Below are 121,896 nucleotides of genomic sequence, written 5' to 3'. Positions count from 1 at the left end.
TGGAGTGATAGGAGAAAGCCAAAGTAAAAATTGTGGATACCTTCTTTCCATAGTCTTGAGTAAAATGAATGGAGAGGAGGTGGAGGTAGCGGGAGAGCTTCCAGTGAATGCAGTCCTATTGCAGAAGTATTTGCTTATTTGTTTGAAGTGGGAGAGAGAGTACTAAGAAGTACAAAAATGAACTATGATGATAGTGGAGAAACATCATCAGGGTGTGTGAGCAGTATTGCCAGATGTCATTTGACAAGGTCAAGGTGCTGGTAGGGAAACACTATGATTTTGACATATAGAAACATATGGGAGGAAGAGGAGGCTTTTCCCTCCATACCACCATGTCATCCCAATCCATTTAATTCTTCTACCTGTTAATGCCCTCCATGGAGGCTATGATGATCTCTATGAGTATTAGGAAATTTATGATACCTGGAGGGGCTGTAGGCCCCAAAGGTGAGACCTGAGCAATTATACTCAGAAAAATTATCAACTCTCAGGAGGTAAGAACATAGTTATTCTCCTAACTTCTTCGTATCTTTTCCTATTATATATTTTTTTATCTTTGTGTACTTCTGGAGAGAATGTCTGGGTTGAGCTTATGTCTTCATGGGGCTATAATGCTAATGAGGTTAAAGATCTTCCATACCCATTAGTGCGCCTGCCCTTTAAGGGGAATTTGATTAGGGGAGATTTGTAGGAAGGCCCACACCTGTAGTTAATGAGGCACTGGTTCTCAACGGTTGTGATTCCCTCTGTTTCTGAAAAATGTATAAATGCTCTGAGGTAAAGTTTTACTTTGGGACTTACTCATTGGAAGTGTTTGTTTGGCCAGCTGAGACTCAACCCCCGCCTTTCACTCCTCCCTTTAAAAACCCAGATGTTGGGAGGTGGAGCCAAGATGGTGTAGAAAGATACAGATCCAGAGGTTGCCCCCACACAGCCCATAAAACACTTGTAGAGAGGGACTCTCAACAAATTTTGGAGCAGCAAAAGTGGAGAACAACAGAGTGGAGGAGATTTCCAGCCCAGGGTGACCTGAAAGACCCACAGGAAACATCAGTTGCACCAGATGCTGAGTGGAGCTCGGAGTGCAGAGCCCAGCCTGGCCCTGGCCAAGCAGCAGTGAACAACCCTCTGGGGCAGAATCTCCAGTTGCAGAATCCCCAGTCCAAGCAGTGGAGGGTCCACAGATCCCTCAACCCACAGGCACCAAAGGTCAGTGATGGGGTCAGTGATGGCCAGGAAGGGAGAAGGGCCTTCACATCAGGCAGGCGGCAGGAGTTCTCAGGGCAGCCCCTACAGCAGCCTGAGACCATAGCTGGATTGTAAAAACCCCTGGGGGCATTGAAGAGCTGAGTCTTACCTCAGCCCTGTGTAGATGCCCTGAGGCAGCTGGTCTTTGTCTGGCACTGAATGGAGGCCCTGCCCCTGCAGCTTGACTGAATCCCACCCCCCTAGTGCTAGCTTGGAGGAACTGGAGGTCAGAGGTGTGTGGAGAGGAAATGCTGCTAAGATTCTGGGCACAAAAATCCTTCCCTGCACCCAAATCAGCACACTCTTGATTGTGCCATCTTGGAGGAACTGTATCTTACAGGTCCCCAGAGTATAACCTACTCTTGACAAAGGACCCAAAAGTCAAGTAACTGGTTGGGAAAATGCCCAAAAAAGGGAAAAAAAAGTAAGACCATAGAAGGTTACTTTCTTGGTGAACAGATATCTCCTTCCATCCTTTCTGATGAGAAAGAACAATGCTTACCATCAGTGAAAGACATAAAAGTCAAGGCTTCTGTATCCCAAACATCCAAAATAAATATTCAGTGGGCTCAGGCCATGGAAGAGCTCAAAAAGGATTTTGAAAATCAAGTCAGAGGGGGAAAAACTGGGAAGAGAAATGACAGAGATGCAAGAAAAACATGAAAAGCAAGTCAACACCTTGCTAAAGGAGACCCAAAAAAATGCTGAAGAAAATAACACCTTGAAAAATAGGCTACCTCAATTGGCAAAAGAGGTTCAAGAAGCCAATGAGGAGAAGAATGCTTTCAAAAGCAGAATTAGCCAAATGGAAAAGGAGGTTCAAAAACTCACTGAAGAAAATAGTTCTTTCAAAATTAGAGTGGAACGGATGGAGGCCAATGACTTTATGAGAAACCAGGAAATCACCAAACAAAATTAAAAGAATGAAAAAATGGAAGATAATGTGAAATATCTCATTGGAAAAACAACTGACCTGGAAAATAGATCCAGGAGAGACAATTTAAAAATTATGGGCCTACCTGAAAGCCATGATTAAAAAAAGAGCCTAGACATCATCTTTCATGAAATTATCAAGGAAAACTGCCCTGATATTTTAGAACCAGGGAGCAAAATAAATACAGAAAGAATCCACTGATCACTGTCTGAAAGAGATCCAAAAAGAGAAACTCCTAGGAACATTGTGGCCAAATTCCAGAGTTCCCAGTTCAAGGAGAAAATATTGCAAGCAGCTAGAAAGAAACAATTCAAGTATTGTGGAAATACAATCAGGATAACACAAGATCTAGCAGCTTCTACATTAAGGGATTGAAGGGCATGGAATAGGATATTCCAGAAGTCAAAGGAACTAGGACTAAAACCAAGAATCACCTACCCAGAAAAACTGAGTATAACACTTCAGGGGAAAAAAATGGTCTTTCAATGAAATAGAGGACTTCCAAGCATTCTTGATGAAAAGACCAGAGCTGAAAAGAAAATATGACTTTCAAACACAAGAATCAAGAGAAGCATGAAAAGGTAAACAGCAAAGAAAAGGCATATGGGACTTACTAAAGTTGAACTATTTACATTCTTACAGGGAAAGACAATATTTGTAACTCTTGAAACTTTTTTCAGTATCTGGGTAGTTGGTGGGATTACACACACACACACACACACACACTCACACACACTCACACACACACACAAAGAGAGAGACAGAAAGCACAGTGTGAATTGAATAGGATGGGATCATATCTTAAAAAAATGAAATTAAGCGGTGAGAGAGAAATATATTAGCAGGAGAAAGGGAGAAATGGAATGGGGCAGGTTATCTCTCATAAAAGAGGCAAATAAAAGACTTTTCGGTGGAGGGAAAAAGAGGGGAGGTAAGAGAAAAAACATGAAGCTTACTCTCATCACATTCGACTAAGGGAAGGAATAGAATGCACACTCATTTTGGTATGAAAGCCTATCTTACAATACAGGAAAGTGGGGGAGAAGGGGATCAGCAGGGTAGGGGGATGATAGAAGGGAGGGCAGTGGGAGGAGAGAGCAATTTGAAGTCAACACTCTTGGGGAGGGATAGGATCAAAAGAGAGAATAGAAGCAATGGGGGGCAGGATAGGATAGAGGGAATTATAGTTAGTCATACACAACACAACTTTTATGGAAGTTATTTGCAAAACTTCAGAGATATGGCCTATATTGAATTGCCCGCCTTCTCAAAGGGAATGGATGGGGAGGGAGGGATGGGGAGAAGTTGGAACTCAAAGTTTTAGGAACAACTGTCGAGTACTGTTCTTGCTACTAGGAAATAGAAATACAGATAATGGGGTATAGAAAATTATCTTGCCCTATAGGACAAAAGAGAAGCTGGGGATAAGGGAAGGGAGGGATGTTAGAGGAGAGGGCAGATTGGTGATAGGGGCAATTAGAATGCTTGGCATTTTGGGGTGGGGGGAAGGGAGAAATGGGGAGAAAATTTGGAACCCAAAATTTTGTGGAAATGAGTGTTGAAAAGCTAAATAAATAAATTAATTGAAAAAAAAAAAACAAAAACAAAAAACAAAAACCCAAATGTTGGTGCTTCTCTCTCTGGTAACTATGTATGTATGTTCACACAATTATCTTTCTGTTGATCTATGATATATGTATTGCTTACTGTCAGATAGTCGGAAACCCTGTCTGTTGATTTTGATTTCTCTGTATTTCTCTGAAGTTCAGAGTGCTGACTTTTTCCCCTGAACTAAGTGAATTTTATGTGTGCTTGATTAAAGTGATTGCTGACCCCTCAAAAGTTACTTTCCTTTCAGAAATGCATATCTAAGAACCTGTGCAGCAGGTCATTCTGGAAGTGTCAGGGTGCTTGCTTTTTTTTACAGGGTCCTTCAGCTGCTCTATAGGTATTGAATGTTATGTTATTCCAAAGACTAAGGGACAGCTCATGCTGGGGACTTTCAGCTTTTAGTGTTCCTAATATGGTCTGATCCAGAGCAAAATCTTAGTGCTCCCCTCCTAGTCTGAGGTTCCTCGATGAACCCTGCAAGTTCCTGATTTTGTATCTAAGCAACACAACTGTAACCTTTTCCCTGAATGAATCTCTAGTAGACTCAGCAACTAGCAGGCAGCCTGAAAGCTCTCTGGGTATGTGTGACAACAACAGGCTCTTCTTTGGTCTGGGTTTCCTGCCCTGGTTATTCCACTGCAGGCTTCAAATTGGACTCCCTAGTCTGTGTCCCAGCTTCTCTCATGGGGTTAGAGCCCCATAATTGCTATTTACTTCAGTATTTGCTCCTTGCTCAGTACACAGCCTAAGGCTTTTGATCCACTACTTGCCTGAACCACTACATCTAGGTTTAATTCTCCTCCTTAGTTTACACTGAATTTGTGATTAGTCAGTGGGTAGTAGCACCTGTGATGCTCCTTGCACAAAAGCAGGCCTGTGATGGCAAGCAAAAAAAATGATCTATTGTAATTTTTTCCCTTTAATTTTATGACCAAGATTGAATCTGGCGTGTTTTCTAGATTTTTGTGAAATGGTTGTGGAGGAGAGCTTGGTTACACCACTTCCTTTTGATTGGTCTCCTTGATGATCTCTTAAGCACTAAATCAATAGACTTTTTTTAGTCCTAATTACTCTTGATGTGTCTGAAGCTGTTGACACTACTACTCTCTTGTCCATGATACTCATTGCTTTCTTGATTTATGTGACACTACTGTCCCTAAATTCTCCTTATACCTATCTGACCCTCCTTCTCAATCTCCTTTTTTTTAAAATCATCACTAATTTCCTTTAAGTGTGGGTATCCTTTACATATGATTCTAAGGCTCTCTTCTTTCTTTCTAAGAATTCCTATTCTCATGATCTCTTCAACACTGATGAATTTATTTTTTAAATTTTTTATTCAAATAACTCCCAAATTTACATAACTAGGCTTTTTTTCTTCAGAATTATATTCCTGAACTGATGACTGACCACCTATCTAAACTCAACTGTCCAAAGCAGAATTCATTATATTTCCACCATTATCCATCCTTCCTCCAATTTTTTTTCTTAAGACAGTCATCATTTCTAGAGACACTCTTGTTAGAAAATCCAGTCATTTCCAATTCCTCTCTTTTCCTCACCCTTTCTCATAACCAATCACTTGCCAAGTGCTATCAAATTTATCCATATGACACCTTTTTATCCATCGTCTTGACTTTATTCATAGTTTACCCCTCATTATCAACTGTCACCTGGACTATCAGAGCCATCTATTTGATACTTCTACTTCTAATCTTTCCCTCCTTTAATCCATTTTCAACATAGCTATCAAATTGTTATTCCTAAGATTCAGGTCCCACAATGTCACTGTCTTTTAAAAAGGTGTTCACTGGCTTCTTAAGCCTGTAGGACAAAAGCACATTCTTCACTGGCATTTAAAAGCCAAGCTTCCCCTCTACACCCACATTTCCCAAATAAGGAACTGAAGTCCCCGAGAAGCAAAATGACTTGTTCCAAGTCTCACAGGGAGGAAGGAGGAAGGTCAGCATTCAAAAGCAAGGTCTTTAACTCTGTACCCAGTTTTCACTTCATCGTACAATGCTGTAGCCACCTTTCCTGACAAATCACTACTGTAGAAGCTGCAGAGGGCAAGAATACACTGAAGGTCATTCTGTATTTTGATGAGTTTTGTGTGTCCTTATGGGCAACGATTCATAGTCCTCATACCACAGCTGCTTGAATGTACTTGAAATCTGTGGATGATACAAAGCTGTCAGGAATATTTAATGAACTATTACAAGGGAGATTCTAAAAGATTTCAAGAGGCAGAATAAGGGACAGAATCCAACAAGATGAAGTTTAATAGAATAAATTTAAGTTCTTGCATTTAGGTTAAAAAAATCAAATGAAAAATGCAATATTAGGGTGCATTACATATGAATAATAAGTAAGGGGTTTAGTTCAATTCAAGTTTGATATCAGTCAACAATGTGATATTGGTGCCTAATACGAACTTAAGCATCATTTTATAAATGTAAGTGTCCTAATATATTCTAGCCCTTTTGGAGCCTGATGATATGCCAACGCTGATCTTTGATGTCAAAAGCTAATAATGACTGGAACAAGTCCAATTACCTACTGGCTTTGTAGTGGGTCTTCAGCTCACAGTGTCCCAGAACAAAGAATATAGTGTAATCAGTGTTAAACTGACCTAGAACATTGTTGATCATGAAGAACTAATTAAACACTTTCTTTTACACAAAATAAAAGGGATAGGTTTGTTAGGGAGTCATACAACCAAAGGAGATAAACATAGGATCCTGGGAAAATTGAAACCTGACTTTCACTATAATGATTTAAAAAAAAGCACTGAAGGAGAGATAAGGAAGTCTTTTTATTCTTCTTCCTACTTATAATTAGCATTAGAGTTAAACCAAGAGCAGTAACTTTTATCCTACACTTATGACAGAAGAAATGTTGGCTTTAATACTTCACCTGGCAAAGCATTTGCTCTGCATCCAGCAGGTTTCCCCCCTTTCAAGGTTGTTACTGTTACAAGCTGCCTTTTCCATCTTTTCACAATGATTCAAGAAATGTAACTTGCGGTGATCTCTGGAGAGGAATGTAGGACCCTAGGAGAAATTGCCATAAATCACAAGACCATGTATTGTGTTGGAAAAGAATAGTTGCTTTTCATTTACTCAACTCTGTCAGTAAAGCAGTAAAGCTTGATGAATGGGATAAAGGTGTGTGAATAACAGTGTTCTGCAAAAAACTCACAACACAACAACAAAACCACACACACCTGCCTTATGAACATGGAAATCATGGGATCATAAATTTGGGAGCTGAAAAGACCTCAGCGATCGCTGAGTGATATAGCAGACTCCTCGATTTAATTCACTAGTTAACACAAATTAGCTTTTACAAAGGGATATTTATTTACAAAGAAAACCTCTGAAACCAGAATCTTACTCTCATCTACCACTTCAGTCCTTGGGGAGTTTGGTCTCAGACTTAAAGAGGTTGTTATAAACATTCCTCCCATCAAATTCACTTTTAGATGTGAGATAGTTAATAGGCAAGTTATTTCCTCAACATAGCACCTCAGGAGCAGGATAGATTCATTACTGGAATCTATCACTTAGGTCACTCCTCAAAGCTGGCTCATCTGCCTTTAGAAGAAACAAGAAGTGTCATACATTCATGGCCACATGGTGACCTGGGGGAATAGATCCCTTACCCAGAGAAATTTCTTGACAGTCACCAAGGATACCAAACTTTCATCTGTTGGTATCTTTAATATGCACATTCACTTTCAGCTCGCCAAACAAATAAAATATTTGTCACCATCATAGTAAATTGACAAGACATAGAGGATATCTTCACATGCTTTGAGAGCTAGGTAAAGGGCAACCCTTCTATCATACACTTTCAGAAATAGACTCTCCATGGGTTGATACCAGGTAGATACCAGTTGGTGACTCAACAAGCATTTATTAAGCTCTTATTGTATGCCAGTCATATAAGCACTGGTGATACAAAACAGACAAAGACATAGTTCCTGCTCCCAAGGAGTTTACACTGCAATGGGAGAGATAACATATAAGCAACTACATACAAAATATACACAATATAAATGGCAAGTAATCTCAGAGGGAAGGCATTAGAAGGGGGGGGGTATGTTTCAAGGACTGGGAATCTTTTGCAAAGTCCCTTCCTCCATTACATTAGTTTCCTCTTCTCATTCTCTTTAGGACTTTAATTACCAGGGAAATAAGAGGAAGATATCCCTCTTACATGGCTATATTTGTTTTTTAAAGGACAGACCATGGAGAAGGATAGTTTAACCCAAAGGAATGAATCATTAACTGTATATTTTCAAAATATCCCCTCACCTACTTTATTTAAAAATTAATTTAAAAACCAAATTCTCCCTTAAGTGTATGCATCAATAAAGGAAACTGAAAAGAATCAAAAAATTTTTGAATGGATATAGAAAGTCTATGTCAATAGTAACTGATGACCTCTTTAAAAATGTGGAGTTTGGGGATCCAGGTTGGCACAGTGGGAATGGGCACTGGCTTTCCAATCAGATGACCTGGGTTTAAATCCCATCCTAATATTTAATGCCCATGTGATCTTGGGTAAGCTACTTAACCACCCGTGGTCTCCATGCTTCATCTGTATGTCATGACCTTTAGAATCTGACTCTCTGATCCTTTGAAAGGTATAAAGCAATCTAGAAATAATGATATACACTGGAAAGAACACTAGAACAGGGGTTTGGAAATCAAGGATCTAATCCAAGTGGTACTGGTAATTAGCTGTACAATGCTGAGTAAGCCATGTAATTTTTCAGAACCTCAGTTTCCTCAACTGTAAAGTGAGCAGCTTGGAATACCTGATTTCCAGGGGCTCTTCCAACGCTAAAATATTTTGCTTATAAAGCTCTAGGATCAAGTACTCTACCATTTACCAGTTGGGAGATTCTGAGCAACATACTTCACTTCCTTGAGTCTCATTTTCCAAATCTATAAAATGGAAGTGATAATATTTTCATTACCTATCAACTGGGTTGCTGTGAGTAAATTACTTTGTAAACTGGTAAGTACAATTAAAATGAAGTTACTACTACAAGTGTAAAGGATAATGGTGGTAGTAGTGGTGGTCATGATAATAGTTAAGTATATGCCAAGATGAATAAAAAGGACAAAATGATACTATTGAGGGCAACATAAAAATTTTTAAGGAACGCCATTTTCATAGATGAAATTTTTTTTATTAGTTTTTATGTTGTTTGTAATTTAATTACTTTTCTGGGTAGTGATTCTTGGTGAAGTCAGTGACTAAGTTATAACTACTACTGGGCAGCTAGATGTTGCAATGAATAGCATGCAGGATTTGTAGTCAGGACAAATCTGAGTTCAAATCCTCCCTCAGACAATAGCTGTGTGACTTTTCCAGGGTCAACTTCTCTGTGCCTCAATTTCTTCATCTATAAAATGGGAATAATGATAGCATTTCTCTCACAGGATTGTTGTGAGGACTAAGTAAGTTAACATATGTAAAGCACTTGGTAAATCTTAAAGCATTATATACATGCTAACATTATTACTAATATCACATTCAGCACAATTTATTAATCTTATTTAAAAATTTGACTAAAAAATACTTGAGCTTACTAAAAAAAAAGTAGTTTTTTCCCCTCCAAGATATCTCAAAAAAAAAAAATCTCCAATTTGATATCTTTTGGAACTAAAAAAATAATTAAATCACTCTCAGAGCCATACTTGCATGCATGTGGGAATCCTCCCCACATAGCACATATAAAGGACAAAATAAGGTTATTTTCCATAACAAACTTAACTCCTAGAAATTCAACAGATTTATCAGTTTCTGCAAATCAGTCAAAAGAGAGCAGTTAAGCATTTTGTTTTGTTTTAATACTAAACGATCAAATTTCAAAGAGGTTTCACCAATACTATGCCTGAAGCAGTGTCTTCTGGAGGACAGTTTCTGACCATTTATTTTTATCTGTTCAAGCAAGGGTAGAGTAATGTTACATGTAGGTAATGTAATGTTCCCTATAAACCAGTGAGAACATTAGTTGGAAAGAAACCAAGCTGCTTCTTGGTGGCGTAAGATTTATAAGTATTACCATCTTGGTCATCCCTAATTCCTACCATGGCAAAACATAAGGGGAAATGCAAAATTTTAAGCCTGTATTTAAAAAGGACAGGTGGTCTTTGTTTTTAAAGTCAACATTTCATCTCCTACCCGGTGCTGCTTTCTTCCATCTCAGAGAATCCCTAGCTTCAGGCACAGAATCAGAATCTCTGAATCTGATTGCTGAAAGAGCCATCAGAAGCCACAGAGATCAAACTCATACGGGAAGGAATCCCCACCATGGCATATGTGATATGGGACCGGCTTGAAGATCTTCAAGAAGGGGAAATACCCTCCTCTTGGGGAGAGCCATTCCACTGTTGGACATCTTTAATCATTAGGAAAGTTGTCCATCCATTGCTCCCAGTTCTGCCCTCTGGGGCTAAAATGAGTAACACCTCTCCCATCATATATTCCTGGAGTTGACTTTTTTTGAACTCAAGTTTAAAGCTTAGTGCTTATCCCCACTGAATTAAGCTCAATGCTCCAAAATGTCAAGGTCTTTTTGGATCTAGTATGTTAGCTATCCCTTCCACTTTGTGTGTCACTTGCAAATTGGTTAAGTGTGATAGGTGTAGCTACAATACTAGTACATCTTAAGTTCAGGTTCAGTTCAAATGAGGCACTTGTGAGTCACTGAACATTTAAGAGAGGAGGAGGTTTACTTTGCCCAAACACAGCAAGGATATGCCATAAGGATACAGTGGCACTGCTTTGCAGCTTTAGTAGATGTGACCTCCCTCTTCTCCTCATCAGATATCTAATCAATAGGCCTACAGGATACCATGATTCATGTGGTCTTATGCAACTTTCAAGTCCAAGAGGCCCAGACTCCATATGGCTGGGGTTTCTTATTAGTCCTATAGAAGGAAATTTTGTCAGGGAAACTAAGATATATCATGTGGCATGGGGTTGGGGGCTGGGGAGGGAGGGTGTGCAAAGGAAAGGGAAACAGGGAAGTTGCTAGGGAAGTTGGGGCTGAAGAAAGTTGCTTGGAGGTTGTGTGTGTGTGTGTGTGTGTGTGTGTGTGTGTGTGTGTGTGTGTGTGTGTGTGTGTGTGTGTGTGTGTGTGTGTGTAGGAAGCTGTGGTCAAGAAAGCCAGGGTTATAAAGAAGAGGAAAATAATAGTCTTATGACAATCAGCATACCATTTTTGCCTTTATCCAAGTCATTGAAAAAAATGTGAAATAACACTGGGCTAAGTACAGATCACTGGTGTACTCCACTGGAGACTTCCTGACCCATGTTGACACTGACTAATTGAGTCAGGCCATCCAACCTCTTATGAATCCACCTGATCAGCTAAACAGTGTCTCTCCATCTTCTCTATGAGAACAGTATGAGATTCTTTATCAAAAGCTTTGCTAAAATCATGGTACACTACAGTCACAGCATTTAATGTGCCATCTCATAGGAAGTTTTCCTTGACTGTTAGTGCTCTCTCCATCCACAGAGTATTGTGAATATATTAAATTATTTACATATTGTATCTCTTCAATAGAATGGAGGTTCCCTGTAGAAAGCTAAGGATTTTTATTGCTGCCTGGGGGAAGGATCACACTTTCCCAGACATCCCCTCCCCCCACAATAAATTCCAACAAATTCAGGGAAAAAAGACAGAAGAAAAATAATCTCTCTGATGTCAGAGACTATTTTCTTTTTGTCTAGCATGGTGTCTTGCAAAGACAACTCCTGCTCTCAGAAAGCTCAGTCTAATGGAATGGACAATATGCAAACAACTATTGTGTTCGTCCTTCGTTTCCAAAGAGCACCGTGACATCAGTGATGACATGGCTTGCACTTGATATACAAAAAAGCTGTATACAGGATAAATGGGAGGAAATCAACAGCGGAAAGGTACTGGTATTTAAGGGTTATTGTAGGTACCACTCTAATACCAGCATCCTCTTAATTCAGGTTCAATGTAGTAACAAAATGAGGTGCAGGCAAGTCATTGAACATTTAACAAAGGAGGTTTACTTTGTTCTAACATAGTGAGAATATGCAAATATATTTGTCTTCTGTGGACGTTTCCTCATCTCCATCTAGTGATACAAATGTTCAGTATTTCATCAGTATTTGGTGACTTGTGTGGTCTTAGGCAGTCACCAAATCTGAGAGGCCTAGATTCCATGAGATTGGAATTTTTATGTCCCTAGATAAAGTAGAAGTTGTGGAAGCCAGAGGCAATCAAATCACAAGGAAAGCTTTGTCCTGGGCCTTTCCAATATTGGTTGAGAAGTTGGAGAAGAAGCTGCAGTAGTTAGGTGCTTCAGGTTGGGGGTTGGGGGGAGGTATGAGGGGATGTGATAGTACACAGGAGAATTGGGAGAGGTTTTCTATGTAAGGTGGGATTTTAGCCGAGACTTGAAGGAAGTCAGAAGGCAGAGATGAGAAGGGAAACAATCCTGGAGCTCCCTTTCAAAACAAGAATGCTAGAAAAATTTGAGATATAAACATCATGGGGACAGTTACAAGGAGGGTGATGAGAGAGAGTTTCTTGACAATTATTTAAGCAGCTATTATTACAGAATCACAGAATTTCATAATTGAAAACGACCTGATCAGAGGTGTCAAACTCACAGCCTTGAGCTCTTCTCCAATGTCAGAACTAGGTTAAACTGTAATTGGGAAGTGTTTAGTAAAATAAATAAAGATACAATAAAACATAGATAATGATAAGTCGTGGTTTTTAAAATAAATATGCATCCAGCAGGAAATCTGTTGCTGTTTGAGTCTGATGTCCACTGATTTAGATCTGACCAGATTTGAGAGAGAGAGAGAGAGAGAGAGAGAGAGAGAGAGAGAGAGAGAGAGAGAGAGAGAGAGAGAGAGAGAGACTCTCACTACAATATATTGAAAAATTGCTATCCATGTTCTGCTTGAAGACTCCTATTGAGGGGAAACCTATTGCCCTTTGAAAGCATCTCATCACAGTTCTGGATACCTCTAACTGATAGGAAGTTTTTGCTGACAAGCTTAAACTTGCCTCTTTCCAACTTCCACCCATTGAAGTAAAAGACAATAAAACAAGTTCCTCTTCTTTATCACAGTCTTTTAAATACTGATTGACAAGTATTAGGTCCCTATGACTTTTCTCCAGTTTAAACATGTTTGCTGCTTTCAAATGCTCCTTAAATGTAAAGGACTCAAGGTTCTTCTCCAGCTTGATAGTCTTCTTAATGGATTCTCTCCAGATTATCAAAATCCAAAGTGGTGGCAACTAGAACTGAGTACAATACTCCAGGTGAGGTTAGATGGGAGCAGAGTATAGTGGGCCTATACCTTAGCCTTGTCTTGGAAGCCACCCTTTTGTTGAAGTAGCTTAAGATAATTTTTGGGATTAAGATAGTGGAGTGAATGACAAAAAGCTTCCTGGTTACCACTCATGTACTCCAGCAAAGACACAAAAATAGCACTACTAAATAATGACCAAGAAATTGAAAGAAATAATGGTAAGAGTCTCATCTAGTATAGGACTACACAAAAAGTTAGAAGTTAGAAAAGGACCTCAAAATAAATGCCAGAATGAAAGCATGCAAACAAAGCAGAAGCCTGTGTGAGGGAGGTGGAGAGGGAGCTGCACTTAACATATGCTTTAAGGAAAATGGTGGCATTCTGTGACTGATAGTCCCAATTCAAGAATTGAGGCTGAAATTGTGACTGAATAAATTAATAGTGATTATCAAGAAATTTCATAGTTCCAGAGAAGCTTAAGTATAAGCCAGAAGACAATAAATACATAACAATTCCAAACATAATCTTAAGGAAAAACTGGCTTGACCTCAAGGATGGTAAGCGAAACTAGAAGAAAGAAAGCAAGAGATGCAAAATATAATTACAAATTAAATGACAAATCAGGAAGAAAGAATTGGAAGGAGATAACTTTTAACAAAAGGTGATGAACTTTATCAAAGAAACAGACTCCCTGAAAATTAGAATGAACCAAACAGAAGTAAAAGATTCAAAAGACAACAAGAAATATTAGAACAGAATAAAAAAAACCTAGGAAAATATAAGGTATCTACTATAAAAAACAACTGGCTAAAAAAAAAAAATTACCTAAGAATCTTTGTACAGTCTGAAAAACATGACCAAGCAAGAAGGCTGGATGTCATATATTAGGAAATCATAAATGAAAACTAAGAGAACCAGAGGGCAAAGTGAAAATAGAATATCCCCATCACCTCTTAAAAGAAACCCCAATTTGAAAACTCCCAGGAGCATTTTAGCCCAAAATCCAGAGGTTCCAGTTCAAAAGGAAAAAAAATATTTTAAACAGGCAGAAATAAAAAGTTTGAGTTCCAAGGAAATATAGTCATGATCATATAGTACTGGAATATGATATTCCAAAAGGCAAATAATAAAGATTTTCAATCAAGAATAACTGTAAATCTGAGTATATTCCTATACAGATTTGAACTTTTAAGCATTTCTGATAGGCTGACCAAATATGTCAAAATGCAATCACTGGAATCAAGTGAAACATAGAAAAGCAAACATTTTTGGACTAATAAAAGGAAATACATGATGATGAAGTGTTTATATTCTAATAAAGTGAAGGCTTTTTCTACATTTACTGTGATGATCATGTTTTAAATGCATTGGTTTTTAATATTGTTTTCCCAGTGTTGAACTATTCTTACATTGCTGGTATGCATCCCATTTTGTCATAATGAATGATAAATAGCTGTAGTCTGACAAAATTTTGTTTAAATTTTTTGTCAGTATTCATTAATGATATTTGTCTATAGTTTTCCTTCTGTGTTTTATCTTTCCCTGGGTTAGGTATTTAAACAAGATTCCTGTAAAGCATTGTTTGCTTTCTTTTTCAGTTTTGGAGAATAAGTTGTTAAGTATGGGTACTATTTTTTTTTCTTGCAAATTTGATAATATTGTCTCGTAAATCCATCATGACCTGAAATCTTTTCCTTTGGTAGTTGCTTTTCAGCTAGATCTTTTTCCTTTTCTGAGACTGGGTTAATATCTCGATCTATTCTTCTGATAGGTTGGGTACTTTATAATTTTGAAGACATGTCCTTTTTTGTGTTTTGTTTTGTTAGACTATAACTGTGCATAATATGTTCTGATCATACTTTTTATTTCTTCCCATTTTGATGTGATTTCACCTTGCTCACTTACTGATTTGATTTTCTGTCTTTTTTTTTTTTTATCAGATTAAGGGCTTATCAATTTTATTAGCCTTTTCAAAGAAATAACTTTCAGTTTTATTTGTCATTTCTATGAGTTTTTTCAATTTATCTACTTCCCCTCTAATTTGTAATATATCTTCTTTTGTGCTTGCATTTTTTTTGATAGCTTTTAAATGTTTTAATGGACAGCTATGTGGCACGGTGGATAGAGCACCAGGCCTGGAGTCAGGAAGACTCATTTTTATGAGTTCAAATTTCACCTCAGATGCTTACTGTGCGACCCTGGGCAAGTCACTTAATCCTATTTGTCTTGGTTTCCCTGGAAAATGAACTAGGGAAGGAAATGGCAAAATACTTCAGTATCCTTGCCATGAAAATCCCAAATAAGGTTACAAAGAGTCAGATGTAACTAAACAACCACAAAATTTTTAAATGCGTATTCAGTTCATTAACCTTTTTTTTTAGTTTTCAATTTCTTTATTTTTAGTTTTCAACATTCACTTCCATAAGTATTAAATTTTCTCCCCCTCCCTCCCCAAGATGGCATGTAATCTGATCTGGGTTCTATGCATACATTCCTATTAAATACATTTTCACATTATTCATGTTGCATAAAAGAATTATAATGAATGGGAGAAATATGAGAAAGAAAAAAACTAAAAACAAAATAAAAAAAGAGATTAATTTGCTTTGCTCTGCATTCTGACTTCATAGTTCTTTCTCTACATGTGGATGGCCATTAACCTTTTAAAAAAAATAATTTTGTTAATGTACGTTTGAAGGGATCTGCTCTTACACCCTGAGGACTGCTGTGGCTGCATCCCAATTATGGTTTTATTTCGTCATTATTATTTTCTTCTACATATTTGTTCATTGTTTCTATGATTTTTTTTCTGACTCATTATTTAGGATTTCATTGTTAAGTGTTCATTTGAGTCTGTATGTTTTAAGGTCCCTGAATCAATGACTGTTTTTGTTGTGCTACGGTCCATAAAGACTATATTAATTACTTTTGCCTTTTTTTACATTTCTTTGCAATATCTGCGTCCTAATACATGGTTATTTTTTGTAGAAGTTCCATATATGTGTATTTCTATTGCAGTCCCATTCAGAAGATGCCATAAGTATTTTAACTGTTGCATAATATAATTTGTACAGCTCTGTATTTTTCCTTTTGTCTTTCTGTTACTTACCTAAAACTAAGAAATATTGAAGTCTCCTGTCATTGTTGTGTTACTATGTCTTCTTGTAGCTCAGTTAATGTTTCTTTTATGAATCTGGATGCTGTGGTATTTTGAGAGTGTAAGTTTAATACTGCTATTAGCTTGTTTATAGTTTATTTCAGTATTCAGCTTATTCCTTTTAGTTTTTTAAATGTTTTTGCTTTGTTGGATAACATGACTGCAACACCTGCTTTTAAAAATTCAGTTGTGCACAGTAAATTGCTTCCCATCCTCTCTGTTTTATGATGTAAGCAACAGACTGTAGAGTTTTGTTTTCTTATCCAATGTCGCTCTTTTTCCTTTTATTGTTTAACTACTTCACATGTAAAGTTTTGAGTTAGGTTTGTATTTTCCTCTGTTGTTGTAACATTGTTTTTTTTTCCCTCAAGTTAATTTTTTTCCTCATTACCAAAGCAAGGTCTCCCTCCTCTCTTCCCTTTTCAATTTTTTCCTCCTCGGAGCACCTGCTCTCCTTCAGGTTACTCTCTGAGACCACACAGGTTATTTTCCCCCTACTGCTTAATTTGACCCATACACATCACAAACTCCATTTTGCCCCTCACCTACTTTCATGTACCCTCCCACACTGTAATGTAGCACTACAAAAAGTATTGATTCTCGGGTAGGCAGAGTGTCACAAGCTTTTATCTATAATGTCCCAAGTGCGCTTCTTCACTTATCTCCAACTGACTTCCACTTTTACTCCTGTTTTCTGGTGTATATTTAGAAAAAAATTTCTTACTGGTCTCTCTGATGTCACTGTTGCTGCTGCTGTCCTTGGCTGCTGCTTTTTCACCCTTCCTGCATTTCTGTTGTCTGGCTTGTTCAAGAAGCAAAGATTTTCTTCAAGTCTGGTTCTCTTTCTAGGAATATTTCAAACACCTTTTATTGAATATCTATCTTTTTTTTCATTTATGGTTAAGCTCAGATTCACAAAGGGCATCCTGGGCTGCATTCTGAACTGCATTGCACTTTGAAACATTATTCCATTCTCTCCTAGGTTGTCTGGTGAGTATAGAATAGTTTTGTGTTATTCAAATTTCCTTTTCCTTGTATTTGAGGGTCTTTCTCCTGATTACTTACAGAACTTGCTTCTGAACTGAATTGTTATGTGACAGGGTTTGTAGTCTTAGATTTTTTTCCTAGAAGCAATCTATGAATTCTTTCAATTGACATTTCATTTTATGTTCAGAAGTTCTGGGAGGTTCTCATATATTTCCTTATGACTTAAAAGATTTTTTGGGGGAGCCTCATGATCCTTAGGGTGTTTCTGTACATCCTGTCTCTGAGATAAATATATTTTATTTTGGTAGTGAGTATATATGTACATGTGTATTAAATATACATATATATATTTAAAGCTATCAGGGTTTTTTTGTTTTGGATTATCCTTCACTTTTGTATTTGCATTCCCAATCTATTATTCCATCTTTTCTTTGGTAACATTCACCATCAGACAGCTTTTCTGTTCTATTACTTTTGTTGTGCAGCACAAATTTTGAATTCTCATGTCTCTTTCAAATCACTCAGGAAGTATATGGTGGTTTCATATTCTTCTCAAATTTCACAGGGTCCTCTTGTCTCATCAAGTGTTTCATTTTGCAGTATTTTGTCAGAGATACCTGAACTAATTTATTTAATCTGGAGACCCTATTTCCTTCTGCTGTGTTTTCCCTGTTGATTCATCTGCTTATGACCAAGGTCTTGAGTTTTCTTCTTCCCAAACCTTAGGTCAATTCAGCCTCTTCCACCTACCCTTTATTTTTCCTTATTCAATTTCTGACTCACTCCCCTCTGATATAAGCTCCCTGGGAGCTGGATCTCAAAAGTATCTCAGCCTCCTTCTAAGCTGGGCAATTGATTCATGATTCATCAGCTTGTCTCTGTCCATAAGTGCCTTTTGGGAGACACGTGTCCCCAGCTGAATGCTGTGTTCTTTCCCACAGGCTTAGGGGAGTGCACACAAACCATCACACATGCTGGGCTAACCTGTTCCATTACTCACTGACCTGGCAGTTCTCAGAGCACTGTTGCACTCCAACTAGGCAAGGGTGACTTGTCATTTGGGAGTTTGGGTCTCCAAGGCTCTGGGAATAGGAGGCTTGTAGCATGGGGTTGAGCTCTACTTCAAACCCACATATGTTTCCTGTCCCTTTCCCTGTTTCTCAGTTCTCCTGTAGAAATTTTTTGTAGTACAGAATGCAGCAATACTGTTGGGGGCCCCAGCAAGCTTCTGCAACTTGAAGAGGAAGGGAGGATCAGTGTGTGGGATTAGGTTTTGTTCCAAGCCCATCTGTTGTTGAGGCTTTAGATGGGTTAGTGCAACCTCACTCCTGGTAGTGGTACGTGTGGTGTGGCAGAGGGTATTGAATGAGCTCAGAGTAGGCTCAATTCATGTTTTTTGTTTTCTTTAAACCTTATTTTGGATTCCAGGTGTCCAGAGACGGCTTAAGTTGTTTTGTCTTTAGCATATCATTTCTTTTTTGGAGATGTTTGAGAAGCCATGGGGAGCAGAGAAAATTTCTAGGCCTCATCATCTTATTTGTCACATGAGCCAGAGGTTCATAGCTAAGAATTTCTTTTTTAACTTCCTAGTAAGGATGTAAACTGTAAGGCATATGTATTCAGAACATAAAATGGAAACTACAATAATCTACATAGACAATCCATATAGTATGTACTATAAAAAGACAAAAAAGACTTTAATAGTGTCAGAAGAGGTTACATATCAGGTTAGAAGGCTACTATCTACAGACAGTAACTCACACTGAGCTATCATAAAATTTCTGAATTGTTCTAAGGTCAGTGTGAAATTCCTAAAGCACAAAATTTTTTCATTTTCTTACATTTTCATTTTTTTCCTAATAATGTCTAATAATTCTTCTTAAAACATTCACTCACATTTCCCATTCCCCCCATTCTTAACCTACAAGCTAAATTCTAAATAGTTTCTTCTTTTCTCTGCTCACATTAATTAATTATATTTATACATTAACTGAATAATAAAGACAAGGTTTATTTTTGTAGAACATTTATTTCTTTCATGAGACATTCAAATTTTTTTTTGTCATTGAGAAGTCATCTCAATTAATACATATGTATAGTCCTCCCCAGACATCCTGCTTCATAGTAGGGAAATGAAGCTATGATCCATTTTACTACAAGTAAAATGTTACAAAATATTTACAAGGAAAATTAAAAGCAAACAAAACCAGAAGTAAAAACACAAAAAACACTGGATGAAATGCATTAGTTTCTGACAAATTTCTATTCCAGTGGCTTACCAAACCCACTTAAGAAAAGGATTTAAAAAAAAAAAGTACACATACTAAAATCCTGTCTATTCATGCCTCCAAAGAAAAAAGGGAATGGTGGTGGTGATGGGTACAGCAGAGATGTGAAGGGACACTGCTATAGAAGCTTACCAGTCTACTCTGAATGAAACATCCTTTTCTTCTGTGCAGTGAATTGTAACCAAAGGTAAATAATATTAAGACAATCCTTGCACTGAAGTTAGGAAATGCTCTGACAGAGTAAAACTCTTCTGCACTCAGGTCCAATATATAAGAACTCCTTTCTCTATGGACCATGTTTTCCAATATGAACCTGTGAGATTAAAAGCTCCCCTGGCATCATAAGCTGTCACAGTAGCCCCTCCATCTCTTTCATGAAGGCTTCATACACATCATCCTTGGTTTGTACTGAAACAGGAGCAGAAGGGCCAGATTTAGGAACTGCTTTGGCAAGGGGTAAAGAAGAATCCTCTTCTGACTTTCTTTGGGGAGCAGCAGTAGCTCCTTTGTTTTCTCGTCGAACTCTCAGTGCAGTGGGCACAAATCTGGTAATTTCTGCCTTGGGATTGGTGATTTGTGGCTTGGCACTGATGGTTGCTGTGGCTTTCTTCTCAATAGTGGCTGCACTGGTGTCATCCACTTTGGGTCTCTGGATCAAATTAGGCGGGGCACTTAAAACCCCTGGATTCGGCAAGGGAGCTGGTGGGAAAAGCCCAGGTGGAGCAGGTCCAAGAGGAGGCACCAAAGGTGGGCGCATCATACCAGGACGAGGTGGAGGGATGCCTATTATGAAGAAAACACGCAAAATGACACCACCATGAATTACCTAAATAAATTTTTGTAAAAAAGTGACAACTTATGGGGTAGATATCATGGAAAGGAAGTCTTCACACTGCCAGCCTTGCCCTTATTCAATGTTCTTATCTCCCCAAAGAGCCTTCCATTATTTGACAACTGAGTGATTACAAATTTGTTACCTTATCTGAATTTGGCTTTCATGATATTGCAGGGTCAGCAAGATGGCCCAGTGGATAGAGTGCTGGTCCTGGAGCCAGGAAGACTCATCTTCCTGAGTTCAAATCTAGCCTCAGACACTTACTAGCTGTGTGCCCCTGGGCAAATCACTTAACCTTATTTACCTGTTTCCTCATCTGTAAAAGGAGATGGAGAAGGAAATAGCAAACCACACCAGTATCTTTGCCAAGAAAAATCCAAATGGGGTCATGAACAGTTGAGCATGACTGAAATGACTTAAACAACAACAACAACCACAACAAATACTATACAGCAATCTTTTTAACATTCCTTCACTGACTATCATATAGTCCCCACAAAGCCCATTCCAAACCATCTACTCTTTCTCAAGCCCAAAACACTAGCTCCATGCTCAGTCAACTCTCAGCACTGTCCTCCATTCCTCAGTTAGTGAAATTGGTTTGAGTTAGAGATTTGCTACTTAATTAGCAGTGTGACCTTGGGTAAATCACTTAAGCTGTCTGGGTTCATTTCGTTTTTTGTTTGTTTGTTTGTTTTTTGGAGGGGGGAGGCAAAGCAATTGGGATTAAGTGACCTGCCCAAGGTCATATAGCTAGTAAGTGTCAAGTGTCTGAGGTTGCTCATCCTGTCTTACAGCACAATAGTATTTCAACACAATCATATTCCACAACTCGTTTTGTCATGCCCCAATTGATGGGCATCCCCTCAATTTCTGATTCTTTGCCATCATAAAAAGAGCTCCTATAAATATTGTATATGTAGCTCCTTTTCCTTTTTCTTTGATCACTTTGAGGTACAGACCTCATAGTGATATTACTGGGTCAAAGGGTATGCTCAGTATTATAGCCCTTTGGGCATAGTTCCATATTGCTTTCCAGAATGGTTGGATCAGTTTACAACACCAACAATGCATTACAGTTCCTATTTTTCCACATCTCCTCCAGCATTTGTAATTTTCCTTTTCTGTCACATTAGCCAATCTGGTAGGTGTGAGGAGGTACCTCAGAATTATTTTAATTTGCATTTCTCTGATCAATAGTGATTTAGAGCATTTTTTTCTTATGACTATAGATAGCTCTGATTCCTTGTTCTGAAAACTGCCTGTTAATATCCTTTGACTATTTACTAATTGAGGAATGACTCATATTCTTATAAATTTGACTCAGTTCTCTGCATATTTGAAAAATATGGCCTTTATTAAAAAACTTGTAAAATATTTACCCCCAGTTTCCTGCTTCCCTTCTAATCTTGGCTGCACTGCTTTTGTTTGTGCAAAAGTTTTTTAATTTGATGCAATCAGTTACCCATTTTACATCCTGTAATGTGCTCCCTTTCTTGTTTGGTCATAAATTCTTCCCATATCCATAAATCTGACAGGTAAAATACTCCATGCTCCCCTAATATGCTTATCTTTTATATGTAAATCATGTACTCATTTTGACCTTATCTCTGTACACATGGTATGAGCCTCATATTTCTTTTGGGGGAACCCCTACTTTTCCAGTAAACATAGGTTCTTAACCTTATAGTCATCCTGCCTCTTCCTTCTCCTTCACTTCTATAATTCCATATTCAACAGTACCTCTTGTATCTACAGTCTGGCTCTAATCTCTCATTTCCTAGACTTACCTCCTATTACTTCCCATTATCTACTGTTTCTAGCCAAAGTGGCTTAATAACTTTTGTCCAAATCAGATGAACCTATCATTTCCCTCTGTGTAGTTTCAGAGACCATCTCTTATGTCCTGAATGCATTCTCTTTTCCTCTACTTCTCAAGTTCAGTTCACCTGTCAATTCCTACATGTCCAACTGCTTTTCCTAGTCTTCCCCTTGACCTGGAAAATCTTTTCTACTTTTTCAAATTAACACAAATTTACTTATTTCTGTTAAATTTTATCTGTTCTTATAATTTAAACTCCTAGGTGGCTGGGTTTTTTGTTTTTGGTGTATGTCTAGTACATGCTAGGAGCTTGTGTTCTGCTGGCATGGCCTTTTTAAAATAGCTCAGGGGCATCTCTATGTTAATATATTTTAATAGAAATGAAGTGAAAGCCCAAATAATGGAAGAATTTTAAATATAAGGTGAACCTGGTAATTACTCTCTCTTTTTCAAGTAAAAATTCAAACTTGAAAGTCAGATTCTCTTGTTAGCCTAAATGAATCAGTTCCATTGTTTAGAGCAGATACTGTTGAGGCCAAGTTTAAAAGCTTCATTTCCATATCCAAAAGGACACAATCTCATTCTAAGGGCTTAATTAATCTCTCTAACCTTGGCTAGAATGCACACAGCAAAAGGACAAAGAATATGATTTAACAGAACATGACATCATTATCAGAGAAATAGCATATGCCCTATTAATGGCTCATCAGTATTTTTCTGCATATACTAAGGACAAGCAGAATTATATCTGAATATGAAGTAGTCATATTTACAAAATCTTCTGAATACTTCATTTAAAAAAGGCTCTGGGTTCCTTAATTTAGATATGTCTGACGACTTGTGTAATATACAAGGAATTTGACATTTTTAAAAATAACATAAAAATATCATTAGAATGTCTATTTTATGATTAGCAAGCACCTGGATTCGAAGCACAGAAGAGTTTTGAGAAAGGAAAGGAAAAACAGAGGCAGCAAGAGTGATAAGTCAAAACCTGTAACTAGCAAATCCTAAATAGCTAGCTGCTTCAGCTGCCTTAAATCTTGAAAGGTTCCAGTGTGGTACTTTAATTTGACAAATGACTTAGTGACACTGAGGAACTGTGGAAAAGGCATCATGCATATGAGGCAGAATTTTTCTTAGATCCAAATTCTATAAATTCGATACCCTCTATGGCTAACATAAAACATTTAAGCCCTAAAATGTCCTTCTTTTATACTCCAATCTAATTCTTTACCTGGAGGTGCTGGGGGAGGTAGCCTCGGTGGTGGTCCTCGTGGAGGAGGACCCGGAGGAAGACCAGGAGGTGGGCCTGGTGGTGGACCAGGAGGCCTGCCTGGTGGAGGACCAGGAGGTAAAAGCCTGGGTAAAGGCCCTCGAAGCCCTGGCATTCCAGGTGGTCTTAAGAATGGAGGAGCTCCTGTAAAAGGAAAAATTATTAAATCAAAGTAAATTTACTTACAAATGAAATGTCAGTACAAAGATAAACTATCACTTTAACTTAAGAGTTATAATGGAAAATCAACTAAATGCACATGAATAGTTAGTTGTCTGATGAACTTATCATTCTTCTATAACTCTTAAGATTTTGCATTGAAGTAATGCTTGCTGATCTCTTAGTGGGTAAAAACTAAAATAACGTAGACAATTACAGTACCAACAGAACAAGCCTTTTAAGGCCCCAATGAAGCATATCAAGCAATGAGACAGCTATGGGCCACTGGGAACCAGAACATCAAATAAACTTTTCTGTCAATCACAGATGTTTTGGGCTAATAATTTAAGAAACAGAATCGGAAATAACAGGTTCTACAAATTATCAGCTGGGAGTTGTAAACAACTTTATATATTTGTTCATAAGACATTGTTCATTATCTGTTGGGGTTTCTATTTTAGAAAAAAATGGACTACACTAAGATTGAATTTCACCACAAATCTGCTAAATGTATGAAAACTAGAATTTTCCATAATCAAGGGTTTAAATAGCCCCAAATGCCTCCTACAAAAGTAATACCGACAGCCTTGATGGCACGTGTTAATTGAGCATAAAACTGATTCGGACAAATACTTGAGGAGGAAATGAAGCAACTAAAGAGAGGAAAGTTTTAAAGAAAAATGAACAACTGTGAAAGTATTTAATGTTAGAAATGAACACTTCAAGTATGGACTCCAGGATACAGAGACAGCTCTTGTTTATCCCGTAACCAATTTCATGGGTAAAAGACTTGGATATCAAATATGTTTACCTGGAGGTGGACCAGGAGGAAGGCCAGTGGGTGGCCCAGGTGGTCGTAATGGTGGAGCAGGTGGTGGTCCAAGAGGGGGTGGCCCTGGCATGGGAGGTGCCTGTATTTGAGTAGGAGGAACAGACTGTGGAGGTGGTTGCTGCTGTTGGGAAGCAGGAGAGGATGATGCCCCATCAGGAAGAGATCCTTCTTTGTGCTGCTGCTGTGTTGTATCCTCTGGCTCAGAGTCATCAGAATCCTCCTCCTCATCATCCTCTGAAAATTCCTCCACTTCTCGTCCCTCTTCAGGAATTTCCTGACCTGAGAAAAATATACAAATAGAAAGACAGTGGTGGTGGTAGACAGCTGGGAGAACAGTTAACTTACTTTGTATATCTCCATCACAGAAAATACTGCAGTAAATATCACAAACAAGGTAAAGTTGAAAGAATATGGAAGTCTTGGAGTCAGGGAGAGACCAAGGTTCATATTTACAAGCTGGGTGACTATGGGCAACTAAATTAATACCTCTGATCCTTGAGTTCTTCCATTATAAAGAAGGATAAAACCTGTGGTTCTGACTTTACAGGGTTTTGATGAGGATCAAATGAAATATGTAGTTTGTAACCATAAGATGTTATATTAATGTTAATTATTATCATTATTATAAGTGTTTTCTGAAAATTCATGCTGATAAAAACAGGAAACATGATCAAATAATCATTAATGAAAGGTTTAGAAAAACATGGGTCTACTGATCTTTACCTGCCATTCTAAGCATCATAGCTTGAAGAGGTGTTAATTCCTTCATATTTTTCTTTTTCTTTCGTGCTTTTCCAGGAACATCAGCAAATCGTACACTGAGACCTTAAAAAAAAAAAAAAAGGAGAAACACTCAAGTTTCAGCTGTTTATCATGTTTCACGATTGCTACTTCATTTTTTACTTCAGCTGAAGCATAGGTTTTGCTTCAATATCATCACCCCCCCCCTTCTCCCATTAAAGTCTAAGTGGATATCTTTCTGTTTTAAGGGTGTTTCTTTAAGTGTGATTCTGCTGTCCTCTTAAGTTTTTGTAAGGGTAGGTACATCCCACTCATATGATGATTACATGATGGTTAATTGTGTATTTCCTTCCATCCCGTCTCTTATATCTTTCCTTCTCAGTTTTCTAAACTTTAAAGAGTATTTTGCTCAGGACTAATCCCTCCCTTTGCCTACCCTCTTTTTTTCCCCTCCTCCCTCCTATTGTTTACTTATTGAATCAAATATATTTCTATATCTAACAGTGTACATGTCTGTATATTCACTCCTTTAACCAGTTCAGATGAATGATATTTAAATGCTGCTTATTCCCATTCCCTCATTTGTATAGATTTCTACTTGTGCACCCAATTATGGGAGATAATTTTAGTAATTCTTCCTCTACTTTTTCTTTTCCCACCTAAGTATATTGCTCTACCCTTCCTTTTCCATTCTTTTTTTTAAAGTCATCAAAACCTAACAGATCTACTCTAAGGCCCTCTGTACAATTAAACTCCCTTCTATGACCCCTGATGATAGAGTTCTGAGATGCTATTTATATCACCTCTGTGTATTAAAATATAAAGTTTATCTTTGTTCAAGGATAAGTGCTGGAGCTTGTCTACTTTTTAATACTTCTTTTATCTTCTGTGATTGCATTTCAAATTTTCTACTCAGCTCTGGTCTTTTTATCAGTAATCCTTGCAAAGCCTTTATTTCACTAAGAATTCATTTTTCCCCCTATAGTATTGTATTCAACTTTACTGGGTAAAATAAATTCTTGTTTGTAGGCCTAGATCTTTTATGTCTTCTGAAATATGGCATTATAAGCTCTTTGCTCAGCTTATTGGTGGCTGCTAAATATTGTGTGATTCTGACTATGGCTCCCTGGTATTTGAATTATTTCTCTCTGGTTGTTTTGGGTACATATTTTTTGACCTAAAAGTTGTAGATTTTGACTATCTTCCTGGAAATTTTCTTTTGGGGGTTTCTTTAAGGGGAGATTGGTGGATTTTTTCTATTTCTACACTGCACTTTGTTTCTAAGAGATATGTACAATTTTCTTTCATAATTTCTTGAAGCACAATGTTTAGGCTTTTTTTCTCATTCATGGCTTTCAAGCAGTCTAATCATTCTTAAATTACCTCTCCTCATTCTGTTTTCCAGATCAGTTGTTTCTGTTATGAGGTACCTTAATTTTTTTCTATTTTTTCAGTCTTTTGATTTTGTTTTTATACTTTAGCTTCTATTTGATCTATTTGATTCTAATTTTCAGGGAATTTGTTGCTTAGGTAAAGATTTATACCTGGTTATTAATTATGTTTTAAAATTTTTCTTCCATAAGAAATAACTGAAAATAGTAGTAAGAAAATAATAAGGATAACTGCATGAATTTTAGTACTCCAAGTTTGCACTGATTGGGTTTCTTTTCTTATTTCTTTTACTTCTTTTCTTAATTTTTCATCCAGCACTTTCATTTAGTTTTAAAAATCACTTTTTTAGCTTTTGTTAATTCTTCAATTATCTCATCCAAGAATTCTGGTTGAACTTTTACTTAAGCTAAGATTTTGCCTATAGATGTTTTGAAGTTATGTTCTTTTTCTGGATTTGTGTTTTGGTTATTCTGGTCAATACTACTTGATTCGTTATTGTGAGATTCTTTTTTGGTTCACTTATTATTCCAATCTACTTCTTGCCTTTGGACTTTGTTATGGCTGTACTTTTTTTTGGTAGGGAGGAGGGATAGCTGAGCTGTGCTTTTGCCTTCTTGAGTCTTTCTGCTGCTTTCTTGGGGTTATTGTGTTATTCCAGGATCCAAGGGACAGTTCATGCTGGACATCTGCAAATTTTCACTGTTCTCAAGGTGGTGGGGCAAAATCTGGTCACTGCCCTCTTGGTCTGAACTCAGCAAGTTCTTAACTCAGTTTTGGATACGAACAAAAGGCCTGTAAGCTAGTTAGATGTTTCAGCAGACTGCTGATGGACTCCAACATTATCAGCCAGCTGGGAAACTCTGAAGGCTCTGAGCAACAGAACTGCAGACTTTCATTTGATAAGGGATTGCTACCCTACTTAATTGCTTCTGAACTTTTTCCTTGATATAAGACCTAGAGCCAGCAACTGCTCTTTACCCATATGCACATACATGTTTAATATACCCCTCCACCCCAATATCATTTCTAGGTCTTTGAAGTTGCCATAAATCTTGTCAGGATACAAAAGCCCATGAATTTTCAAATCTGGACATATAACTGAATTTTTTCATCAATGCAAAAGCTTGGAGTGCTAAAATTCATGCAGTTATTCTTCTTTTGTACCTAATTTTAACTAGAGCACTACATTACCCTATGCTATTCAATTTTCCCAAATAGAGATATTATTTCACTATAAAGCAAACCATATGCAGACATTCTTAACTTAGATTTTTTCAAAGTGCCTTTAGTTTATAAAACGTACTATGCCTAAGTATAATGGAACTTTCCTTTTGTAATTATTTAATAAATGCTCAACTGACTGAATTTGCACACACCTGACTTTTTGTCCTCATTGTTCTCTCTCTCTTCATCATCACGATGCATGAACTCCTCTCCTTCACTGTCAGCATCTGACCTGTCGGTGTCACTGTCATCACTGCTGTCATCATGCTTATCTTGATCAATGTCTTCAGGATAACCTTCATCTTCACTGGTACTGGAAGCATCATCATCATGACCTCGATGAGCTGAAAGAGTGAAGAACAGAATGAGCAAACAAGAACATAGACAAATATACCATTATTTAGGATATAATACAACCTATGTAACTAATTTGTTAAAATACTTCTATCAAGTGGTCTGCTGCTTATTTGTATAGACACCACAATAATCTCATTCCTAGTAAGTTTTAAATGAAATCTTGGAAGATTTTCAGGATTTATCAATAGCAGCAATTCACAAGACACTAAAATCTAGTGTAAATATGGCACTAGATGAAATTCAGAGCAGTAATTAGTAATAAATCAGTGAAAGTAAGGAGAACAGCTTATGGGACTTATCTGCACATCTTGGCCCCCACTTTCCATTCCTACATCCCCATAACGTTCAACACATCAGTAACCCTGTCACACAGCCTGTGCTCTGTTTGCCCCTTCCACCGTGCTCTCCATTGTTAACCAAGAACTTTTCATTTTAACTATTTCCTCTCTTGCTCCTTCCATCTTCTGGAGACCTGGCTCCTCCCAAAAAGTGCCGCATCCCTAGTCATCTTTTTCCACTACTGGCTACACATTTTTCTTTTCCCCAATCCTGACCCACTGTTCCTAGGAGTTGGTCCTTGCTCCTCCCTCACTCAGCAGCCTCCTCCTTTGAGGTTCACTCTATCTAAATATATCACCAAATCTGATAATGGTAGCAAGTATCTACTGGCCCTCAGGTCATTCTCCCTCATTTATAAAGGAATTCTGTACTGGCTTATATTGTTTCCCTTTGTTCCTAATTTTTGCTTTTACTCCAGAAAATGTCAACGTGTTGAAACACTCTGGCCTCTCAGTTCCTCAGTCTCAACTCCTATGATCTATTCGTTTTCTGCATCACAGCCACAGAGATGGTCCCATCTTTGATCTTTTTGTCATCCACAAGTATTCCACATCTGTGATCTAGAAGGCTGAAATTCCTTAATATGACCTCCTAGCTATCATCCCATATGTTCCTATATCTCATTCCTCAAAAACCTATTTTCCATCCTCTTTTCCACATCCAGTACACTACATTCCACACTACTCTCCAGCATCTGTATTCCTCCCTTCCCAATCTTGTTACTTTGGTTAATCAGGTCACACTCTTCTCTATTTTCAACTTCCCCTCTTGTTACTAATGCCTTGCCAAAATCCAAACACAAATTATTCCCATCATCTACCTTATTGACTCCTACTCACCTGCTAGAGGAAGCCATGAAATCATGCTGAAGAGACACCACAAATTTAGGTTATCTAGTCTCAACTGTACTCTCACTACAGCAAAACAATAATTTACTTTTCCTTAACTGATTCTCTAACATACCATCCACCTACAGCTGCTATTTTAAATCTTCTCAAAACCTGAACCCCATTGTCTTCTCTATCTTCTTAGTGAAAAAAAAAAAGTCTTGTCTTTGGTGAAAAAAAAAAAAAGGAGATAACTCACTATTAGTTTCCCTCTTTTCTCTTCTGCTACATTTTGAAACCCCTTGCCACCATCCTCTTCCAATCAAGGGTTTCAAAAAAACTGAATTAATTCTCAGGAATAAGCAAAATCCTTCAGACTTAGCAGCCAGAAGAATGTTGTTACTAAGTCCTCTACAGTGTAGTACAGACTTCTTAAAATTGGAAGAAAAAAAGTTCTATGAAAGCTGCTAACTGTTGCTATGACAAAATAGCACCTGTCATGAATGAGCAAGACACTACAAAGACTGGAATACTGCTGGAATACTGACAATTGGTCACTTTTACTGAAATTCACTTTTACATTCAACGTTGTATCAAAAGCATTGTCAGAAGTTCTGGTGAGCCTGTATCTTCTCTATTTTCACCAGAGATTAGGCATTGTGGACAGAATGTTGGGCTCAGTCAGAAAGATATGAGTTCAAATTCTAATTTATGACACTTGTAAGCAGGGTGAACCTGGACATTTCACTTAACCTCTTTAGTCTCAGTTTCTTCATCTGTAAAATTAAAATTGGGCTAAAAATCATCTAAGATTCCTTCTAGATCTACACCTATGATTCAACAATCAGACTGTAAAATATCAAATGAACAAAAAGTCTGAGACACTTTTTTAAATTTCCAGTAGGCCTGAAAGTCTTTCCCCCGTTGAGACAATGATGAACTCTAATAAATATGCTACAAAACAGAATTGTTCTGGAATTAAAGAAATCCCTAAATTTGAAAATCATAAAAGATTAAGAGATTTGTCCAAGAGAAGGAGATAAACAATGCTTTAATGGCCTGGGAAATTCCCAGATTTAATTCCCAGCTTTTTTAACCTATCAACTATAATCCAGGCTAGATTTTAAAAACTGGATTGTTCTTCAAAGGTAAACTTAGTATCTAATGTGATGCATGATTTTATTACAAAAAATTAAAGAATGTTTTGAAATCTAGTGACCTCAAGGCCAAATCATATAAAACAAGCTGACTGTAGCAAAAGGACAAGTTGCGTATTTTTTATAGATAGAAAATGTTGTAAAGATTACCATCAATAAGCTTCATTACTTTTCTTTGTCCCAAGTAAAGGTCTTTTCTCAGTCCTCATCCTTCCCAAAGTCTATAGCATGACACTGTGAAACAACCTCTCCTCCTAAAGACACTCTCTTCTCAAGAGTTTTTATGTTCCTTCTTGGTTTCTCTTCCTGTATGACCATGTTCAGTCTTTTCAGTCTCCTTTGCTGCACCATCCTCCATGGCAGGGCCTCTAATTATTGGTGTCCCTAGATTTAATCCTGGGCTCTCTTCTCTCTCTCCTGGTGACTTCATAGGTTCAACTATCATCTCTTTGCAGATGACCCCAGAGCTTTAGTCCTGCTGTCATGCAGCAACAAATGCCTATTAGTCAAGGCATTTAAAATCAATGTACCATGGCCCTCTCACATTAACATATCAAAAGCAAAACTTGTTATTTTTTGCCCCCAAACCTATCCCTCTTTCAAACTTCCTATTTCTGTCAGTGGCACCAACATTCCTGTAGTCACTCAAACTCTGGGGTCATCCTTAACTGTTACTTCACACTTTCTTACTCATGCTTAACAGCTTCCACATCTATCTCCTTTCTCACTACTTTCAGTCACCACCCTAGTGCAGGAACCCTAACCTATACTGCAGTCACAGTCTTCCTAATTGATCTACTTGCCTCAAAGCTCTCCCCACTCCCATACATCTTCCACACAGCTGCAAAATGATTCTTCCAAAGCACAAGGCCAACCAAGTTACTTTCCTGCTCAATAAGTTCCAGGAGTATTATTTTCAGGACCAAGCATAAACTACTGTTTGACATTTAAAGCTCCTCTTCATAACCTGGCTCCAATCTTCCACTTTAGGATTGCACATTATTCCCTTTCATCCACTCTCTGATCTAGTCAAAATGACTTTCTTGCTATTCCTTCCGCATGACACTTCATCTCCTGCCTTTGCACAAGCTGTCTCTCATGCTTTTAACACACTCCTTTCTTACTTCTGTCACTCAGAATCTCTAATTTCCTTAAAAACTCAGTTCCAAGTGCCACTTACCCATGCAGCTGTTCTTCCTTTGCCCCAGCTACTTGCCCCTGGCCCCTCACTCTCCTCTCCCCAACTCCCTTGTATTTCCTGGATACAATGTAAGCTCCTTGAGGAAAAGAACTCTTTTGCACAGTACGTATGCTTAAGTGATTGCCTATTAATTCCGTAACATAAAAAAAATACAATGACCCTATGATCCACATGATCCAATGAATGTTAGCAGAAATGAGCTAAATTTCAACTCAGCTACACATAGAGTATTCAAGAAGTGCTATGAAATCATTTGGAAACTCTATAGTGAGACTTGTAGATTATTATTACCATAATGGCACTTAACATATGTAACACTAGCTATGATAAAATAGTAAGACAACATGCTCTCTAGGGTCAAAAGAATGTATATATTTGATGATGGGCATATTTTTCTATGTATTTATGTATACACATATACATAGTCTCCCTAACTGGGCTAAAGGCCAATTATGGGCCCAATCCCACTACTGATTACCATGGAAGTTAACCTGCTTGTTTTTCTGACCTGTGCCAGTTCCCTCTTCTGTAGGTAGTGTGTTGGCTTTCTACTTTCTACTAAGTTGGCACCAGACTTAGCTCAGATACCTAATCAACTTTAGTCCTACTGTAGCTCAGAACTCACAAACTCAAGTGATCCACCAGCCTCAGTCTCCCCAATGGGAGGGTCTACAGTGTGTCCCATCATGGCCAGCTGGTATTTATTGAGAGGCAGAGTGGAGTATAGGATAGAGAGCAGAACACCTGGGTCCATGTTCTACTGCTGACACTTTCTGGGTATGTATGTATGACCCTGAGTAAACCATTTAACCTCTAAATTTCTCAGGGAACTCTCTAAAACTAGAATTCCAGAATAGGTGCCAATCAGATTGGGAGTTTCCCTCTATGCCAATAAAATCACAGGTTTGGCCTTTCCTTACAAGACAGATAACAGATATTTTGAAGATATATTTAAGTGGCACTTGATTTTAAACTTTAAGAACAAGGCTTATTTAATTTTTGTGTTTGTATCTCCAGTGCCTATCAGTGCTTTACTTGTAAATAGGCACCTAATAAGTACATGGTTCAGCAGAGTGACAGATAGGCGGCAGAGGATGTGGGTCAATTGCAGCCCTGGTAACTTCTTAGCTGTGTTATCACTGGGAAAGTCACCTAGGCTATCTAGCCTCATTAGTCTATAAAATCAAACAGATGAATTAGCTGCATCTAAGTTCCTTCTAGCTCTGAAGCTATGATTTTGCAATTTTTTTCACTCAACTGAACCAAAATGAATCTTCAACAAGGCATATTCTAAGAACTATTCAACAAATGCTGATGACAATGAAAAACAAGATGCAAAAGTGGCTGACATCTTACCAAGTTCTGGACTATATAAAATATCCTCTTCTCGCCGACGAGGGGCAAGTTCTAGTGCAAAGCCAACTTTACGGCCATACATCTGCAGAACCTGGGGAGGAGGTGGCCCAGGGGGTGGGCCAGGAGGCTTTCTTCCAGGAGGCAAGCGAGGAACACCATGTCCAAGAAGAGGAAGTATAGAAATTGCCCTGGTGGGAGGTCTGTGAAGAGAAGATTTTAAGTGATTTTTATTTATGTTCTATTCAAATACCAAGGGATTCCATACTTCACATGTAATCAAGCGATTCCCTCCTGAGAAGCAGTGTGCTATAGTAGAAGAGACAATGCACCCAGGAGACCAATGTTTATTCCAAGTCTGTTGCTAATGAGCTTTGTGATCATGACAATTTACTTATCTCTTCTGGGCTCTAGTTGCCTCACTTGCAAAAATCACAGGGTAGGATTATGCAATTTCTTAGCTCCTTTTTAGTTCTAAACTTTGGGGAACTTCAGGCTCATGTCCACACATACTTCAGGAATATTTCAATGGATCTATCAATTTATTGATATGGGTAATAATAACAGCAATAGGTATTTATATGATTTTGCAAACCAATTTACATTTATCTCATTTACGCCTCACAAACACCTATTATCCCCATTTTATAGATAAGGAAACTGAGGCTCGGAGAGATTAAATGACTTGCCATGGCCATACAACTATTATCAGAGTCAGGGTCAGATTCCAGGTAGAGCACTTTTCTTGCTTTGCAGCATAGCCTCTCTATCCCACCCTTTCTTTACTGCAGACTGGAACTCATTCGTGCACTCTTACCATGGAGGATTCTTGTCCATTGTTTCACCATAAATTCTCCAGAGGAAGACAGACCACGTGCCATAGGACTTCCTCTAGGTGTTACTATTTCATGCACACCAGTACACTGCTGAGAATGTTAACCCTCATCATCAAACACCACAGACACACACATTATTTTTAACTCCCTCTCTACCCACTGCATTTGGGAGATTATCTGGGTCTTAACAACCACTATTTAACTAAAATGATGCTTCTTTACCCATAGGCAGAGGTTTTCTTGAGAATAGAGGGTGGCTGTGCACCAGGCAATGGGATGTCTTGAATCAAGATGTTAGAAGGAGCATGGGGCATATCTGGCAATGGAATGCTTTCCACTTCAACATGCTGAGCATTCTGGAATAGAAACAAGTAGACAGTAAGTCAATATAGAAAAAAGGGGACACATTCATACAGGAATACAAATTCAGTTACTTTACAAACTAGATTAATTTCTGCTCAAATATAAATATGAAAATGACAACAGCAATAATCAGTACCATATACAGTCTTGAATAATACCAATAACTTTCCAAAATGAAAGACATCTTTCTCTTCAATCAAACAGACTAAACAGTCAAATTTTTCTTTTAATTCTACCTTCTTTGATTGTGATTTGTTTGAAATAAAATAGAAATGATGATGAAATAACTTGTACTTGAGTGACTACAATTTAATATTCTGGATAAATGGAAAAATATTTACAATAATATTTTTCAAAGGATAATATGGCATGTCTCCTAAATAATATTTTTGTCAACCAACTTGTTTTTCCTCCTAGGACGGTCTTCCCTTATGCCAGAGAACTGCTACAAAACTTAATTCACTGATTAGAAATTCTTTCTTTTATTGTTCAGATAAGTTTTATTAAACTTACTGCCATCCTCTCCCCATTGCAAAGCTGTCACTTTTCCTGAAAATTTCTGTTGCAATTTATATGCAACATCTAATCTAGTATTCAACTATGAGGTAATTCATTGTTTTAAGTAGCAGTTGTAATTAATACATTTATTTAGAGAAATCTTTTAGAAAATTAGAAATTTAGAGAAAAATTTCATATTTAGGTTTTACTCTTTCCTACCACCATCCAACATCTCTATCAAACTATAGCCAATTATTCATACCAATTAGAGATAAAGTACCATAAATGAAACTGATATGGTCCAAAATGCTGCTTTATTGAAAAATCTGAAGTTGAAAGTCCTACCAATTTTTTTAAAACTACAAGTAAAACTAACTGGTTTTGAAGTTTCTTCATAAAAAAACAAAACAAAAACTTGATTACCTTTACAGCATCAAAGTACTGGCTGAGCTGGGCCCTCTTCTGTTCATATTCCACCTCTAACTTTCGAAGTTCTTTGTAAATATCTGGATTTTCCTTTTCATAGAGTCGGAGAATGCGCTCAAAAGTTTCACGAAGTTTTTTTCGCTTATCTTTTAGCACCTTTTCATTTAGCTGTGGCTGCTGTACTGGATTGAACTCTGATGGAAGAAAAAAAGATTATTAATACTTTTTTAAAAAGGGTCACTTTTTTTGGTTATTATGTATGGTTCATAGGTCAGATTTTTAGAAATCATAGAATTGGAACTAGGAGGAAGCTCAGAAATCATCTTTTGCAACTCCTTCATTTTACAGATGAAGCTGAGGGCCAGAGTTGCTGGTAAATGGAAGAGTAAGTGGAAGTCATTATTTTAAATCCAGGTCCTCCCATTCAAATACAGCACTTGTCACTGCACCACAAATCAAAGGCTGTAACCTCTATGATTATGTAATTTTCACCAAAAAAAAAAAAATCTTAGAAATAAATGGTCTCTAACAACCAAGTGTATGTTATTCTCTCTCCAGAGAAATAGGTTTAACTTCTTTGAGAGCAAGCATAAATATCAAAAATTATTTGTTAAGAACAACTACTTTTTATCTTTGTAAAGTTTTAGAATTTTCAACAAACTACCCTAAGACTAAAGAAACCAAAGTATTCACATAGAAAACTGGGTCTTCAAAAATCTAGCCTTTGAGAATCCTCTTACTTACCCATTTCATCCAATTTCTCCATGTCCCGGATAATCTGTTTGGGGTCCTTCATCTTTAGTACTGCAGCTCGTACCATCATTCGTTGTTTCTTATTCTAAGAATATTAAAGGATGGCAAAACCTCAAAGGATTGAACTTAAAACAACCTTTTATTACAACTCCATTAAAACTAAATTGTGGATTTCATCTAAGTTTCTGCTAATCTATTCTAAAAAACATAATTTTTTCAAAAGGAAAACATTCAAAAAATTCCTTTTAGGTCTTTAGGAGATCTCTATAATATTATTTTAATATATAACCCATATGTGCAGCAGTATCTTCAGTAGAGTTTGCAGTTAAATTCTAAGACGACAAAGTGATTACCAATCATTTTTGGTGAAAAAAGTTTCTTCAGTTTATTTAATTCTCATTAAGTGGTTTACAATATGAACATATAGTAGAGAATCATTTGTTCACTCATCGAACACTTATCAATTGCCTACTGTATAAATTAATAAAATGAATCTCATTTTTCTTAAGAAGACCTTCACGTCATAAACCTAATAGTAATGTATTTCAAAATGATGGAGGGTCCAAAATAAGGAAAAACGAAAAATTTAGCTTTTCCGAACCATAAAACTTTGTTGCAAATTATAGCAAAGGCCATAAAGGGACATTTATACCAAGAAATTTTCCTTCAATGTTTTTCTTGATTCTAATTGAAACACAAAGCTTTCTGCACATTCATAAGACAGAAAGTCGGGTGCTAAGGTTGTACTACTTATGTTTCTTTTCTCCTTGGGTGAATGGGATAGTTTAAAAACAAAGATATGAATTGGGAAAGATTTTACATGTATTTGAAAAGGCAAAATCAAGGCAACTCCTAACAAAATATTTTTACTTCATAAAATAAGAAGCAAATCAATGTAAGAGATGGGTAATTTCTTAAAAAGGTAAATTATTGTAAATCTGGATTTGGAAACAATTGATTCCCTAGGCTTTACTATTTTTTAAAACAATATTGCTCAGTTTAATAGTGTGAGTAGCTATTTCTAGGGGGAAAAAAAATCATACCTTTTTTAATTCCCTCTTCCGGGCTTCTTTTCCTACAAAGGAAGGAAAGAAAAGAGCACATAATATAAAATCCTGAATATCAGCATTTCCTTCTGTGTTAATTTCTACATTTTCAGTGCCTAAAAGTATCTTCCCCAAAAGACCACATTTCTCGTTATTTTTTTCAATAATAAAAACGACACAAAAAACCCACTAAATAACCTAAGGATTTCTTACTTTCAGTTTTAAGGCTATGATTAGAGTCCTAAATCTTTATTAGAAAAATTACTATGAATAAGGTATATCTGATGCATCAAAATTAAACAAATTAAGAAATACATGCTATGTACCATAGTATTATCAAAAGAAATGCTCACTGAATCCAAAGAGCCCTTCAAAATTTCTAAGATCCAAAGAACTTTATATATTTCTATGTATATAAATATACATATAAATTTAGCCATATGTGTGTGTATAAACACATGCACAAACACACACTTAGCTCTGTCATTTACAGAGTATAATTAGAGGAAAAAGTATTTTGGATAGTAACTCCCCTCCCTCCTCCTTCAAGTTAAAAAGTTTAAATGTGAGGAAACTCACTAACTTGGCAAATTAAATAACTAGACTGGGGAACCTATGGTCTCAAGATCACATGTGGCCCTCTAGGTTCTCAAGTGCTGTCCTTTGACTGAATCCAAACTTCACAGAACAAATTCCCTTAATAAAGGATTTGTTCTGTAAAACTTGGTGTATTGATAATGTTGCTTCTTAGTGGGAAGATCTCCCCCACCCATTAATAGGCCTGCCCATTACGGGGAGTTTGATCAGGGAAGATTTGTGGGAAGGCCCATACCATTTTTTAATGAGGCACTGGTTCTCAAGGGTTGTGATGCCCTCTGGCTCTGAAAATGTATAAGTAGTCTGAGGTGGGGTTTTACTTTGGAGCTTACTGTCTGGAAGTGTTTTGTTTGGCCAGGTAAGACTCTGGGTAAGGAGCCCCCCAGCTTTGAAAACCCAGATGTTGGTGCTTCTTTCTCTGGTAACTGTATGTATGGTCAAACAGTTATCTGTCTTGATCTGTGATGTATGTATTGTTTACATCAAGCAGCTGGAAGCACAGTCTGTTGATCTATATTTCTGTGTATTTTATCTGAAGTTCAGGATACTGATTTTTTCCTCTGAACTAAGTGAATGATATATGTGCTTGATTAAAGTGATTGCTGATCCCTCAAGTTGCTTTCTTTTTAGAAAAGCAGATCAAAGAACCTGTGATAGCAGGCTCTCCTCTGTACGTCAGGGTCCTTGCTTTTACACTTGGACTCTATAAAAAGGCTGCACTTGAGGACCTAGGGAGCCACATGTGGCCTCAAGGCTGCAGGTTCCCCACCTTTGAACTAGATCTTCCTAGTTTGGTTGTTGTAGTAATAAAATTAAGATAAAACAAGACTCATGAATATCTGCAATTTATAATATTTGTTAATCTTTGCTTCACAATCCTATACAGTGCATACTTACGAGCCTGGTCTGTGGGGTTCATGAACTTCCCACTCTTGGTGGATGATGTGGATCTTCGCCCCATTTTCACTGGTTATATGTTTTAGTGAATTAAGAGAATCTAAAAAACAAAATTCAGTTATCTTCTTAAAGTGCCTTCACTGCTAGAATCCTTATCTTCCAATAACTTTTTTTAAAAGTACACTATAAAATATATTATTGTCTCTGTAACTGTTAGTAATTCTTTTTCAGGCATATGGATTTATCCAAGAGTTTGAATTGGGAGTTCAGGTAAACTGGATTCTACTTCCGAGAGGATATGTGACCAGAATGATCAGCAGAATCAAAGAGTCACTGGCAATTCTATCTTCTAGTTGAAGACTATGCTTCTGAATGGTAATTAATTTGGAGAACAAAACTGATATCCTTTAAAAATCAATTAAATTTTTAAACGAGTACCAAAGATGATGAAATCAAGTCAATTTAAATAGTTAGGATTTAGGATGTAGAGTATATATTTTCTTTACAGACTGGCATACATACAGATATCAGGTCTTTTCTTACCTCTCTTACTCTAAATAGGTTTCGAAGAGTTAATCTAGTCTAACATACATATAACGTGTCCATTCTCTCTTACATGCCCAACTAAGTGGTCTGCTGGAAGCCTATGACCGAGAAGCAATACACTACTTTCCGAGGCAGGCCATTCTCCCTGTGGATGGATAGCTGTCAAGGTTTCTTTCCTTATGCCAGACTTAAACGTTTATCTCGTTCCTTTTGCCTACTGCTTTTAGCTCTGGAGCCAGGCTGAACAAGTTGTCTTTTCTTCTCACAGGACAGCATTTCAAATACTTATAGACTGGTTATCACATCTACGAAATTTTCTCTTTTCCAAATTGAAATCCCAGTTTCTTATTTTCATATGGCCCAATCTCCAGGACCTTCTTTAGTTCTTTCTGAAATGTGGTCTCCAAAACAAAATAATTTTCTAGATGAGGTCTGATTAGAACAGAGCACACTGTTACTAAAGTCTCCTTTCTGGATACTATGCTTGTCTTAACACAAACTAAGATCACATTAACCTATCTGGCTATGACCTACCGATGCTGGAAATGAGTTTGCAATACATTAAACTCCTAATTGTTGTTCATAAAATGATCTCATTATCCAAACTACTATCTTGCCTTCTTTTATTTTAAAAATTTGCTTCTGTACAAGTACCTAGGATCTAGTAGACATTATTGTTATAGTCACCATAAAGTCTATTTCTCAGATTCTAGACGCAATATTGAATTCAGTTCTACGTGTTTTAATGCTGTCAGGCTACCTAAAGAATAAACTAGAGAGCTGATAATTCTCTCATTAAAGAGAACTTAAGAATGCTGACAAAATGTCAAACGTGGCAAAAAAAAAAAAATTTCCTTCCTCAGACTTTAGTTGCAATTTAATACAAACTGGACTTTTGCACATTAAAAAAGATAGTATAAAATATTGCATTATCATCAATTCTATTCAAATTCAATTAAGTATGGCACCTACTACTACCAGTATACTTTCTAAGGGATTATGCTTTGACCACAGACTGGCTTCTGATTAATGTTAACTTAAACTTCTGATTAATGTTAACTTAACAAAAAGCAAGAAAGTAAAAGCTCTAGAAATATCTCTCATCTGTTAGATTTTAGTGGTTTACTGAAAACACTGCAGTAAGGATACATGTTCTCTTTAGCAAACTTTTCAAGAGTATCAAAAAGGAACCACCCTGCTACTAACAGAGCCATGTTTCTCTATTAACTATAAACTGTGCCTTAACATAACTTTATACATCTTTTTCCAAAAAAAAATTGTTGACATCTTTATACCTGCTTCTTTGTCAACTAGGCATAAAGCATTGCTCATGAAGAATTAAACTCTCTGATAAGATCATTTGTGACTTACATTTCTGCAATCAGTTAAGGAACCACAAAGGTCTTTTCCAACAGTGACCTTTCAGCTAAATTAATGGATAGACAGACTTATAAGATGATCAGGTAATAATACAATGGTATACAAAGTCATTCAGTTCTATCCAACCTTTTGCGACCCCATGGACCATGGGGTTTTAACTGGCAAAGATATTGGAGTGGTTTGCAATTTCCTTCTCCATTGTGCTCCCATGAAGAAGTGAGGCAAATAGGGGTTAAGTGGGGTTAATCCCAAGGTCACACAGATACTAAGTGTCTGAGACAGAATTTGAACTCAGATCTTCCTAAATCCAGGCCTGGTGCTCTATCTACTACATCACCTCACTGCCCTGATATGCAAATTAGCTTTGAAGAAATAATTAAAATGGTTTTATTTTGTGGGGAGGTGTAATATATAAAGAATAAGTTCCAAAAGCCACGAGCACCAGTTTACCTTCTGTGTCTAATATATAGTGTATGTGTCACCCTAGTTGGGCAAGTTATGACCGTTTCAGGAAAAAAGATGACAGTCTTCATTGGTAGTGGGTGTTTCATCCCCTCTGAGTTAGTTCTCTGTAACAATGAAATCTATCTATCCCTGTATTTTGTGACATTGATGCTTGAGTGTGCCTCCTGACAGAATTGGTTTGACCACCTATGTTAGTTGAGTGTTTTTGTGCACCACCCCTCAATCCCCAACAGTGCTCTCTTGGTTCATTTTAATTCTGCCATTTTAAAGAATGGATATTACTCCAAGGAAATCTGCAAAAGACGTGGCTCTTAAAGTATACTTCAATCAGTGGTAGAGATATTGCAGTAGCTATTGGTATCGAAAAGTCTGGGGTTTTAAGGGTTACTCAAACATACAATGAAACAGGATGTCTCACCAAGGTGCAAAAAAAAAAAAGGACGGCTGCAAACAAACAAACAAAAAAACTACTGTAAAACAGCTTCAAGAAAGAAACAAAGACTCTGACTGGGATCTGGCATCTGGGAGGGTTGTTACTGACTCCTCTCCAGGGTGAGTAAAATTCAAGAGCCTACAGGCTTCTTGAAATAGCAAGAATGAGAGGATTAATTTTTTAAAAAATTATTTACTGTTGTTATAAAGAAAATTATTTGTCAAGGGCAAGACATACAAAAGCTGGAGTACTAGAGATTGGAAAAGTATAATTTTTACTGATGAAATTCACTTTTTCATTCAAAGCAATACACCAAAACTATTATCAGCAGAAACGTAGGTGATTCTCAAATTTTTTCATCAGACTCTGTAATATCCACCTGCAAAAAATATTTAGACACTGACTTTTAGTAGGCCTTGGAACTCTGATTAAAGAAGCAGACTTGCTCTAGAAATACAAATTCTCAAACAGAAAAAGAATGCAGCAACAATCTTATAACATGCCAGAAAAAAAGGTTAAGAAATTTAACTAAGAGAAGGAGAAAAACATGCTTCAATGGCCTGGGAACTCACCTGATTTAAACCCTATGGAAAACCTATGGGTTATAATCACGGATAAATTTGGAAAAATTAACTATTTGTCAAAATTACAGTTAATATTCAATACGGTATGGTTTCACAGGAAGAATTAACATCACAAGGACTAGCTGTGTCATATGATGCAAAATTTTTCTACAATTTTACTTTGAAATCAACATTTTCATCTTAACTCTATTTTCTTTTTGCTTTATGGAAATTTTTAAAAATGCACTGTGTAAATTGAAGCCACTCCATCCCTCAAGGTTTTCTTAAATTCTGGTCTTCCTAGAGCTGAAGAACATGTATAAAAATTCTTATGAATTCAGTGACAAACTATAAAAAAGGCAAACCACATAAGAAACATTGGAAATTTACATCATTCATCTCGATATACTTTTTGCTGTGAGAAATCATTAGGCCTCTTTTGAGTATTTGTGCATTTCACCAACAGACTCTTTAGTTCTCTGAGTCTTAGGAGCATAGTTATCTGTAAAGGGAAAAATCTCATAGAATCTTGGAGTTGGAATATATACTTAAACAAGGATATCTCCTTTTTTTCAGCATCACTGACAAATATTTATCTACCTTCTGTTTAAAGGGTTGCCAGGCAGCTCCTTTTAGAAAGTCTAATGAAGATTTTCTTTATATGAAGCCGAAATGTGCTGCTCTCTAACTTCTAACCACTATTCTTTCTATCCTTTGGGGCTAAATAGATTAAGTTTAATCCCTCGTTCCATGACAAGCTTTCAAATAATTAGACAGAAATAAGCTGGGTAACCCTTCTCCCCCAACTCTTAAAGGCTTTTCTTCTCTAGGACCATCAGAATTATTTCAGACTAACTTCTCGTAACAATTAAGTCCTCTTACCAGCCTGGCTGACCTGTGGATGCTCACCAGAAATGTTCTTTATGAAATAATGTCAGCAATAAGAACATACTGCTGGTACTGACCCTTGTGAACCTCTTTGGATCATTCCTGTTCTCCTACTCAGCAGTCACCAAAAGCTCCTAAACACAGAATCAACATAACAATGTTATAGCTTGGAGGAACCTTGGTCCAATAGCAATACTTTACAGATGAAGCAAACTTGTGGGACTTAATCACCAAAAGGTATCATCTGTATGCTCTATTCAAAACACCCTTCCAGACAATGGTAAACACCTTTGGTAAGCATACATCTCCCTATTTTATGGGAGGCATATAAATATACCTTCATATTTAAAATTGGAGGGTTGTTAAATAGTTATCTTTGTACTTGCATCTATCAAAGATTGTTAAAAGTTCTTCACATGCATAGGAGAAAAATTTTCTGGAAAACATATAAAGCTGTATTTTGCTTTACCCAAATCCTTTCCTATAATCAGCAAATAAATACAGTGAGACAGCGCTATGACACACTTTTCAGTCCATTATCTGGCTGTGGCAAGTGACCTGCTATAAAAGAACAATCTATTAAAAGTCTGTTCCCTGATGAACCAAATCTAATCCTTACATAGTTTCTATTGTGTGCAATACTGGAGTTATTCTTGCTCACAATTTATATTCCATCAGGTTGATAGAAACAGGTAAGTAGGTACAAGGTAATCTGAGGAGGGAGAGTCTGATGACAACTAGGACCAAAGGAGGCTACAGGAAGGTAATACTTGAACTGAGCCTTAAAGTGCTGAGAAGCAGAGATGAGGAAAGAGTGCTTTCTGGGAATGGGAGATGGCTTTTGGAAACAGAGACAGGAAATGAAAGTTTGGGGAATGGCCAGGAGTTCAAGTTGGCTAGAACTTAAGAGTACATAAACGAAAACTAATATGGGCTGGAAAGGCAGTTTGGAGTCAGATTAAATACAAGACCAAGGAGTTTGTACTTTTTTCTTAAAGCCAATGAAAGTTTCTTAACAGGCAAGTGCCATAGTAAGACTAATTTGGCAGCTGCGTGGAAAATCAAGTGGAGGGGAAAGACAGAGAGAAGTAAATTTGGAGGCTATTATCATAGAGCACGTGATGATAAGGGTTGTGTTAACAGAGAGGGGCAGATGCAAGAGATGTTGTGAAAGAAGAACTGTTAAGACTCGAAAACTATATATGGGAAGGTGAGGTAGAAGATGGAGGTCGTAGGGGAGAAAGAACAGGAAAGGGCAAATAAAGGGGAAAAACTGTTGTGAGTCACTATGAACTTGTTCAATTTGAGATACTGGTAGAATATCCAGGTAGAGATGCCTCACAGGCAGTTTATGGGGCTAAAGTTCAAGAGTACTGCATATACAGATTTTAGGCCAGGGGCATTTAAAGAGATAACTGAATCCAAGAGAAAATGATGAAATCACCAAGGAACAAAATGACAAATGAATAGATTAAGTCTAGAACAAAGTCTTGATGGATATTCTCACTTAGGGGGCAAGAAATGGATAATGAACCAATGAGTGAAAAGGAATGGTTACAGAGGTAGAAGGGAAACCAAGAGAGGTCAGTGTCATGGAAGCCAAGGGAAAAAAGAACAACCAATGAAAAAGGGGGCCCATGATTCCAACAAAAGCTGCAGTGAAATGAAGATGAAGACTGAGACAAAGTCACTGGATTTAGCAGCTAAAGTAACACTAATTGTGGAAAAGAATAGTGTTAGTAGAGAAGTGGGATTAATTAACTTTGCAAGGGGTTCAGAAGTGAATGAATAAACTGATGAAGCAGAAGTCGCAGGAGTAGTCATCTATTCTTAGGAGTTTGTCAAATGACAGGTAAGAGTTAAAGAAGCTTGAAAAGATGTGGCCTAGGCAAGTGAAAATATTTTAGGATGGGGGAACTTGGGCATGTTGGCAAGCACCAGGGAAGGAATCAGTTGAAGGAGGAAGGTACATGTCAGGTCTATGCTTGGGTTAAAACAGTAACTGCAAAAGTCCTGCAGAGCCCAGTAGACTATTAACTTCAGCAATTCATTTATTAATGTCAGGGCTTGTAGTTCTTATAACCTTTTTTGATGTCTGTAAGAATGTCTGCTTCTTTTAATTTTGCAACTCCAAGTACCTTCTATTTCTGAGGAAACAAATTAACTGATAGTGCCCATTATAGAACAGAAACATGCAGATTCACTTGGATTTAAATTGATAATATCGAGGTCTTTCTTCCATGTTGGGATCTTTGTGTAGTGGAAATCCTCCTCCTCTAGAAAATCTTAGCTATCAAACATAGTATCCCAAGGAAAAAAGTTATAATTCCCGCAGTAATATACTTGGCCAAGTGGTCATTTAGCCTCTGCCTGTAGACTTACAAGGAGGCAGGATCTACCACTTTTTAGTCCACTTTTGGGGAGTTCTAATCATTAAGAAGTTTTTCCTGACATCTATCTCAATGCATTCACTCTTGGGCTAAACATAATGTTTAATTCCTTTTCCACACAATACCCTTCATATACTTGAAGACTTCTATTATTTCCCCCCTTCAGTATTCTATTTTGTAGGCTAAACACACATAACTAGTTACTTCAAATATTCCCACTTGAGAAAACAACCTCCAGCCATTCTTCTGAGAATGGCCAGGCAATTTAGAGACAGAACTTACTTGCCAAGAGTCATGTCCATAATAATATGTGGTTATATATTAATATATGGTTAATATGTGGTTTATCTATGTGATTCAACTGATTCTGACTTTCTTTTGTTTTCCCGCTTAAAATTAACCAAAAAGATTTGCCTGTCTCCTTAACTCCAACTCACAGATTTATAAACCTGTGTCAAAACGGATTCTAAAAATTTGGGATCACAGGTAAGATCCTTCCTGTCTTCTTATTAGACCACTTGGACTAGATGGGGAGAGGATAAGAGAACATTCCAATCCTGTGCCTCTCATTCACCTCAAAGATGGAAGAGAAGATAACAGAAAACACTCTTGCCTTCCCCTCCTACAAGTAATCCTTACCTTGGAACTCAATTCTTCCATCCATTCACTACCTCCTTCTCCCCATTAAGCATCCTTAACATATATCAGAGATAGAATTTTTTACTGCACAAAAGGGGAAAACTGGGAATCCATCTTAGGAGATGACACATAACTCAATTTTATCTGCAGACTAGGAAGAATGTAGCATTGTAATTGTCTCCAGCTAGCTGTAAAGAACATCCTTTAATAAATCTCATTTGGATACGTCTTGTTCATGGGTTTTCTCCTTTTCCTGTCTAGAGAGCAGATGCTGATTTTTCACATAAATCACTCATTTGAAGAGGCTCTCTGCTGACAAATGCAGGAGGTGAAATGGATGGGGAAAAACTCATCAAGTCTCTCTCATTTTAAAGTTTACAGAATTAACACTCATACAAACTGTTGCAGTGAATAGATGGTGGGAAAAATGTGGCCAACCAATTCAAATGAAAAAGTCCTAGTGCTTTTAGTGTACTGTAAGCTCAAAGCCTCAATAATGGAAATCAAAGTACCTAGTGAAACCTTAGCCTATACTGATTAGATAGTATCAAGGGTAGTAGATTCAGTTCTGGGTACCATGTTTTAAGGACATTGACAAGCAGGTGTGTAACTAGTGGGAGACCAGAGGGGACTTAACATCATACTATACAGCAGCCAGTAGAAGAAATTGGAAAAATTTAGTCTAGAAAAGAAAAAAAAAACCTGAGGGAAACATAATAATGTTCTTATTATGTGCATGATGTATTGTTATGTGAAGATGTACTACCACTGAAGGTTAAACAAGATTCATTTTGGAGTACAGCCAGGAGTAGATAATGGTTGGAGAGGCAGATTTTTGCTTTGATATGCAGAAGGAAAAATATTCTAACAGAGCTGTTCCAAAAAGAATGGGCTGCCTTGGGAAGTGGTGAAACCACTAGAGGTCTTGTTAATTATTATGTAGGGAGATTCCTCAATTATGGTTGTTTTTACTAAACCTTGGAGATCTCTTCCAATTCTGAAATTTTGTAATATGAAGTAATTTGGATATGAACCACATATTGAGATTATCACATTATGTGACAAACTATATTTTTATTAAGTGCAATTTTATTATGCAATATTATTCGCCACTCATTCATGCATATTTGAACATGGAGTAATAGAAAGTGATATAACTAGATTACTCTAAAAATATTCTACAATTTAACTTCTCCACTAATTTGGAACTTTTTATCCCACACCTGCCAAGGAAAAGGTTTTCATTTTCTTAACTTTCAAACTTCACATAAAATATATGTTTCACATACATACTCACATAAAGAAAGGAGTGGTGAACTTCTGAGAAATATAAAAAAAAATTTCCTCCCTAGCAATAAGTTTTAAAGGTCTGGTCAAGACAGTTTGCAACAAATCATCACTTTTAATTTGTTAATCTCTCTCAAAGAACAGTGTCATTCATACACCTTATCTGTTTTTTAGGGCCTATGGAGGTTCTCAGTTACTTGTTAGTGCTCCTAATCAGTTACTCTGTACTTATTCAGTAAGTATTTTACATATTTTAATGTATTACTCATTATGTATTTATTCATCACGTACATGTGTACATGTTATTTTCTCCTTATTGAATAATAAACTCTTTTAAAGAGCATGTCGCCTCCAGGCCAAATGTAAGCCTCTAGGTCCTCAAGTGTGGCCCTTTGATTGAATTCAAACTTCCCAGAACAAATCCCCTTAATAAAAGGATTTGTTCTGTAAAACTTGAACTCACCTCAAAATAAATTAGTGATTGACTCAACTCAAAAATAGCCAACTTGAAGATTAGTATTTGCTTCTCAAAGTCTGGGTGGGGAATACGCAAGCAAATAAGTCATAAACTGTCACTTCTCTGATGATCCACAGTTTTCTTTTCTTCAAAATTATCTCTGGATAGCCAGAGATGCAGGACATAAAATGGAAAGCCTTGGTTCCCATCCCAGTTCTCACGCCTACAAGTGCGGAAGTAGACAAGTTACAGTAATAACTAGGCTACTTTGATCATTCCCAAGAGATACACAATATTTGCTTTACCTATGGTTGTACTTCAATGAGGAGGCAGTACTGTGCAAATTCCACCTAGGCCAGCTTACTATTTGCAGTGACCTCGGGCAGGTCACACGACCACCTTGGACCTCAGTTTCCTCATTTGTAAAATGAGAGGACGAACTAGATGGCCTCTGAAGTCCCCTTTCCAGTTCTTAGCCCTATTATAAAAAAGTTAAATAAGTAAGGGCTACAATTATTTCCCAATCCATCAAAACCTTTTCGTTTTCCACAACTCGCCTCCCTCCCCCTTCCAATAACAGTCTTTTGCCTACAAGAGATTCAGAAACTGTAACAAACACCTGGAACCATAGTTTAGGAAAGCGAAGTTCTGGCCCCAAGACAAATGGCAGTTGCCGGAAGAAACCCGTAATACCCTCACAGTTCTTTGAAAGGCTGAGGGACACTCTGCAGGGGAGCGTGGAGGACAGGCGAGGGCCCAGCTCGGCTCCCACTCGCCTCCAGGCCTCAGGGAGGACCCACGCTGACGAGCGACCCTCGACTTCAGGCCCACAAGGGAGGACAGCAAGCACTTCCCCAAACCCAGTGCAACAGGGGAGCCACAAACCAGCCCAAGCGAGTCAGCAGCCCGACCCCGTGCGGGCCTCCTCTCCACGGCGAGGCCGGGATCAGCTGGACTCCGCCGCCTCCCGAGGCCAGGGGGCGGATCTCTCCCAGGATGCTTCAAAAGGACCGCGCAGGCGTCCGGAAGTGGGGGACTGGGGATGAGGAAGCGGGGAAAGAAAGCCCCGAGATATCCACGAATTCACCTTTCGGCTGCTCGCCGGAGCCAGCGAGGGCCGCAGGGCCGCGCTCCCGGCGGCTCGCGCGCCCTTCCTCGCTCTCCTCGGGCCGGGGGCGGGAGGCCTTCACCTTCGCCTCTCGCTCGGGGCCTAAGGCACCGCCATCTTGAAACCGCGCGCCGCACCGCCTCTTTCACGTCACTTCTGTTTTCTAGGTGCGTTGCTAACGTCGCAGAGCATTTCCGGTTCCTGCAGGCATAGAGAGAGCCTAGGGGCTAGAGGAACTTCCGCTGCAGAATTAGAATTCGTTCGTCCCAACACGCGCTTCCCCGGTGCAGACTGGGAAGGAGGTGGGCTTGGCGCTCGACGTCACTACGTTGTTCTTAGACCCACCCCTTCCCCCCACCCTTCGAGATGATCGTGGTTCGCCAAGCCAGATTCGTGATGCCATTGTCGAGGGCGCGGACGGAAGAAGAGCCGCAGAGCGAGGCGGGAACCCGATTGGCTGGAAGGGGGACCTTTGTCCCACCCTCGAGCGCCGCGGCGGGCGCGTCCTGTAGCCTTGCTTGGGTCACTCTTGCGCATTGGTGGGCAGACCGGCGGGGCTTCGGACGTTTTTTGCCCTAAACCCAACAATGTATCTTCGTCCCGACCCTCCCTGGGCCTCTAAAGTGAACGGCCCTCGTTTTTCCTGCAGCCCTTGGGTGCCCTTCCCTTCCCCCACCCCACATACAGGAAGAGCGGCGGTCCCTGCCTGCGCTCGACTCCTTAAAGGAGCCGCGATTTTGTGGGGAGGGGTCCTGCCTCCAGCCACTTGGACTAGAATTCCTTCCCTGGCTTGGCCAGCTATAGAAGGCCTGTGTCTGACAGGTGAAGGAGGAGGCCCGGAGAAGTCAGATAGCTTCCCCAGCACAGCCGGTCAATAAGAATTCATTAAGCTCCCGCCACGTGCCGGGCGCTGCGCTCCTCTGAGCTCTGTGCGGGGGACGACGTGCAAACACAGTGCAGACAAGTTCTAGGCCGTCAAGTTGGAGACGATCCCCGGAGGAGAAGGCGTTAAGATTTAGGGCCGGGGGAGGTCTCTTGTAGAGCGTAGGGTTTGAACTGGAGCTTGAGGGGGCCCACAGTCCAGCCTTCGGAGGGCATCTACCACATGGAGCTAGAAGATGGAGCGTCCCCTTGGGGGCAGAGCCGGGTGCTGCGGAACCACAGCATGGGGCGGGCGTGGGGACGGAGGGGCAGTAAGAGGTTAGAAGGCAGGCCGGGGCTTTGAGTGCCCAGCACATCCCATCCTCAGGTGGGCTTGGGCCGTCACCCAGGTTAACCCACGTGGGCACTTGGCTTGCAGAAACCCTTGCAGCCCAGTAACGCCTTCCGGTCCGTCCTCTGTGGCTGTGCTGCCGGAGACTGGGAGGGGCAGAGGGAGCGCTGGATTTTAGCGGAAGATGCCGTCCGTCTGGCCGAGTCGCTGGACCCCTTTACCTCGATTTACTCATCTCCAAAATCGGTCAAGCCTCCTTTGTGTTAGGATACTGGGTGTCCGGGAGTTGGAAACACACACAAACAGGCGCAAAAGGCTCTGTCCTTAAGCACCAGGTCTAACGTACCGCGGTGACGTAAGATGTTCGCAAAGAAGTAAATACAGAACGAACACGGGGTGAATGGGAATGGGGAATGCTGAGGGGCAGGGGAGAAAAATCAGTAAAGCCACTTGGGGAAAGGAGGTGCCACCTCAGCCAGGGGTTTGTGGGGGCAGAGGTGAGGAGGAGGGTAGAAGTCTGTGCATAGGGTACAGCTGGTGAAAATGCATAGACCAGAAATTGAGTTTTGACAGGGAACAGCAAATCAGAACCAAGTTTGCCTGTAAGATATCTAGATAGATCTATAGCTGTCTGTCTGTCTGTCTCTCTGTCTGTCTGTCTGTCTATCTATCTATCTGTCTATCTAGAGAGAGAGAGAAGGAATAATGTAATTTGTGATCAATCTGGGAAGGTAGCCTGGACCCAGACGGGCTTTCAGTTCCAAAAGGAGAGCTTTGTATTTTGACCCAGAGGCCATGGGGAGCTGCTAACTCTTCTTAATAACACCAGTTAAAGCTGGCATTTTATATGGTGTGTTAACCATTTTATACATGTTATCTCATGTCATCCTCACAATAACCCTGTGAAACTAGGTGCTATTATTATCCTCATTTTACAGATGAGGAAACAGTCCAAGACTTCATCCAGGGTCACACAGCTACAAAAACCTCTGAGGCAGGAATTGAATTTGACTCTTCCTGATTCCGCCATCTCCTGCTCCGGTTTAGCGGACTTCTGGAGCAAGAAATCGACAGGTTATTTTAGGAATATCAATTTAACAACTCTGTGAAGGACAGATGGAGGAGTGGGGAGAGTAGATGTAGGGAAAATTAGGAAGCAATTGCTATTAATAGTCCAGGTGAGAGATGTTGAAGGCCTAGATTTACAGCTATTGTAGTGTAAATAGAGAAAACAGATTGAAGAGAAGTTGAAGATGTATTATTATTGACAAGACTTGGCAACTGTATTATGTGAGTAATTGGAAAACAGTCAAAGATGATTCCCAGGCTTTGAACCTGAGCGAATGCCAAGAACTGTGTTGCCTCTGACAGGAACAGGGACATTAGAATTGGTAGGGGAGGAGAGGGAGAATTGTAGGGAGAAAGATAATGATTTCAGTTTTGGATACATTGGGGTTGAAATGACTATGGGATATGTAAGTGCTGGCCGTTTGGGGTACTAGGACTGGAATTTCAGGAGAGAGAAGGGCTGAATAGGTAGATTTGATAATCAGATACGTAAGGCAGGATCACTTTTCCAGCTATGTTTTGTTGGGAAAGGGTTGTTTTGAAGATTGGATAAGAGGAAATGCTGAAATACTTGAAAAGCATAAAAATACAACACAAATGCTAAAGTGGTGACTTTCTTAGCCTGTTGCTTAGTTGGGTACTTCAAGGCCTCTATGAGGTCATTGTTTCATCCCTGCTACTCAGAGGTATTATTCATTTTTCTATGTAGTCCCTCCCCCCCCCCCCAAGAAGCACTCTTGCTTCTTCCCTTCCCTTTCTCTCTTTTAACTCTCTCTAATATTTCTCTCTTTCTCTTTCCTCTCCCAAATAACTATAAAAAGATAGAGGTAAGGATATTTAGAATATATAATCATAAACTAAAATCTGGACATTTCCAGCATACTTACGTGCATTTCCAGGTAAACAGTTCAATTACGAACCAAGCCATCTTCTCAATAATGAACAAACATTTCTAGGTACTGGTGAGAAACTATTAATGATGGGCTGAATTTTTAGTTATACAAATTATTTTTTAATAATTACCTTTGTCTTTGTAAATTTTTCTATTTGATTTGGTTTTAGCCTGAATTTTGAGTACCCTAGAAGAATAATAACCAGTAAGTGTGAATTAAAGCTTCTAAACCCAGGTAAGTAACTTTACTAGGTATTTTTTAATTTTTGGAGACCGAATTGTATTTAGTCAACAGAAGCATATTGTAGGAGAGAGAATAGGAATACATTTTGAAGTGGAAGTCTTTGTTTTGGTCTTTAGCTTTTTAATTGAGAACATTTTATTTTGTGATGTTTTTTCTTCATGTGAGCCAAGCACTCAAATCTATGTTCTCATATCAATAGTAAATTTAATTTTTAGGCATAAGAAATTGAAATAAAGACAGTTGTTATGTTGGGTACCTGTAGCAGGCTTAGTAAGAAATGACTTTGATCTACCGAGGAACTGGATTTTTAGGCATGGCCCTCCATCACAACATCTACATTGTCCTGTTCTCAGGAAACTGGAGAAGTGACTCCCAAGGGGCACTCACATTACTGACAATGGCTTTCTTTTTTTTTTCAGGTACCACAAATGTAATGATTTAAAAAAAAAATTCTTCTCTATGTGCTTATGTAGCAATACAGCTAGGATTTCATTTAAATGATATACTTTTCAAACAAAGGATGATCCCTTTTATATCATTATGGTTATACTAATATTATGTATACATGTACCTCAAAGTATTATCTGTATATTTATTCTTTTTGTTCCAGGGAGCTTGAGACAGTCTTTTCATCATGACACATTAAATCAGTGAAGTTTGGGGAATTGGAAACAGAACTTGGGAATTCTGTAATTAGTAGAAATTGCTGAAGACTGCTACTTAGTTCCACTTCCATTCCTAGCTACCATTCAAATTTTTTCATTTACTTCCAACTTTCAGTGTACAGTACTTAAGCTGATGGTTTATATTCTATAACTAAAGCCCAAGATTTAATGAAATATGGCATTATATCTGAATGATCCCAAAAGCCACTGGCATATTTCTCTAGGGTGGTTAGCCAAATGAGTGCATAGAAGAGACAAAAGAGAGGGCATTCCTATGCCTAGTGTCTTATAAAAGCAACTGATCTGATGAAGCAGTTTGGAAGACTAGCTCAGGGAGCTCTAGGGCATACTCTTTGCACTTCAAATTTGAGATTCCTTTTGCTTAAGATCTCCTGAACTCAGGCAGAAGTCTTGAACTAGTGAATATAGTTTCAGAAGCATATTTCAGAGTCAAGGGCACTTTGTCCCAGCACCTTTGAATTGCACCCCCTTTTTGCCACTACAGCTGCCATAGCCACGCCTCTAATTCTGTTGCTGAAGCTGAAACTATGTGGGAAATCAACCTAATCTAAGAACCAAGGAAGCAACAGAAATTTCACTTGCAAGTGAAATGCAAACTACTCATTTCAACCTGCACTTCAGAGTATTGGTGACCTCCTTTATGGCCTGATGATATTTTTCTGAGGCAGATTTGAACTCCACCAGGTGTTCCTCATAACTTTTAATTGCTGCTTGAAGCTGGCTTCTCTCCACTGCCCCTAATATGGCTTGGAGGATCATATCTAGTCCAAGTCTGAGAACAGCAACCCCAATACCACCAAGCAGAGATGCACCAATTTGGGCTAACACAGTGACCAATTTGTTAATGACAACAGTTGTAACACTGGAGCAGATTAGTTTTACAGCTACTGTACTGGCAGTGGAAGTGGCTTCTCCCAGGATGACTGACATAACCTTCTGCACAATTGCAATTTTTTCTGTTTCCCTTTCTCTGATGTCCTGAAGTTTTCTATACAATGTTGGCTCCAATTTTTCTTTTAGCACATCATCAACCCTTTGTACTTCCTTTTGGATCTTCTTTATGGCTTTTATGATGATATCACAGTTTTCCTTAATGGTGCCATTTCTTTTCATTTCTATGGATTCCAGCCTGCAGGCTAAGTGCATATTCAGAACCCCACTCAGTTCATTAGTGACATCAAAGCTGTCTGATAAGCAATTAAGCAGTTGCTGGTGTAGGTTGTTCAGTTCCTGTCTCCTCTTTGAGTTCTCCGGGTAGAAAAAATCACTCTGAGCCATTTTCCAAGTGGACCTCTGGAAAAGAAAAGTTTAATGTTTTCTAACAGTGTTAGGAAAGTATTAGTATTTCATTAGATTGAATTAGAAATCATTTCATTTCATGCATGGCAAAGCAACATTCTGCTGTATGAAAAGACTGAGTATTACATGGCACAGAGACATGTGTGGAAAAGTAAGTGGGATGTATAACATAAGCTAGCGTGTTATATAAATTTCATGCATAACCCTTGCTGAGAGCAGGGGACTACTAAGGAGGAAATAATTTTAAAAACATCAAATTCAGGAAAAGAAATACAAAGGACATGGAAGAGATGTTTAATTGATGTAATCTTGAGGCCTCTCCCTGTTCTTGTGTTTTTGTGTGTGCATTCAAGTAGCCAGAACTGAATAATGCACATGATCTGACCAAACTACAGAGAACTGATTACTGCTGTGTTATAAACATTAAGCCTCTTTTAATGTAGCCTAAAATGTCATTAGCTTACTGACCGTCATGTTGCACTACTGATTAATTTTGAGTTTTCAATCCAAATTTTTTTCAAACAAAACATTGCCTGGCCACACCTCTCACATCTTGAACTTGTAAAGTTGATTCTTTTGAAACCAAGTTCAGGATTTTGCACTTCTCACTTTTAAATTTAATTTGATTAGATTTAGCCCTGTATTCTAACCTAATCTTGATATTTATTCATTGTAACTGAATATATTAGCTGCTCTTACCAGTAGTTGTATGTCAGGCAATAAACATTTATTAGACTCTTAACTATGTGCTAAGTACTGTGCTAAATGCTCAAACAAACCAGTCCCTGCCCTCCAAGAGTTTACATTCTAATAGGAGAGATGATGTGTGTAAAAAAATGCACCCAAAGATCGATCTATCTATCTGTCTATCTGTCTGTCTGTCTATCTGTCTGTCTGTCTATCTATCTATCTATCTATCTATCTATCTATCTATCTGTCTATCACGTGTGTGGATGTATCAGAGAGACACAGAGGAATAGATAATGAAAGATAATTTGAAAGAGTAAGGCATTAGCAGCTATGGAAATGTGGGATATGAGCTAAGTCTTGAAGTAAGCCAGGAAAACTAAGAGGTGGAGGTGAGTAGAATATTCCAGTAATGGGGAACAGCCAGTGCAAAGACAAGGAGAAGGGAGATGGAGGGTCATGTTTAAGGAACTATAAGCCAGTCAGTGTAGCTAGATGGTAGAATTCTAGGAGGAGGGAGTGAGCTGTAAGAAAGCCAATGGCCAGGTTATGAAGAGATTGAATTGCGAAACAAACAATTTTCTGTTTGATTCTGGAGATAATAGGGAGCCCTTGGAGCTCATTGAACAGGGAGCCATGAGTTGGTCAGACTTGTGCTGTAGGAAAATGATTTGTCGGTTAAATGGATGATGGATTGGAATGGGAGATACTGATGGGGGTAGACCAGTAGTCCAGGTGAGAGGCAATGAGGGCCTGAATTAGGGTTGTGGCTGTGTGAATAGAGAAAAAGGGATGTATATGATAGATATTATGAAGGTAGGAACAAAATTTGGTAATGGATTGGATACATGAGATGAATAAGAATGAGGAGCTAGGAATGACACCAAATTTACAGGCCTGAGTGACTGGGAAGGTGGTGATGCCCTCAGTAGTAAGAGGGAAGTTCTGAAAAAGGGAACTTTTTGAGGGTGATGTAATGATTCTCTTTTTGGACATGTTGAGTTTGAGGCACCTAGTTTAAGATATCCAAATGTAACTAGAGATGTATGACTGGGGTTTGTCAGAGAGAGTATGGCTGGATATAGCTCTGGGAATCATCTCTATAGAAACAGTGACCCATGGGATTGGATGAGATCACCAGATGAGATGGTATAGAGTAAAAAACAGAAGAGCATGTTAGAGGGCATGACATGGATGAAAAACTAGCAAAGGGTACTGAGAAGTGCTTGGATAAATAGGAAGAAAACCAGGAGAAAACAGTATCATAAAATTCTAGAGAAGAGAGTATCCAGAGAGGATCCTAGATAGATGGCATCAGATACAACAGAGAAGTCGAGGAAGATGATTGAGAACAGGCCCTGAAGTTTGTCAAATAAGGGATCACTGGTAACTTTAGAGAGGGCAGTTTCAGTTGAATGATGAAGCTGGAAGCCAGATTGCAAAGGGTTTTGAAAATGAGTGATAGAAGAGGAAGTGGAGTTACTGACTGTAGATGGTTTTCTCTCATGGAGCTTAATTCTGGAAGAGGTGAAGTGAAATATAGGACCCTAGCTAGTGAGGATAGTTATCTACAGATTTGATAAGTATGCCAACTGCCTCCATTCACTCTCATCTTTAAGTTACTGATAGAATATTAATTATCAGAGGTCTGGGGACAGATACCTGGGACTTTCTACTGGAAATTAATTATCCTTCAAGTTCCTGTCCAGTATTAATGACTACTACCAAATGGAAATCGACCTAACTATATTATCATTTTGTAGACATTTTTTTCATATTGTCCACAAGGATGGCATGAGCAGCTTTGGCAAAGTTTAGGTTTTTTAATTCAGTATTTATGAATGAATACTATTAATCTTGATTTAGATAATCTGGGATATATCATATGTCCAGGAGTGAATAATTTTTACCAAATTTGGGAGCTATGTCTGGCCCTGGGGGCGAGGGGAGTGGTGTGGTGCCATTGCCTTCAAACCATTTAATCTCTTCTGAATAATTATAATAATAATCAGATATCATATAAAAGATTAATACCAGTCTGAGAAGCCTGGCTGGAGGTGCTGCCATCAGCTTTGCCTGGTGTTAGGTAGCAGTACAGGGAGCATCCCAGGACCCCTGAGCTGCTCACCATTTTAATTTATGATTGAACACATTACCTGTAAATGTGATGAGATTAGGACACTAGGGTAGCTTTCTTGCATGTTCTTTACCACTATCAGCCCTATCCTAAAGTTCAGTTTCATGTATGTATCCTAGGCAGAGGCTGGGTACCTTCTCTGGCAGTCTAGGGCTTTTCTGCAGTTTTTTTCTTTCTTCCTGCTTCCCCTCCATTGACCATCTTGCTATTGATCAGATGACATGTCTATAGGCCAGCAGAGTAAGGACAGAGAAATAAGGCTGGAGATAGTGCTGGGACACCCCCTACCCCACCCTAGAACTTTTATCTTTCTGGAAACCATTAGGAAGAGGTTGAGGCAGCATAGGATCAGGGGTCTGAAGAGGAGCCAGGACAAATCCCTGGGAAGTATGAGAGGGGGGGTGGAGCTGTACTTGCTTGGGCATTATGGGCTATACTGTTACGAACCCCTCTTTCCCCACATCATTTGTAAGAATTTCTTAAAGAAAAAGCTATGGTTCCCGGTGAGTAGAGGGGTGGCAGCAAAGGGTTTGGGCAGTTACAGAAAACAGACATTATAGAAAATGGGTGAACACAGTTGATTTTTTTTTTCGAAGAAAAACCTCTCGATGAAAAGCTATATCCAGAATTAAAAGTATGGTATACTTTTACAATATATATGTGGTATCTTGTAAGCTTAAGTACCTCAATATTCTTAGCTGTTTGCAAGGCATACTACTTGATGGATTACTTATGACAATATATACTTGTCTTAGGCTTTGTTAAGATAAACTGCAAGTTCCATAAAATGTACGTGTATATATATGTATATGTATATATGTACAATGTCATTCTGTCCCAAGTGTTAATTAATGAAAGAATAGTCATACCATGTCACGGATAAAGTTAAAACAGTATTAACACAGTTAACGGTGCACACTTGGGCTCTATGTATTCACTGAACACCTAGAGAAAGAGAATAAATAGGTATATCTCTTTGTGATGTTTACTTGGCCGAAGATTCAGAGGACATAGTTTGATCTTATGTCTTTGAAATCGAAAGAAAAGAAAAGAAGAACAATCTGTTTGGGACTTACGTAGTTATCTGAATAATAGATGTCTTGTACAAAAAATGAATTTCAGAAAGTCCATTTAAATTTTAGTCATGGTCCTCAATGTCCAGGGGATGCTCAAAAACATTGTGACATTGATTCAGTGTCACATTTTAGAATGACCACTGGACAAAGAAAGTATTGCAGAAATGTTTTCTTCACAGGAAAGTACAGATAGAAAGAGCATAGATTTCCTCTCCCAATTCCTCCTATCTATCCCCACTTCAATATTTTCATTCAAACCATGAAGTTTTTCGAATGAGGAAAATTGAAAACTTTTTTTAAAGTAGTTTAGAAATAGAAAATCTTTATCTTCAGATTTATATGGCTAGATCTGAATGACCATTTAGAGAAGTCACTAAATGGGACTTTTAGTTCATAGTATTGTGCCAAGGCATTTCCAATATATTTTTATGTTCTTGGCTTCTAGTTTTCAAATCCATATTAGTAATGAAAAAGTGTGTGTGTGTGCGTGTGCATGTGTGTGTGCGCATGCACGTATGTGTGTACCCTCCAAAGGAAACTAGCTATACACCTACCTGAATACTTAGGGAACAGCCTCTTTTATATCCAGAGAAAGGGAAGATTTTTTGCCACTATTAGCAGCCATCATTTGAGGAATCAACTAAGAGTGTTCTGCAGAATGTAGTTATGCTCACCTGGAACATGGCCATTATAGATCACAGTAACTCAGAATAGGAAGGGATCTTTGAGGCCAGGCTAACCTGTTCCAAACCATTAGTCACCTCTGCAGCAGCCCCAACAACTGGTCTTCACTTGAAGTTTTCATTCATTCATTCAACACAAAGTTAGTGAATGACTGCTAAGAACATGACTGTTAAAATCTTCAGTGGCTATTGGGATTAAAGTTCAGGATCCTTTGCTTGGCATTCAGTGCTCCGTGCCAGTGTTATCAAACTCAAATAGAAATAGGGGCTGTTAAACAATACATAAGGATCTCTGCAGGCTGCATATTGACTTAGAAAAGTAATGTATTATTATTATTTATGCTTTGTTGTATTTTATCAACCATTATTCATAATAATCAATATTAATGATGATTATTTCTTATACTTTAATAATTATTTACACTAATAGTTTGCATTGAGAATAATTAATATTGTTTATTGCATTTTAATTTATTTTGTTAGATATTTCCCAATTACATTTTTATCTGGTTCAAGCTGCATTGGGGAGTACGTGGTACATGGTCCCTGTGTATTTGACATGTCTGCCCTATACAACCTAAAATCTGTTAACACACACACACACACACGCACACACACACACTCTCTCTGCTCTTTTGCCTCCATGCCATTGTTTCTGCTGTCCCTTTCTCATTTTTCTTTGCTTATTGAAATCCTCTCTATCCTTTAGAGCCCAACTGAAAAAGAGCTGCTAGGTGGTGGCAGAGTGGATAGTGCTGGGCCTGGAGTGAGGAAGACCTGAGTTTAAATCTGGCTTCAGATATTTACTAGCACCATGACCCTGGGCAAGTCAGTTAACTCATGTTTGCCTCAGTTTCCTCATCTGTAAAATGAGCTGGAGAAGGAAATGGCAAAGCACTCCAGTATCTCTGCCAAGAATACCCCAAATGGGGGTCATGAAGAGTCAGACACAACTGAACTACAACAGCAGAATGTCACCTCTTCCATGAAACTTTTTCTGACTTGTTCCTCCCCAGTGGAAGACTGCATTCCTCAGTCAGACCTCATAATACCTTGTCTTGTAACTTTAATGAACTCTAATTGTAAGGGATTTGGTTATTTAAGATAATTAATTCACTTAAGATAATTACTTGATTAAAGTAATCACTTAATTTAAGGGAGTGGTGGAATTTTAACAGTGTGTGTTGCATCCCTCATCAGGTATCTTTCTCTTTGGTTGGGTCTAATGTGATTGGCTATCAAATGAGACGACTACTACTTGGGAGCTTTAATCAGCCCCCAGAGGAATTTCAGCAATTAGTCAGCAGTAAAGCAGTCAAATTTTAGAATTTTCTTGTATCTTGCAAAGTATCTTGAAGAGTTAGGGTTAGACCTTTGCCCCTGTACCAGAGGACACTAAAGGGCAGAGGCTTTGGACAGAACCTGTGTTATGTACTCCCCTGACCTCCCACCTCAGGGCCATGCTATCGGAGAGACTGGACCAGCAGGGGTTAATGTACCGAACTGGGAGCAGAGATACTGCCTCACTGAGGACAAAAAGTTACACACTTGAGGAGAAGGAATCAACTTCAATGCATATAAGCCCTTGAACCAGGAAACACGACTATCTATAGACTCAAGAAAGGACTTCCAGAAACTAGGAGTTGTGAGTTTACTCTTTGGTCATCACCATCATACTTCACATTGAAAGCCACTTTTCCCTGGGCTCTATTTGTACTTGTAGTAGGAGAATATGCCCCAGGATTTTGGTGCAAAATATTTCATACTAACTGTTGCTATAAATACTTCTTTATGCCTTTGCTAAAGTTAATTGAGGCCTTTGAGATGCATACCCATGGACCTTTTAAGTTACAACACCAGAAACCCCAACCTCAGGCTTACCGTAAAGTCCTGAGGGAAGTATGTTGCAGCCACCGTCTGGGTACCCAGCCCATCAGTGTGAGTGGGAGTTGGGAAAGAGCCCAGCCGGGGGGTGCTATACCATGTGATGCTGTATCATAGCTTTTTGTGTTGATGCTTTTTTCCTCTATTAGACTATAATCTCTATAAGGATGGAAATAGATATTTATTAAGTGCATACCTATAGACCAGGTATTGTGCTAATTGCTATTCATATATCTCTCTTGGTCCTCACAACAACCCTGTGTATTATTATACCCATTCTACAGTTGAGGAAACTGAGGCAGACGGTGGTTAAGTGACTCTCCCTGGTTACACAGCCAGTAAGTGTGGAAGGCCACAGTTGAACACAGGTCTTCCTGAATATAGGTCTAGAACTCTAATCACTGGAAACTAGATGTTTTCAGTACCATCTATATATGTCCTCTGTAAGGATAGAAAATTTTATTTAAGCTGTGTTTTTTCTCCCATGCTTATAGCGCAGTGCTGTATAAGCAAAAGGCATTAACATTTGGTATTTATGTTACAAAATGCTGATGAATACCATGAATAAGGTACCTCCATCACTGTTTGTAAGGAGCTAACAACTCTTAATAGGTAGAGTGTAAGGAGAGTTCCTGTACCAATGGCATAATGTCAATGGTTTGCACTCTCTGACTCATTACCAATCCATTTGAACACTATATCTTGCTTATTTGGCTTTGGGCAATGTACGAAGAAATACTAGGTTATTTCAGCATTGTACAGTAAGTAGCACAATGGTCACAAATTATAGGGAGAATTTTCCCACTCCTGGGAAAGTCTGTGAGGGTGCCCAGGGATGCCTTATATACATTCATATTATTCTGAGACTGCAGAGAATCCAGGTCATTACATTTTATTATCCACATAAATCAGTTTGGCTCTGTGGACAAATGCCTTCAACAATCACCAATTTCATAATGGTCTCATGACTGATTTTTTGAATCTATGCTGCTTTGAAGAATCTCCATATTCCAGATAATAAAACATATCTTAGTCATCACTGACATCTACAGAATGTCTGTTTATGAAATGGGGATAATAATTTTTGCACTATCCATCTCATGGGGTTGTGAAGAAAGCATTCTTCATAAGTCTTAGGGTGCTATGTAAATATGAACTATATAACCTTACCCACCTCAAGGAAATTACAATCAATTTAGAGATATACAACATGTTTAAGCATACTTATATATAGCATACAAATGAATTATAAGAATCTAATGTTGTAACAGCAAAAAAATATTTGGTGATCCGGGTGATTAGTGAATACATCAAATGGAAATATCATCTAACACATTTACACAATAGTTACTTAATCCTCTATACTTTCTAAGTTGTACACATTTACTTTTTAAACTCTAACTTTACTTTTTCCCTACTCCAGAAACTTCTCTGGAGTGTACAGAAGCCAAGCACCACAAGGTCTATACTTCACTAATTAAATTCTCCTTAAATGAAGTTCAAGATTGATATGCCTTTCCAAATTCTGCCCTGTAATGGATAATATTACAGTGGGATTTCAGCAGCATTAGGATTGCCTACCTGTCTGGACTTCTTAGTTCTGTAGTTCCAGTGAATGTTTAGGAGAATTATGGGGAACGTTTATTCATCTGGTTGTTTCTGGAATGTGATGACACAGGTTTATTCTGTCTGCTGAGCTCTGCTAGGTCCCACTGCCTGCCTTGTTATGTTATTTCTGCATCTCCTAGTGTTTAAAAACCTTTTTTCCTATTATTTAATTAATTTATTAGTTATTTTAGTATAAAATCACAGGCAGGATAAATAATTCCATTTTTCTTTGTTTGCTTTTCCGAACTTTATTTTACTTTGTGTTGTTGAAAAGTGTTGTAGTCAGAGTGCAAAGAAACAATCCACAGATTAGCCTCACTGGTAAGGTACACAGAGAGATATGGGGAATGATTTATTTGTAATGTTTCGCTGAAATTAGGGCGTGCTTCCATGTCTCAGGACTGGTCTGAAAAGACTACTTTAATTGTTAGCTTTGTGTCTCCAGTGCAAATACTTCACTTTACCGCCTTGTTTCCTTATCATGCCTCTGCACCTGTTTTATAGAGGTTATATTATATAGGGAATCAATAAAGATATTAAGCCCCTGCTATGTACCATACCCTTAAATAAGGGTGGGGGTGGGGGATACAGAGACATAATCAAAACAATCCTTCACATATATTCTAATACTAGAGACAACACGTACCTATATAAGTTTTGCAGAATATATGCAAAATGAATTCTAGGCAGTTTGGAGAGCAGGGAGGGTATATGCAGAAAAAGCATCATGTAGAAGGTGGTGCATGTGCTAAATCTTGAAGGAAAGCTTGGATTCCAATAGGCAGAGGTGAAGAGGGGAAGAGCACTGAGACATGAGGGAGAGCATGTGCAAAGATATGGAGATGGGAGGTGGAAGAACAAATAGGCCACTATGCTTCCAGACCACAGAGTATATGAACAGGAATACTATGTAAGTAAGCTAGAAAGATAGGAAAGTATTCGTGTTGACAAACTAGCCAAGTTCCCTGTAACACTTCCAGCTCTTCGACCTCGTGGTCCTTATGGCTGTATTTCTTTTATTGTGTCTCATTTGCCTTACCAAAACAGTACTCCACTTGAGCTATCACAATCCAAAGGACAGAATCTTAAATAATAATAGATTTTATAAGATGAGAAAAGAGAATTTTTTTTGTCTTTGTATCTTCAATCCCTGATGCACTGGCTTGTCCATTGCAGGTAATTAATAAAAAAAGAATTAAGAATTTGCTCCAACCCCTTCCATTCTATGCTCCCCAGTCTTGGGCTTCTCTGCCTACACTGCTGACATTTCTTTTATTGAGGCAATTTTATTTTTTTTCCCCACTGACCATCAGCAGTGAGATGATTTGCCTCTAGTGGTAATACATTTCCCTTTGCTAGAGGTCTTCATGATGAATCTGGGTGATATTTTTCTGGGGATAGTGTAGGGGGAGATGATCTCATTTAGGTTGGAGTAGATGGTCTGTGATATTCCTTCCTCCTTTGAGAGTCTGTGCTTCTGTGGCAATTTGTACATCACCTTACATTGTTTCCTTGGAGAAATTTGGAAGTCATTTTGGGGGTTAATGAAGACCCTAATTCAAAGTACTTTCCCTCTTCCATAAGGGTTATTCTGATTATGCTAATCAGTTCACCAATTCATTCGTTTTAATTTTATCTGTCTATCATATCTTCCTATCTATTTTTGAACAAGTTAGTTTTATGTTGGTTTATGTTTCTTCACAGATGTCTCATGTATTTTTGTTAGATTTAGTTTCATTAAATTATAAAGTCTTTTAGGGTAGGTTCAATATTTAATAGAGCATTTCTTTGTGTCTCTTAACAGGTGACCACTAGTAGAGTGATCTCCACATGGTGGATTAATTAATATTGTTTATATCTACTATATCACTATTTTCTCTTCACAGTGGGATTTTTATTTGCAAAATATCATTACAAAATTATAAGGGACTTTAGAGAACATTTACTAAAACTCTCTTTCATTTTATAGATGAAGAAACTGAAACCCATTATGGAGGCAGAATAGTGTAGAGTAGGGGAAGAAATGTTGGATTTGAACTCAGAGCAAACCTCTGGTACTTAGGCCAGTTACGTATCACCTCAGGGCTGCAGTTTCTTTACTTGTAGAAGTGGAATAAATCTTCTCCAAAGCTCCTTGTAGCTCTAAAACTATTAACTAATCTTTACCAATGTGATGTGACTTACTCAATGTCATGTATTGGTTAGTCACAGAGCCAGAACTAGAACTCATATTTCATGACCAGAACAGGGTTTAGTGTGCTTTTTATAAATCATGCCAGATATACCTAAAAGAGGCATAAGGCTATTTGTACTTTACCTCATAGGAGTTAACTCTGTAATCAGGAATTACAGTGAGTCTATATAGAGTGGACAGCCACTTCTTATAGTGCCTAGAGGCTATTAATTTTTTTCTTCCTGTACTTTAATTTTCTTCACTTTGGTTTCTTGATTGTTTTGCAGTGCTCTGCCACTTCTTTCCTGGAAGAATGTCATTTATGTCAGAGGATATAGAAAGATTTGCTCAGACTGGTAACACTTTCTACAATTGCTTACTAAAACTTAATTCTTCCATAAATAGCTTCATTCAGTTACTCACCAATTATCTGGGCTGCCAAATACCTTGCATCATTGTGAATGAAAGTGGAACTGTTAAGGATTATTTTGAAGAAGTAGTATGTTCTTTGAAGAAGGTCCAGTGTGATATTGAATCAAAGGACAAAGTCAAGACCGAATGTGATCAGTTTTGCAAGATAGCAGAAACCATGACTTCTGTATTGGAGAAAGATCCCTGTCTAAAAAATGCTAAAATGTTATGTGAAACAGCTAAAGAAATTTCTGACTGTGCCCAACAGCCGCTTATTCTCATGCTGAAAAATGTCAACTTCTTTGAGAGTATGGAATCTGCTCTTTCCCAGCTGATGAAGTCCTCAGTCATGAACCTCCGACTGATCGACCTCCATAAAAAAGATCCCTGTGAACAACCAGGTCCCGCCAAAACTCCAGAAAAGATTTGCTGCCCAACTTCTACATCAGTCTCACCTACAGAAATCCTAGAGAAGTTGAGCAAACTGATAGATTGCCAGACCTCCGTTAACCCCCCCACAACATCAGCTGCAGATAATCTCCGAGAGATTGTCAAGACTATGGAACCTGTTGCAGACAAATTACAGCAAGTTGCTAAGGCTATAGAAGCCAACATGGACTTATTAAAATGAACTAAGTAGCTCTACGATTAGTAAGTAGCGGAGCCGCAGAGGGAGATGTTTTTGCTTAGTAGAAGAGCAGTTCCCATCCAATGATTTCTCACCATAAACGACAGGAAATTCCTTTACACTTGGAAGAGAGGCACTGAGGTGCTTTGGTTTTGGGAAATCTAGGCCTATTATTTAATTTGAAGTATGAGGCTAGGCAGCTGTCAAACAGCAAATCGTTTACTTCTCTTCTTGCTTGTTTAAATCTCAAATAAATCCCCTTTGGAGTGGCATCTGCTTAACAAAAGATAAAAATTGCAAAAGACCAGCATCATTACTGTATTTGACAACTTCCCTGAGCACCAAATGGTTCTCTTAAAGCAAAACTAGTTTTCGGTATTCCCACTTTCAGATAGCTTATATTAAAAATCTGTTTCCTGAAAAAATCTGGTCAAGTCCAAGACTTGTAAGCTTTATCATTAAGCAATGGATATTGGCCAATACTAGCAAAAAACCATTAGAGATGATTAGATTTAGAGTAGTAAAAAACACAAAAACTCAACAGAAAAACCTTACTTAGCTTTTTTGTCTACTGGATCACACATACCAGTTCTTACAGTGCCTAATAAGTGTCTCGCAAATAGTAAGTGCTCAATAAACATTCATTGATTTGTTTTCCCAGAAAGAAATGGCCCAAGTGAGTGTGTAGTGGTGGTATATGAGAACTGGACCCAGTGTAGCTGCCTGTGAATTTCATATCAAAATATATAATGGACTACCTCAGGAGGTTATAAATTACTCCTTGCTCAAGGCTTTTAGACAGAAGTTAAGTGACTACTTGGTAATGTAGTAATAGAGGCAATGTTTAGGTATGGGTTGGACTAGACAGCTTTTTGAGGTCCCTTCTGATTATTAGATTCTATGATTTTAGGATCTTTTTTTTTTTTTCTTTTTTTTTCCATTTTTTTTTATTTTGTAATGTTTAACAATCACTGCCATACAATTGCGATTTTATCCCTCCCCACCTACTCCCCACTACCCCCCTCCCTCCCCACGACTGCATACAATTCTGTATAGATTCTACATATACTTTCCTATTGAGTATATTTTCACTATAGTCATGCTATGTAGTCAGACTAAGATAAATGAAAGAAATCGTATAACAAATCAGAACATGATACACAAACACATACACATACACAAACATGATCTGCTACAATATGTGAGTGACTTCCATATTTCTCTCTCTGAGTGTGGCAGGCATTTTGCCTTGAGATCCTCCATTGGGATTTTTTTTTTTTTTTTTGGTAAGAAGTTCTTGTGTTATTACAAAAATCTAAGTCTACCAGAAAAAACTCTCACACACTGTGGTTGTTGCTGTGCATAAAGTTCTCCTGGTTCTGCTCCTTTCACTCAGCATCAGGTCATATAAGTCCTTCCAGGCCTCTCTGAAGTCTTCTTGTTCATCATTTCTTATGGCACAATAGTACTCCATTACATTCATATACCATAATTTATTCAGCCATTCCCCAATTGATGGACATCCCCTTGACTTCCAGTTTTTGGCAACTACATAGAGTGCTGCTATAAATATTTTTGTACATGTGGGACCCTTTCCCATTTTTATGATCTCTTGGGGATATAGTCCTAGTAGCGATATTGCTGGGTCAAAGGGTATGCACATTTTTGTAACCCTTTGGGCATAGTTCCAAATTGCTCTCCAGAATGGTTGGATGCGCTCGCAGCTCCACCAACAATGAATTAGTGTTCCAACTTTCCCACATCCTCTCCAGCATTTATCATTTTCTTGTTCTGTCATGTTTGCCAATCTTATAGGTGTGATGTGGTACCTCAGAGTTGTTTTGATTTGCATCTCTCTAACCAATAGTGATTTAGAGCATTTATTCATATGATTATAGATAGCTTTAATTTCTTCCTCTGAAAATTGCCTGTTCATATCCTTGATTTTAGGATCTTTTTTACCTTTATTTCTCACCCCCAGACTTTGGAGTTTGAGAAACACTTGTCTTAACCTGTGGGCTAAATATTTTTGTTACTGGCTAAAAATATATGTAGTTTTATTAGTGTGGATATTTTCTTCAATTGTATAGCTCAGAAATCCTGAGTATCTCATTATGTGGCCAAAAAAACAATCATCACCTTTTGGCCAACTTTTGGTGATGAACCTATTTGAACTTTCGTCAGCTGGCCTCCAAACACTAAAAATCTTGTTGGAATCTGCCAGAGCTTACACTTAGCTGTCATGCCCTTTGGGAGCCCACGTCACCACCACCATATCATATTGCATTTGCAATAAGCTTTAGTAAAGGTCTTCTTTTAATATCAAAGATAAATGAGAAATTTAAGGACAATCAAGTACTATAGAGTGAGCATCATATTGTCAAAGGCCAAGGAAAATATAAAGTTGGTAGAGTGGCATTGCTTTTGAGAAACAAGAAGTGATTCATTCCTTTTAATGGTTACACTATTATAATAAACACATTGTCTTATAACACAGACCCTTATATTTTTTTCTTATTTTTTTAAAATTCTTTTTATTTTTTTATTTAACTTTTAACATTCATTTTCACAAAATTTTGGGTTCCAAATTTTCTCCCCTTTTGTCCCCTCCCCCCACCCCAAAACACCGAGCATTCTAATTGCCCCTATCACCAATCTGCCCTCTCTTTTATCATCCCTCTCTGCCCTTGTCTCCATCTTCTCTTTTGTCCTGTAGGGCCAAATAACTTTCTATACCCCTTTACCTGTATTTCTTGTTTCCTAGTAGCAAGAACAGTACTTGACAGTTGTTCCTAAAACTTTGAGTTCCAACTTCTCTTTCTCCCTCCCTCCCCACCCCTTCCCTTTGGAAGGCAAGCAATTCAATATAGGCCATATCTGTGTAGTTTTGCAAATGACTTCCATAATAGTTGTGTTGTGTAAGACTAACTATATTTCCCTCCATCCTATCTTGTCCCTCATTACTTCTGTTCTCTCTTTTGATCCTGTCCCTCCCCATGAGTGTTGACCTCAAATTGCGCCCTCCTCCCCATGCCCTCCCTTCCATCATCCCCCCCACCCTGCTTATCCCCTTATCACCCACTTTCCTGTATTGTGAGATAGGTTTTCATACCAAAATGAGTGTGCATTTTATTCCTTCCTTTAGTGGAATGTGATGAGAGTAAACTTCATGTTTTTCTCTCACCTCCCCTTTTTCCCTCCCCTAAAAAGTCTTTTGCTTGCCTCTTTTATGAGAGATAATTTGCCCCATTCCATTTCTCCCTTTCTCCTCCCAATATATTTGTCTCTCACTGCTTGATTTCATTTTTTTAAGATATGATCCCACCCTCTTCAATTCACTTTGTGCACTCTGTCTCTATGTGTGTGTGTGTAATGCCACCCAGTACCCAGAAACTGAAAAGTTTCAAGAGTTACAAATACTGTCTTTCCATGTAGGAATGTAGACAGTTCAACTTTAGTAAGTCCCTTATGACTTCTCTTTGCTGTTTACCTTTTCATGCTTCTCTTCATTCTTGTGTTTGAAAGTCAAATTTTCTTTTTAGCTCTGGTCTTATCATCAAGAATGCTTGAAAGTCCTCTATTTCATTGAAAGACCAATTTTTCCCCTGAAGTATTATACTCAGTTTTGCTGGGTAGGTGATTCTTGGTTTTAGTCCTAGTTCCTTTGACTTCTGGAATATGATATTCCACACCCTTCGATCCCTTAATGTAGAAGCTGCTAGATCTTGTGTTATCCTGATTGTATTTCCACAATACTTGAATTGTTTCTTTCTAGCTGCTTGCAATATTTTCTCCTTGACCTGGGAACTCTGGAATTTGACCACAATGTTCCTAGGAGTTTCTCTTTTTGGATCTCTTTCAGGCGGTGTTCTGTGGATTCCTTGAATACTTATTTTGACCTCTGGTTCTAGAATCTCAGGGCAGTTTTCCTTGATAATTTCATGAAAGATGATGTCTAGGCTCTTTTTTTGATCATGGCTTTCAGGTAGTCCCATAATTTTTAAATTGTCTCTCCTGGATCTGTTTTCCAGGTCAGTTGTTTTTCCAATGAGATATTTCACATTATCTTCCATTTTTTCATTCTTTTGGTTTTGTTTTGTGATTTCTTGGTTTCTCATAAAGTCATTGGCCTCCATCTGTTCCATTCTAATTCTGAAAGAACTATTTTCTTCAATGAGCTTTTGAATCTCCTTTTCCATTTGGCTAATTCTGCTTTTGAAAGCATTCTCCTCATTGGCTTTTTGAACCTCTTTTGCCAGTTGAGTTAGCCTATTTTTCAAGGTGTTATTTTCTTCAGCATTTTTTTGGGTCTCCTTTAGCATAGTGTGGACCTGATTTTCATGCTTTACTTGCATCTCTCTTATTTCTCTTCCCAGTTTTTCTTCCACCTCTCTAACTTGATTTTCAAAATCCTTTTTGAGCTCTTCCATGGCCTGAGCCCATTGGGTGGGCTGGGATACAGAAGCCTTGACTGCTGTGTCTTTCCCTGATGGTAAGCATTGTTCTTCCTCATCAGAAAGGAAAGGAGGAAATACCTGTTCACCAAGAAAGTAACCTTCTATAGTCTTATTTTTTTTCCCTTTTCTGGGCATTTTTCCAGCCAGTGACTTGACTTCTGAGTATTCTCTTCATACCCACTTTGCCTCTAGATCCACCCAGCCAGTGTTTGGGGTCTGAGATTCAAATGCTGCTTCCCAGCCTCAGGGCTTTTGGCGGGGGCAGGGCTGCTCATTAGTGTGAGATTAAGTTCAGGTGCTCAGGTGGGGGCAGGGCCGCCTCACAGGCTCAGTTCCCTCAGGGGCTTAATGCAGAGACCTTCAACAATGGATCCATGCTCCTGCCTGCTTGGGGAGCCCCAGTCTGCTCCTGCCTCTGCTGCTGCCTCCCAAGGGGGCCTGAGTTATGGGGGGACCCCACTCCCCTCTCGGCAAGCCGAGAAGACCCTCTCACCAAGCTTTGGGGCCCATGGGTGGAGGGACCTGCTTGGCCGCTGGAGATTCTGTCCCTGAAGCCCACTCGGATCAGCTCCTCTCAGCACCGCGTGGCCAAGGCAGGGCTGGGCTCGGCTCCGAGTCCACAGCGTGATGGACCTTTTGCGGGAGGTTTTCAGGGCTGTCTGGAACGGAAATCTCGTCCGCTCCGTTGTTCTGTGGCTTCTGCTGCTCCAGAATTTGTTGGGAGTTCTTTTTTACAGATATTTTATGGGCTGTGGGTTCGGAGCTAGTGTATGTGTGTCTTTCTACTCCCCCATCTTCAACACAGACCTGTATCAAAGTCAATATACTTCCACCATTTTATACATAAAATAATTTGACACCCTGAAATAGAAGAGGAAATTACATTCATATGTCACAAGTACATACAAAGATAACTAAGGCAGCAAGGATGAGGCTGCAGAGTTTTAAATAATTGACATTCCATTCAGTGTGACTTACATGATTAGTGAGATTATAGAGATAATTCATTTTACTAAATTATTTAGGCACAATGTCCCTACTAGAAGAGGCTTTACCATCTAGCAAATTCAAAGCTCCTGTTTTCCTACCCCAACTCATAAAGATCTCTCACTTCCAAAGAGTATTAGCCTGGTGATGCTCATCATATTACTCTTTCAACAAACCTACGTTTTAGTTTTGGGAAGATTTATTCTCAGGCATAAAACATCACTAGAATATTACTATTTACAAAATGGGCTTTTGATTCAGAGTTTTGGTTTGTTAAAAAAAAACAAACATTATAGTTTCTAAAAGGCAATCCATTTGGTCCCTCTCCTGTTCAATTTGGGGCCTAACTTATTGTCCATGTGCACCATCTGTCTTGTGTATATATCTACACACACACATGAGCTCTGTGTATTGTTCATTTAACTGCATATCACGGTATGGACAGTAGGCATTCTTCATCTACTTGGTTCTTTTTACATGGAGGTGGATAATTTGGCCAAAATTTTTAGGGTGATTGTGGATGTCAGTTAGGAAGCCCTATATATAGTGTTGCTACAATCAGCATGATGAAAGAATACTGGCTGTGAAGCCAGAAAACTGGGTTCACCTTCTACCTCTGATGAACTAGCTGTGTGACCTGAGGCAAGCCCCTGCCTTTCTGTTTACTCTTCTATAAAAGGAGGGGATTGAACTAGATGGCTAGACTATATCTTTTAGCCAGTTGTGTTGTTTTAAAGATGTAAATTACTATGGAGCATTGCTTATGCTTTCTAATATCATTACATTCAAATGTCATGATGTATTTAGTCATTCTCCAACTGTTGGATATAAAGGCCATTTCCTGTTGTTTTGTGTTATTAATAAAAGCAATGAATATTTTCCTGCAGACTGGTTTTTTTTTTTAATATTTTTGAGATAGTGTTCCAGCGGTGGAATTGCTATGTCAGAAGGTATGATGAGTTTTGTGACTCTTGTTGAATATTACTATATTGTCTCCAAAATGAATGTACTAGGCTACTGTCCAACTAATTGCATATTAGAGTTATAGTCCTTAATCTCAAAGATTTGTGTCAATTCCTTAAAGATTTTGAATGTCAAGCTTCATTTGTGATGTCTACTGCACTGATTTACCCTTCAGTCCAAATCATTTTTTTTGGTATAAAAAAGCATAGCTGCATCAATTTAATGTGTGCTAAATCTCGATTTTGTTTGTATATGATTGGACATACTAATTTCTTATAAACTTCCTGTCTGTTAGTTGAGAAATTATCCTTCTCGTTTTTGATTTTGGTAATTTGGTTTTCCTTACTTTAAAAAGTTAAAGTAGTAAGTGGCTTATGAATTATGTTGATTTCAAAAAAAATATTACTCTTTATACCTCAGTGCAAAATAAACCCCAGAAAATAAACTACTCTTTGAGAAGAACTGTGTGAAAAGATAAAAAACAGTTTGGGAAAAGAAAACCAGATTAATTCAGCATCTTGTACTGTGTAACAGAAGAAGTACTAAATGAATATTTGACTTAAATATAAAAGATCTCACCATAGAACAAAATTTGAGGGAAATAGATGGTAGTATAATTATGGCTAGGGGGATCATTCTTAACCAAAAGATAGAAGAAATTGCAAAATGTAAAACAGGCAATTTCTATTATATTAAATTAAGGAGCTTTTTCATAAGTAAAATTAATATAGCTAAAATAAAAAAGGGAAACTCTTGATTGGGAGGAAAATCATTTCATTACATACTTGTGATAAAAGAGTGATCTGTTAATCTTTGTTTACCACAATGAACACATTTGTTCATCATTCTTCATCTTCAAGCAACAGCTGATTTCCAAATCCCTGTAAATGTATATCATATTCTATAATCCATATCTATATTCTATTTTATTTAGATTTTTTAATATAAATATCTTGTAATTAGGCATTCTGTATTGTCACAAGTGGAATTCAGCAAAGGTAGACTGAGGCATGCTTTTTTTGAGGAAGATAACATTTTATTAACAGAGATACTACCAGCCAGTTGAATGGGTCAATGGATGCCTTAGTTTATGCCAAAGATCCCAAGCAGGACAGCATCCCTTTTATAGGTTTTGGGAAATACAGAACAAAGAGCAGAACAAAGTAGGTGAGGGAATAACACAATTGGTTATAGGGTTGACAACATCATGGGATGAGGACAATATGACTGGTTACATAGCTGAAGCTCCAATTGGTTGGAATTTGGGAATGGGGGTCTGCCAACAATCCCCTCCTTACTTCTTATGACTAAGGAATGTTCATTGAGTCTATCTGCAAGGTTAAAGATAGTGGATCAGAAGTCCTTGAAGGTTAGCTTGATGGTGTGCAGATACTGGACCAAACTCCCTGGTGTCCACTTATATATCCCCAAGGAAAACAGATTTCCTGATTAACAGGAGAGGTAGATTTCTAAACTTAACTCATTACAGGCTGCTGAATTTCTGCATTAAGTTCAGAGACAAAGAACCATGACTTAGGCAGTAATAGGATAAAATCAATTTACTATTAATGGAATTAATTAACTATAAATAGGATCAATTAAAATTTTATACAGAATCAATCCATTCAGTATGTAGTCAGTTTCAATATTACATTATTTCTTTATACATATCCTGGTATTTTGCACAATATCTTTTATGTTTGTTGTCTGGCTCCTTTCTTTTGAGCTAGGGATTACTGCTTGTGCTAGACACAAGTTAATATGGAATCACCAAAAAGACATACCATTTAGGATTGGGATCCTCCTGGGGACTGACTGACCAATAACCACTCCAGCAAGTATTGTATACTAGCTAATGCTGCCATTTTGGTTACTCCTTACTCTACAAGACGATTGGGCAAGCAAAGGTAGTGGGTGTACTATATATTGGCACACATACTTTATATTAGTGAGGCTTACAGTATACTTCAGAGCTTAGAAAGTTGAGCCTGGAAGCCAAGTATACTGAATGAAGTTGCCATATTAGGGTGGTGATTCTAGACTGCAAGCAAGGCCACTAACTCCTATAAATATTTTTAGCCTTGTAATAGGAAGTCTTAGGTCATTTATAGCGTCTTGTAATTCTTGCTTCTGTTATTTAACACTTGTTGCAAGTCACTTTAACCCTTTGGGCCTTGATTTCCTCATTCATAAAATGAGGAGGTTGGACTAAATGGTTTCTATGACTTCTAAATTTTTGGTGTCCCATAAAATATACAGTAGAGTTAATTTTGTTGATTAGTCATATCCTACCCTTCATGACCCCATTTGAGGTTTTCTTGGCAAAGGTACTGGGGTAGTTTGCCATTTTCCTTCTTCAGCTTATTTTACAGATGAATTGAGGCAAATGGGGTTAAGTGACTTGCCCAGGGTCACACAGCTAGTAAGTGTCTGAGGCCATATGTGAACTCATGAAGATGAGTCTTCCTAATTCCAGGCCTGGTGCTCTATCCACTGCACCATCTAGTTGCCCCTGGGAATTAATACATCTATTTAAGACCAAGAGACATTACAGATGAACAATTTTGATAAGAATTGCAAACAATTAATATGTTTCTGAAAGATTGGCCCAAAGCGCTAATAAAAGAAACATGTCATCACATACCTAGCACATTGGCAAAGATGACAAAATATGGAAATTGAACAGACCCCAGTGTTGATGGAGCTATAAATTTGTCCAGACATTCTATAAAGCAATTTGGAATTATGCAAAAAGTGGTGACTAAAATATTCATGTCTTTTGAATCAGCAGGCTGGACATATAGTTTGAGGAGGAAAAAATGGAAAACAAGATTCCATATATAACAAAACATTCATTGCAGTCCCATTTGTGGCAGCAAAGCACAAAGTGAGAGCTACTGTATTAGGAATGGCACAGCAAATTGTGGTATGTAAATAGAAGGGAATGTTGTTGTGCTATCAGAAATGATGGGTATAAAGAATTCAGAGAAACTTGGGCAAGACATATGAACTGATACCAAATAAAGTGAGTGAATTTAGGGAAAAATATCCTCTATCATGATACAAGCATAAAGAAAAAACAATAAAAAGAACCTCAATCATGATTAGCCCCAGAAAAGAAAATGAACCCCCTTTTCATTAAAGGGAGATGAAAACTATGAATATGGAATCTTGGGCATGTTTGCATTATGCAGTTAATATGTGGTTTGGCTTTGTTTAACTTTTTAAAACTTTTGTTACAAGGGAAATTCACTGGGTATAGGAGGGGTATATTTGGAAATCACTGTGATGTTGAAGTAAAGGGCATCAAATATAAAAAAAAAATTTAGTTGAATATTTCCTTCTCAAGGAAAAAAACCCAGCTTTTTAAAATTAGTTGCATTGTGTAACCCCTTGTCAAGGTTCATATATATATGTATATATATATATGTATGTATGTGTGTGTGTGTGTGTGTGTGTGTGTATGTTTGCAAACCTTTGCTTTAGTCATTATATCACAGAAATTTTTTATTGAGTTGCAGCTTTAAAAGTCATTGACTCATTTTCATGTTCAGGTAAGGCAGTACATGGATTACTGAAGCTTTGGTCAAATGAGGGTCAAATAGAGTTAGCCCTCAATTCATGCCTGAAACAGAAAAAAAACTTACATACTACATTGGTAGGACCCCAAGGAGTTCCCAAGAGCTTCTATTGGCACCTATGTGTGGTAGGCCCCAGCTCAGGCTAGGTTTAGGAAACAAGATTCTGTGTGCTCTAGTGGTAGTAGACTCCTTTCCAGCTGTTTGAACTTACCCATGAGTGGTATCTCCTGAGAAGGGAATTATAATTTTCATATTAATTGATATATGTGAGATGAATATACTAATAATTTAGTTTTCTGAAGAACTGCCTCTCTGGCTCAGGAATCAGCTCACAATGCAGCTTGAACTAATTAATCAAAGATTGTAGAACCTGTTTTCATTATAGAACTCTGGTTCTGCACCCTAGGGGAGGTGGTCACAACCCCCAGACTTGACTCCAGAATTACTGTATTGTGGGATTTGTTTCTAATGGGAAACCACTAAATAATTGCTTGTAATCTACCATCACCAGTTTTCTACTCATAATTTAAGTATATGATCTGTTTTTTTATTTCAGCTATGAGAACATTCCTCACTCTAAAAATGATTAATTAAACTACTTGATTATTGGTCTTTCTCTAGGCCTGCTTTGTGCAGCTCTGAGCATTCTCAGGTTAGAAATGTGCTCAATAAAAATTCTGTTAACACTCCAGAATTGATAAGTTCAATCCAGTGCACAGTGTAGGGAAAAACCTAAGATTCTCCATATCCCCTCCACCCCCAAAATGCAGGGAGTTGTTACATTGTCCCTTGGATTTGAATTGGGAGAGATGATACAATTGAGGGCCTCATTATAATTTAAGGTTAAGTACAGGCTCCAGGACTTTGGATCAACGTGGTTCCCTTGGAAGCAATAGTAGTCACCATTTAACCCTTTTCAATGTTGGCTTTTTAAATTACTTTTTCTCATTTTCATTATCTCTGTATTCATCTTCATTGGGCTATGTTTCTGGAACAATGAAGGGGATTGGACAGAGCTGAGTCCTCTTGACTTGTTAATACTCATCCATTTTATGAAAAGTCACCAGTAATCTTAGAGTGCTGATTTCCATGGTGCCATATTGTTTACGCTGATTGCATTCCCAAAGACTGGCATCTCTGACTTGCTTCCAGCTCCTCTCTGTAACTGGAGGCCAATCTGGATGCTGCTCTTGCTCACTGGCCGTTGAACAGTCTGTAGCCTAGTGGACTATGTCCAATTGCCTCCCTGACATTACTTCATAATACAACTTTTGTTTATACTGTTCCACTATGTCAGCTTGTTGCATGTGTGCTTTTTCACTAGGAGCTAGAGACAAGATCAGATGACAGGGGTATGACTGCTGGTAGCAAAACTGGAAAAAGAAAAAAAAACATTCATTGGGTTCAAATTTCCACTGATTAAATTAAAGAAAAAGAAAATGGTTCTGAATGAAGTGTGGTTCTTCAAACAATCCTCACTAATGACAAAGATGTTGGAAAGGGTAGAAAAAGAGATTCAATTGAATAGTTGTTTCAGTGATCTTTCTTTAGCCATTTTATTTAAAAGGTTAACCAGGAAAATGCAAATAGTTTTCCTTTTGATTCATTTATAATGCATTTCTAGAAATGTTATTAGAAATTCTAGACAATACAAGAATCATTTTCAAATGCCATATTTTTCCTTAGTAAAGAGTAGACAAGATTTAGGGATAGATACTTTCAAGCTTGTATCAAGAATGTATTATGATTAACCTTCACTAAGTTCCAGGCACCATTTAAGTAGTACTTTTAGGTACTCACCTCCTGGGACTATTCCTTAAACCATTTTTGGTCAGTTGAGCATTTTGTTTGGTTATAGCTCGTTAGATACTTGCTAGAGCAGAATGAGAGACATGATATTGCTTTTGATGAGTTACTATTAACCAATCAAAAATCACTGAGTAAGTACTTACTGGAACTATGCGCTGGGGATGCAAAGAAAGGGTAAAGACAACACTTGCCCTCACGGACTTATCACTCAAACGGGAGAGATAATATACAAGATATATACAGTGGCTGGAAAGGTCTCTTGCAGAAGGCAGAATTTGAGCTGACACTTGAAGGAATCTAGGAAAAAATTAAGAGTAGAGAAGAGGAAAGAGAACACTCCAGGAATGAGGGACAGCCAGTGCAAAGGTACAGATATCAGAGATGAGCTATTGTGAAAGTAACAGTAAATAATCCAGAGTAGCTGGGTTATAGGATGAATGTAAGGGAATAAAGTATAAGTAGGCTAGCAAGGTAGGAAGGGGCTGGGTTATAAAGAGCTAAAATTGCCAAGCAAACATTATATTTGATCCTAGAAGTGAAAGGGAATTACTGTATTTGTACCTATAAAATGTGTGTGTGTTCAGACTTTGTTGCCAAAGAAGACTATGTCATCAGAGAAATGATGACATGACTTGTACTTGACTTTGTTTTGAGTGAGGGAAGGCTGTGCAGGTCACCAGCCTCACTTTTCCTTCAAAGCCATCTGAATCCAGTGACCAGATATTCATCAGGATGACTGAAGATGACTCAGGATGAGGCAATTGGGATTAAGTGGCTTGCCCAAGGTCACATAGCTAGTGAGTGTCAAGTGTCTGAGGTGAGATTTGAACTCAGGTCCTCCTGACTCCTGCTCTATCCACTGCAACACCTAACTGCCCCTGTATAACATGGTCAGCTAGTGGATAGAGTTCTGAACCTGGAGTTAGGAAGACTCCTTTTCCTGAGTTAAAATCCAGCTTCAGACACTCACTAGCTGTGTGACTCTGGGCAAATCACATAACCCGGTTTGCCTCAGTTTCCTTACCACTCTAGTATCTTTGCCAAGAAAACACTAAAAAGGGTCACAAAGAATCAGACATGGCTGAAAAAAAACCCAAAACTAGACAACAAACATGATCAGATCTATACTTTAGGAAAAGTAGCTGAATGGAGGATGGATTGAAGTGAGGAGAGATTAGAGGCAGAGAAACCAGTTGGAAGGCTATTACAATAGTCCAGGCAAGAAGTGACAAGAACCTGAACTAGGGTAGTGGCTGTGAGAAGGGAATGTATATGAGATGTTCTGAAGTTAGACACAAGAAGATTATATATTTGGGGTAAATAGGGATGGGTAAGGTAAGTAAAATACCTGGGTGATTGGAAGAATAGTGATGCCCTCAACAGTAATGGGAAAATTCTGATTAAGGGAAAAATAATGAGTTCTATTTTAGATATGTTGCATTTGAGATGCCTGAGTGATATCCAGTTCAAGATATGCAAAAGATAGTTGATGCTGGAGTGAAGCTCAGGAGAGAGATATATACTCTGGGAATCATCTACAGAGAGAGGAGAATCAAAACTATAGAAGCTGATATGAGGTAATATAGAAGGAAGAGCTCAGAGGACCTAGGACAGAGCCTTTGGGGATAACCTGTGGTCAGTGGGGCTGATATGGATAGAGAACCACTAAAGGAGCCTGAGGAGGAAGTTGAGTTACAGAGGAGGAGACTATCAGACAGGGGAGAAGAGTATCCAAAAGAGATGATTAAGAAGTTAAGGGCTGCAAAGAGTTTAAGAAAGATGAGGATTAAGAAAAGGTCATTAGATCTGGCAATTAAAAGATCATTGGGAACTTTGGAGATGAATTGAATGATGAGTCTAGAAATCAGATTGCAGAGAGTTAGAAAAAAGAGAGTAAAAAGCAAGGGCATGGAGATGCTTAGTAGAGATAATTTTCTCAAGGAGTTTATCTGAGAAATAAAGGAGAAATATAGGATGTTAGATAGTAGGCTTGCTAGTGAGAGTTTTTTGAAGATGTTTGTAGGCAACAGAAAGGAATGAAACTGAAAATAGAAGAATAGAAATGTCTGTGGGGTTAGTCCACTGGAGAAGACAGGAGGGAAGATAGAACCAAGAGTGCAGGCAGAGGGGTTGGCATCTTCTTAAGGAAAAGGGTCACTCTTCATCTGAGGCAGGAAAGTAGATAGAATAGGGATCTCAGATGAGGGGGCAGGGAGGAGAAGGAAGATCTTGACAAATGCCCTTGATTATTCTGATGATGTGTTAAGGATTCTAAGCAGAAATGGGACATGGAGGGGGTGCTCTGGAACATTTGAAATAGCCACTATAGAGAATGTGATAGTGAATCAATTAGGAGTAGATTGTCCTGTTTCAGTGATGTCTCAGTTGAAATTTGATTACATAAATTTGAAAGGAATAGTATGGTAGGAGTAATTCAGGATTGGGTTTGGAAAAATATAATAGGGGATAGCATAAAGTAGCTAGGCTTGAGATTGGGAAGGGATGACATGGTAGCCAGTGATGTCCTAGAAAAGCACTGCAGGGTGGAGAGAATGGAGCTCATAGTGAGTGGTTAGAGGTCTCAAGGCATAAGGAAAGGTTAAAAGATTGTAAATAGGTAAAGGTATTTAATGAGTATCAATAAATATTTTCATTCCATGAACAAAAGAATAGACAAAATAACTCATACCTTTAAATGACTATTTCATGAAATCAGTCTGTAGAACCCTGCAGAACCTTGTAGCTTACCCTTGGTTCTTGGCCACACTCTAAGAACAACTGGTTTAAGCATCATTAAAAACAATGAAAGGACCTCAGAGTTCAACTCTCTTATTTTACATATGAGGAAGGGATCCATTAAAGTTAAGTGATTTGCTAAATGCCGAATAGCAAAGTTTTCTATTAGATTCAAATCTAATTCTTCTGACTCCAAGTCCAGTTCACTTTCCACTAAGACAGTAGTATCAAACTGAAATAGAAATGGGGGCTGCTAAATCATGCATGCAGATGCTGGTAGACAGTATGTTGACTTAGAAAATCTCATATTAACATCATCTATGTTCCATTGTGTTTTTTGTTTATTTTCTTAAGTATTTCCCAATTACACTTCAATCTAGTTCCATACTCGTGAGTGTTGTAGCCTACATGTGGCTATGGGTTGTGTATTTGGCATATCTGCACTATGAAGTAATCATTAGAGAAGCTGCTATGCTTCAGAGACAATCTTACTTAAATATGTTTTTGTATGTCTGTGATTTATAGGAGCCACGTATTTAAAGAAATTCTCCATTTCTTTTGTGACCCAGCATAAAAAAGAACTATTTACGCCAGACTTTGAAGTGAAGGATCATAAGTTTTGTTCTTCTATCACCACATAGTTAAATTAGTGAAGCACACTTGTTTTTAACATCATGTAGGCATGATCAAATAATCATCTTGAGGCCCATTAAGAGACCTCACTTGTTCCTTCTTTATTTGGAGTCCTTTTGTGACACTACTCAATTTTTACTATGTTTAAAACAGAAAAGATAATTCCAAATATGAAATAAGCAACCAAGAATTTTTATTTTATTTTTAATAATTTATTTTTAGTTTTCAACATTCACTTCCATAAGATTTTGAGTTTTAGATTTTTCTCCCTCTTCCTCTCCTCCTCCCTCCTCATGATGGCATGCAATCTTATATAGGCTCCACTTATACATTTATTTTACACATATTTTCACATTAATCATGATATAAAGAAGAATTAGAACTAATCGGAGGAACCATGAGAAAGAAATAACAGAATAAAACAACAAAAGAAAAGGAGAGCAAACAGTGTGCTTCCATCTGCAGACTCCAAAGTTCTTTCTCTGGATGTGGATAGCATTTTCCATTGTGAGTCTTTTGGAGTAATCTTAGATCCTTGCATTGTTGAGAAGAGTGAAGTCTGTCAAAGTCAGTCATCACACAATGTGGCTGTTACTGTGTACAATGTTTTCTTGGTCCTGCTCATTTCACTCAGCATCAGTTCATATTATTCTTTCCAAGTTTTTCTGAAGTGTGCCTGATCATCATTTCTTATGGCACAATAATATTCCATTACATTCATATACCACAACTTGTTCAGTCATTCCCCAATTGATGGACATTCCTTCAATTTCCAGTTCTTGGCCATCACAAAAGAGCTGCTATAAATATTTTTGTACATGTGAGTCCTTTTCCCACATGTCCTGCTCTTTGGGATACAGACCTAGAAGTGATATTTCTAGGTAAAAGGGTATACACATTTTATAGCTCTTTAGGCATAGTTCCAAATTGCTCTCCAGAATTGCAACCAAGAAATTTTAAACCAAGAAAATTCCAGCAGTCAGTAAAAGACAACACTGACTGTAAACAATTGCATGTATTTTTCCCAGAAATGTACTTAACAATCTTTCAATTGTGTAAAATATGCAAATCAAGTCATCATTCTTCTGGTTCAAATGGCACAGCCTACAGTAGTTGTTATGAGCCAAAAGATTTTTGGAATAGCTTTTTTTTTTTTTTTAACAACTTAAGATTTTATTAGTCTCCCAAGTCTCCAGAGCAGTGTAGCTCTCTCATGCTTTCTGAAAAATAAATGAATGAATGAATGGATGAAAATGTGAAGCACTTACTATTTGACAAACACTTTGCTAAGCACTAGGGATACAAATACAAAAGTTAAGACAAGTCTCTGTCCTCAAGAGCTTACATTCTAATAGGGAGAGATATTATACCTCAATGGCAGCTAGGTAGCTCTTTGTTGGGCCTGGAGTCAGGAAGACTTGAGTTCAAATCTAGCTTCAGATATTTACTAGCTGTGTGACCCTGGGCAAGTCACGTAACCCTGTTTGCCTCAGTTATTTCATCTGTAAAATGAGGTAGAGAAGGAAACAGCAAACCACTCCAGTATTTTTGCCAAGAAAACCCCAAATACACTCATGAGGAGTTACACACAATGAAACAACTGAAAAACAAGAAATATATCCCATGGGTAGAAAAGGAGGAATATTTTGGTATAGAAAGTTATAGGGATTGTCAGGGGAACCATGGGGAAATAGATTAACACAACTTTTACAGAAGTAATGGCAATTGATTTGATTATTTATGTTTATTGAATTAGAAAATTGAGGAAAAGGGGAAATACATGCTACCTACACAGCAGATAGTGACTAGTGAAGTTCTGGTAGCATGAACTTAGCTTTATCCATAACCTAGATGAAGTGGAAAACTGAGACAACTACTAGTCAAAACAGTGGGGCCTTGGGGTGGGAATTATGGGAAAGATAAGATTAAATCCTTCAGGTTTGTTTTTTGGGCATCGTAGATGGTAAGGAGAAGTCGGGGGAGTCAAATAAGGAATATCTAGAACCCAGGCTTCAATGTAGTAGGCAGATGGAGATAACAACTAGTTATGACAATGGGGCCCCAGGATGGACATTCTGGGTATAAAAGGATAAGTTTCTCCAGGGCTTGGTTATTACTATGATAACAAGTTCAGGTATCATGAGAGTGGGAGAAAATCTAGAGAGGAAAACTATAAAATAATTTTATGTGGGTTTATAATTAAATTTTTCCTATCAGCTTTAAACACAGCAACCCTCTGGGCTTCCAGTTAAGATGATGATATCAAAGTTTTTAGAGGAACTTAGTTTTCCCACAAACACCTCAGGAAAGATCTAAGAGAGTGTCACGTGAATCAGCGATCAAGAACACAAAAAGCAAACATCAGAAAGTTCTTCCATCCATTTCCAATTGGAAGCACACACAGGCAGACTGAAACTAGCAGGAATTTGGAACATTGGGACATAAACTCTCATAAGCCACTGTGCAGAAAAACAAAACTTGATCCTCTCCAAGAAGCCTGAAATCAGTGTTCCTCTCTGACTTACAACAGGTAGACAGTGCCAGCCCAATACCCAGGTAATCTGTAGGTGTCAGGGGATCTTGCACAAGAGGTCTGTGGCTAGCATGATCTCTGACATACAACTGGGACCTGCGGGGGCCATTGCAGGGAATGGAGCCACCTCCAGCTTGAGGAATGTACAAAGAGAAGGAGACAGAGATGGTGACCTACTGTTGGTAGTTATCATCTTTGATGTAAAACATTTCTGCTGCCTCTCAGCTCCAAGGGAGGAACCCAAGAGGACTTGATCTCTCACACTCAAAAGGCTGTTTCCAAAGGATTGCTTTTTGCTCACCTACACTCATGTAAACATGCACAAAGGAGAAGAATCAGTTCAATCTCAGGTTTCTCTAAAGGCCATGTTCAATCAGGGTCTCACTCTACCAACACCCTTTGTGTTCCCCTCATTGAAATTTCTATCAATAAAACTACAGATCATAGATCTAGAACAAGCATCAAAGTTGTCTCTTAAACTAATTTATCCACTTCCCTCCCATTTCCTCCAGTTTTAGTAAATCAACTGGGCTACATTTGACACATTTGTAAATATCCCAATTCTCAAAAGGTCTCTAGATTCCTGGGAAGACTCAAACATTGAAACTCCAAATTCCTCCCCCAGTGTATGAAATGCCATACTAAAAAGTCCCAAGGAATTCATCCATCATGGTTCCCAGACAAATCCCAAATTAGCAGTTTTCAGAGAGTGCTTGGAAGTTAGGCAACCACTTAGGTGACAATTGTCATAGTTCAGACAAGAGGTATTAAAAACCTGTACTACACTGATTGTGATATAGGTAGAGAGAAGGGAATGGATACAACAGATACTATGAAGATTCAACAAGACTTGTCAACTTTCTAGAGATGTGGGGTGAGGAAAAATGAGTTATTAGGATCATAAATATGTAATTGGGAAGGTCTTCAGAAACAATCTAGTCTAACAATTTCATTTTATAATGGATGAGACTGAGGTCTAGGGAGGTTGATTGTCCCATGTTACACAGTTGGTAGTAAATATTAGAGGGAGAATTTGAAACTAGGTCTCAGATTGTTTTATGATTAGTGTCTGAAGCTCTTTCCCCTGTATCAGCCTAATTAATAAATTTATTTTTAATACCCAGAAACTTTGCCTCATGGGATTTTATTTGCCACAATGATGGGGTGCTTGGGTGCTTGTACTTGGACCCCAATTCCAGGATCACTTTTCTCCCTAGCCTCAAAACATTATCCCTGACAGTTTTCTCCCCAGTTTAAGGACACTATACCTAGCAATTACTTATGAATGGTCCCCAGTTAGGCAAACTATCTTTCCCTGTTACAAGAGCAAGCTGACCTCTCTGTAGAAATTCCCTGGTAAAGACAGGACTATCTTATGCCCACAGAGTTATCATGCGTTGATTCCCACAGTTATTGTATACAATCCAGAGATCAAGCTATAGATATCAACTCCCAAAGCTGTCTTGCTACAGACTTAACAGACCAAAAATACACCCCTTAGAAACCCATTCTCCTTGTTTTCAGTAGAGAATGATACCTGTGACCAAGGTTTCATGTTATCACCTAATTAGTGTATCTGTCAGATAATCCACTACTTTTCCTATATAAGCTTTAGTATCATTCCTGTTAGGCTGCAAGTTCCCTAAGGAGCGCTGCCCACCATATTGGCATTACAATAAACCTTTGCCTACTTGACTTAAAGAGTAATTGAGTCCATGAACTCATTCCAGACTACCCTTTCCTGTACTTTGTTCTTTGAGGGGTCCCTGAACCCTCTTCCAACTGCAGTAACATTACCCAGGAAGGGTTCCTGGTCCCCTGCAGCCACAAGTACTAGCTCTCTCTTTGTCTCAGAATTGCAGTCAGGGATTTTGCTCCCTTGGGGACTAGCTCCCAGTACTCCTTTCTACCCTGGAACTGCAATTCAGGACTGTGTATGGGCAAGAGAGTCGCCCACCCAATGCTGGCTGTATCCAGTGTCCACTAAGGGTCCACTGTAATCTCTTTCTGATCACTTGTCAGAAAGACTCCCTTACCTTCTCAGGGCTTAGAGCTCCCAAAACTTCTGATGTTGTGGGCTCTAGACAGACCTCCACTGAGTGTCACAGACCTGCCCTGTTGATCTCTTAAGCTTTCTTAGGCTGGAAAAATGTCTCACCCAACCTTCTGTTGGTTCAGATGCTTTGCCTGATAGGAAGTGTTATTTTAAAGTTATTTGGGGAGGAATATTGGGAGAGTTCAGCTGGTTGACTGCCCCGAATCTGTCATCTTGTCTCCTCTAATATGTACTTTATATTTTATTTGGGAATTAATTGTAAAATCTGTGCACTTTCTTTCCTCTGGCTTCTGACCTTATCATATCACTGAAACAACACTCTCTAGAGTCACTAATGACCTCTTAGATACCAAATCTGAAGGTCTTTTCTCAGTCTTCATTCTCTTTGACTTCTCTGCTGCCTCTGATGCTGTTGCTTACTCTTTCCTTCTTGATATTCTCTTTTCTCTAGGTTTTCAGGATGCTATCTCTCCTGATTTTCCTCTTATCTGACCACTCTTCCTCTCTCTCCTTTGCTAGATCCTCTTCTAGACCACTCCCTCTAACTAGAGGTGTCCCACAGGGTTCTATCGTAGATTCTCTTTTCTTCTCCCTCTCTGCTACTTGGTGATTTCAATAGCTCACATGATTTAATGACCATCTTTATGCTGATGTTTCTTATATCTGCCTTTCTTGCCCCAGTCTCTCTGCTGACCTCCAATCTCACATCTCCAACTGCCTTTCAGATATCTCAAATCAAATGTTCAGTAGACATTTTAAGATCAACACTTCCAAAACAGAGCTCATTTTCTTTCTCCAAAACCTTCCCTCCCTCCTACTTTGCCACCCTCCCAGTCCCTCAGGCTCAAAACCCAGGAGTCATCCTGGATTCTTCATTATCTCTCATCCCCCCCGCCACTCCCATATCCAAGCTGTTGCCAGGACCTATCATTTCCCTTTTGCAGCATCTCTCAAATATGCCTCCTCCTCTCCTCTGACACTGCCACCACTCTAGTGCAGAAATAGCCTGCTGTTGGTCCTGCCTGCCTTTTGTCTCTCCCCATTCTAATATAATCGCCACTTGACCACTGAAGTAATTTACTTAAAATGCAAGTATGATATGCCCCTCCCATCAATAATAAACTCTGGTGGCTCCCTATTGCATTCAGGAACAAATATAAAACGATCAGTCTGGCCTTCAAAACCCTTCATTGCCTATTCCTAGCCCCTTCCTCCCTTTCCAGACTTATTATGTATTACTTCCTAACATGTACTCTTTGATCCAGTAACACCAACCTCCTGACTGCTTCATCAATAAGACATTTCATTTCTCCACTCTGAGCATTCTCTCTGGCTGTTCCTCATGCCTGGCATGTTCTCTCTCCTCTGCTCTGACTACTGACCTCTCTGACTTCCTTTAACTCCCAACTAAAACCTCACAAAATCTTACAGCAAGTTTTTCACAATGCCTCTTAATTTCAGTGCCTTCCCTCTGTTATTTCCTACTTATCCTGTATATAATTTGCTTGTGTATGTGTGTTTGTATATTATATATGTACTCTTACATATGTGTTTGTATGTTATATATGTGTTCATATACATGTGGTTGCATATTATACATGTGCTCATATATAGTGTGTTTGTGTGTTATATAGGTGCTTGTAGATATGTGTTTGTATATTATATTATCTTCCTTATTAGATTGTAAGCTCCTTGAGGTCAGAGACCATCTTTTGCCTATTTTTGTATTCCACCACTTGGCACAATGCCCAGCACATAATAGGTGCTTTAAAAATGTTTATTGAATTGAACTGAAATTCTCTTCTCATTCACATTACTACTATTTTTCTTTTTCTACAGACACAGGGTGTTGTTGTTCAATCATTTAATTGTGTCCAACTCTATGATTCCATGGACCACAGCACTCCAAGTCCTTCTATCCTCCCTTATCTTTCGAAGTCTGTCGAAGTTCATGTTTGTTGTTTCTGTGACAAAATCTATCCATCTCATCCTCTGCCATCCCCTTCTCCTTTTGCCTTCCATTTTCCCCAACATCAGAGTCTTTTCCAGTGAATCCTGTCTTTTCATTATGTTGCAAAAGTATTTAAGGTTCAGCTTCAGTATTTGACTTTCCTGTGAATAGTTTGAATTAATTTCTTTAAGTATTGAGTGACTTGATCTCCATGCCATCCAAGGGTCTCTCAAAAGTCTTCTCTAGCATCACAATTTGAAAGTTTCAATTCTGAGTCATTTCTTTATAGTCCAACTTTCACAGCCCTACATTACTACTGGGGTAGACAGAGGTTAACAGACTTCAAATCTGTCTTCTTGTTAACAGCTCAGGTTGGTAAGGAGATAAGCTATTATTAGTAGTTTTTAAAGAAAGGCAATTGATTTCATTTATTCACATTATGCCTGCTTAGTTATTATAGATAATGAATTGCTGGCTATAAAAAAAAACAAATGGATTAGCTAATAATCTTTGTGAAAATTCTTAAAGACAAGCTGGGTAGGTCACAATCTCTCATTTCATCCTCCGGAAAATGAGAAGGGTGGCAGCAAATTGGCAAAGCTAATAAAAGAAGGTAATAATAGAGGAGATTCTGGAGGAATATAACACAGTGATATGCTGTGTGCGGAACTGTGAATTAGTTCAACCATTTTGGAAGTAATTTGTGATTATACAAAAAAGTGATTAAAATGTTCCTATCCTTTGACTCAAAAGTTTCATCTCATAGTCTGTACCTCCAAGGAGGTCAGAGATAGAAATGTATTATATGTACCAAAAATATTCAAAGCAGTACTGTTTGTGGTAGCAAAAAACTGAAAACAAAGCAGGAACCCACTAAATGGGGAATGGCTAAAAAATTGTGATTACTCTAACATAATGGAGTAAAAGAAACAATCTATAAGAATAATTCAGAGATGCATGGGAAAATATATATGAATTGATGCAGAGGAAAGAAAGAAGAACCAGAAAAATAAAATACACTAGGGCACAATGGTAACAACAATGTAGTTGGAAAGAATTGTCGCAAGAAAACCAAAAGTGAATGCTGTGTGATCAAGGTTGGTCCTCAAAGGAGAGAAGAAAATGTATCTCCACTTCCTTGCAGTGGTGGTACAGAATATTGTGTATGCTATCAGACTGAACTGAGGTGGTATTTAATTTTGCTAGATAACTTTTTTATTTTTCTATTCTACGTTGCAAAGAATGGTTCCCTTAGTAGGGGACATATCAGAAATAGAGGTGATATGAAAAAGTTATTAATAGGGGGAAGGTAGAATTGATGACATTCAAGACTTTCTTGGCTCTAATATAATATGAAATAAGTGTGTTTAGGAAATCAAAATACTTAAGAAAAGTTACCTTCCATCTTTCTTACGAGCAGCAGATGATATAATGTGTGTAGGGCACTTTGCAAAGCTGAAAAGGCTACGTAAATGTCAGCATTTTTTCCCCCTAGTACTATACTTACTTTCAGAACTTGGACTGAAATGATCACCAGAGGGCAGCAGAAACCTAGCATAAAGCAGCAACACTTACCAGCATGGTAAGTTTTCTCACTTTATATTGTAATCTTTGTAGCAAATTTAAAATACCAACAATTAAACAAATTGCTTCCAGAGAATGAGAATGGATGGAGAGGTGAGTGGAGATAAAACTTTTTAGAGTCTATAAACAATTTGAAAAAAACCTATGTGAGACAGTTAATTGGGGCTCTTGGAGTTACTTTCCAGTCTCATAAAAACCTTGTTAATAATACCTAGATAATTATTTGATACTATTAAAGTTGAAATTTATAATGCTAAGCAGAGAGTTAAAGATCTTTCCCACCCATTAATGGGTCTGCCCATTAAGGAAAGCTTGATTAAGGGAGGCCCATGCCTTTTGTTAATTTCTAATGCACTGGTTCTCAAGGGTTGTGATGCCCTCCGGATCCAAAAAATGTATAAATACTCTGAGGTGAGGTTTCACTTTGGAGCTTACTCATTGCAAGTATTTGTTTGGCCAGATGAAACTCTGGGCAGCCACTAAAGAGCCTCCCTGCTTTGAAAACTCAGATCTTGGTGCTTCTCTCTCTGGTAACTATGTATGTATGGTCAGACAGTTATCCGTCTGTTGATCTGTGATGTATGTATTGCTTGTGGTCAGACTGTTGGAAGCCCTGTCTGCTGATTAGTATTTCTTCGTATTTTCTCTGAAGTTCAGGGTACTGAACTAAGTGAATGGTACATGTGCTTGATTAAAGTGATTGTGGACCCCTCAAAAGTTGCTTTTCCTTTTAGAAAAGCAGATCTAAGAACCTGTACAGCAGGCCCTCCTGTGTATGTCGGGGTGCTTGCTGATACAAAATTTGGTCTTAATTCATCCATCCATCTACATACATATAAACACGCACATGGATGTGTGTGTGTGTGTGTGTGTGTGTGTGTATATGTGTGTGTGTGTGTGTGTGTGTGTGTGTGTGTGTGTGTGTGTGTGGTAGCTGGCCTTGGAATCAGAATTAGGAAGCATGGGGTTCGAGTTGAACCTCTGACACATATAGACCGTGTGATACTTGGTAAATCACTTAACCTCTCAATGTCCCATATAGCTTCCTCCCTTCCTCCCTCCCTCCCTCCCTTTCCTTCCCTTTCCTTCCTTCCTTCCTTCCTTCCTTCCTTCCTTCCTTCCTTCCTTCCTTCCTTCCTTCCTTCCTTCCTTCCTTCCTTCCTTCCTTCCTTCCTTCCTTCCTTCTTCCTTCCTTCCTTCCTTCCTTCCTTCCTGGCAATCAGGGTTAAGTGACTTGCCCAGGGTCACACAGCTGCCAAGTGTTTGAGAGCACATTTGAATTCAAGTCCTCCTGATTCCAGGACTGGTGGTCTATCCACTGTACCACCTAACTGCCCCTACCCGCATATAACTTTCTAAGACTACAAGTTGACATAAGACTATAAACAATTGCTGATCGACATTTGTATTGGAGGCTTACCCACCAGAAATTCCTGATATCAATGAAATTAGAGTTCCATACTTTAAAAACATATAAAACCATAGGTAAATATGCATACTTAGAGGGGAGAAACTATCTTGCTTTTACACTTGAATTTTAAATGTAGTTTTCTGTATAAGGCATATTCTCTTACGCTTGAAAGGACAAATTGGCCACCAGAGGGGACTGCTTCACTCACTTTCACCCATGTAGATTTGTGTGTCTTTTATGAGTTCTTGATCAGTGTACATTTCCAGGTTATGCATCTAACAAGATGGATGAATAAGTATTTTCTCCAATCCTAATAACTGCCCCCCCTCCACAAAAAGAGGAATTATATATCAGAGAAAGGGTAATTACAGCTGTTTCCAGAGGATAAGAAAGAGAGAAGTACCACAAGGTAACTGCCTTATGAGTTAAGAGTGGATAATAACCAAACAGAAGGTGTTCATTCAGCACCTCTCCCTTATCAACCTTTTTGCTTTGGCAAGACACACAAACCAACCGAAGGGATTGTGTTATGTGACCCACTTTAGTCTGTTGGCACATTCCATCCCTGTCTTTTCCCCAGCATCCTGTTGCAACAAGCAGTAGATCTTAATTCTACCATGTGGAAGGATAGTAGTAGGGATGCGGGTGGAGAGAATTGAGGTAAGCCCTCTGTCACAGAGCCCAAAGTCTACCCCAATAAGACATGGCAAGACAAAGGAGTTTGAACCAACACGTGGTAGATTCCTTGCAGATTCCTGAAATAGCATGGTGCTGTAGCAGAGTGGTTCAAGAGAAAACAAGCTGCCTGAAATTACTATAACATATTGATTGGCTTTGTTGATTAGTGTAACTTTTTTTTAACTCAGTTTCAAATTCATGTTTTATTCATATTATATGAATATAGAAAATATAGCCAAGCATAGTAAAAATACTTAGCCTACTTGATATCCACATGGAAAACTATTTTTTATTTAAAATATGCCACCAACAGAATAACATCAAGAACAATTCATATAAAGTGTAATGTTTTACAGGAAATGATTTGAACCTTATATGATTTTGTCTAGCTTTAAATCCATTGTAATTTCTCTTTATTAAGATTAAGTATGACTTCTAAATTAAAGGAGACCAACCAAAGCATATTATTAATCACTTGATACTTATGAATGACATCAAACTATATGGGTCTACTGAAAACCAAATTAAACAACTCCTTTATGTTGTATCATCTTTCTCCATGATATAAAAATATCTTTTGAACTTAATAAGTATAGAATTCTTGACATACAAGGGAAAATAGACACTTAAGATCTTAAACTTGAATTCAGAAAACACACTGAATGAAGATAATGCCTACAACTACTTTGATTTCTTCCAGGCATAATACATACATTGAGCATAAAGACATCAAGGAGAAAGAAGTCTGAAATAAAAGCCAATTAGAAAAAAACAAATTTAAAATAATTAACATCTATGTAATACCATGCTTACTTTACACCTTCCAAATTATAAAATAGACTGTGTGGATTAGGAAAGAACTCTATTAAAAACCAGTACAATATTAACAAAACATAGGGCCTGTCATGCTAAGACAGCTATAGAAAGATGAACATTTCCATCTCCAAAAGGAAGAAGAATATTGATAAGTGCTCTTCAAGCACATGATATATAGGTCAACTACCTCTTGATATACTTTTGGAATAAGCAAGCATCATTTAACTGAACAAGACTGTACAGGATGATAACAGGTATGTACCATTGGATTTGTTGAATATAACGAAGAGTGGTTTCTCTGGATAGAGTCTATGAAATAATAAAGATCCAAGAGTGGAATAAAATATGCCCTTTATGAGTGATATCAGTGCGGATTCAACCAACAATATAGTAACAAAGAATAGAAAAAATGACACACATAGGTTTATTTGTCAAAATGGAGGACTTTATTAGGCCAACTCAGGACCAGGTCATTGCCACTGAAAACTACAGAAGTTATCTTTAAGGAGCCCAATTTAATGATCGATGTAGGTTATGCAAGGAACTGGTGGGAACTGTGTTGTTTATCACTGAAGGCTAACAATTTAGCAACAATCTCTAGTAAGACCTACCTTAGTGGTTAGAATTATACATCAGAAGCATGCTCTCATGGATTGAGAGATAAGAAATTCCCATACTATAAACACAGATTTCAAAATGTCCTAGACAATTTCAACCAATATAACCAGGAATCATTCTATTACTATAGAAGATGACATTAGTATAGCATGTGCCCATGAATAGTGAGGTATAACATGATTCATAAAACTTTAAGAACAACCTTTTTAATGGACATAATTTCAAGCATGCATAATATTAAAGCTACATTGAATGAAAAGTTTTCAAAAATAGTAGAGACTTGACTGAGGAGATTAAAAATCATGTGCAAATAAGATGATGTACATTCTTCTCATCTTCCTTGCTACTTGAGATTTAATAAGGATGCTTTCAGTGAACCCACAGAGAATGAGCTTATATCCCAACACTTTTATTCAACTATCAAAAGTCTTTATTTCATCAATCTGTTCAATAGTGTGAAGACTGAATATGAAGGAATACTAAGAGGATAGCTACGTGTTCCAGGACTGTTTCTAGCAACCTGATCAAAAAAGGAAGAGAAGAATAAAATAACTATCATTTCCTCTGGAGAGGGGAAGAATGTTCTAGACCTGTGTTTAGAACACTAGAACAGTGTCTAAACACTCATTGTTTGTTCTCCCCTCTTCTTTTTGGAAGTCTCTCTTTTTATCTAGTCCTTCATTAGTCCCAGACCAGGCAATATTTCCTTGCCTCAGCAGCTGAGTGAAAACCCCCAAATTATAGAAACCCATTAAGGTCTATGCTATTTTCCTCCTACTAAAATATGTATATTTAAATGATACTTTAAAGAGTAATAATAATGATAATAAAATAAAAAAAAGTTTTGCTTGCATAGTAACTTTTTACTCTACCATGTTCTGTTTCTATTTTGTTTACTGAAAAGAAGATTAAGTTCTTTCAGGTTTTCATTATAATGATTTCCTATTTGCTTTTTAAAAATTTATTTATTTACTTATTTTCTATTTGTTAAAAGGGAAAAGCAGTACCCCTCAGGGATACTGGAAACTTTAATCTATATTTTTGAAGATAATATCTGCAAGACAGTTTTACCTTTTCATAAGTGCTATACAAATCCTAAGTATATAAAGTACATTTAATTTCATAAATGCTGAGATATGCAAAAATGATATTTTATCAGAGGAACTTCTTAGTGTTTAATTCTACCTTTAACTTTTAAAATTTGCCATTAAATTTTGTTTCATCTTGGCAGATCTTTGTGCAAAACCCAAGTTGCAGGCAAGAAAAACATCATTTTGCAAACTAGTTTACCATAACCACACAGTTCCACATTCATGTAAACTGTTCATGAAAGCACTACTGTGCCTTTAGATCAAGAAAAAAAATGACCAAATTGGTGCCTCAGCAGTTTGACTATAATTACATAAACATTGACACTAGGTAATTAATATAAGGCACATGATTTTACCCACACCACAAATTAAGATTAAACATTTGTCATGTTAGCATTAACATGTCAGTATTTAGCCAATCAGCACTGGCTAAGGAGATAGGTGGTTAGGAATTTGATTTTTGAAAATATTTGACTAAATAGGACTTGCTTCATATAGGATTGATTGGCCTTATCAGAGTAAAGATAAGTGTACAACATCTATGTGGTGTGGTTTCAGGGATACAGGAATGGGAACTTTCTCCCTCAAAATGGCCCTGTTTACTCAGCTTATATCTTAACGAGCATCAAAGTCATCCAAATCCCAATTAGAGTTGGAATTTAAAATACTCTAGACTAGAACTTCTTGCCAATATAGCTGCCTAAATAGGAGACAGACTACCTAACTCCCATAAACCCACTCTAGCAAAACCCTGAAGTTAATGGTCAAGAAATCTAATGAAAGGAAAAAAAGAAATTCAGTGAAAACTATGGCAAGTGATTTCTTTTACTCCAGAACTGCATAAAAAGAAGCTCATAGGATATAGGAAAGGGGGGACTTCCAACAAAGCCTGGTGTATGTCATCATGTACCAGAGATGGGACATGTTGTACTTAAAGGCTCCATGTCCATAAGGAGCAAAAGAAAAGAACTCTCCTTAGGAAGAAAATCCCAGGGAGTTGTAGCAGGTAACAGCTAGTCTTGGACCACAAAGCTCAAATTGTTATAGCTGGGGTCTAAAGTCTCTGAGGTCCCTAATGGTCTGACTGGGGAGTCCAGAAAAAGGCCTGTATGTTCACCTCCCTGAACCTCAAAACCCCAGGAGGTACAGGTCAGTGCAAGAGCCAACTGACCTAGGGTAAGACCACACATGGCTAGCACCCAACTGAAAAGAACATTAAGTGGCGAGCCTGGCCTTGGAACAAAGCCCTGATTTAGGAACTAACACTGAAAAGGTGAGTAGATCAGATGAAACACCAATCACTATTAAAAAATTATTGCAAATCTAGAAATTCCCCTAAAGAAAGAGAAACTCTATAACAATGTAAGTAAGAGATTCAAAGAAAAATAATTAATTTCCCCAAGGACAAAATGAATAACTAGATTAATAGAAGAAATGAAGCAGGTGACTAAAAATGAAATAAAAGTTCTAGAAAAAAGAGAAAGATTAAATAACTTCAAAGAGAAAGTGGTAAACCATACCTAAAAAACTGAATATCTGATAACGAGTAAATCAAACAGAAATCAATGACTTTGAAGCAAAAAGAAATATTCTAACAATATTGAAGGGTTGAAAAAACTAAGATATCTAATATTAAATACAACTAAGCTGGAAAACAGATGCAGGAGAGATCATTTTAGAATGACTTAAATAATTTAAATGACTTGAGAATAATTTAAGGATTAAAAACCACTCCCTGAAAACCATGTTAAAAAGTCTTGAAACTATATTTCAGGAATTCATAAATGAAAACTATCCAAATTTATTAGAACCAGATGCAAGTAAAGAGAGGAAGAATCCATTAATCTTCTCCTGAAAGAAATCTCAGAAGGAAAAGTCCCAGGAATGCCATAGCCAAAAGTCAGAGTTCCCATGTCAAAGTTAAAAAATTACTGCAAGCCTTCAGAAAGAAGAAATAAACATTAATGTATTAAAGAATTGTAGTTGGGATCATATAAAACCTGGAAGCTTTTACTAAAAATAAGAGATTTTAGAATACAATATTCCAAAAGACAAAAAATGTAAGCTCATTTCCATAATAACCCATGAAGCTGTATATCATCCTGGGGGTGATGGTGGTTGGGGAATTTAATAGAATAGAGGTTTTTCAAATATTTCTGTTTGAAAGAACTTTCACATGCAAACACAAGAGTGCAGAGAAATCTAGGAAGATATATTTATTTGAACAATAACAGAGTGCTAACATTCTAATAAGGGGAGAAGAATCAGGAGTCCCTACAGAACTTTAATGTTTTTAAATATTATTGAGGGAGTTAAATAAAAAGAGAGATCCTTAGGGCAGATTCTATTCTGAGGTACTGAAGAGGAAAAAAATAAGGAAAGGTAAAAGGAATACGCCGGAGTAGAAAGGAGAAAAAACAGGAGTAGAACTTGCTAATTCTTACTATTAAGGTTCTTGAGAAAAAGGATTTACAAATATTAAAAGAAGGAGGAAGGCTGAGTGAGCATCAGATGAACCTAGCTCTTTTCTGAGGACAAAAAAAGTTCATGGTGTACACATATAAACAGTTTGGTGTATAAATAAATCAAATCAAATTCAACAGGGAAACAAACAGGGACAGGGAAGGGAGAGGTTAAGAGGCAGGATAATGGGAACAAAATACAAGCAGAATTTCCCTGATCCTGAATCTGGGATTAAAAATTGAGGGAAAAGAAAAGAAATATTACCTAAGGGAAATATTATCTAAAGAGATCATCTCTTGGACAACTGAGAAACGGCTGGACAAATTGTGGTATATAAATGTAACGGCATATTACTGTGTAGTAAGAAATGATGTTCAGCAAATCCTATGTAGTAGGAACTGAGAGTGAAGTGAGCAGAATAAGAACGGAACAGCAATGTTGTAAAGAAAAATAAATTTGAAAGTCTTAAGTTCTGACCAATACAATGACCAAATGATGTCTTCAGAGGATCTATGGTGAGTCATGTTACCCACATTCTGATAGAGAGGGAATGGACATGAGGTACAGGGACATATTGTCTTGGACATGGCCATTACATGGATTAATTTTTCTTGACTATTGCTTGCTTGTTAAAAGTTATTTTTTTCAGCTTCTTTAGGTTTTTTAATGGGACAGGGTGGGGAGGGACAGGGAGTTAGCAATAGTAATGCCAAAAAAGTGGGCTATTGTAATGTTTTAAAAATATGCACAGAAGAGAACAGAAGGAATTTCAGAATACTTATTTAAAAATACTCTTCTATTTATAAGGAATTGTCATTTTTATTGTTTTTAAGTTTAGAAACTTGAAAACAAACATTCTGGAGTAGATAAAGTTCTAATTTAAAATATTAATGACATCTCAATTCAATGAATATTTATTGAGCTCCCTTTATGCTAGATCATGGTATAAAGTTTAGATATTCTTATAGTCTAGTAGGAGGATACTCACAGTTGTTAATATATCTTAAGTACTTTTGGCCCTTAGTCTGTACTCAATAAGTGTTGAATTGGTAGGTATATGAGAGATGCAAAATGCAGTTTGAGGTGGGGAGAAGTGGAAATTGACAACAGATTAGAGAATTCAGAAAAGGCTTTCTAGACATGACATTTTCTCCTGAGTTCAAATCTTACCTCAGACACTTGACACTCACTAGCTAGCTGTGTGACCTTGGGCAAGTCACTTAACCCCAATTACCTCATCCTGGGTCATCTCCAGTCATCCTGATGAATATCTGGTCAATGGATTCAGGTAACTCTGGAGAAGAAGTGAGGCTGGTCACCTGCACAGCCCTCCCTCACTCAAAACAAAGTCAAGTGCAAGTCATGTCATCATTTCTCTGATGGCATGATCTTCTTCAGCAACGAAGGATGAACACATACACAAATGACAGGTAGTAATTCAACATGTGGATGGACAAAGGGGAGACCATAATAAGAAGAGGGAGCATTATGAGTATAAATACGGACATGGGGAAGTACTGGCTATGTAAGGGAGAAGTCGAGTAATATAGTTTGCTAGGAAAAAGGAAGGTGTCAGATTGTGAAGGGCTTGGAATGCTGAGTAGATGAGTTTGAACTTTATGGAAGACAGAAGCATGGAAGGGTTTTAAGCTAAGCAAAGTCATAGCAGATGCTTTCTGAGAAGAAATTTTGTCTGTGGAAGAGGAGTGAAAAGATTTAGATTCAGAAAGGGGAAAAAAAAACACCACCACATGAATAAGTTGCCTCAGAAGGGAAGGCAAAGAAAGGAGAGGTCAAGGATGCTGAGCATAAACTTGACAGTTTTGCCTAAGTCCTCTTGGTCTAATAGTTTAATGTTATCAAAGACTGAGGACTTTGTTTAAGGGAATTAAATTGTTTGTGGCAAATTTAGAAGTATTTAACTTAGTGCATTTGAATACATTTGAATTTTTTTTAATGTAAGATTCAGGAATGTTCCAATTTCAAGAATGTTAAATAAAGGAAATAAATTATATTCTGTAACCATAGTCAAATATAACATTCACATAATGGCATACAAGATGTTATCCTGGATTCATAAAAATATGTTAGGAGAAAGACTTTCTTTTCCCTAGGTTTTCTCTTTCAATTTACTTCAAATATGTATTTGAACATTCACACAGATCCTAGTTTTATAGCAAGAGGGTAGGGATAGGACTTACACCAGTGATTTCACAGACAAATCCTAGATAAGGAAATTCCCTTTAACAGTGTAGGTCAATGCCTTCTCTGAAAGTTATAAACTTAATTTTCTAGAGTACTTAGATGTATACACTAAGCAATAATACTTAATCTTTCTTCTACAGGCAGAAATTCATGCATCAATATCACCTTGAATTTTGAGGTGAGCTATGGTTGGTTGTTGTCCTTCATTCTGGAAGAGGACCCAAATGACATCGTTGTGCTAGAGTCAAGTTTCAATGTGTCTGAACGTGACTGATCACACCAGCTCAGAATGCTCTACCACAGGTCTGGCAAAAATCATCTGGTGAATATTTGGAGTAGATACTCTGTATTTGTGCATCTGTGTTTCCTTCGAACTGCTTCAATTCTGGTTTGCTCATAGAACATGGCACCTTCTTTGATGTGGGCACATCAGGCTGTGTCAGTGTCTCTCATATCACAAATCAATTCCAGAGTTCTTAAGCAAGACCTTGAGAGGGTCTTCTGGCCACCATGTGAACCTTTGCCCTGTGTGAGTTCTCCATAAAACAGGTTTTTTTTTGTTGTTGATGTTATAGTAGTGACATAAGGCATTGACAGAAGAAGTCAACCAGAGCCATCCATGTGTGCCTTTTTAGGGGATAAGGATACAAAAGGAGATATTACTGAAGCTGTGGATAGAAGGGAAGCAAAGTGGGACCAACATGGAGTGTGGAAAGCCCCAGGATCTTCCTTCCTGGGTTCACTTTCATTGTACTAGGTTTGACTTTCTTGTCAGTTATTTGTGTTTGGGTGAAGTCAAAACTGAAGAGAATAGCTAATTCCCTAGAGACTTGGGTCATTTGAAAACATTTAATCCCATTAGGAGACAGAAAGGAAAAAAGGTATGGAAAAAATCTCCTTCAACCCTGAAATGCAATGAGATTTTATTTTCTTTTTTAGGAATATTTATTTTTATCATTCTTTTAAAAAAATGTTTTAAAGTTCCAAATTCTTTCCCTCCCTTACCAATTGAGAAGGCAAGAAATATGATATTAATCATATGTGTAAAGTCATGTAAAATATATTTCCATATTAACCATGTTGCCAAAAAAAAAATCCAATAAAAAGCACAAAACATAAAGAAAGTGAAAAAAGTATGCCTTAAACTTCACTCAGAGTTCCTGAGCTCTCTCTCAGGAGGTAGATAGCATTTTCCACTGTGGGTCCTTTGTAATTGCCTTGGATCCTTGTGTTGATTAGAATAGCCAAGTCCTTCACAGTTGATCATTATAACACACTTGCAGTTACTGTGGAGTGTTCTTCTGGTTCTGCTCACCTACCTTTGCATTAGTTCATATCAAGACCTTTTAGGTTTTTCTGAAACTATCCTGCTGGTTATTTCTTATAGCACAACAGTATTCCATCACAATCATATGCCACAACTTGTTCATACATTCCCCAATTAATGGATATCCCTTCTGTTTCCAATTCTTTGCCATCCCAAAAAGAACTGCTATAAAATTTTTTTTAACATATAGTTACTTATCCTTTTTCTTTTTTTTTTTTTAAAACCAGGGGCACTGATGAGATCACCAAGTGAAATAATATAGAGGAAGAAGAAAAGGAGGCCCAGGAGAGAGAGCCTCGTGGTACACTTATAGTAGGCATAAAGTAGATAAAGATACAATCCAGTCCAATTCAATCCAATAAACATTTATTAAATTCCTACTATGTGCCAAGCACTGTGTTAAATGCTGGGGACATAATTAATGAAAAGATAGTCCTTGACCTCTTGGAGCTTATAATTCAATGGGTGAAACAGTACACAAAGAGAGGTAAGAAAACATTGCATGGGTGGGAGGGAGGGGACACCAGGAGGTAGCTGGCATGAGGCATTTTGTTCTATGGAGTTGAAACCGGGCACAGCGGCAGATGCAAAGTGGAGTGAACTGAGAATACAGTTACTACTGCCTTGTATAAAGGACAGCAACTGGGAGGAGTTTGGTACTCTACCCTCCAATCCTCCAGTCTTTGGTGGTGTCCATCAAGATTTGAGTTAGCAGCATGGTGATGAGTTTGAGCTTATCCTGGGAGGGACATCTTGTTCAGTGGAGTTGATACCAGGCAGGGCAGCAGACACAAAGTGGAGATCCAAGAAAGACTACTCAGAAGGAACAGTGAGATTGGCAGGAGAACCAGGGGAGTTTGCTGAGTTTAGCCACACATCTCTTATCTTGGATTGAAAGTTAATTTTTCGAACTTGTTTAAACTTTACATTTATATGTATGTTAAATTTTTAGCTTAATTTGTGATATCCAATATGTTTGTTCTCTCTCCCAATTTCATGTCATTTGCAAATGAAATAAGCATGCTGTGATTGAAAAGATATCTCTCAGAATTCTATACCATGTGGGCTGTGAGGGGGCTCAGAGAGAGTCAAACTGGTTGAGAAGACCTGGTTAATTGTCTTGGATGACAAGCTTCAGGCAACTGATGTAGCTTCGTAGTTGTCAGATTTCAAAAGAGTCATATCAATAGGTATTCCAGTGGCTTCCTCTGGCTTTTGGTAGACATGATGTCATAGCAACGCAGATTTCCTATTTTGTAATCATTTTGATTTTGTTTTTGGTGCTGTCATGCCCAACTCTTTGTGACCCTATTTGGGGTTTTCTTGGAAAAGATACTAGAGTGGTTTGCCATTTCCTTCTCCAGCTCATTTTACAGATGAGGAAACTGAGGCAAACAGGCTTAAGTGACTTTTACTAGAGTCTGAAGTTAGATTTGATCTCAGGCCATCCTGACTTGAGGCCCAGAGCTCTAACCACCATGCTACCTAGCAGCCTTAATTTTGTTCATCTTCTATGTTTAAAATTATATATATTTTTAATCTGTTCTATTTTAGGCAGATGTGCTGGCACAGGCCTATAATCCCAGCTATTGAGGAAGCTGAGGCCAATGAATCACTTGAGTTCAAGAGTTCTGTGTTGTAGTGGGTTAAGCTGATTGATTGTCCACACTAAATCTGGCACCAGCATGGTGACCCTATCACCAGCCATGACCAACACCTCCTCCTCCCCCACCTCCAGCCCCCACTTCACACTGTGTTTCACCTCCTATAAAAGAAGCTATAGCAGGCATGGGAGATTTACTACTCAGAAGTATTAAAATACCTTTTCCTTCTTCTTTTCTCCTTATTACTGATTCCTTTAAATCCTTATATTTTTTTATTGTCATTTGATGATTCCTTTTTATTGTCTTTTTCTCCTCTGTCCAATTTCTTTTTTTTTAAAGACTATAGACATGAGAGAATTAGTTTTACTTCTTAATCTTTTCTAGATAATTGTATTTATTTGTTTTTCTTCTGTTTCTTTTATTTGGAGGGTTTGCAATGTTCTGCTGACTTCTTTCTTCCCCCAAAGAATGCCTCTTTTGCTAAAGTTTCATCTCTGTTCATTGCTGATTAGGATCTGCCTTGAAGGCTCTATTATGTTGGGTTGAATGTTGAGCTCCTTTGCTTCTTCAACTTCATATGTTTAAAGAATAATTTTGAAATGTTGAAACTGATGTTCTTTTTTCTAACTGCTTGCAAAATTTGTTGCTAGTTATTAAAATTTAAAAAAATTTAACCACTGTGTGCCTAGGAATTTCAAGGATAGGATTTTCCCTCTAGAATAAATTTGTGGATTAAGTCAATTAGTTCATTGTTGTCTAGATTCAGAAATTCTGGTCAGTTTTCTTTTAGACGTTATTTCCTGAAGTATGGTTTGTTTTTTTTTTTGTGGATTTGGTTTTGGTTTTTGGAGCTTGGTGCTTGTTTGGGTTTTTTTTTTGAATTTGTCACATTCTACTGGAATACCTATGGTCTGGAATACTTATATCACATCATGTGGGATATTTATCTTTGCCATTCACTTTTCCACAGAATACTCCATCTCCTGACCCTAGACTTTTTTGCTAGACTGTTGCCTGACAGGAAGTCCTTGCCACTGTACATGGATTTCATTATACATTGTACAAATATATGATGTGTGTATTTCATTGTACATAAAATAGATTCTCATGCTCCCCTAGTTGTTTAACTTCACTTTAGTGTTATCTCCTAATGAACCCAGGGAACCCAGAACTTGTTAGAACCATGGCTTAGCCTGGCTTGCATAATGATCCCAATGATCCCTCTCTAGCAGTATATACTCTACTAACCCAGATGAATCTAGACCTGCATAGGATAAGCTGGTCTAAGGACACTGTAGTATGGTAGAAATAGATTTGACTTGGAGTCAGAAGATTAGATTGACCTCCCTAAGTCTCCATTTCCTCATTTGTAAAATGGAAATATAACTTGTACTACCGACATCAAAGGGTTGCTGAAGATGGAACAAGGTAAGTAAAGTATGTAAAATGCTTTGAGCTTTAAGTGCTCTAAAAGATTGTTTTGAGGAGATCACCTTTTGAAAGAGTAGAAAAAGCCTGGATTAGGTGGGAAATGGCTTTTAGTACCTATGGGGTTTTCACTATGGAATCTGCTGGATTCTCTCCAAGCAGTTACACAAGCTGAACATAGTCTACGACCATTATTGTACTGTTTTCTCACCTGGTCAGGCACAAGAAATATCTACAAGAAATGATCATTTAACAAAAATGTCAATCTTATAGAAAAGTAATGACCCTAGTGAATTAGGTGAAAAGGAAATGGAAGTATTTGAGATTTAAATTTTATAAGGAAGCTGACCCCTGCTACCATCCTCACTGGGAGTCCTAGAAAGGTTTGAAAGTGTTAGGAGTGTGTGCAAGAAAATGTGCAAAGGAAATAATAGTAGCCAAAGGGATTTGTAGTGAGGGACCATGGTGCTCCGGAATGCTGGTTCACCCTGTGAACATGTCCAAAATAGAACTCATTCTTCTCCTCCCCAAATTCACCCCTCTTTTAAACTTCATTATTTCTGTCAAATTTATCACCATTTCCCCCCAGTAACCCAGGTTCACAATGTTGGAGTCTCCCTTGACTCCTCACTCATTTTTTCCTCACCCCCATATATATAATGAATGACCAAGTCTTATCAATTCTGCTTTTGCAACATCTCTAAAGCTATCCTTTTGTCTTCAATGACATGGCCATCCCCTTGGTTCTAGCCCTCATTACCTCCAACTTAGATCATCACCATAGCTTCCTACTCAATTCCCTGCCTTAGGTCTTTCCCCTTTCCCATCCATTCTACAAGCAAAATTATATTCTTGAAGCATCATTATGGCCATATCACTTATTGGAATGGGCACAACAACTCCTCATTTCCTATAGGATCAAATACAAAATACACTGTCATTTAAAGCACTTGTCAGCATTTTTTATTTTACTCCTCTTCACATATTCTCCAGTCTAGATCAGCATTATTGCTGTTTCTCACATATGGCATTCAATCTCCCATCATTGTACTGTTAAGATATTTCTTCTGTATGCACAAAATATACTTTCTCCTCACCTCTGCCTCTTAGAGTCTCTACTTTTCTCAAAAACTCAACTCAAGGGTGGAGCCAAGATGGCAGAGTAGAAAGATGCACATATACTAGCTCTTCCCCCACAGCCCATAAAATACCTGTAAAGAAAGACTCTTGAAAATTCTAGAGCAGCAGAAGCTGCTCTAGAACAACAGAGTGGAAGAGATTTCCAGCCCAGGGTGACCTGGAAGGCCGACGGGAAACATCTGTCACATAGGACATGGAGCAGAGTCCAGCCCAGCCTTGGCAGCATGGTGTGGCTCTGGGAGGAGGATGAGAGCAGGCCTTGGGGGCAGAATCCCTAGTTGCAGTAGCAGTGGTTCGAAGATCCCTAAATCCACAGGCACCAAAGGTCAGTGACAGGGATTTTTTCAGCTGGCTGAGAAGGGAGAAAGGCCTTCCCATAGCTCTGGCCTCAGGTGGTGACCACATAGGGCAGATTGCAGCAGCTTCCACAGCAGCCCCTATAGCAGCGCACATCCATTGTTGGATCGTAAAACTCTTAGGGGAACTGAGAAGCTGTGTAGAGGCCCTGCCCCCATCTAATACTCCTGAGCCATTTGGGCAGCTGATCTTTATCTCTTTATCTCACACTGAATGGTGGCCCTTTCCCTGAAGCTTATCTCAATCTCAGCCCCCAATGCTGTCTTGGTAGAACTGGAGGCTAGGTGGTTATGAAGAGGAAACTCTAATACTCAGATTCTGGGCACAAAAATTTCTACTTGCTCCCAGACCAGTGTACATGCTTGATTGTACCACCCTGGAGGAACTGAGATTTACAGACCCCCAGAGTATACTCTACTCTTGACAAAGGACCCAAAAGTCAAGTAACAGGTTGGGAAAATGCCCCAAAATGGGGGAAAAATAAGACTATAGAAGATTACTTTTTTGGTGAACAGATATCTTCTCCCATCCTTTTGGATGAGGAAGTACAATGCTTACCATCAGGAAAAGGCATAAAAGTAAAGGCTTCTGTATTCCAAACATCCAAAATAAATATTCAATGATATCAGGCCATGGAAGAGCTCAAAAAGGATTTTGAAAATCAAGTAAGAGAGGTGGAGGAAAAATTGGGAAGAGAAATGAGAGTAATGCAAGAAAATCATGAAAAGCGGGACAACAACTTGCTAAAAGAGACCCCCAAAAATCTGAAGAAAATAACACCTTTAAAAATAGGCTAGCTCAATTGACAAATGAGGTTCAAAAAGCCAATGAGGGGAAGAACGCTTTAAAAAGGAGAATTAGTCAAATGGAAAGGAGGTTCAAAAGCTCACTGAAGAAAATAGTTCTTTCAAAATTAGAATGGAACAGATGGAGGCTAATGACTTTATGAGAAACCAAGAAATCATAAAACAAAACCAAAAGAATGAAAAAAGGAAAGATAATGTGAAATATCTCATTGGAAAAACAAGTGACTTGGATAATAAATCCAGGAGAGACAATTTAAAAATTATGGGACTACCTGAAAGCCATGATCAAAAAAAAGAGCCTAGACATCATTTTTCATGAAATTATCAAGGAAAACTGTCCTGATATTCTAGAACCAGGGGGCAAAACAAACATTGAAAGAATCCACTGATCACCTCCTGAAAGAGATTCAAAAAGAGAAACTCCTAGGAACATTGTGGCCAAATTCCAGAGTTCCCAGGTCAAGAAGAAAATATTACAAGCAGCTAGAAAGAAACAGTTTGAGTATTGTTGAAATACAATCAGGATAACACAAGATCTAGCAGCTTCTACATTAAGGGATTGAAGGCCGTGGAATATGATATTCCAGAAGTCAAAGGAACCGGGACTAAAACCAAGAATCACCTACCAGCAAAACTGAGTATAATACTTTAGGGGAAAAAATGGTTACTCAATGAAATAGAGGACTTTCAAGCATTCTTGATGAAAAGACCAGAGCTGAAAAGAAAATTTGACTTGCAAACACAAGAATTAAGAGAAGCATGAAAATGTAAACAGGAAAGAGAAATCATAAGGGACTTACTTAAAGTTGAACTGTTTATATTCCTACATGGAAAGACAATATTTGTAACTCTTGAAACTCTGGGTAGTTGGTGGGATTACATACACACACACACACAGACACAGACACCCACACAGAGACAGAGAGTACAGGGTGAGTTGAATTAGGATGGGATCATATCTAAAAAAATGAAATTAAGGGGTGAGAGAGGAATATATTGGGAGGAGAAAGGGAGAAATGGAATGGGGCAAATTATCTCTCATAGAAGAGGCAAGTAAAAGACTTTTCAGTGGAGAGAAAAAAGGGGGAGATGAGAGAGAAAACATGAAACTTACCCTCATCACATTCGACTCAAGGAAGGAATAAAATGCACACTCATTTTTGTATGAAAACTTATCTTACAATACAGGAAAGTTGGGAGAAGGGGATAAGCAGGGTGGGGGGGATGATGGAAGGGAGGACAATGGGAGGAGGAAGCAATTAGAATTCAACAGTCTTGGGGAGGGACAAGGTCAAAAGAGAGAATAGAAGAAATGGGGGACAGAATAGGATGGAGGGAAATATAGTCTTACACAACATGACTATTATGGAAGTCATTTGCAAAACTACACAGATATGGCCTATATTGAATTGCTTGCCTTCCCAATGGGGATGGGTGGGGAGGGAGGGAGGAAGAGAAGTTGGAACTCAAAGTTTTAGGAACAACTGTTGAGTATTGTTCTTGCATACAACTAGGAAATATGAAATACAGGTAATGGGGTCTAGAAATTTATCTTGCCCTACAGGACAAAAGAGAAGATGGAGATAAGGGAAGGGAGGAATGTTAGAAGGGAGGGCAGATTGGTGATAAAGGTAATTAGAATGCTCAGCATTTTGGGGTGAGGGGAAGGGAGAAATTGGGAGAAAATTTGGAACTCAAAATTTTGTGGAAATGAATGTTGAAAACTTAAATAAATTAATAAAAAAAGAGAGAAAAAAATTTGGAACTTATGGAAGTAATTGTTGAAAACTGAAAAATAAATTAATAAATTTTGGAAAAAAATAAACCTCACCTCAAGCACCAACCCCTACATGTGGCATTTCTAAACTCCAAACTCCCAGCTGCTAGTGACATTTCCTTATATTTATTTTGCAAGTACTTTTACATGATGTTTTGTTTTTACCTAAGACAATGTGAACTCTTTGAAGGCAAAGATTATTTCATTTTTGAGTTTAAATACCCCATGCCTGGTACATAGCTTCTTTTTAAATACTTGTTGATTTATTCACTAGAATCCATAGTAAGCAGTTACTTAGGTTCATCTCTATTGAAGACCTACTAGGTGTATAATAGTATCTTAAAGTAATGGGGAAGTGTTGGGGGTGTAAGCTCAGTTCCATGTGGACAGTCTCGGGTGGGTAAAGGTGAGAGCTTCTAAACCTTAGAGTTCTCATGAGGCCCCCCAGGAAACAGCAGGGAATTGAGGAGTGAGATCTCGTGTATTTCCGCCTCTTCCTGTGAGAACGTGATGGGAGAGAGCATCCCCGCCCTCGAGACTGGCCCGGATCTGGGCACACCTATTGTTATCTAACAGGCACGGTATTCAGGTGCAAACTACGCTGCCGGAGAGCTTAAGTAGGGTCAGGGAAGCCTGAAGGCGCTCTTAGCGCTGAGGGGCCCTTACAGGACAGAAGGCCCCTTTTCCTCTCTTCGCTCTTCCCTCCCCCCTCTCTCCCCACTTCCACTTCTGCTTTCATTCTCTTACTGTAAGATCTTTGCCTCCTTGGGAGATTTCTCTCTCTCTCCTAAGGAAGAGTTCCTCCTGCACATGTAACCAGGACCCTGAATAAAGCCTAACCCTTGTTTGACTCCAGAAAGTCTCTTCTCTCATATGTTTATCCGGTTTGGCCAGCCAAAGACCTGTGATAGGTAAGGTAAGACTCGGGTAGCCCTCAGGCCTCTAGGCCTGGCAGGGAAGTACAAAAGTAGATACGATTCTTTCTCTCTAGGACCTTCCAGTATAATGGGAGAGATAAGATAAATAAAAAGATATAATACAATGCAAGGAATTAAATAAATGTAAACAAATGCATTGAGATGGATTACTTATATAAATGCTGAGGGGATGGTGAGATCAGCTGCATGATGGGATGTAGGTGGGTTTCAACAGGGAATATTTAATGGAGTAAGAGGGTTTTGGACTGAGTTGGCAGAGATACCTTGGGATAAGAAGTGAAATGTAATAAGGCAGTACCATATTGTTTAGAAAGCAAAAAGAAAGAAACCCTGACCTGGACTAGGAGTCAGGAGACCTGGGTTCTCTCTAGTACCAGATAAACTAACTACCTGGGTGATTCTTAGTAAGTGAATCACTTTCTCTCTCTTAGTCTCAATTTTTCTATCTGTAAATTAAAGGGATTAGGTGAGATGATCTCAATAGTCTATCCTAGCTCTACAGTTCTATGATTACATAAATCACCTCTGACTTGGCTAAGGAGCCCAAGCCAGTTAATGAGAATGGGAAGCTAAAGCTGATTTTGATATAAATAAGAGAGACATTTGGGAGCCATTGTGGATTCTTGAAGGGGAGAATGACACAATCAATCATTCATGACATTTTAAAAAATTCTTAGATGTTTTATTGATGCTTTTTTCTTCTTTTACATCTTTGTCACTTCCCAACGATTCCCCTCCCCTCATAAAAATACAATAATGACATTTAAAAGTTGCATAAGCAAAAAATTCAGTAAACAAACACCAAACCTTGATAGAGAGGGATGAAAGAATATCATGGATATCTAAACAGCATATTAGACTCCTCTCCTCTTCTCCCCTCTCCCCAACCTCCTGGTCAGAGAAAGGATTCCATCACTAACAGGATTTAAGAAATTCACTCCCTAATTGATGCTATATATGTGTTGAATGTCCACTCTGACAGATCTTTCAGTGAGTTAGGTGTGCAGGATATTAAGCAACTCAACAGGGTCTTTGTAAAAATTAAACTTATAGAATAAAGGTATCAAACCAGGAGTTCATTTTGCAATAAGCATAAATCCCAGTTCCCCTCTGACCTCCACTACACTGTTATCAAAGGCTGTAATGGAGAATCTAACAATCTTTTGATAAGGAAGAAGATAAAAAGTAGAAAATGAAGGAACATGCAGTTAACAAGTGATCCATATGTTTCAATACTACTGTATTTGCATACAAATCCAGGCTCCAGGCTCTGGAAAGGGAGACTCCAAAATCCCAGACTCAGATGTTTCTTTGCTGCCTGAAATAACGATTATAGGCAGCATTGTATCCGTGAATAAAGGCATAGCGTGAACAGAGAGTGTAATCATCACATGCTTCTCGCTGGAGTTCATAGGTAGGCTTGCTTTGTTCTCTGGTCCTGTAAAACCAAGGAAGCAGACAAATACATTGAGCTGGATTACTTCTATAAATGCTAGAGGATGGTGAGATGAACTGCATGATGGGATGTAGGTAAGTTTCAACAGGAAAAGAGTGAACCATTAGGATTAGTGGACTGATAATGGTAGAAAAAAATAGATTATTTAGAGAGACAAAAAGTCACAAAGTGATAGGGAGAAATATGAAGGAAGAAGAGGAGAAAAGGAAGAGGAAGGATCATTATGATATATTATATGAAAAGGAGACTTTTGGTTCTTCTTCCTCCACAAACTCAATATTTCTTACCAGAGTGCTTAGACCCCTTGGAACTTGGGCTTAGTGCTAAGTTACTCCCCACAGACTTGGTTATAGTTAGAAATTCTTACCTTTTACTGAAGATTACCTCCCTGGGAACTATGAAGCCCCATGCTTCATAATGAATAAAAATTAATAATAATAATAAGCTTTAATAGTTTAAAAATTCACTAAGACTTTTGAGATGCCCTATTTAACTACTTTACATGTGTTCTCTCTTGATCCTCACAACAATATTGAAAAGTAAGCCCTATTATTATCCCCATTTTACCGATGAAGAAACAGAGGTTGAAAGTAATTAAGTAACTTGCCCAAGATCACACAGCTACTAAATATCTGAGACCTGACTTGAACTTAAATCTTCCTGAAATCATCCGGATGCTCTTTCTAAGGTCTCACCTTTAATTGTAATAAAGCATAGGCTAAAATTTTACCTTCTGAAGAAAGGGAATACTTATAATTTATCCATAGATTGGCCATATAATTTCATTAGAGATCATCATTTCCAAATTTCAGTGAACTCTTTAACAGCAGGACATTTTGGAAAAAAATCGTTTTTTGTTTGGGAAGCATTAAAATGCTCTGATTCCTTCTTTATGACCAAACCATGTTTTAAATGTTTCCACTTTTGAAAATTTCATGTCTAGTTCAGTGCAGAGTTTTATCATCAGATTGTATATTTTTAGTTGAGGATTTTGGCTTTCACACTTATTCATTAAGACTCAAACCTACCCTTCCTTAGATCACAAGAGAGGCTAGTTTCTTAGTTTATTTAGGTTTGGGATGCTGCACCATAAATTTGTAATTCCATTGCTCTACTATTCTCTCCGTTGCTCATTGTTACTTACCTCTCCTGGATTTTAGCCCTCCATCTTTGTTGAGGTGACATGAAGGTGTTGGCCCTTCGCCTATTAATGAAGGGATCTAAGGAAATAAAAGTCAAAGGTTATAATCCAGTAAATCTTGGCACTAACTCTTAGACACTATCCTAGGAGAATTACTTTTTCATTTCTTTTCTGGTTTGGAACTGTGAATTCCCTGTTAAGGAGAATTCCTAATGAGGAAATCTCCACTTCAGGACAGGTCAGCAACTGTTGTCATTCGTAGTGAGAGAGTTGCTTGGGGGACTGAAGTCATGCTTATGGTCATACAGCCAGTATGTATCAGAGGTAGTACTTGATCCTGACCCTAAAACTTCCTATTCTCTCTTCCACAGTGTGTCTCAGATTCATGCAACCTCCAAAAGTCAGAAAAAAGACCCAGTGTTGATGAGTGGAGCACACAATTAGCCTATATCAAACTTAAGACATTTTCTACCATCCCATCAGAATTTCCATCTCTATGTAGAGTGCAGATGCAGGCCAGTTTGAATTTCTCCAAAAAAATTTAAATCAGGTGGTTCTAAATTGTTGAGTATTGTGTTCCTGCCAGAGAGCACAGCCTTAATGTGCACTTGATGATACAAATTAGAAAAGCCACCAGGGTTTTCAGATACTGACTTAACTTTGCCTGGTGGTTCATATTCTCTTTACTCAGCTATTCCTAACCTTTCATCAAATAAGAGTAGGAATGTATCTTTCTTGTAGGCCATTTAAGAAAACAAAAAAAAAAACTTACTCATTTCATAAGATTCCATACTTTCATGGGATTCTGGGGAAGAAGAAAAAAAATCCATTTTGTATTTATGGCATAGCTAAAATTCATACATACTAAAGAGAAGGAAGGGAGAAGAAGAGAGAAGTTAAAAAGATATTGGGAATACATTTAGCAAAATAGTTATTGTTAATTTCAGGGAACAAATACATGTGAAATAGGATTTCTAACTATGTCTTGACTAACTGCATACTTATTTTATTCATCTGTCAGAAAAAATGACCACATTCTTACCTGAAGAAGTCTGAGGATCTCAGCTATAAGGTCAGGTTAAATCAGCCACAATCATTTAGTAAGCACCTACTATGTGTTGTATGCTGTTAGGCACTGAAAACCCAGAGAGAAAATGAAAAACTGTCCCTGCCCTCAAGGATTTTACATTTTCATAAAGTGGTGCAATTAAAGTAAAAACAAGATATTTTAAGGAACAAGAAAGTTCTATCCCATTAGAATAAGTTCTCCTTGGATACAAACCTTTCTTTGTATCCTCAGTATTTAGCACAGTGGCTGGCACATAGTCAGCAGTTAACATAAGCTTGTTACTGACTAACAGGTAAGTCTATTATGAAAGCCTTCTTATAGGATGTGGCACCTGGGCTAAACCTTAAGGAAACTAAAGACTCTAAGAGGTATAGGCAAAGAGAGAGTTCATTTTAGGAGGGGGCGATGGGCTATGAAGAAGCAGAGGAGCCAGATGATGGAATAGTTGTATTGACAGATCAGCAAGTGGACCACTTTGACCAGATCATAAAGCCCATTAAGTGGAGTGATGTAGAATAGGTCCGGAAAAGCATAGTGGAGCTAGATTACAATGATCTTTAAATGAAGTTCTAGAACTTGTATTTTCTTATTAGAGAAAAATAGGAGGAATGCCTGAAAATTCCTCAGCAGGGAAGTGACATGAATTTATGATTTAGGGAGATTATTTTGGCAACTGTGGGGATGGGCTGGCGAGGAGATAGGAAGGACACAGAGAAACCAATCGACAATATGACAATGTGAACTTGGGTAGTGATTGTGTGAGTAGTCAGGAGGGAATAGGTGGGAAAGATGTTGTAAAGGCAGAATCCATGAGTTTCCATTGGTTGGATGTAGGATTGAAGGAAAAAGAGTCCAGGGAGAACTCCAAGAAACTGGTGAACCTGGGTGACTTGGAAGAGGGGAAGGTTTGTTTAGGTGTGATGAAGAGCGCCATTTTGGACATCAATGAGCTAGAGACGTTCAGGGGAGGATGTCAAGTAGAAGGTTGGTGATATAGGACTAGAGAGAGCTTAGGAGACAAGTCTAGCATACATCCAAATACACACACATATACATACACGTATACACATGTTTGCATAGTCATGACAAATTGATCACATAGAAATTGATAAGCTCACTGAAAGAATATAGAGAAGAGAGCTCAGTACAGAGCCCAAGGTCATATAATGTGATACAAAGATACACATAACGTCCCCCCTTTTTTTTCCTCATAGGGGTCTTTTCCTGAATAAAGTTTAGCAGAATACGCACTCAGATATTCTTTAGGTTATGCAGATGCCAAAGCTAAGGGACCACTATAATAGGTCCGTGAGTGGTTCTGAAAATGTCACTTAGGCATCTGTGTTTTAAGCAGTGAACTGTACTTAGCTACCAAGCATTAGGTCAGTTAGAATAGAGATGTAGGAAAATGTATGGAGTAATTTTGTGTTACTGAGTGTAGCATTTAAAGATGTAAAGAAAAATGCATTTTAATCGGCTTGCATTTTTATAATTGGATTTGCTTTAAAATGTTGCTCTAGAAAGTGGGTGAAAGGAGAAGTTATATTTATTATTAGATAAGTTATGTCTATGTCTTCAAAATGAAGTTGAGAATTAGGGGTTTTATTGACATAACTCAGGCCCCCTAAATTTCACCTGAAATAACCGATGACAAATAAAAGTTAAAATCACTTGGATCATTGTCTTACCCTTTTCCTTTCAAATTTGCACATTTAGAAACAGGTTGAGAGATTTAACAACACAGCAATGTCATGTTCTGACATAGAAGGATCCTAAGTTGTGCAGAGACTCCCATAAGTGAAGGAGTCAAACCTCTCTCCTGCTTGGACTGTGCCTGAACCACTTCAGAACAGAGATTGATTCTTCTAAGGTTTTCCAAGGTGGAAGTCACCACTTACCTTAGCTCATTTATGCCAGCATCTAACCTTCCTAACCCAATCCCCCTCTTGGCTTTCAGAAGGAGTATCTTAAAGTGAAACTGCTTGGACAAGTTAGCCTGCCTATTTTAGAAACAGTCTTACAGAAAGTATTTAGTTCAAGGCCCTCATTTTACAGTGAGGAGATGGAAATCAAAAAGAGGTTAAATGCCATCCAAAGCTACATAGCTAGGCGATGATTCCACCTCCTTATTCCTGTTTTTTACAGCATCCCATCCCGCCCCTTCTGATCTGTCATCTGTTCTACTTACATCCTTAAAAGCAGAGTTAAGGCTTCCCCAAGAAAGGATGGAGGCTAGAAGAGAAAGGAAAGATAAACAGCAAAGCAAATGAAAAACACTGAGAAGCAGAAGAAATCTAGGGAAATAAAGACTTAGTGAACTAATGGGAATGGGGGATGAAGTCAAGGAGGGAGGAGAAAAGAGAAGTCCAAAGTAACGTGAAGAGAGAGACACAGGCAATGGAAAATTCAGAGAGGCTGAAGAAGGTTTCTTACCATAGCACAGAGCTATCACTGCTAATGCAGTCAGAATTGTGACAACGAGTAACGTCTTCATGGTCTTTCTCTTGTCCCTCTGGGTAGCTCTCACACGTTCCTTTGCAGTGGTGGGTAAAGAGAAGCTTCTTACAAGCTGCTTCTAAGAGGCTGGGAAGTTGAAGCAGTGGTGTGTTTTTATTATGAGAGCTGGAGCAGCTGGGAGGGGAGGAAGGAGTGGGAGGGGTCCCGGAGAAGGTGGAGAATGGTTGGCACTTATTTGCACTGGTGCTGTTCCCAAACATTCACTCTTTTACAGATTTTATCAGCTGTGGGCCAGAAGTTTCCCCCACCCCCAGTTTTGACCAGTGCTACAAAGGGAGGCTGCCCTGGTACAAAAGTTCTGACCACTGTACACTTGGAATCAGAGCCAGACCTCAGGGAAGGGTCCACAGAGAAGGGAGTTACTGTAAACATGTTTACCTTTCTAATTCTTCCTCTGATATGCCCTCCTGGCTCTTCCCACAATCACTTTAGCTGCAGTACACAGAGCCTATAGTGTTTCAATGGTCCCTCTGATGCAGGAGAGGGATAAAAGGCAGTTGACATTTCCATGTTAGCTTGCCTCCCCATTGATGTTGAACTTAGCCCAGAGGTCAGTTAGGTATTTTCTTCATGACCTGCAACTTTTCCAGGCAAAAAGAGGGAGGACAAATGTTATGCTGCCCTGACAAATTCTGCCTATTTTCTTGGCATTATTGGAATAACAATAATTATTATAGTTACCATGAATATAGCACTTTAAGGTTTGTAAAGCACTGTACATATATCATATTATTTGATCTCCACATTCCTGTGAGATTGGTGCTATTGTTAATCTCCATTTTACAGATGAGGAAACTAAGACTGAGAGGAATTAAGTGACTTGCCCAGAGTCACAGTCCACATTCATGCTTTTACCCTCTGTGCCAATCAGCACCTAGCAACTGACCTATCATTCATGGAGTTAGTTCCACCCTATTCTCTAATGAAGGGCAGCTAGGTGACACAGTAGATAAAGCCTGGGGCCTGAAGTCAGGATGACCTGAGTTCAAATCCAGTCTCAGACCCCAGCTGTGTGACCCTGGGCAAGTCACTTCACCCTGTTTGCCTCAGTTTCCTCATCTGTAAAATGAGCTGGAGAAGGAAATGACAAACCACTCTAGTCTCTTTGCTAAGAAAACCCTAATGGGGTCATGAACAGGTAGACATGACTGAAACGACTAAACATTTCCTGGTGTATCCCATGCATCCCCTAGATGAATATTATGGCTCTGAAGTACACAGGGTCTTTCTTCTTTCTAAATATATTTCCCAAATACATATACCATTTGTATGCTTGAGACAGGGGTTGGAAATTATTCCTTTTCTGTGTTGTGCAGGAAGCATTTAGCATTCACTAACACCTTCAACTTGACATAAAAAGAAATACTTACTTCTTTCCTGGCATTAAAAATGTTGTTATAAAAAATAGTGTTGAAAAGTATTTATTATTTTGGTCCCTTCTCAGTACAGAGGCAACTAGAGTTGCATTAAAGTGCTGGGCCTTAAGTCAGGAAGACCTTGGACACTTACTAGCTGTGTGACCCTGGGCAAGTCACTTAATTTCTGTTTGCCTCAGTTTCCTCAACTGTAAAATGGAGATAATAATAACACCTACCTTACAGGGTTATTGTGAGAATAAAATGAGAAAATATAGGACCTACTTGAATCCTGATTCCTTTTCCCTTTCCCTTTACTTTTCTCATATGGTTATTACGTTGCCTACTACAACCTAGCTGGTTTGCTTTAGCTATAATCTCTGCCCATGGAGACATGAACACAGAGATACATATGTATGTAAAAATGTGTCTGCTTTTACTATGATCTCTTAGTGAAGCTTTCTCTTTTTCTTATCAAGAGCGTTCACCTTGGTATCTGTGACTTCTGACTATCCTATGTTGAACATTCCACTCTGCCTCTTGGGCAACTTCGTGTCTTTGGTCATACTTGTTCCCCTTTTTGACTATGGGTATGCTCCTAGAGATCTCTTGTGTAGGAAAAGAGACCTCTTGAGGAAGTGCTATGACTTCTCTTCCCTCCCTTTGGACATTCATTCATTTCCATGAGCATCAGTGACCACTAAGAAGAGCTTCATCCTGTTCTTAGCTATATTACAGATTCCAGAAGGATTGGAAGGCTGTGTTGGGGGGTCTAGAACTCCATTGGACCATTTGGGGGCATTACCCCTTCGGGGTAGACCCAGGATACAGCTTAGAAGTAACTTACATTTCATAATATTTTCTGGAACTCCTTTGATACAAAATTCATACTTTACAGGCCATCCTAAGGTGCCCTTCAGGTAACACTCAGATATGACCTTGGGTTTAGAGTGACCAAAGGTGGTGAGAGATGGTCAGAGAGAGGAGGAGGACAGAGGTCTTGCATGTAAACAGAAATGCTCTTAAACTGCTAAACAAACCACCCAAGATTCCCTTAAACAGAAGAGTCCTTGTGTTTGTCTTTGGTCAGTTCTGCCACAGTGACCCAAGGAATAGGGCCTCCCTCCCTTTTATACCACAAATTTATGACCTCTTTTTGACCTCTAACACCTTGCCTGTCCCAGTCCCTCAAAATGACTCATCTAAATTATAACACTTTGTTAGCCATTCTAAATGAAAAATCTACTTTAGTACTATACGAAGAACTTGGGGGTATATACAAGTAGGGGACTTAGGGACACTCAGTTTAGTAACTGATTCCTGATGGGCTTGACTTAGCACATTCATTTGGCTTCTCAAAGTTCTTGCAGGCTTCATAACCCTGTCCTTGGATGCACCAAGCCTTTTCTTTGGCTGTGCAATGGTAATTGCACCACTCAAGTTCAAGTTCAAGTTGAAAACATTGCTTCAGTCTCTTGATATGCTGCACTAGTTATTCTATCTTTTGCTGCATCCACAAATTGAAATCTCTGAACTTCTCTATCCTGAGGTCCCTGCAGTATCAGGCCTAGTTTCACAAATAACCCCTCTCCTGGTTTCTGTATCCCTAGCTACTTCTTTCTAAACACTCTTAAGTCTTTTCAAAGTCTTAAGTCTTTTCTTCTCATCACCTAGTTCTTTAGAAGTTCCAAATGGTGGAGGCATAATTAGGAAGCTATTTATCTGAAAAAGATCTTGGGATCTTAGAGATTTTCAAGCCTAATTTAAGTCAGCAGCATGATATGGCATTCATAAAACCTAATGTAATCTTTAGTTGATTCAATAGAGCCATTAATAGTAACTAAATACCTTCTGCCTTGAGGGACCTTTCCTCCCTCTGCTGGAAATGGGGTGGGATCCTCTATTGGAGGAGGGCACTCAAAGCTTTCACCTCATCAAATTTCACCCTGTCTTTCTCTCCTGGACTTCATGATCCCTAGAAACTCATCGAATGTGGAATGAGTTATCACTCACTTGAAGTCTTTAAGCAAATATTGAATGATCACTTGTCAAACGTGTTACAGTGGAGATTCTTGTTTAAGTCTAGGATGGACTAGATGACCTCAAGTTTTCTTCCAGCACTGAGATTCTATGTTTTCTTGACCATGAATTCTTTCTGTTGTTATTATTCATCATCATCTCTATCATTCTCCAGGGTATTTCATCTCCCATCCTAAATCCTAATTTATTATTGCAAAGGAATTGCCTTTATATTAAGATCACATTTATTTCAGCCAAACATAAGTGCCCTTGAAAAATTACTTCAAAATATCAGTAATTTCATAGTAATCTCTTCATTCACAGAATTCAATCCCTTTCCACGTTAGTGAATTTTCTTTTTAGCCCTATCCCTTCCCCCAAACTCATCACCTGGTAGCTAACCTTCTCTGAATTTAGCAGTCACTCTCAGATGATGTGCTGTCTTACTCTTGAAGCCTTTTCAGCCTCTGAGAAGATGTGCATTATTAGTATAGCTTTCAAAAATCCGGTGTCATCTCCATGTCCCAGGGAGGCATCAGGGTATCACTTTAGTGATATGGGTATTTTATCATTACAAGTATGAATTGAGTAGGTACCCATTATATTTTTCATATTGAAAACATCAGTAAGAAATGTGCCTACTCCCTCAGAACCTCACAGAAACATTTAAGGTGATCCCAACCCTTAAGAATGACAAGTATGGATAGTATAGTGGAAAGGGTACTGGACTAGGAATTTCGTACCTCCCTAGGCTTCAATTTCTTCACTTATAAAAGGAGCTGGATCATGTGATCTCCAAGAAGGGAGGAAGGAAGTAAGGGAGGGAGGAAGAAGAGGAAAGAAGGAAGGAGAAAGAAAGAAGAAAGGGAAAAGAGGAACAAAGGGAGGGAAGAAAGAAGGAAGGGAAGGATGAAGGAAGGAGGGAAGGAGAAAGGAAGGGAAGAAAGTAAAACATGAAGTCTAATCACTAGTTCTTAATTCCTCTTTGGGAATTTCTTTAAGGCAGTTCTCAGAAGCTTAAAGTTTCCTAATTCTGGCCTTAGTGTTGAGTTTTTAGAAGTGGCTTTGCCTCAAGAGCATGTAGTAGAAATTCTAGTGCAATAATGATGATTCCCTTTCCCTCCATCCCAACCACCAAATTCTGTGAGAATAGGAGGACAGAGAAAATGAGCCAAAGGTGCCAGAAATTACACTGAAAAAGCAAGAAAGACGGATACCAACCCTGATGGGTTTTTTTTGTTGTTGTTGTTAGCTGTGTCTGTTTCTTTGTGACCCCCATTAGAAGTTTTCTTGGCAAAGATGCTGGAATGGTTTGCCATTTACTTCTCCAGCTCATTTTATAGATGAAGGAACTGAGGCAAACATAGTTAAGCAACTTGCCCAGGGTCACACAGCTAGTAAATGTTTGAGGCCAAATTTGAATTCAAGTTTTCCTGATTCCAGGCCTGACTCTCTACTTACTGCTCCACCTAGCTGCCCCTGCTAATATAGAGTACCTATAGCTAAAATAAAATATTAATGATGACAATAAATAATAATAAGTCCTTTACTTACCCAATAGTCCCATCCTCCTTGGCCCCAACCTCAATGTTCTCTTTTCTTACTGCTTTGAGACTACTAGGCATTTTATTTCTTTGAGGAATTTTCCTGGCTTAGGTCCTATTTATTCCCATTCCATGAGATTCAGCTTTATTTACAGAATGTTGGTTTTATGAGTTCAGATTATGATTTTACTGGCAGCTCCTAAAGTCTTGGCCCTGCCAAGAAAGTCGAGAGGAGAGAAGGCACAGAATGAACCTGGAGTTAGAAACAGAAATCACTTTCTAGGGACACCAAATAGGGAATGAAATGCAAGACAGAAATTCAGTGACATCCAAAGGACAATTTAGGTAATACATACAGAAAAACTTCTGAAGACCCCCTTCCTATAAACCTTAAGAGTTCCTAAAGTCTTTTTATAAAGAGCAGTAACTGCCCAGAAGATGCTGCCTTTTGTCTAAGTCCTCCTGTTCAGCCTTCAGCAGGGGTCTCGTAGCCTTTGGACAATTCTCTTCCATCCATTGAACATTTAATACGTACTGACTATGTGTCAGGTACAACGTTGGGCTTTAGGGGGTAAAGACAAAAATGAAAACTTTCCCTGCCCTCATGGAGCTCACATTTTTGGAGTGGTGAAGGACAAATAAGGAAATACAAGATACATACTAAGTAAATGCAAAGTAATTTCAATATGGGAGAAGCACTAAGTATTGAGAGGGATCAGGAAAAGCCTTTTGTAGGGGTTGGGGATGAGTGGGACTTAAGCTTAACCTTGAATGAAGTTAGGAATAACAAAAGACAGAGGGGAAGGAAAGTATTTCAGGCAAGGGGCGCAGTCTATGGAAAGGCTCTAAGGTAGGAGATGGAATGTAACAGTATCAGAAACAGCAAATGAGCCAGTTTCCTTGTAGTAGAGAAAGCTAAAAAGTAGTATAAAATCAACCTGGAGAGATAGTTTAGAGCCAAATTATGAAGGGCTTTCTATATCAGACAGAGAATTATGTATTTTTTTCCTAGAAGTAATAGGGAGCCACCGAAGTTTCTTGAAAGAGGGAGTGATCTATGTCTTAGGAAAATAAATTTGGCATTTGTGTGAAAGATGGATTGGAGAGAGGAAAGACCAAGAGGCAATGAGACTAATTAACAAGCTATTATAGTCATCTAGATGAGAACTGATAGAAGTCTGAACTAGAATGGGGGCTATGTGAGTGGGGAGAATGGGACATACATTTGATGTTACAATGGTAGAAACAAAATAAAAATGACAACTGATCGGATATAAGGAGAGGTAAGAAAGAGTAGTCAATGCTGACTCCAAGGTTGGGATCTTCTGTCATTGGAAGAATGATGATATCTTTGAATAAAGGGAAAGTTAGAAAGAAGATTGGATTTAGGGGGTAATATAATACCCTCTTTTGAACATGTTATATTTGATATGAGATGTCCAGATGGAAATGTCAGATACTAGTATTAATAATTGGTGATGGGGAATTAGAACCTAAGAGAGGAATGAGAGATGGACATGTATATTTGGCACATCATTTCCATAAAATCCATGAGAGGGGGAGAGAGAGAGAGAGAGAGAGAGAGAGAGAGAGAGAGAGAGAGAGAGAGAGAGAGACAGAGGGAGAGAGAGAGAGAGAGAGAGAGAGAGAGAGAGAGAGAGAGAGAGAGAGAGAGAGAGAGAGAGAGAAGAGAAAAAAGAGCAGGTAGCTTGGGACAGAGCCTTAGGATAACTAAACATGAAATTCAAAACATGAATTATAATCCAGCAAAGGAAATGAAAAAGAAATGATCAGACAGGTAGGAAGAGAACCAGGCAAGAGAAAGGCCATGAAAACCCAGGAGGAGGAGATGATTAACAGTAGCAAATGCTGCAGAAAAGTCAAGAAGCATGAGGACTGAGAAAAGATCACTGGATTTCACAATTAAGAGATATCTGCTAACCTTGGGGGGAAATGTTTCAGTAAACAGGTGACATTGAAAGTGAGACTGAAAAGGTTGAAAATTGACTGGGAGATTGGAAACCAAGGTGACTAAATGTTGATGGATTTTTCTTGGTGTTTGACTATGAAACGAAGGAGAGCTATAGGATAAAAGTTTGAGGGAATGACAAGGTCAAGTGAAGAGTTCATCTTTCTTTTTTTTTATTGATTTTTTTGCTGATTTTTAAAATTTTTTTAATTGATAATTTAATTAATTGATAAAAAAGTTTTTTTATTGATTTGTTTTCACATCACCTTCTTTTCCAAATACATAACTCGTCCTTCATTCCTCACAATGGCGACATCCCTTGTAACAGAATAAAAGGGAAAGATTGAGGGGAGAGAAATAGTTCAGCAAAATGAAACCAACACATCAAATGAATCTGATGGTTTATGCAAATGTCCAATGCTCATAGCTCCTTGCTCCACAAAGAAGGGGATTGCATTTTATCCTCTCTTCAGTGTTTGCAGTGATCATTGATGTTACTATTCTTTCCATATACTTTGTTGTAGTTATCTATCCCCCACTCTGGTTCTGTTTATTTGCAGTAATTCATGTAAGTCTTCCAATATTTATATGTTTTTTTAGAATGAATAGTTTCTTACCTCATAGTAACATTAAAAATCATTCTTTTATCACTTTATTTCCAGATCTTTGCTACTACAAAAAAAGTACTGTTATAAATATTTTTGTGTATAAGATCAGCAGTGGTACATCTGAGTCAACAGATATGTACATTTTACTTACTACTTTTCTTTTAGCATAATTTCCAATTGCTTTGGTTAAATTGATCGATTACCTTGATTCACAGCTCTCCCAACAGTGCGTTAGTATGCCAATCTTTGCACATTCCCTCCAGTATGAACTACGCCTATCTTTTGTCATCTTTGCCAATTTTCTGGGTGTGAAATTAAACTTGAGAGTTGTTTTGACTTGTTTGATTTGATTTATTATTAGTGATTTGGAATAATACTTTATGCAATTATTAATAGCTTATAATTCTTCTTCTGAGAACTGGTTGTTCATATCCTTTGATCTAAGTGATTTTTTTTAAGGAATGAGAAGATCTTGGCCTGTTTATGGGCAACAGAGAAGAAGCCAGTGATAAAAAGAGATCGAAGATTATTGAAAGATGAGGTAAATAATGGAAGGGACAAATTTCCTGAAGAGAGGCGAGGGAATAGGGTTAAGGGTTTAAGCAGAGTATTGGCCTCTCCCTCTGAAATTGCAGCAAAGAAGAGAATGATGTTGAGGGGACATGAGGCATAGAATTAGGGAGAAGAGTGATCTCATAAGTCATAGCTCTCATCTATATAATGCTTTAAGATTTACAAAACATTTCTTCTGATGTCATTCAAGAGTCCTATAATTTAAACAATGATGAAGCATCCCTTTTCTAGACTTTCATATAGATGATGACATTTGTCTTCATAATGTCCTTGTAAAAGGTAATTTCTTATTAGTCTTGGACTACAAATAGAGATAATGAGGCATAGAGACTTAAATGACACTAGACTTGCAGTGGGTTGTAAGTTTA

General features: G+C 38.1%; 4 protein-coding genes across 22 annotated transcripts; 1 reads left to right on the top strand and 3 right to left on the bottom strand.

The window, feature by feature from the left end:
- Window positions 1-19,273: 19,273 nt before the first annotated feature.
- Window positions 19,274-48,756, bottom strand: WBP11 (WW domain binding protein 11). Of its 13 annotated transcripts, none has more exons than XM_072653655.1 (14): window positions 48,619-48,756; window positions 47,837-48,009; window positions 42,753-42,892; window positions 38,484-38,583; window positions 36,987-37,018; window positions 35,935-36,028; window positions 35,188-35,384; window positions 34,126-34,259; window positions 33,071-33,270; window positions 27,986-28,177; window positions 25,200-25,301; window positions 24,456-24,755; window positions 23,447-23,629; window positions 19,274-20,335 (listed from the first exon to the last, which is right to left on the bottom strand). In XM_072653655.1, exons 4-14 carry the CDS (start codon window positions 38,545-38,547, stop codon window positions 19,902-19,904), a joined length of 1,932 nt encoding a protein of 643 aa, XP_072509756.1. In that variant the 5' UTR covers window positions 38,548-38,583; window positions 42,753-42,892; window positions 47,837-48,009; window positions 48,619-48,756; the 3' UTR covers window positions 19,274-19,901. The 13 variants fall into 13 exon arrangements, with proteins under 13 accessions (XP_072509756.1, XP_072509754.1, XP_072509761.1 ...); XM_072653653.1 differs by having other exon boundaries at window positions 42,836-42,892; XM_072653660.1 differs by lacking the exon at window positions 48,619-48,756 and adding an exon at window positions 48,417-48,514.
- Window positions 48,757-49,002: 246 nt separating this feature from the next.
- C3H12orf60 (chromosome 3 C12orf60 homolog) lies at window positions 49,003-65,986 on the top strand. Of its 7 annotated transcripts, none has more exons than XM_072653670.1 (4): window positions 49,003-49,178; window positions 50,791-50,926; window positions 51,983-52,047; window positions 64,577-65,986. In XM_072653670.1, the coding sequence occupies exon 4, from the start codon at window positions 64,603-64,605 to the stop codon at window positions 65,329-65,331; it is 729 nt and encodes a 242-aa protein (XP_072509771.1). In that variant the 5' UTR covers window positions 49,003-49,178; window positions 50,791-50,926; window positions 51,983-52,047; window positions 64,577-64,602; the 3' UTR covers window positions 65,332-65,986. The 7 variants fall into 7 exon arrangements, with proteins under 7 accessions (XP_072509771.1, XP_072509770.1, XP_072509766.1 ...); XM_072653669.1 differs by lacking the exon at window positions 49,003-49,178 and adding an exon at window positions 49,818-50,226; XM_072653665.1 differs by lacking the exons at window positions 49,003-49,178; window positions 50,791-50,926 and adding an exon at window positions 50,029-50,226.
- On the bottom strand, window positions 53,256-54,042 carry SMCO3 (single-pass membrane protein with coiled-coil domains 3). The gene has a single exon (XM_072653673.1). It carries the CDS (start codon window positions 54,018-54,020, stop codon window positions 53,343-53,345), a length of 678 nt encoding a protein of 225 aa, XP_072509774.1. The 5' UTR covers window positions 54,021-54,042; the 3' UTR covers window positions 53,256-53,342.
- Window positions 65,987-107,932: 41,946 nt separating the features above from the next.
- MGP (matrix Gla protein) lies at window positions 107,933-113,751 on the bottom strand. The gene is made up of 4 exons (XM_072653650.1): window positions 113,377-113,751; window positions 110,647-110,679; window positions 109,878-109,953; window positions 107,933-108,715 (listed from the first exon to the last, which is right to left on the bottom strand). The coding sequence occupies exons 1-4, from the start codon at window positions 113,435-113,437 to the stop codon at window positions 108,577-108,579; spliced, it is 309 nt and encodes a 102-aa protein (XP_072509751.1). The 5' UTR covers window positions 113,438-113,751; the 3' UTR covers window positions 107,933-108,576.
- Between the last annotated feature and the right edge of the window lie 8,145 nt (window positions 113,752-121,896).

The sequence above is a fragment of the Notamacropus eugenii genome, chromosome 3 (genome assembly GCF_028372415.1).
Source record: "Notamacropus eugenii isolate mMacEug1 chromosome 3, mMacEug1.pri_v2, whole genome shotgun sequence".
Taxonomy (NCBI): domain Eukaryota; kingdom Metazoa; phylum Chordata; class Mammalia; order Diprotodontia; family Macropodidae; genus Notamacropus; species Notamacropus eugenii.
Note: the sequence above shows the minus strand (reverse complement) of the source record. Positions and strands in the feature narration are given on the sequence as shown.

Coding starts and splice junctions, on each gene's coding strand:
- WBP11 (XM_072653655.1), bottom strand. CDS start 38,547: ATGGGGCGAAGATCCACATCATCCACCAAGAGTGGGAAGTTCATGAAC. Junction 28,178..33,070: donor TTTATATAGTCCAGAACTTG/GTAAGATGTCAG, acceptor TCACTCTTTCAG/CTCATCGAGGTCATGATGAT. Junction 20,336..23,446: donor ACCTCCCCCAGCACCTCCAG/GTAAAGAATTAG, acceptor TCTTCATAATAG/GCATCCCTCCACCTCGTCCT.
- C3H12orf60 (XM_072653665.1), top strand. Junction 52,048..64,576: donor ATTAAAGCTTCTAAACCCAG/GTAAGTAACTTT, acceptor ATTGTTTTGCAG/TGCTCTGCCACTTCTTTCCT.
- SMCO3 (XM_072653673.1), bottom strand. CDS start 54,020: ATGGCTCAGAGTGATTTTTTCTACCCGGAGAACTCAAAGAGGAGACAG.
- MGP (XM_072653650.1), bottom strand. CDS start 113,437: ATGAAGACGTTACTCGTTGTCACAATTCTGACTGCATTAGCAGTGATA. Junction 110,680..113,376: donor AGTGATAGCTCTGTGCTATG/GTAAGAAACCTT, acceptor CTTCTTCCCCAG/AATCCCATGAAAGTATGGAA. Junction 109,954..110,646: donor TATGGAATCTTATGAAATGA/GTAAGTTTTTTT, acceptor TTATTTCCTTAG/ATCCCTTCATTAATAGGCGA.